The 144,179-nt window shown below is 39.4% G+C and overlaps 4 protein-coding genes across 6 annotated transcripts in view; 2 read left to right on the forward strand and 2 right to left on the reverse strand.

Moving 5' to 3' along the window:
* Positions 1 to 24,548: 24,548 nt before the first annotated feature.
* On the forward strand, positions 24,549 to 35,340 carry LOC134630605 (hatching enzyme 1.2-like). Of its 2 annotated transcripts, none has more exons than XM_063478072.1 (7): positions 24,549 to 24,685; positions 31,305 to 31,347; positions 31,872 to 32,027; positions 33,334 to 33,454; positions 33,873 to 34,051; positions 34,674 to 34,755; positions 35,078 to 35,340. In XM_063478072.1, exons 1-7 carry the CDS (start codon positions 24,572 to 24,574, stop codon positions 35,322 to 35,324), a joined length of 942 nt encoding a protein of 313 aa, XP_063334142.1. In that variant the 5' UTR covers positions 24,549 to 24,571; the 3' UTR covers positions 35,325 to 35,340. The 2 variants fall into 2 exon arrangements, with proteins under 2 accessions (XP_063334142.1, XP_063334233.1); XM_063478163.1 differs by lacking the exon at positions 24,549 to 24,685 and adding an exon at positions 30,751 to 30,789 and having other exon boundaries at positions 31,245 to 31,347.
* Positions 35,341 to 36,828: 1,488 nt separating this feature from the next.
* Positions 36,829 to 40,091, reverse strand: fadd (Fas (tnfrsf6)-associated via death domain). The gene is made up of 2 exons (XM_063478299.1): positions 39,748 to 40,091; positions 36,829 to 37,557 (listed from the first exon to the last, which is right to left on the reverse strand). The coding sequence occupies exons 1-2, from the start codon at positions 40,043 to 40,045 to the stop codon at positions 37,295 to 37,297; spliced, it is 561 nt and encodes a 186-aa protein (XP_063334369.1). The 5' UTR covers positions 40,046 to 40,091; the 3' UTR covers positions 36,829 to 37,294.
* Positions 40,092 to 42,013: 1,922 nt separating this feature from the next.
* Positions 42,014 to 112,411, reverse strand: ano1a (anoctamin 1, calcium activated chloride channel a). 2 transcript variants are annotated; one of them, XM_063470590.1, is made up of 25 exons: positions 112,003 to 112,411; positions 109,612 to 109,760; positions 96,672 to 97,001; positions 81,105 to 81,203; positions 80,364 to 80,515; positions 69,357 to 69,411; positions 69,010 to 69,061; positions 68,148 to 68,203; positions 67,180 to 67,221; positions 62,996 to 63,060; positions 62,607 to 62,741; positions 61,788 to 61,948; positions 61,031 to 61,116; positions 57,232 to 57,303; positions 56,305 to 56,379; positions 53,036 to 53,237; positions 50,823 to 50,934; positions 50,533 to 50,590; positions 50,151 to 50,251; positions 49,313 to 49,455; positions 48,678 to 48,830; positions 47,580 to 47,632; positions 45,189 to 45,373; positions 44,903 to 45,008; positions 42,014 to 43,718 (listed from the first exon to the last, which is right to left on the reverse strand). In XM_063470590.1, the coding sequence occupies exons 1-25, from the start codon at positions 112,061 to 112,063 to the stop codon at positions 43,482 to 43,484; spliced, it is 2,940 nt and encodes a 979-aa protein (XP_063326660.1). In that variant the 5' UTR covers positions 112,064 to 112,411; the 3' UTR covers positions 42,014 to 43,481. The 2 variants fall into 2 exon arrangements, with proteins under 2 accessions (XP_063326660.1, XP_063326665.1); XM_063470595.1 differs by lacking the exon at positions 56,305 to 56,379.
* A 28,696-nt stretch (positions 112,412 to 141,107) lies between these two features.
* Positions 141,108 to 144,179, forward strand: part of zgc:153993 (uncharacterized protein LOC767645 homolog) — a 7,501-nt gene continuing 4,429 nt past the window's right edge. Inside the window, exons 1-3 of the mRNA XM_063478433.1 lie at positions 141,108 to 141,162; positions 141,257 to 141,330; positions 142,187 to 142,235. Coding sequence (XP_063334503.1) covers positions 141,267 to 141,330; positions 142,187 to 142,235 — 113 coding nt within the window. The 5' untranslated portion in view covers positions 141,108 to 141,162; positions 141,257 to 141,266. The remainder of the gene's footprint in view (positions 141,163 to 141,256; positions 141,331 to 142,186; positions 142,236 to 144,179) is intronic.

Raw genomic sequence — 144,179 nt, forward strand, 5'->3', positions numbered from 1 at the left:
ATCACAACAACAGTTGCCTCAAGGCGCTTTATATTGTAAGGTAGACCCTACAATAATACATACAGACAAAAAACCCAACAATCATATGACCCCCTATGAGCAAGCACTTTGGCCATAGTGGGAAGGAAAAACTCTCTTTTAACAGGAAAAAACCTCCAGCAGAACCAGACTCAGGGAGGGGCGGCCATCTACTGCGACCAGTTGAGGTGAGAGGAAGAAGAGAAGATAAAAGACATGTTGTGGAAGAGAGCCAGAGATTAATAACAAGTATGATTCAATGCAGAGCAGTCTATTAACACAGTGCGTGAGAAAGGTGACTGAAGAACAAATACTCAATGCATCATGGGAGTCTCCCAGCAACCTACACCTATTGCAGCATAAATAAGGGAGGATTTAGGGTCACCTGGTCCAGGCCTAACTATATGCTTTAGCAAAAAGGAAAGTTTTAAGCCTAATCTTAAAAGTAGAGATAGTGTCTGTTTCCTGAATCCAAGCTGGACGCTGGTTCCACAGAAGAGGGGCCTGAAAACTGAAGGCTCTCCCTCCCATTCTACTTTTAAATACTCTAAGAACAACAAGTAAGCCTGCAGTGCGAGAGTGAAGTGCTCTAATGGGGTGATATGGTACTATAAGTAGGGTGACCAACCATCCTCTTTTTTTGCACTTATAGACTTGTAAAAGCCTATATGACATTTTTTATTTCACCATTCACTAACCACACAGAGACGGCATTATTTAAATATGTTAACATTTTCTTTAAGCAAACAGTATTATTAAAATTCTTCATGGCTGGGCCAAGTGTCTTCTTTTTTGGAAATCAAAATATGGTCACCCTAACTATAAGGTCACTGAGATAAGATGAGGGCTGATTGTTCAAGACCTTGTGAGGAGCAGGATTTTGAATTCAATTCTGAATTTAACAGGGAGCCAATGAAGGGAAGCCAATACAGGAGAAATCTGCTCTCTCTTTCTAGTCCCTGTCAGTACTCTTGCTGCAGCATTTTGGATTAGCTGAAGGCTTTTCAGGGAGTTTTTAGGACATCCTGATAATAATGAATTACAGTAAAATAATTTTTCACCATCACTCTGAGACAGTGAATTTTCCCTTGTGGGACAATTAAAGGATTATTCTATTCTATTCTATTCTATTCTATTCGATATTTCCAATTTTAGAGATATTGCATAAATGGAAGTTAAAAAACACAGTCCTACATATTTGCTTAATATGTGCAGTGAAGGACATATCCTGGTCAAATATGACCCCAAGGCTCCTCACAGTGTTACTGGAAGCCAAGGTAATGCTATCTAGAGGAATGACACAATATTGTGTCATCAGACACAATATTTCTAGGAATTTTAGGGTCAAGTACAAAGGGAAAGTTGTCACCAATCTTTTTGCCAATTCCAGCCTATTTTCAGTCTACAGTCTATTTTCTTAAATTTGGGGTTGATATTCAGTCTCTCTCTATTAAAATGAAACCATAAAAATTACAGACTGTTCATTCCTTCATAAACGAGCAAATTCTGGATTCAGCAGGAGATCAAAACATTATACCCTCCTATGTTTAGAAGCCTGTCAAATATACAGTCCTCATGAGAACATTTCTCATTTATCTAAATTAAGAAAGTATTTTCTATTTCTGCTAATTTATTAAAAAGTTTTCCTTTTTAATAAATTATGTATTTGAAATGGAAAAAAAGAGAATATCTTTGTATTTTTATGTATTTGTATGTCTTGACCTGGGCTTTGACTAGATGTACCCATGCATGGTTTTACAAGTGAAATTTCCAACACTGCTGTGATTGCAGGCGATAGAATCAAACATGTGGGCTGCTCTATCTGACTGAAAACACCCCCATTTAACATTCAGTTCCAGAATTTAAAAACTTGGCTGCCTCTCAAGTTCATATTTAATCTCAGACCTAGACCTTACACCATAGCACTGAAACAACCTTTATACTGAGCCATGTCAACCCCATTGTTTTTCATGCCTGCAGGGAAAAGGTGGTCATTTGGATTCTGTAGACCCACACAATGACCTTTAAGCCCCAACAGTTTCAGGATCTTATTCTGGATTCTGAATCACTGGATAGTTTCCTCCTGGCACAGTGCACATATTGTTAACAGAAACCCACTCCTTCATTCACAATACACAGTTTCTTTCCTGTCCCTACCACACCCTGCTTACTATTATCCTCGCATACAAACACAAAATATCATATTGGGCTTGTCTATAGTTCACCTCCACAGGCACAGCTTTTACTTTCTCAGTCTTTCTTATTTCTCCATGCCTGAATTTTTTGAGCCAAGTCACTATTCTTTGCATTCATTGTAATCTGTCATTCTGTCTTTGTGCTGTTATTTCTCATTTGGTAACTACCAAAAATATTGGTACTTATAAAAATGTTACCTTTCTACACAACTTGAGCACTCAAAGTGCTTCCTACTACAAGTGTCTTTGAAGTATTCCCAGTCACCAAGATCATGGTAGTCTAAGGGGCTTGGAGATAAAGTGGCCAAACTTCTTTAGATTTATTGAAAATGTATCATGTGCCTCATCACATGAGTCAAGATTTGAAAGATCTGTTTAGACTTACATTACAAGACTTAGACTTCAAAAGAAAGTAATTCAAAGAAAGTAATTCATTATATTACTTTCTTCTTACTCCATAAAATGACCTGAAACACACTGTCTCGTAATTGCTAGTTAACAATATAACCCTACTCTGGGCTATAGTTCAGGATCAGAATCAGAATACTTTATTAATCCCTAAGGAAATTTTGTAATTCCACACACGAACACAAATTCCTATCCTAATGAGGACACAGGTAAAATCTTTCTTTTAGTTTTTAGGTATGAACACAAGGCTGACAACACAAGGCAAAAAGAAAAATCAGTCCAAAGAGACTTGAAAGTGATTGCCATAGTAATTCTAGTTTAGAAACATGATTGTCTGACTGCTCCTAACTGCTTTTGTTACTTGCTGAAGATCAGGGTCTGGCTGCTGTGCTGGTGTTGGCATGAACTCCTCTTTAAAATCATTCTGTGTTCTTGGCTACCTTTGAGTTAGCAAAGAGGTGAAGTTGTGTTAGCAGCATAATGCAGTTGTTTCTGTCCTGAAAGCAGTTTGCACTTGACCATTGTGCTCTTGTCCTTTTGTGCAAGAAGAAACAAAATCAATGTCCACACTCCACTCCTGAAAAGCTGTATCGCTGTACCACTCCACTATTTTCCTTCTCCTCCACATGCGCAGAAACCAGGTGATTCTGCGGGAAGAAATTGTTTAGATTTTTTTCTATCTGCGCAGACAACTGAAGAACCACTGTAATCCAAGTAATGACATTACTTTATCTGTAATGTAATTACCAAATATGATACAATTACACTACATCATTACTGAAAAGTGTAATGTGATTACTGTAATGTGCTACTTTGTAACACGTTACATCCAACAGTGGTATATGGCCTGCTCTACCACTTGAACCACAGCTACCCTTATATTTTGTGTTTTTAGTGAAACGTTCTGTTCTTTTCTGTCAAATAGCCTAACTCATTACGGAAATAAGCAATACAAGTAGGAGAATTACCTTTTTGTGTCTATTTTTAAACCGTGAGCTACCCTTATCCTTTGGACTGTGCATTTTCTAAGCAATTTACTCTTGTAGTGATTGCAGCACTAAAACAGTTTTTTTAGACAAATTGAACGTGCCTTTTTGAGATAGAGAAATTAATCAGTCTTTTTGGTGATTAGAATGAGATGGCCCGACATGGCAGAACAGAATCCCAGCAGTGATAGGATTTAAGATAGAATTCCCCGAAGTTTAGATTGTAATGCTGGTCGAAAATGAAGATTAAAGCTTAATGGAGCTCTGAGTTACTTGGGTGAGGTGGTGATGGGAATTGATGATGGGGCGAATATTTGTTTTTAACAGTTATCTGGTTTAGTTAGCATTCAATGCATGGTACTTGATCAACAGTAGTCTGAGAGCCTTGTCTTTTATAGCAGTGAAGAACAATCCTGGCAAAGATGGCTTCATTATGGTTTTCTCCACAGACCCTCTTGAGGCATAAGGGTCCTGAAAGAGTTCAGTGTGTTGGTGATCATGATATGCTTGTGGAACTGAGGTGAGATCAGGGATGTGATGAGTGGACAGCTCTGGGTTAGCATTAGCAGGGATAACAGTGGACTGGAGACAATGTGAGAAACAGAATAGACTCCAGCTCTAAATGTGCCTCTTATCAGATCAGTTGATGTATAGATTGTGTCTTTCTAACCACAATAACTCAAGAATCGGGCGGGGGGGGGGTTAGGGGCAGAGAAGAAATAGAAAGTTACTTCTTGCAGGGATTACTGGAAAAAACAAGATGACTGGGTTCTGTCTGGTGAGTGAAGGTGGTGATAACATGACCCTTAAGAGTGGGAGCAGTGATTGGACTCTCCAAGGGCTGTATTGATGTCTAACTGCTTAGCTAAATTAGTGTTCAAAAGATTCTTTTCAGCCCCAGAATTTGCTAGCTTTGGAGAGAAAGAGTCCAGCTGATAACTGCCAGCAGGAATGTTTAGCTTGGGAGGAGCCATCCACCAGTATCACTGTCACTACTGCCAGGTAAGCCCTTTTGGCCGCACAGAACAGTTTCACAATGAAATGTCCTACTTTTCTGCAATAAACAGATGCCTTTGCCTCTGTTGTTCCTCAGGCATCAGACTGGACTGGACTGTCCAGTCTGCACTGGCATTGGTATGCTTTCACTGAAATGATGAGGTGGAATGAAACGGAAGGAGAGGGCATGGGTGAAATGCTGGTGGTCCCGGACAGCAAACTGGAAGTGGAGATAGCCGGGACTTAGAGTTCCTTTTCTTATTTGTTTTATTTGAAAGAAGAAGGCTCATCGCTGGAAACTATTTGATCTTTTATTTGATTCAGTTCAATTCAGTTTTATTTCTTTACTGCCAAATCACAACAACATATCCCTCAAGGTGCTATATTGTAAAGACTCTACAATAATACAGAGAGAACACAGATACCCCAACAATCATACAACCCCATATGAGCAAGCACTTTGGCGACAGTGGGAAGGAAAAACTCTCTTTTAAAAAGAGGAGGGGGCCATCTGCTGAAATTAGTTAAGACAGTACAAAACACACATTGTGGAAGAGAGCCAGAGATTAACAATAGCTAATGATTAAATGCAGAGTGGGGTGAATGAAAAAGGTGACTGACAGATTATATGATAACTATAAGGGAGAATTCTGGGTCACCTGATCCAACTCTTATTATATGCTTTGTGTAGCCCAGGCAAAGAAAAAAAAAGAGGAAAACCAAGAGTTTGGGAAAAGGAAAAGAAAAAGCCAGCGTACTTACCTACTAGAAGTCCAGAGCCAAGTGACTGAGTGAAGGAAAGAAGTAATGTAAGTAAGACGAGTATTAGTTGGATGAAAAAAACACAACTTGTAGAGCAGGGCTGTGCAGAGATGTTTGAAGGGGTGGGTACTCAAAGTTAAAAAGGGGAACCAGGCTGAATAGCAACAACGCACATTTATCAATAATCAAATTTGGAATCAAACTATATCACTGTCATCAGGTGGGGATAACGCAAAGCAAACGTAGCTAATTTTTAACCTGATGGGTACAATGTTACTGTTGAGGGGTTGCTGCTGCTCCTGCTGCTGATAGTGCTGGAGGGCAGGACTGTGTTGATTTGTCTATAGGAGAGAAAAGTCCATAGGAGAGATGTTAGCTGAGTTAAAATTAAAGTGTTATGAGATAATAATAAAATGGAAAGATTGGTGAAGGGCTTGGGAAGATAAGGCAACACATTAAAAAAAACTGTTGGAAATAAACTAGGCTCTGCCTGTGACTCACTCTTTGCCTGTCTTCCTCCTTCCATCTCCTCATCTCATCTATCACTCTCCACTTGCTGTCCATCTGAGAAAAATCTATTATTTAATTATCCACAACTCGTGTGCCTAATGCATAATAAAGTAATGATAGAAAAATGTTATAGAACCAGAACATTGCAATTGTCTTTATTATTGTTTTTATACTTGAACACTTCTGCAATGCAATGTTGAGACTAGGATATGGCCATTATGGACTTTTTTGTGCGCCTCTTCATGTTACATATGTGTACCCAATTTCATACATGTATGTAGGTCATACCCAGACCTGGGGCTCAAGTTTTTCATTCTTCTAGGTGGCACTACTGAGCCATTTTACCCTGCCCATATCTGAAGCCATTAAAATACGTTATTTTTCACCAGACCTGATGCGTGTTTAAAATTTCATGAGTTTTTGAGCATGTTAAAGCCCTCAAATGGGCACTTGTTTTGCCAGATTATTATTATTATCATTATTATTATTATTATTATTATTATTATTATTATTATTATTATTAATAATAATAATAATAATAATAATAATAATAATAATAATAAAAATAATAGTAATGGCCCTATTAATCTGTTTCTTGGTGTATTTTCTTTAAAATACAGTGTGTTTATTTTATATCGTAATTATAATAATCCATAATTTTTTGGATATGCATATCAGATAGTTTTTAGTTAAATATATGCCCTCCAGGAAGACAGGGTATAATGAACACGTTGAGTTTTCAGACAGACAGCACAGCAGACCATTCACACTAAAACTATGCCCCTAATGGACATGCCAGAAATAACAGCTCCACTCTGCATTTTCCTCCACACATAGCAAACAAGGGCTGTTTCTTGCATGCCTAGCTTTATGTTTCCATAGCCGAGATTCTGGCTGTATACAGTTGCACAAAATTCAGTGCAGTCTATTTACACTGAAGTGATTCCATTTCAACAACCTCGAGAAATCTATAAAAGCAAATAACTGCAATATTTCAACATGTCACTTTTTGTTGACAAAGATGTAGTGACTTGATACCAATTAAGCCACTACGAGGCTCAAGTGGAGAGTACTGCTTTGCCGACTCACTCTTAAACAGACCAACAAACAATCCAGCATTTATTGCAAACCCCACGTGACATACCAACCATAATCCCTGGATTAGACATGCAAACACCTTGCACACTACTTTATCACCTGATCCATGATCAACAATCTATGGTTATTGAATAATGGTTTTTGATCAGTTTTTGTTGATCAATGGTTTTGACAATCTGCATATTAATGATCAAGGAACTGAGCTCACAGCCCATTGTTCACCAGTGGTGCTAGTTTCATTTATTGCGCAGCCTGCAGTCAGACTGAGACTGAAGAAGTCCCTTGGATGAGTGACGAAATGCTGAAAAGGCTACGTCCAGATGAACAGAATGAACTTTTTGGGATTTCCTTACCTTACCTGGATTATTGAGCATGGATCAAGACAAAAATTCAGTATTATTTCTGTTCATATTATAAGTTATGTTGTTTTGTTGGCATTTTAAGATGTCTGTTAACAATCTCTTTATGTACTTGCACTGAATGCATCCATGTGCTAATTTTAGCTTTGTGACCTATGTGATGTGATGATCATATCATACACAATTAAGTTGTGATGCACTTTGACGTAGTTTTAAAACCTTTTATTTTTTCTTCATTAATAACTCTGGAGTACTTCTTTTTGGATTTTTTTAGGCTTTATTTGCACTCCTGTATTGCTTTAAGTCACAGAGTGTGTAATACTTGTATGCCATGTTGTGATATTGTTCACAACTTAATTTAAAGAGACTATAACTGCTCCTGAAGGTTTTTCATGTTCGAAGTAGAATAAAGGGCCATGCTCCAACTGATGTTTAACCAGTATTTTAATCTTCTTTTCACCAGCAAACACCTTGAAAAACTATGGTGAAATGATCAATGAAAAACACAGATATTATGTCAGCAGAATAAAAATTACAACTCAAATAAAACATACACACAAAGTAAATGCACCAACATACCGTGTGCGCCTTTCTACTGAACATTCATGAGAAATTGTGGTCCATATTTTCCATATTTTCACCTTGTACACAAGTCAGCCTACTCCCATCTGGTTCGAGTCCTCAGTCTCTGGCGACATGTGCGCTTAATTACACATCACCCCAAAGCATGCGCACCACAAAGCGCCATACTCAGGTCGACCAGTAGGTTGCGACAAAACAACATGAAACCAGATTAAACACCAAATTTTGAACATTGCAATCACATGATAATTACATTTTAATGCGACAGCTACAGAAACTGTATTAGAAGCAATTTATTTTTTTATTTTGTAGTTATCACTGTGTTGAAACGATGTCCAAAGAATCGTCAGACATTGCTCAGAACTGTGTTAGCTGAAGAAAATAAATGTCTAGACCCATTAGAGACTCTCTTCTGTTATTATTGATGCCAGGGGCTGCTACATATGCTGCAAATCATTAAGCATACTGGCAACTATCTCTAGATCATGTTAATAGCATTAATCATGAAGAAATCTACTTTATATAACCTCTGAGAAGAGTTGTAGATTCCCGTTAACATTTTTCCAAACAATATTTACCTGTGCTTCTAGCCTCGAGCAAACTGTCATTATTTATTTAACAAAACCTAAGCCAAAATCTAGAAGCACTGTGGGAAAACTTGGTACACCATATGATTCGCCGTAGATTCATTGATTGAGTCATTAATTGATTCATTGTAGCTTGTGGAACCATGTTTACCAGCAATAACTTAAAGTTACCATTTTCTATATGACTTTAACAGTCAGTCACATCATTGTGGAGAAATACTGGGCCACTCCTATTCACAATGTTGCTTTAGTTAATTGAGGTTTGTGGGCATTTATTTATGCACAGTTCTATTAATATCATACAACAGCACCGTTCATTTTTTTAAAGTCAGTTTTTAATTTTACTATCATGAACTTTAACATTTAACATCTAACTGAGGCCTGTAAAGTCTGAGATGTAGCTTTGCATATTTTGCAGTTTCCTTGAGCTTCCACGGTCTAAACTTGAGGTAAAATAACTGAGACTTCCACACATGGGAAGATTGGCAACTGTCTTGAATGTTCTCCACTTGTGATTGATATTTCTCACTGTATCATTCCTCAGATTGCTTGAAAATCACCTTATAACCCCCTTCACTGATGGGCAGGAGCAATTGCTTCTCTAATATCGTTGCTGATGACTCTCCTCCTTGGGGTTTTGTTAAAAACACCTCAATGTTCAAAATCAGCAACTGCAAAAATTACATAAATAGATAGAAAAATTATTTATTCCTTATTATCATTTTGCATTTTTGTACAACAAAACTTTTTTCAACTGCAGTCTTTTTCACAACAGCATATACAATAAATAAAGTATAAGAAGAATAAAAAGAACATAGTAGATACTAAACTGGCTATTGCTAAGTTCTTTGAGTTGGAGAGTGTAATTAAGAATAAATACAAAAGAATAAATAACACACATCATAATGTCCACCTTATTCCTGACAGGACCATGACAGATGCCTGGTGGATTCCTGACTGATTGCCGGCTGATCTGTGACTTTAATGATATCCCCCACCTGTGACTTGTACAATACAAGGAATATTAATGCCCCCTCGCAGCATATCTGAAAACCAGTGTGAATGTCTTGTACATTCACCAGGGGACGCAGTGCAAATGGAAGTTTATTCATGTTTTTGCATTGAGCAGGGGTTCTATAAATATAGCAGAGGTTGTGCACACTGAACAAGCAAGAAAACAAAAAGTGATGCTTACACTTGGTGGTAGAGCAGGTGGTAGAGCAGGTCAGCTACTGATTGCAAAGTTGGTGGCATGTAGACTAGGGGGTCTGCATGCCAAGTATCCTTGGGGAAGATACTAACCCCCATCCATCAGAGCGTGAAAGTGTGTGAATGTTAGCTAAACAGCACTAAAGTATAGAAGAAAGTATGTGTGTGATTGGGTGAATGAGTCGTGTTGTATAGAGCACTTTGATTACTCCGGGAGAGTAGAAAAGCGCTATATAAGAATCAGTCCATTTACGAATGTTGTCTTTGTTCAAAAATGAAAATCGAAATTTTAACTCAAATTGATTGGTTGGTCCTGTCAGAGAAGAGTGTATTTTAGACGTGATACAAAAGGCCAAGTCAGACAGAGAGCACCATGGTAGCAACAACATTCATGTGCTTGTGCATTCTGCCATAATAAAATCTACGTGCATCTACTGTACATGTATTGGCAATCTGTCCATGCCAGTTACTGTATGCATTGGCTTAGTAAATAAATGAGCAAACATAGCAGCAATGATCACATTCACGCATGGTTACTTTCAGCAGTACTCAAAGCACAAAGTTGCCCGCTGCTAATATTTGTACAGTACATTCCTTTTTTAATATTGTGCTGTGAATTGGACACTCCAAATGCAACAACAGATAACAGTTTGTTCAAAATATTTTTGATGATTAATAAGGTAAGTGAAATGCTGCTGTAGAAGTTCACCAGGTAGCTCTTGCACTGTGCTTAGAACTATTGGTAATTCTTGCCATTTACACTTTCCAAATTATTCAAAAGTCATAGCAGTATTTTTATGATTTATTTTAATAATCTGTTTCAAAACTTTTGCGCTGTGAGAGAGACAGGGACGACAGGGAAACAACCCCCACGCCTTTCTGGAGATCTTCAGGGCCACGGCAGAGACGTGACGCTGTTGTGACCCTGGCTGGGGATTCTTCTCTGTACAACCGGGGAGGGCAGCAGAGCTGTCATGGATGGTCTCTGGGAGCTAGTCGATTCCAGCTCCAAGGGGGAGGCTCTGGGGTGCTTCAACACCACTCGCGGCTGCTGCTCTGGGGCAGCGAGCCACAAGTGGACACTGCCCTAGTTCCCTCTGCTCTCTCTCCACAGGTGCTGGCCGCTGCAGATGCCACACCCCACTCAGCAGGAGCCACACGAGCATCGGGGCAGACATGTTGGAGGTACTGGTGACCAGGACATCTGGGCTGGGAGTGCCCACGGATGGAGGTGGGACTGGTGTTCCATGTCCATAATTCTGGGAACAAATTGGCCGGGGTTTAACAACCTGTTGGGGAAGTGCGTGGGGATGTGTTCACGGCATGTGGTGTCTGCAATGCATTCAGCAGAGATGTGGGGTAGTCCAACTCTGGGGAGGAGCAGGGCCTCACAAGAAGCCCCTGCCATCTCCAATCATTCACTCCAAGGAGGATTTTACACTAGAGCAGTCTTGTGACAACACTCTACGCTCAGCCTTTGACCAAGTGATACGAACTGATGGTCACATCATGTGCCCTGAAGCACCACGGACGGACCTACTTGGATTTTGCATTATTGAAAGAAAGGCTTTATTGATTGAGTCTCACACAAAAGAGAAATGCCAAAAATGATTTTCCAGGCGGCTCACCAAAACGCCATGGCAGGGCATATGGAATATGATAAAACTCTGGAGCAAATAATGGCCAGATTTTATTGGCTGGGAATCCGAGCAGATGTGCGCTGATGGTGTGCGCCCTGCCTGGACCATCAGCTGGTTAACCAGCTGGCCATCGCAAAAGCGCCTTTGCGCCCATTACTATTAATGGAGGTCCCATTTGAGCGCATTGTCAGGGACCTCATCAGGCCATTTCACCGGAGTGCACGTGGATATTGCTTTGTATTAGTTCTGGTGGATTATGCAATGCAATATCCCAAAGCAGTGCTGGTTGGCTGAAGCGGGGCGGCCAATGAGTAAACTTTCAAAAGTAAGTACTGAATATTATGCCATTTATTTATGTGCAAAGGTTTAATAAGAAAGAACATTAAAACATTACTTTCAACATCAACTTTGTTTTAAAGCCTTTACTTTAAAATATACGCCGTTCAATAGTTGACCTTAATCTTACAGAGAATGTGATGATTTTATGGATAATTAAAGTCCACAAACACACCAAGCTGAAAGTCAGTGAATGCTGCTCGGTTTGCAGTCCCGAATATCACGGCACAAGCAGGATTCACTGCCCTCGAACCTCCGGCCTCGGGGCCTGCAGCTCGGTTCACTCTGGCACAGCTGGCTGCCGGCAGAGCCGGCGGGCGCGCCAGTGCAGCCCCCTCTGGCTTCTGCTCCGTGGCTACTGGGTGACCCCTCGTCTGGGGATCTCCTCAGCCCTTCCCAGGAGGGTGGCACGGATGCCCCTCCGGTGGTACTCCTTGGGCTCTCGCACTCTGGGGTCCCTGGATGTCTGGAGCCTGGATCTCCTCCATGCCTGCTTCATGCCCTGGGGGACGGGGCTATGGCCCTCCACACCCTCTAGCAGACCGTTACATGGGGAAACCTTCTGTATACAAGCGCGCTGATCCACACGGGTGTGCACATGGGTGTTCACTGTTCGTAGACATAAACTACACCTATCTTAGCTGCTACTTCAAAGCACATTGTGCGCTGTCTGTGCTGCACAACAACATTCAATATTTAGTATTTATTGCTGTTTACACTTAGCTAGATTAACATGATGGTGTTGTGTTTAGTATGTTGCTTTGTTTTTTTTTTGCTTGTTTTCTATTCTTTTTCTCTCAACAGGTGATCCAGGAGATTTTTTTTTTTTCTCTTTGTCTTTGTAAGTGCCCTTTCTCACTGTCCCTCTTCCCTTCTGTTTTTCTTTTCCTTCCTCTCTTTCTTTCTCCCTTTCCTATCCCCCAATCATGTCTGTCTCATCTGTAACTACTGAAAATAAAATAAATAATAACAACAAAAGTTGATCAAATGGACCAATACGGCAATGCCATGATGATCCATTTGGCAAAATAAATCCATTTGGTATCCTTGTTGGTCTTCAGACAACAATTCTGACGGCTAAAGAACCAAATGGGACAGACAAAAAAAAAAAAAAAAAACAGAGAATGTGATGATTTTATGGATAATTAAAGTCCACAAACACACCAAGCTGAAAGTCAGTGAATGCTGCTCGGTTTGCAGTCCCGAATATCACGGCACAAGCAGGATTCACTGCACTGTTAATGTTAGCTATGTTATATTGCTGCCTCTGTTCGGTGGTGTCGAGCCAATCAGACTTCAACGTTTGTTTCAACGAGCTGACGGTTCACTCGTTAAGCTGAAAGAAAGATGCTAGACAATCTGCTCCCTGTTTGTGAAGGATTGCTAGAAAAGTTAAAAAAAAAAACAATTTGTCTGTCCTGAATCTGTCTTATTAGGTAATGTTAAAATAATTTTATCATTCAAGTGTTTTCAGTGTGGGAGAAAGTGCTCAGGGCCTTCAAGTTAAACACTATGAAAGGCAGAAACAAGTTTAATATTCAGAAACCTAAAGTATGCATCAGCAGCAGAATGGACCTAAAAATAAATGTCCATGTTTTTTTCAGTCATATGAAGCTTTGAGTATTTTGGATTAGTAGTACTGCTGTGTTTGTTGTATCATATTGCTGCAATTGTTTATATGCTTTATATATTCGGAGGTAAGTTGATCTATAGTGTTACATGATATTCTGTAAGGATGTTATGTGTTTGTATACTTTCTGCCCAGTTTGGCCCATTTAGCAGAAGTCAACCTGTTTAAGGCTCTGTTATCTATTCTGTATGGCTTAAAGCAGTTATGACATGGTCTGATTTTCTCACCCAATAAAGGAATATTTAATATATCGGTCTACTCTTCATTTTAGCAGAAACAGTTATCACAGCTCGTAAATTGAATTTTTACACATATATGTAAGGATTAACATGTCAACATATTAAAAGAACAATATCTGTGTCTTATATATAATACACCTATATATACACTGTAACAGATACTTGTCTTTGAGTAAAGATTTAAGGTGATAGGAAATATAAATAACTGAAACTTGAATCTTTACTGAAGCTCAGTAGCTGACACAGAGTTCAGGTTCACTGCTGTAATAACTAATAATGATTAATATAATAATTACTTTAATATTGTCTATATTATATTTACATTACCAAAGTGAGATGACCTTAGTCTCATGAACAACATTAGCTAATTGTTATTTACTAGCTAATCTTAAAATGACTGTTCAGTACAGAAATGAAGCCCAACAGTCATGTTTTACAGTCCCGTGGTCTCTGCCTCAGATACTTATCAAATCAAACAAAGCTCATAAACAAACACACAGATGAACAAAACAATTTTCTCCTTCATTTCTGTCAAACAATGCTGTATGAAAAGTTTCTCGCGGTTAGTATCATGGTTGCTAGGCAACCTGAGCAGGGCGACGAAGGCCAGACCGTCCCATTACACAAGCCTCTTGGGACACAGCTATTGACTATGAAGTGGTATGGTCTGACAGGGGTGGAGCTACACAGATATATCACCTCAACCTGCTTAACGCATGGAGACAGGCTGAAACTGCTTCTTTGGTGAGCCTGGTTAAGGAGAGAGATGAGTCGGGGCCGGAGGTGCCAAATTCAAACATCATGACGACCAACTCACGCAGGCCCAGAGAGCAAATGTTGCACACTGGTAAGTGGTAAATGGACGGGTTCTTATATAGCGGTTTTCTACTTTGTCTGAGCACTCAAAGCATTTTAGCCGCTGCAACAGCATTTTGCAGATGTGTTCTCCCTGCTGCCCGGCTGTGCAAATGGAGCACCATTTTAAAACACAGCCTGGCATGACAATGCATTTACGGCCCTACAGGGTACCTGAGCATAAGAGACAAATTGTTCAGATTGAATTGGCCAAAATGCTAAAAATGGGAAAAATAGAAAAGTCACACAGCACTTGGTGTAGCCCCAAGGCTCCTGTGGTGAAGAAAGATGGTTGTATACGGTTCTGTGTTGGTTATTGCAAGGTGAATGAAGTGTCACAGTTTGATGCTTATCCCATGCCCCAGGTCAACGAGCTCCTGGACCAGTTATGCACTGCTCACTTTTTCATGGTTCTCGATTTAACCAAGGGCTACTGGCAGATTCCCTTGTCTGGGTGCGGAGTCCAAGGAAAAGATGGCCTTTTCCAGTACATACAGTTTGTACCAATTTGTCACGCTTCCGTTCGACTTGTTCAGAGCCCCTGCCACATTCCAGCGCCTGATGGACCGGGTGCTGCAGTCGCATGCTGCATATGCTACCGCCTTTTTGGATGACATTATCACAAGCCTATGAAATACTGGGAACATATAGTCTGGTCAGATGAGACCAAAATTGAACTCTCTGGATGCCATAATACACACCATATTTAGAGGTCAAAAGACATATCACCTCAAAAATACCATACCAATAGTGAAGTTTGGAGGAAAGGACAGAGATATTCTGCATAAAGATCTGCTGCCATCTACTGGGATGATGAAGATGAAATGAGGATCAATGTTTGAGCAAGACAGTGATACCAAACACAAAGCCAAGAACAACCTCAATTAGTTTCAGAGAAAGAAATAAAGCTGCTAGAATGGCCAAGCCAACCACCTGACCTGCATCTAATTAAAAATCTATGGAAAAAAATATAAGAGCCCATGAAACCTGTTTCAAATATCTTTTATTAGGAGCAAGTATCATGGTTGTTACAAATTGATAGAACTTATGCCTCCTTTTTCTCTAAGCTAACAAGACAGACAAATAAACAAACAACAAAAGGAAGAGAATAAAAAACAAACAAACAACAAAACCACCCACTATGGGCCCCAATCCCCCGACTGCCAGAAAAAAAGTTTATATTTTCCCAAGGTATGCAAGTAAAGGGTGCCAGATTAGTTCAAAGTCTTTTACATTACCATTCATAGTGAATCTTATTTTTTCAAGGTGAAGAGTATTTGTAAGTTCTGTAAGCCACATCTTTAATACAGGAGCCTCTTTGCCTTTCCAAAGCTGCAGGATCAGTTTCTTTGCAATAATCAATGCATATGACATAAACCTTTTTTGAGAGTGTTGTAAATTTTGTGTTTCTTTGGAGATCCCAAAGATAATTACTATCGGATTTGGCTCAATCTTACTCTTAAAAATATTAGACAAGTAGGTAAAAATGTCACACCAAAAACCCTGAAGCCTTGGACAAAGTGCAAAACTATGTAACAGGTTTCCATAATGTATCATACATTTTTCACAGAGGGGGGAGCAGTCTGGGTACATTTTGTGAAGTCTTTCCCTTGAGTAATGTAACCTGTGTACAATTTTGTACTGAATTAAACAGTGACGGGAATTAATAAAAGGGGTGTTTATGTTGCGTAAGACCTCATGCCAAAAATCTTCTGATAGGGGGATCCCAAATTCCTTTTCCCACTCCTCTTTGATTGAAAAAGTTGAAGGTATACTCATCTGCTGTATTGAGTTATAGAATAATGAAATTCTCTGTTCAAACCCCCGTCTATCACTAAGGCATCTATCCAAAGTGTCAGACGGCATGTTTTCAAACTGCGGCAGATATGTGCGGATATAATTTCGTAGTTGAAGATATCTAAAAAAAATGGCTATGCGGTAATCCAAATCTATCTTTTAATTGTTGAAATGACATGAAGGTATCCTTTGAGTATAAGTCTTTTAGTTTACAAATTCCCAATTCCTGCCACACGTTGAAAGCTCCGTCTGCACATGATGGAAGGAAAGAGGGGTTAGCTGTAACAGGTGTACACATTGATAGTGTTTTCAGTTTAAAGTGCTTAATTATTTGTCTCCAGATTCGCAAGGTGGTGTGAATCACTGGGTTCGAATTATAGTGTGCGTTTGTCAAGGGAGTAGGAGAGAGTAATATTCCACCAAAACAATAAGGAAGGCAATCCTCCCGCTCCATCTGCAGGCCATGGGGGAGTAACGCTGTATCATCCAATAAAAGGGAAATTATTCTTAAATTTGATGCCCAATAGTAATGCATGAAATTGGGTAGTGTAAGTCCTCCAAGGGATCCGTGTTTACATAAGTGGTCTTTTTTTATTCTATGTGTTTTGTAGTTCCATATAAACGGCATAATGATGGCGTCCAACTTTTTGAAAAAAGATTTGGGCAAGAAAATTGGAATATTTTGGACCAAATACAAATACTACGGGAGAAATACCATTCTTATTGAGTTCACTCTCCCTATCACTGAGATAGGGAGTGTCCTCCAATACTGGATGTTGTTTTTAAGCTTCTCCAGTAGAGGGAGAAAATTTTCTTTCACTAGGGAACTGTATCTTTTTGTTATTGTGATGCCCAAATATGTAATTTTTTCGTAAGTTATTTTAAATGGGAGAGATGTAAGCCATTCTTTGCTTTTGAATTTGATGGGCAACACTTCACTTTTTCCCCAGTTGATCTTGTAGCCGGCGAAGGTACCAAATTTGTCAATAACGGAGAGGATTGCTGGGACGGAAGTTAGGGGTTTTGTTATGTATAGTAAAATGTCGTCAGCATAAAGCGATATAGTATTAGAAGTGTATGCTATGTCATAACCATGTATCTCAGGGTGAGTTCGAATTGTCTGTGCCAGGGGTTCCAGAGCCAGAGCAAACAATTATGGACTAAGAACACATCCCTGTCTTGTCCCTCTGCTGAGCTTAAACTGAGTTGATAATGTTTGATTTGTAAGAATTCTGGCTGTGGGGTTCTTGTAGAGTAGTTTTATCCAGGAAATGAAATCTTGTCCCAGTTGAAATTTCTCTAAAACAGCAAAAAGATAGGACCACTCCACATGATCAAATGCCTTTTCGGCATCTAAGCTAAGTATAAGTAGGTCCTGTTGCACCTTGGGGGAATAAATTATATTAAATAAACGTCTGAGATTATTAAAAGAACTCCTATCTGGTATGAAGCCTGTTTGATCTGGATGTACCAGTTTATCTATTACCGTATTAAGTCTACTCGCTAGTATTTTAGCCAGGATTTTTTTATCTGAGTTTAATAAAGAAATAGGTCTGTATGATCCCACTTCCTCCAAGACTTTACCTTTTTTTGGGAGTACTGTAATAATTGCTTCATTCAATGTTGGTGGTAGAGTGCCCACTTTGTATGCATGGTTGTACAGTTTAAATAGATATGGAGCAAGTTTAATCTTGAAGTGTTTGTAGAATTCATTCCCTAACCCATCTGGGCCTGGACTCTTGTCATTTTTTAATAAACCAATAGATTTAGTAATTTCTTCGGTTGTAATCTTGGCATTCAAAATATTGCGATTCACCTGATCTAACACAGGAAGATCACACTTATCTAAAAAATCCTGCATATCTTTAGGCCCTGCAGTGGGATGAGAGGTATAAAGAGATTCATAAAACTGTCTAAAGTTATCATTGATATCTTTATGTGATGTGACCAGGTTTCCATTACGTGATCTAATTTTGTGAATCATTCTGTCATTTTCTAACTTCTGTAGTTGTCTAGCTAACAACTTGTGTGGCTTATCCCCAAATTCAAAATACTTCTGTCTTACAAAAATGAACTCTCTATTAATATTGCTAGTTAATATCTGGTTTAATTTATATTTTAATGCACAAATAGTGTTGTACTTATCTAAAGAGGGAGCCTTTGCATTGTTAGCGTCCAAATCATGGATTGTTTTTTCTAATTTTAACTGTTCTAGTTTATTATTTTTATTCCGTGAGGCTTGATATGATATTATGGACCCCCTAATATAAGCTTTAAACGTTTCCCATAATATACGGGGCAATCGTGGCTCAAGAGTTGGGAGTTCACCTTGTAATCGGAAGGTTGCCAGTTCGAGCCCCAGCTTGGACAGTCTCGGTCGTTGTGTCCTTGGGCAAGACACTTCACCCGTTGCCTACTGGTGGTGGTCAGAGGGCCCGGTGGCGCCAGTGTTCGGCAGCCTCGCCTCTGTCAGTGCGCCCCAGGGTGGCTGTGGCTACTATGTAGCTTGCCATCACCAGTGTGTGAATGTGTGTGTGGATGTCTGGATATGTAAAGCGCTTTGGGGTCCTTAGGGACTAGTAAGGCGCTATATAAATACAGGCCATTTACCATTTATATCCGGTGAGGTCTCGGCATTATCGTTTATATCGAAGAATAAAGAGGTCTGAGAACTTATATACTGTTGAAATTTTAAGTCGCTCAGTAGTTGTGGGTCGAATCTCCAATTCCTGTATGCTTTGGTGAGATTACTAAGTGCGAAGGAGCAGGTGGCAGGGCAATGATCAGAAATAATAATATTGTGGTAGGTTACATTACGAACTAGGGAGAGCATTTTTCCATCCACCAAAAAATAGTCAATCCTTGAATAACTGTTATGTACAGGAGAGTGGAAGGAATACTCTCTACCTGATGGATTTAAAGTTCTCCACACATCACAGATGTTCATATTGTTCATGTATGTTTTGATAAAGTTGCTACCTTTACATGATGTAGTTCTTTTGGAAAGGGATTTATCTAAGTATGGGTCTAACACTAAGTTAAAATCGCCTCCAATTATTAAATTACCATTAGGTATATCCGGAATTAAGCTGAAAACCTTTCTGTAGAACTCTGGATCATCATGGTAGGCCCATAGATGTTCAGTAGGGTAATCGGAGTAGCGTGCAGCTCCCCGGTCACTAATACATATCTACCATTCTTGTCAGCTATGGTGGAAGTATGCTTGAACGGGGTATCTTTCTTAATTAATATAGCTACCCCTCTAGTTTTAGCGGAAAATGTTGAATAATACACCTGTTTAATCCATCTACACCTAAGTTTGTTGTGAGCCGCATTTTTCAGATGAGTTTCTTGTAAAAAAATAATATCCGCTTTAAGAGATTTCAAGTGTGATAACACTTTGCCTCTCTTAACAGGCTCATTTACACCTTTCACATTCCATGTACAAAAGGTTAAATCCACATTCTTTACATTTCCATTGTCTTGCATTTGAATAAATTAAGCCGGCTTAATTCTAGTACTTTCCATACTTATGCAGTCAAGATATGGGCCCCAACCATCGCCCCCCACCACCCTACCCATGTATAACCATAACAAAATAAGACAAATACGTAAGCGATGCATCCCCATCCGTGCATTCCTGAATGAAAACAAAAACAAAAACAAAAACAAAAACAAAAAATCTAAAGGGATGCTGTAACAAAAACTAAGCTTACCAAAATACTTTATCTCAAAACTTCCTCTATCCAACGTAGCTCCATAACAAGTTATAGTCTCTTTACATCAAAGTAAATACGTGTCACTGGGCCAGAGGCTGAGCTCTGGTTTATCTACCTTATGCCGTCCTTTTTAAGATCCAAATTTTTCTTGTGCGTAGCGGCGTGCTTCGTTAGGATCCGTAAACACCAGCTCCGTACCGTTGTATGTCACCCTGAGTTTGGCAGGGTATAGAAGTCCATATTTGACTCCGGGTTGGTCCCGAAGCAGGTTTCTTACTGGAGTAAGAAACCTGCTTCGCGATCTACCACTGCCTGAGGTAGATCGCGGAAAATCTGAACGCGAATATCTCCGAGCTTCAGATTCTTTCTGGTAGAAACTTTTCGTAGTATTTCTTCCATGGTGTGGTAGTAATGTATCCTCGCGATCAAGTGTTGTGGCGGGGCTTCATCTTCTGGGGTCGCTCGCAGGGCTCTGTGTGCTCGGTCCAACAGCGGAGTTTCATCCAGGACCAATAGATCTCGTAACAGCTTTGCCACAAAATCTCTAACATGCTGTCCATTTTCTCTGCCTTCAGGTACCCCGGCTATCCTGATATTGTTCCTCTTTGAACGCCCTTCCAGGTCAATGCATTTTTCAGACAATTGTTCCACTTTGTTAGAAAGTTGTTTGACTTTTTCTTCTAATTTCACCACGGAGTTTGAAGTATTTGTCGCCGATTCTGATAAATCTTTCAGCTGGACATTGTGGTTTTCCATTACGGTTCTCAAAGCTGAGATGGCCTCATCATTTTCAGCCCTCAGTGTTGCAATTTCCCCGCGCAGGGTATCACAAATGTCTGCTTTCATTTGAGTTATCTTGGTGTCCAAAGAAGCAATCACTGACAGCACTTGTTTGTTACCTTGTGTATACTCCTCAAATGCGGAAATGGCTGGCGTGCCGGTTTTAACGCCGTCATTTTCAGCCGAGGCCTCGCCAAAGTCGGTCGTTTCGGTCGCCACTTGCTTCGGGTTTGGTTTTTTTGGTGGCATTTGGAGAAGAATGAACTCGTCACAACCCCTGTATTACTTTGTAAGAGAAAAATGTATTACTTTGATGATTATCGCAATTTCATCAAATCAAGTGCAGGAGCCGCTGGCACACGCGTCTTCACCCTCTCATGGCCTATCCGGAAGTCGGGGGGTGGGTTCACTGAAAAGAAAATAACATAACAGCCAGTACCTCATCCGCATTTGATCAGAGCTTTTGTTCACTGTTCATTAAGACATTGAACAATAATCTTACTAATAACCACAGATCTAAGTAAGAGCAGAAACAGCTCTTTACTATTGTACTTGCTAGTCTCTTTATGAACTCAATTAAGATTTTTAATAAACAAATATTTAACTTATCAAAAAAAGATGAAAAGAACTTGAAAAGAAATTGATCATTGACAACAGGCAGCAGATAGATGTGTGGTGTACCCTGTGGTCTTCAAGTCCAGGACCGGAGTGACAGGCGGCCAGTGAGTGAGGATAAAGCAGGAGTAATATGGTCCCTTCTCCTTGTAGCAGTTTAAAGCCGTGTGGCAGCCACGAGCTGAAGATGTGACAATGATACCAAGGTACAATGAGTTATAGAAATCCAGCTGAGTTGTCTGGAACCAGCAGCTGAGCGCCTCTGTGTCAGAAGACACTGAGGCAGAGTTTATCTAAGTCTGATGTAACAGAACTGAAAACTGCGCTGCAGTGGCTGTGACAATGCCATGTGTAACCGGTGTGTTTCTGCGTTGTGTCTGATCCTGACGATAAAAGGTAAAAGAAAGAAAGACCTCCAAATAAATAGCTTGCCCACTCCAGCTCCTCTCCCACAGGGGAATTGTAGAAAAGGGCTGGCGTTTATTTTTTACATTAAACATAAAGTATGAATTTACACGTAACATATTTGACATAAGATAAAAAAACAACAACAACACGAAGTTCGACATACCTGATGATAAAAGGTAAAAGAAAGAAAGACCTCCAAATAAATAGCTTGCCCACTCCAGCTCCTATGACCAAATACAAACATTGGGGAAGGGGGTTAGCTCAACCCACCACAACTTCCAAGCTAGCAAGAATTATCTATTCATGCTAGCGTTCACGTTCCCTAGAACGACAGAGAATCCAAGATGGCAGCATGCTCTTTGTTCGTTATGTGTCTGTCTGAAATCAGTTGTCTGTAATTAGTTGTTCTTAAAAGATTTTTTCGTATTTTTTCGTATCTCTTAACAATTTTTTAACGTATTTCTTAACCTGACAGTTAATATTGCATGGATTGTTGGAAAATGTGTGGTTGGTAGATGCTTTGGAATTTGATGGATGCCTCTTTCTGGAGCTAACAGGCCTAGCCTGGCCCTGTACCGTCCTCCTGGAGTTAACTGGCCTAGACCCGGCTCTACACCATCTTCCAGGAGCTAACTGGCTAAGGTCTGGCCCTGCACCATCCTCCAGGAGCCAATTGGCTTAGGCCTGGCCCTGTGCCATCCTTGTGGATCTAACAGGCTTAGGACTGGCCTCGCATTATCCTTGTGGAGCTAACTGGCTTAGGTCCGGCCTTGTACCATCTCCCATGAGTTAACTGGCTTAGGCCTGGCCCTGCACCGTCCTTCAGGAGCTAATTGGCTTAGGCCCGGTCCAGCATCTTCCCACAGGAGCAAACTGGCCAAGATCTAGCCCTGCACTGTCCTCCAGGAGTTAACCGGCTCAGGCCTGGCCAAGCGCTGTCCTTCTGGAGTTAATTCGCCTAGGTCTGGCCCTGTGCCATTTTCCTGGAGCTAACTGGTTTGCTTCACCCACAGGTCTGTACTGTTCAATTTGTTAAGTACTAAAATTGTGGATGATGGCAGTATTTACTATTTTTATATTCCTCTTGGCCTTTTTGGACCCTCGGATAAGCAATTGCATATGGACACATAGCAGGGGAACCTCTGAAAATGATCTTTATCTGCAAGAGAATTCTGAAAAAGGCACATGCTCTATACTGTTGAAAAAAATAGAGCAGTTACCAACTCAGTTGGATCATGACATTAGTTTCATGCCTGTTTTGCCCAGAGACTTCCCTAAACTTCAGTCTACTCTGGTCTTGCATACTTATTTCATTTGCCCATTTAATGGAGGCTTCAGCTCGGGTTCAACATATCAAAGTTCTGAACCCAAATCAAAGGTGAAACAGAGGTTGTTGATTGTCTTGCTTCTATTTTTGTCAGGAAATGTGCAACCAAATCCTGGCCCTGAACTGCAATATTCCCAGACTCCTTCTGATTTTAAAATAATGTCTGGTGTCAAATATATTCATCTTAATGTGCGCAGCCTACTACCGAAGATGGACATGGTCAAAATTTGGGTTAAATCTACAGATGCAGATGTTGTTATAATTTCTGAAACTTGGTTAACTAAATCTATTACTAATGAAGACATTAACATATATGGGTACAATGTATATCGTACTGATAGGCCAAAAAAAGGAGGCGGTGTAGCTATTTATGTCAAATCAAGATTTAATGCCTCGATTGTTCTGTCCCAATCGATATGCAAACAAATGGAGTTTTTGGCTTTGAATGTAGATATTGCTAATACTCTTTCGATAACCATTGTTGGGTGTTACAGGCCCCCATCTGCTTCAAAAGAGGCATTATCTTCACTAAAGCATCTTTTGGCTAAATTAAATTACACTGAACTACTAATGGCTGGAGATTTGAACTGGGACTGGCTAAATGCAACTTCTGGTGAATTTAAAGAATTTTGCGATTCAATTAATCTTACCCAGCTAGTCTATCTTCCTACCAGGCCAAATCTTAAATGCCCTGAAAAGTCCACATTAATTGATTTGGTTTTAACAAATGTACCTCATAAATTCTCTTCGCTTGGTGTCTTCTGTAATGACCTAAGTGATCACTGTGTTGTTGCTGTTTGTAGAAATGCTAAAATTCCAAAATATAAGCCGCGCATAGTGTGTAAAAGGAATCTTAAACAATTCAATGAACAGGCTTTTCATCATGATTTGTCAGTAGTTAATTGGGAAAAAATCGGACTATTACCAGATGTACAGTTAGCCTGGACATATTTTAAGGAAAGTTTTATGGAAATTGTTAATAAACATGCCCCCTTACGTAAAGTTAGAATTAAAGGCCGAGAAAATCCCTGGTTCTCGCAGACACTCGCAGATAACATACACAAGCGTAATAGAGCATGGGACAAGGCGAGGCAAACAGATACTTCCACTGATTGGTCTGTTTTCAAACAGCTTAGAAATAAATGCACTTCTCTTATTAAAAAGGCCAAATCCGAATACTTTTTGTCTGTCACCACTGAGAATCTCAACGATCCACAGAAATTTTGGAAAGTAATCAAGTCTTTTTCTGTCAGTAAAATGACTCAAACCTTTCCTAAATTTGTTGTAAAAGACTCAGTCTCAATTAATGATAAAACTGAAATTTTGAATTGCTTTAATGAGCACTTTTTATCAGTGGGTTCCTTGTTTGATTCTGCAGAAACTTTTTTAACAAATTCTTGCCCAAAATTCTCTATGTTTTCTGGAGACCGTTTTAACTTTGTACCCTTTAGTGTTTATGAAGTGCATAAAGCTTTAAAGGCTTTGGATCACAGAAAACCTCCTGGTCCAGACTTGATGGAACCTTATTTTTTGAAGCTGGCAGCGGATTATATTGCAGAACCACTTTCAATTCTATTTAATTTTTCAATTAAAACCAAAGAAATTCCATCGGTTTGGAAATCAGCTTTTGTCTTGCCTTTGTTGAAAGGAGGTGATCCATCGGTGTTGACTAATTATAGGCCAATATCAAATTTGTGTGTTTTATCCAAAATCATGGAATCTCTAGTTTGTGACCAGTTGAAGGAGTTTTTGTACTCTAATGATATTGTTTCTAAATTTCAGTCAGGCTTCAGGAAAAAACACAGTACCAACACTGCCACTATGAAAGTGATAAATGATATTATTATGGCACTTGATAAGAAATTGTACTGTGCGTCACTCTTTATTGACCTCTCAAAAGCTTTTGACACTGTTGATCATGCTGTCCTAAAAAACAGACTGCTCAGCCTTGGATTGTCAGAACATGCAATAGCGTGGTTCTCAAATTATCTGAATAATAGAACCCAGTGCATTAAACTTGAAGGTCTTTGTTCTAAATTTGTTGCTGTCCACAAGGGGGTGCCACAGGGCTCAGTTTTGGGTCCCTTTCTGTTTCTTTTATATATCAATGACTTGGGTCAAAATGTCTCAGACACAAATTTGCATTTTTATGCTGACGATACAGTTATTTACTGTTATGGATCATCTCTTACTCAGGCCATTGAAACCTTACAGAAAGCCTTTGTTGCTTTCCAGCATTCACTTATCCAGCTAAAATTAGTTCTCAATGCTGATAAGACTAAGCTAATGTTGTTTTCTAAGTCAAAGAAGGTCCCAGAGCCTATTCCAGTGGTGTCCACCCTTGAAGGAAATGTCATAGAGATAGTTCATGAATATAAATACCTTGGTGTCTGGATAGATGACTCCTTTACCTTTAAACCACATATAGAGAGACTTGTAAAGAAACTTAGGCTGAAACTTCGTTTTTTTTTTCCGTAATAAACAGTGTTTTTCCTTTGCAGTAAAAAAACGTCTTGTCACTGCAACCTTTTTATCTGTGTTAGATTATGGTGACATTCTGTATATGAACGCTTCTTCTTCATGCCTTCTAATGTTGGACACGGTGTATCATGCCTCCTTGAGGTTTATCACCAATTGTAGATATTTGACCCATCATTGTGACTTGTACTTAAGAGTAAATTGGCCTTCTTTGGCCATTAGAAGACAGGGGCATTGGTACACTTTTATTTACAAAGCTATGCTTGGATTGCTGCCTCCTTATATTTGTACTTTGGTCACAAGGACAAATAGTGGTTCTTACTCCTTGCGTTCAAATGATCAGCTGCTGCTGTCTGTTCCCCTTGTCCGCACAGAGTTGGGTAAGAAAGCCTTTGTCCACTCTGCGCCTTTTTCGTGGAACCTGTTACAGAAAGACTGGAAACTGACTGAACTGTTGTCTTTAAATGTTTTTAAAACTAAACTCAAAGGCCTACAGACTGCCTCAATAATGTGTAATTGTTTTGTGTAATTTTTAATCTTGTTTGTTTGTATGTATTTGTTTGGAAATGTGCTGCCTCTTGGCCAGGACTCCCTTGAAAAAGAGGTTTTTAATCTCAATGGGACATTCCTGGTTAAATAAAGGTTAAAAAAAAAAAAAAAAAAAAAAAAAAAAAACACATATGTGGCACACACATACTACACATTTATAGCATCTAACAAAAAACAGGCATAATAATGACAATAATTGAACTAAAATTGCAATCAGAAACATCAGGGTGGCTAAATATGAATTATATGTGTGTTTTACAGTGTTGGAAAGAAATGACACCAACCTCTCCCACAGGGGAATTGTAGAAAAGGGGAGAGGCAAAAGGGGTACACTGTATTTATAGGGTTGCACCAAAGAAGAAGAACAATGAGGAGGGGCTCTAACTGATAATGAACATACCTACAGGCTTGGAGGTCCTAAAAGTCAGGTATAAAAGGAATGGTTTGGGGGTTTAGAACACATTTTGTGTAATTATAACAAGATGTGATTTACGACCCTGTTACACATGCAGGAGCGTGGTTCTTAATACACCTCATGGACAATTCAATGTCATATAACACAGGCTTATGATCTGTAAACATTGCATCTAAAATCATCAAGTTATCAAGTTAGAAAGAGGCGGGCCATAGGCTGAAACAAGGTCCAATGTATGTCCACATACTTGTGTAGGTCCGTCCAGTCACCCACTGTGTAAGATTAAAAGAATCTCTTTAACCATTGTTTATCAGGACAACACACATGGATGTTAAAATCTCCAACAATAAAGACGTGACCATATTTAGGCATGACTTCAGCTAAGAAAGCTCTCAGTATGTTTGAAAATGAATCTTTTGCTCATTTTTCAGTTTGAGTTTCAGTCGTGTAGTAACTGTTGGTGTTTGTGTTCTTATTAGGCACGATGAAACACATCATATGAAAAAAAAGTGCTTAAAATACTTAAAATTCTATTTTTTGTTACTTCAAAATGTGTAATATGTGTAATTTCCATTGCAAATAACAGTCATATTTAAATTGGGAGGATGCCACTAAACAACTGGGCTGAGCTGAACTGTGATGTTCCCCAAGTACACTGAAACTATGTGCCTTCTTCTTGTGTCGTCTCACTAATCTCTAGTCCCTGTCAGTACTCTTGCTGCAGCTTTTGAATTACAGTAGTCAAGCCTGGAACTAATAAATGCAGCTTGATGATTTGTTTTATGTCTTAACAAATTATACAGTGTGAGTAAAGATTTTCAACTTGAATATTTCTCAAGTACAGTGAGGACAGGCTTTCTTTGTATTAATTAATTTGCTGAAAAATTGTATTAGATATAATTGTGGATGGAATTGGCATTTCCCACTATAGAATCTGCAGAGTTAACATACTGCTGTCAATATGATGCCTGGCCTTGTTCACTGTGACAAGGTCAGGCTATATTGACAGCAATATGTTGAATATCTCACACTGATAAGAACAGCGAATGGTTTTTTTCCTCAGACAGACTAACAGATGATCAAACTCTACATTTATATGCAGGGTAATTCTTACTTTTGCTTTTTAGAAATGTCAGTGAATTATTTGCCTGTATTACTTTTAGGTCTAACCATGCTGTAGAAAGTGAATCAAAAAGCAAAGAATAGTCAAAAATATCCCATCACTTACAAAAACACCTAAATACATGTGCTTGACAATAATAATAGATGGAAATGGATTTATACTATAGGCAACATTTTACCCTATGAGTACTTCATCTCCTCGCATCCGCAGACAAATTAGAATCATCAGTTAACCTAAAGAGCACGAGGACCTGCACAGGTATGTTGAAAACATGCAAACTCCACACGTAAACCCTAGCCTACTGGGAGACCTCAATCCAGAACATTCTTCCTGTGCAGTGACACTATGATAGCATAGGCAAGAGTATGTCCCATCTGTCATAGGATGGAGAAGAGGTGGAGTGGACAGACCATCACATTAACAACACAGAGAATAAAGCGAAAACACTCAATAATACCAGCAAAGAATTTAGAGTCATCACTAAATTGTGCTACCTGTTTAATGCAGTTGGGTACCATGTTGTATCAAAGCTATAAAGTACTGTTTACTAAAAGTGGTCCAAACATTTACAAACCAATTAAATTCAATTTTATAAATGTTTTAATGTAACAACAGTTGCCTGAAGGTGCTTTATATTGTAACAGTAAAGATCCTATAATAATACAGAGAAACCCCAACAATCAGACGACCCCCTATTAGCAGGCACTTGGGTGACAGTGGAAAGGAAAAACTCCAATTAAATAGGAAGAAACCTTCAGCAGAATCAGGCTTAGGGAGGACAGGCCATCTGCGGATGGTTGGGGATGAGGGGAAGAAGACAGGACAAAAGACAAACTGTGGATAAGAGCCAGGGATTAATAATAACTAATAGAGAGAGGTATATTAACACATAGTGAGTGAGAAAGGTGTGAGAGAAGAAAAACACTCAATGCATCATGGGAATCCCTCATCAGTCTAGACCTATTGCAGCATAACTAAGGGAGGATTCAGGGTCACCTGATCCAGCACTGACTACATGCTTTAGCAAAAAAGGAAAGTTTTAAGATTAATGTTGAAAAAGAAGAGAGGTGAAGATATGTTTAGCCTATTTTGGAGTTTAGAAATGTGTTAGATAGGGTGTAGAATTATTGTAGAGACACTGACACTGCCCTGGATGTAATAAAGGCCTAAGTGTGTCATAAACATAGGAGTAGATTTCTAGGAGACCCTCCCCCACTTGAGCTGTGAAAGTAAGACAAAGAGAAGTTGATGCTGAGTGGAAATTCCCCAGGGGATACCTGGGTGGGGGTCTCAAAGTTTGTAACTGAATAACTTTGGTTTGGAAGGGAGATGGACTTTTATGACCCCCAGGAAGTCACGTACGCAAAGGTACATACACATATATACACATGCACTTACACACAGGAATGCGCACACAGTCACTCACATGCACTCACATAGACACACGGGTACGCGCACACACAGGCACTCACGTGCTCGTGCATACACACACAGACACAGAGGTTGCAGCACACCATGGGGGTTTTATGATGGGGTCACTTCTATAAAGCTGGCTGTAACTAACAAAGAGGTGGAAGATCTGCAGAGGGACACCGGCCTGGCACATCTCCCCTTCTAGAAGATGCATGCTTAAATGAAGATGAATATAGATGAATAAAGGTTTTGTGAAATGACTACTGAGTTCCGGTGCCGTCTCTGGATGCCTGAGGAATAAAAAGAACCGGGGTGAAATTGATTTCGTAACAGAGGGTATTCTGTCCCCTGAATCCAACCTGGAAGCTGCTTCCACAGAAGAGGGGCCTGAATGATGAAGGCTCTGCCTCCCATTCTACTTTTAAATAGTCCAGGAACAGCAAGTAAGATAAGATGGGGTCTGATTATTCAAAAAACTTGTACGTAGCGAGAAAGATTTTAAATTCAAATCTGTATTTAACAGGAAGCCGATGAAGAGAAGCTAATATGGGAGAAATCTGCTCTCTGTGCCACAAAAAGATAAATAAATACGAAGTTGACTTATGAGTGATTTCTATGTGGAAATACTTATGTTTGCAGTACCTTCAACGGTATTACATGCATATATGCTGAGAAAATAGTATTTCTTTGCAGCATTTTCGTCATACATGGTCAAAAGCACTGGAAGTATTTTGTGACGTTGCAGGTTTGTAGGGGTGGTGATGGCATACTTGGTAAACCATGTTTTTCACCTGTAAGTTCAACATTCCAACTACCAGTTAAGCCTCTTGCGGAGGCTACTTTTCTGCTTGTTTTTTAAATTTATTTTCCTGAATTGACTCACATTCAGCTGTTTTATAGAAACAGTGACAGCACAGAATACAAACTGAGCTGACAACTTTTGGCACTAGGAATGGGCTATAATTAAAAAAATTCTGTTGAGAAAATGCTATAAGGATTTATTAAAGCCAGGTCAGGTTCAGTGAATATTGTTAATTGAGGTTCTTAATATTAACATTAATAAATACAATATAATAAATACAGACTGTGGGTTATTAGACTTTTGAAGAAAATGTGTTTTTAGGAATATTAGTATGCTCCACAAAGTTTTCTCAAAATGTTATTTTTTTCTAGTTACTTACATTATGAAATAAAATGAAAAACACTACAGAATGTCAGAAAAAGTATAGACATACATACATACATATATATATATATATATATATATATATATATATATATATATATATATATATATATATATATATATATATATATGTATGTGTGTGTATGATGTATATATATGTATCTGAATACTGCATGCTCTTATGACATTCATGTACACTTAACCTGTGACAGATGCAAAGTTTCACACAAGTTGCAATGACTCAGAGTTTTCCATCTGCAGTGATAACACTTTCTCTTGTGTTTGCACCTTTCGACACATCCTGTTATCTTTGGCGAGCCAGGGAACAGTATAAAACTTGACAGAAAGACGCTCACTCATTAGCGTTTCAGGTAAGAACCCTGTCTTCTGTCATCACCGCAAACTCCATCATTCACATGCAAATTTTCTGATTTCTTTGAAATTTTGCATTTTAAGTACTTTAACGTGCATGAGCTATGCTGCTTGACAACACACAATGATGTTGTCTATATCACAAATCTTTTGCAACCATGTTGGTTTTCTGTTGGTCTCTTGTCACTCTCTTGTTAAATTAAATTGTGTGTAGGGCAAATTCCCCCTGATGCAAGAAAGTATTACATTTGAAATAAAAAATGCTATTAAAGAAATAATTGGTACAAAGTGTTGTATCAGTTTTATAATGAGAGTTTTGTTAGTCGTGTTTATTTCATTATGAAATGTATATTTCAGTTGTTTTCATTTTCCAATGTCCCTTTGGTTTTCAGTTACAGTTACAAACTAATGTCTCTTTTGTCTGTTCTTTGTAATGTTGCTGTGGCTGAGTACAGGAAGGTAAGAAACAAATAAATGCTTTTTGTGGTATAATTCAAAAGTGACCAGTAAGGGAAGATTTATTACAGTTTTTAAAATTCTACTTTTTGTGCTATTGGATATCAATTAACAGAAAATTAAGCAACAGTCAGTCCATTTGAAGTAAAAGCTATTCAGCTGCAACTGAGCTGGTGTGTTCAAAATGATTATATCTACTGTGAATATATTATCTTATGCAGAGATTCCCAGCACTGGCGAGGACATACCCAGAGAGCTCTCTGTAGGACAGCTGCTGGAGAGAGCCAACAGAAACTACAGTAAGTTGGTTACTTGTTTTAGAACAGGCAAGCATACTTGCACATATTTGTTGCAGCAGCATTGGTGGTACAGAAGTGGGGATGTTAGCAACATGGATTTAGTGTAATTTGATAGTCTTTTGGCTTTTCCTGTTTAAAGGGAAAAGCTTTTTAGAAGCTTTTTTTTTAGCAGCTTCGGGTCGACACATGATCCAGATCACAAGTGCTAATAAAAGACAAGCAAAATGGCTCTGGACTGGCTATGTTAATTACGCACTAGACTGGGGCCACGTACAATGTTGTGATTTTTCCAGTAAAAAATGCATTTTATTGCTTTTTATTAACACTTGCATTTGAATCTGGTCTTTGTCATTTGTCATGAGAAGTAAAATCATAATAGGTGGCCTATTTCTGCTAATATGAACTTTCATCAGTTGCTATGACTGATGTATGAATTGCATGACTGATGACCGCAGTGCCACCTATAATAAACCACTGCTATTATGCACGTTGAAGACAAGGCGATGCCTCTGTTTTTCTTACAGCACCTGACATTGATGAGCCTACATTAATCGGAGGTGACATTGCTATCAAGTCTGAAGCTGACAGAAATGCTGACCCCTGCACCTCCAGAGGCTGTATGTGGGGAAAGTGGAGTGATGGGAAAGTCTATGTCCCGTACTACATTGCCAATCACTACTGTTAGTATTTTTTTTTCTTAATCATGGAACAGGCCAATGCCAAGTTATATACAGTGTTGATGCCTGACTTGTTATTATAACATTTCTATTTGTATTAAATCTAATGACTTTCAGACTCTGCCCTTTGATACCAACTAACCTTCATTTTAAGAATTAATACATGAATATACCATAAGCACTTTCCTGAATCAATAACCTCACATATACACCAGTTAAAAGGTTGGACACACCTTCTCATTTAATGTTTTTTCTTTATTTTTACTACATTCTGCATTGTAGATACATACTGAAGACATCAAATATATGAAGCAAGATATACGAAATTATGTAGCAAAGAAAAAGTTAATAAATAACTCTAAATATTTATTATATTTTAGATTGCTGAAAGTAGCCACCCTTTGCTTTGTTGACAGCGCTGCAAACCCTTGGTCAGTCAGTCTGGAAAATTCCTAAAAGATTGAATGTGTCCCCAAGTGCAGTTGCAAAAATCATCAAACGGTACGATGAAACTGGCTCACATGAGGACCGCCCCAGGAAAGGAAGACCAAGAGTCACCTCTTCTGCTGAGGATAAATTCACCTGAGTCATCAGCCTCAGAAATCACAAGTTAACAACACCTCTAGTTAGAGTTAGATCAACTGTTCAAAGGAGACTGCACGAATCAGGCCGTTATGGTCAAATAGCTGCTAAGAAACCACGACTAAGGAAAAGCAACAAGCAGAAGAGATTTGTTTGGGTCAACGGATGGTTTCTACATGCATGGTTCCTACCGTGAAGCATGGATGAGGTGGTGTGATGGTGTGGGGGTGCTTTGCTGGTGACACTGTTGGGAATTTGTTCAATATTGAAGGCGCACTGAACCAGCATGGCTACCACAGCACCCTGCAGCGACATGTCATCCCATCTGGTTTGCATTTAGTTAGACCATCATTTATTTTTCAACACAACAATGACCCCAAACGTACTTCCAGGCTGTGTAAGGGCTATTTGACCAAGAAGGAGAGTGATGGAGTGCTGCGTCAGATGACCGGGCTTCCACAGTCACCTGAGCTAAACCCAATGGAGATGTTTTGGGATGAGGACCGCAGAGTGAAGGCAAAAGGGTCAACAAGTGCTCAGCATCTCTTGGAACTCCTTCAAGACTGTTGGAAAATCATTTTAAGTGACTACCTCTCTCATCAAGAGAATGCCAAGAGTGTGCAAAGCAGTAATTAAAGCAAAGGGTGGCTGTTTTGAAGAATCTACAACATGTTTTTAGTTATTTCACATTTTTTTGTTTACTACATAATTCCATATGTTTTGCCAGCTTCCCGTGAGATTGCCATCATCACTCGTGGACTAGAGTCCTTCTCTTCAGTTTCCTGCATTCGTTTCAGACCCTACCAGGATGGCGATCGTGAGTGGCTGAGCATCGAGTCCAGAAATGGGTAAAGCTCTGAGTCTGACCATTTTTTTTATTCTTACCACCTTCGGTGAGCCACATGCCTCACTTGTACAGCAGTTAGTAGGATTAAAAATTTACCTGGAGATTGTAAGTTTTCTATTCTCATTTTAAAGTATCACAACTCCTCCTTTCATTAGTTTATAATGAAAGAAAATCCATTCTTAAATCACTATATTACAAAGGAAGTGATTACAAATGTTTTAGGGACCACTAATATTTTAAGTAGCCAATGAGTGACTACTGGCCAGTTTAAACAATAAGGATTCAACATAATTCATCATATGTTCAAATACATTATCGTTGTCCTACGAGGTGTGTACAGCAACACTTGCCTTACAGATGTACATGTGCAAAAGGCTTTTGTGATTTCTAAATATTGCTGGACTTTTCTGTTTTAACAGCTGCTACTCCTATGTGGGTCGCCAGAGTGGTGGTCAAACTGTGTCTCTAAGCCATCAGGGCTGTCTTTACCACAGCACTGTCCAGCATGAATTACTCCATGCCCTAGGCTTCAATCACGAACAGACCCGTTCTGACAGGGACAACTACATCAGGGTGTACTGGGAGAACATCCTTGATGGTCAGTCACCATCACCATTTTCTGTGCTATTTTGGATTTTGTGTTAAAGTAGTTCAAAGCACAAAGCAGTTCTAGAGAAAGAAATAGTCTAATTGAGGTTGAGAGAGATTTTTTTCTTTTATTGTACTGAGCTAAAGTTCAGTAAATAAAATTAAAAAAAAAAACTAAAGATGATAGCATAATCTGTCAACAAAGATTAATACAACTTTAGAATAAAGCTGTTTATGAATGCATGTGTAAATGGGCTAATGAGGCTCATAGTAAAAGGCACTTTGAGCATTTAGTTAAAGCAGACAAGTGCTACATAGTTACTGATCAATTTACCGCTTAGAGCATTTTAGTTATTTCCAGAGTGGGTGCAGCCCTTTCAACCATGTTTTTATTGCTTTAAATCTTTAGTTATTTTTTTTATTGTTAGTGGAGTTCATTTTTCATTGATTTGGTTTACTTTTTAAGACATAGTTTTAGTTTTTAGCTTAAAATTAGTTCATGACAATAACCCTAAATGGGATGAGGTTCAATGGATGCTTTATTAAAATGATTATACATAATATAAAAATGTGCATTTGTTAGATATTTGAGTTCCCACACGTCATGCACACATATCTACTTATTCTCACAGACATGGAGTACAATTTCTATAAGACTGATACTCTAAACCAGGGAACTCATTATGACTACAACTCTGTCATGCAATATGAGAGGTAAGAATAAATTCATACTTTTATTTACATATGCTACTTTAATACGTTTTTTTAAACATAAGTCCAAGGAAACTATGTATGAAGTTAGGAATTTTGGTGTTCCTATTATTTTCACATGAAGAAACCATCAACTGTCCCTACAGCATACTGCTAGCAGGGCAGAGCCTGTGCACAATCATAACTTGTCTGTGCATACCTTCCTATACAAGAGTGTTTAGTAAAACCAGTGCAAATATGCTTTCAAAGATTAGACCATGATGTACTGAGGAGCTAAATCACCAGAAAAATGAAATTAATCAAAATTAACTTAACTTGTTTTCAGGTATGCCTTCTCCAAGAACAACCAACCCACTATGGTGCCCATTCCTAATAGCAATGTAATGTTGGGTGGGGCCACTCAGATGAGCAAAAATGATATCGATAGGTTGAACAGACTCTACCAGTGCTGTAAGCATACTGCACCAAGTACAGCATGCAACACACACAAAGTGATACTGTATTGCAATCAAAGTCAGCTAACTTTAAAATCACAAACTGTGTCTGAAAAGACAAAATCTGGAGGTCTTTAAAGCTCCTTTCTTGCATGGAAATCCCTTCCTCTTACACTTTTAGCTCTAGTTTTTGGGGGTGAACCTGGGTCTTCATTCTGTGTAAGAAATATATCCCAACATTAAAGTGAAATTAAAAAAAGCTTTAGCAGACCAAGTCAGGTAGATATCATGTAAAATGAAAATAAGTCTCATGCCAAGAATTTTTTGAACTGCCCTGCAGCAGGTTACTCCCGAATTTCCTCAAAAGACGAAAATACAGATTTCTGCAAGTGACCCAAACTAGCATCAGTTCATGTTCATATGCCAGCACCATCTGTAGCTACACAGAGAGCCACACAGAAAGGCAATCAGGGTGAACCATCCAATCAAAGGTTAGTTGTTTTTAAGCATGAAATTGTTTCTATCCCACACAATATGAGACACACCAATTAGTTATTATTATTAATTATCCTGGCATTGTTAAACTACAGTCACAAAGAAATATCCTGTCTGACCAGATATTTGTGTTAGATGGCATTACCTTGGCCTCCAGTAACACTGTGAGATCATATTCGACCAGGATATGTCCTTATGTAAATTAAACAAATATGTAGGACTGCTTTCTTCCATTTGTGCAATATCTCTAATATAAAAAAAAACATCCGCAGAGTGAAGCTGAAAAACTAGTTCGTGCATTTATTACTTCTAGACTGGACCACTGTAATTAATTATTATCAGGATTTCCTAAAAACTCCCTGAAAAGCTGAAAAGTTGGATGATTTTGCTGAATTTGTGGTATATCTCTAAATTTGCAAACATCCCTTTGCAGAATTGATTTTAAAATCCTACTTGCATAATCAGGGCCCATCCTATCTTAAAGACTTCATAGTACTGTAATCAAAAAAGAGTGAGAAAAGACTGCAGGCTTACTTGTGGTTCTTAGGATATTTAAAAGTAGAATGGGAGGAAGAAAAGCCTTCAGTTTTCAGACCTCTCCTCTGTGGAAACAGCTCCCAGTTTGGATTTGGGAGACAGACACCCTCTGTTTTTTTTTTTTAGACTAGGCTTAAAACTTTCTTTTTTGCTAAAGCATATAGTTAGGGCATTGTTTCTGCTTCACTCATCTTCTTCACTCTTTATTTAATTATTATTCATTCCTTTTAAACGCTGACTCTCATGCATAGGAGCCTTTTATTTTGTGTGCTTCTGCTTTTCTCTTTCCCCTCACTCCCAACGGGTAACTCCCTGAGCCTTCTTCCTGCTAAAGGGAATATTTCCTTCCCACTGTCTCACAGTTATCATCTGTCAGTCCTATTTTGGTTCTTACAAAAAGGTTCCCTTAATGAGATTCATTTTTGTCTGCAGAAACTGCACCTTGGGCAGACGACCTGCCACCTTGATGACATCAAAGCCTATGAGGGAAAAGAGTTGGATTTGGAGTATATTTTGGGTTATACAACCAAAAGCATTAAAATACAATGCTGTCTGTTGACAAAGAATAAAAAGAACAAAAAAAGAACAACAACACAAATCTCATTTTACTTTCCAAAATAAGCTTCTTTTCCTAATTATTTCCCTTTTCATCTAAATTCTGAATCGAGAGCAAAATCTTGGATGAATAGTGTGACATAAAAAATACCTTTCATAATTTTGGGACATTTGATGAGAAGATCCAGTACCTCAATAAAAATATTTACCAACAGCTCTGGTAACAAATTCATATGACTTTCAGTTGTTGGATTGCATACAGAAGTTGAACACTTTTATATATGAGTCATATTAACAAATATCACTAGCAATTTTGTCACCTTGAAAGACTGAGAGCAACATTGCTTTCACAAAGCAGGAGACCCAAACAGCAACACTCTACTAATAATAACGATAACAGCACATAGAGATACAATTCAGGAATTCAAATCAATCACTCAAATTACTTTCATGACTTTTAACCTTTTTGTTTGCCATTATCTTGAGCAACAATTTCCAATTTAAGAGTGTATTCTAGGTTGCTAGAGTCTTTCCTCTACTTTATCAGCAGTCATATTCAACTGGCAAGCTCTCAAAGCATCTATTAGCATCTTTGTTTGGGCTGCAGCTCCTTGACTCTTCCTCCACTCCTTGAGCAGCTCCACTGCCGTCTCCTCTAGATCTGTTGGATGCCTGTTAGAGATGGACTCCAGCTTGGTTTCACTCAAACCTAATTTGCGGCCTAGTTTTCGCCAGCTCTTTCCAAGATTTTCTGCAATTACCTCTGTGGCAATTTTCAGTTTTGCTGAAAAGGAGAAGAACATATTAACAGGTTAAATATAAAACATTTTTCTGATATGGGTAAAGATTCAACTTTAAGATACTTTTTGGAAACCAGGGCACCCTACCAGGAAACAATGAAATGTGGCCCCAAAGAGGGACAACTAGAAACAAGCCTTTAGCATGAAAGCCTATCTAAAACTCCCTGTGTAAAGACCTACTTAGAATTCCACTTATCTAGTCAATGACTGTTGCAGACGGCATAAGTCTGCAGACAATACAATACATTCCTGATGTATTTATGGTTATACATACAACAGAACAAACCTGGTTTGTTGTATGTAGAGATAAAACCCTACCTCACAACCCTCTAAGAGAAAGCATGTGACAACAGTGGGAAGGAAAAACTCCCTTTTAATAGGAAGAAACCTCCAGCAGGTTTTTAAAACTCTGGCTCTCTCCCATGGGTGTCTTTTATCCTGTGTGTCTGTGCTCTCTTCTCCTTCCACTCACCCCCAACTGTTTATGGCAGATGGCTGTCCCTCCACGAGCCTGGTTCTGCTGGAGATTTCTTCCTGTTAAAAGGGAGTTTTTCCTTCCCACTGTCGTCACATGCTTTCTCTTAGAGGGTTGTGAGGTAGGGTTTTCTTTCTCTCGACAATTGAGCTGCCATAGGGTAAAACCCGGGGTAGTAGTGTCATAAACTTCTTTAGCACAAGTGCATCCTTACCAATTTCATAAAAATTAAGAGGGCATGTGGCAGACAGGTACTGCTGATCAAATGTGATTAATTGATTATCAGCAGATGTGACAAACGCTGTAAAACCAAAACTTTAGCCAGTTGGCTTTTTTGGATCATTCAAGTGTGTCCTAGCCCAAAATCACAGACACCATAACCCACTCTACAGGTCTGAAAAATGTTAAATTTCAAGGCAGTGTAGTTAGAAAAACACTGAAAAACTATGATTGTTTGCAAGAGGAGCTGAAAGAAGAAAGCCTCTAAAATGATGATCTTGCAAACACTGAGTCAATCATGAACTCAGTCAAACATAGTCAAAGTCCAGACCTCAACCTAACTAACATTCTGTGGTGTGACGTTAAGACAGCGAAGAATAAATTAATGCCTCCATAACCTTTGTTAAGAAGAGTGGGAAAGACTTCCTCTACAATTATGTGAAACACTGAAAGTCAAACAGAAAACCATTAGTTCAAGTTATTGCTGCTGAAAATGGTTCTACAAGTCACTGAATCGTGAGGTGTATTTAGTCTGCATAGAGTCTTGTGATAAACGTTATTTTTTTACCCGGTACATCCAGGGCCTTTTTTACTAATAAGAACACAAGATTTTGGCATGCCTTAGTTAAAAAATGAATATTAATTACACCATAAATGTAATTAAATACGTTAAAAAGCTAAAGTTACTGTACATTACAAAAATGTCTTGATTTTGAGAAGGTCAGCTGGAAACTATTGTGGCATTTGGGTGATTTTATATTGAATGACACAAAAACAGTGTCTCAGGCTTCTGAATACATTTTTGGTCGAAAGATTTCAGGATTGAGAACTTTTCATTTTCTCTTTTTTCTCTTTGTAATTGGTGTGCAGGAGTAAGTGTATGACTAAGCCAAATCAAAGGGTGATTGTTAAACAAAACAGCTTATCCACACAGATGGTTATTCATTTGTCATGTCAAATGTCAAACTACAGCTTTCATACTGCACTGTGACAGCATCTTTTCTCTTCAGTAGTTTACCCTCCAATGACCAGATGATTTCACAGATGTGGTCAACTGTGTACTGTATTTGAGCCTTGTTAAGTATGGGTGGAAGCTCAGACACAGCATAAATGGCTAACTCTGCCCAGTCACAGGAATCCAGTGGATCCCTTGACATTCTTTGTATAAAACTCAAATGAAAGTATTTAACAAATGAAGCTTGTGAGACGACACTGTATTATTGCTTAAAAAATAATATTTGAATAATGTTTGGCGCTAAATGAGAAAGGCTCCAGCCGTGTTTTTCGAGTGCTACGGTTCATACAATCAAACATGCTGGTATCTAAAGTGAAAGTCACTCATGGACTTTATGTATAAATCAGCGTCCATAATTTGTAGCACGATACTTTGCAGATGTGCATTAGTATTACTATTATTATCGTTGTTTTTGTCTTTCCACAAATTGCTCACACACCCCGTTCATATCGTACTTTAGCCTACCTTTCTCCTCCTCACTCAGGCCATCGTCAGGTTCAGGCTGAATATTGAAGTTGTCTATCTTGTCCGAGAGATCTTGTCGCTTAATTTCTTTGAGAAGCTTTGAAAGAAAGGCCGTGTTATCTTCTGACAGTTTGCCTCTTTCCCTGAAAAGTTGAAAGAGTTCCCGACCGCTGCCGATCTTTTCCAGATTTCTTTTCCCGATCTCTTGTAGAACCAGGAACTTCATTTCATTCAGCTGATCAGCAGACATGGCGTTAGAAATCTCTAACAAAACGCTGTTAAACTGTAAAGCGCTCATGTTCACACGGATCGAGCACAAACACAGGAGAGCCTCTGAGCGGTTGACTTTTACTTTCATTTCGGTGAGTTACGTCTATCCGACGCGTCTGTTGTTAAACTTCCGTTTACCAATAACCAATGGAAACACGGCACACGTACAACACAATCGACATTCATTGAGGAATGTGTTTGCGGGGATGGGAAAGGTTTGCAATAGGCATGCCCACAAAAGCGTCTGCTGAGCAGTGTAACGGTTATGCTAGATCCGATGGTTCACGGGAGGTGGTCCGCTGCATTGATCCCACCGGCTCAGACCGCCTTAACCAAAGACTTTTCTTTGAATTAAAGTAAATAGTTGTGATAGAATCATGTGTTGTTACAATTATTATTTAATAATGCTATGGTAACGTTGTGCCTATGCTGTGGCATACAGTGCTCCCAAGATTGACCACAAAAGGCATATCTTAGCTACCTCACCCATATGTAAACTAAGCGCACACAGTGTAACATATAAACAGATTTTTAAGTTGGAAAATAAAATAATATACTAGTAGTTAGTCATTATTCATGGGTTTAACTAAAGAAATTGGAACAAACTCTGTGTTTTGTAAAAGGCTGCTATAGTAACAAAGTACCTACAGATACAATTCAGTTGTCTGTTACACACACACATATACACGTATATATACACACACACAATATATATGTATATATATATATATATATATATATATATAGGTGTGTGTGTGTGTGTGTGTGTGCAGTAGCGGTTTTAGATACGGGTGACACGGGCGGTTGCCCGGGGCGGCATCGTGGTGGGGGGCGGCATCACGGGCATCGGCAAAAAAAAAACAAAATTGCTCGTACTCATGCTGCCCCGACATCAGCCAGCGCATATTGGGAATGGCATAGGTACCGATCGGTTTTCTATCGCGAAAGGTGGAATTGCTTGCTTGTTTATTAAAGTGCTTGAAAAGTTTACAGAGCAATGTGATCGGCTCGCGATTCAAACTCTTAAAACATCACAGGCTCTAATGCAACAAGGGGAAACTCGTTGTGCTGCGGTCAACAAAAACTACGGCTACCCAGCCCTCCTCTCTGTCAAAATCAAACCAGTGAAAGACAGACTGACAACGCCCTCTTAATGTCACCGCTAGCACCCACGTGACTCCCGTTACACATCACCATAGCAACCAAACAAATGAAAACCCAGTGATCATTAAAATTCAATACATTTAATTATGGCTCCTACAAGGAGAAACGAGCAAAAGATACAGGTAAGCAGATGTGTCATTGGATAATGGCAGGTCATGTATCCTAAAACATTAAGAATCAGAATACTTTCTTAATCCCTAAGGAAATTATGTGGGTTACAGTTCCTCCAAGAAGAAATGGTAAAAATAGTAACAGTAACAGACTAAACTCCAAACAATATATACAATAATATAATATTAATTAGTCAGTGTCAATTGTTGAATTGTCCTGTTCTCATTGTATGACGAATTATGATGTCTGTTTGGTAGCCGTTTGCATACTATGCATACTCTCTCTCTCTTCATATATAGGGTCATATATGTGTGTGTGTGTGCGTGTGTGTGTGTGGGGGGGGGGCGCCCGGGGCGCCAAACAGGCTAGGACCGCCACTGTGTGTGTGTGTGTGTAGATTAGAACAAGTAAATGAAATCACCTTTCCTCAGCATACACAGTTCATTTTATCAAGTTCTATCTAGTAGTTTTTGGTCAATTGATATTAACTGATGTGCTAACAAAGGTATTAAACATACCTTTATTAGTGATATGCATCAGTTAATATCAACTCAAAAATCTCACTAAAAGCAAATAAAACTATTATCTAACACAAACTGTCTCTGCTGACTCATGCAGTCACAACTTGAGCAAATAATACAAACTCCAAATCTACCCTTACTCTACTTTAACTGTGCAAAAGATATGAAATTACTCAATGCATAAAACAACTTGAGGACATTCACCTTTTATTTTGCAGTAAATATAAAGAATAAACAGACAAGTTATCAAAGACAGTCATGAATGTGCACTGACATACATTTGTTTAAATACTAGGATGTTACATTTTGTTGTTTCATTAGTGTTGAAAACAGGAGAATATGATCTCATCAGGGCAATCCAAAGAGGGTGTTCATGTACGACATCAGGTTTTACAAAGTTATAAAAGGTTGTGATGGAAAGAAATTAAGCTAACAAAGGCACTACTACCCCATACATGTGCTCTATTAATGACTATGACTACTAACAAACTAAGCCAGAGATTACTAATGGGAAAATTATTTGGTAAATTAAAATCTGCAGTTTTTGTCACAGCTCAGAAAGAAGTTACACTGTTAGTGATAAGAATAGTTATAGTTTCTTGTTTACAAAACTATGAATTAAAATTAGGACAACAATAATACATTTTTAGAAAGTTGCTAAAGTTAGTAGATCCCTGGTCACCTACGGATTCATGAAACTAATTCATTGAATAAATATAAAAGACAATGTTGCTCATTCTTTGTGCTTAAAAAGCTGGAATTGCAGCTTTAAAATTTGTTGCAAGGTAATGTTTTTAAATACAAATATATGAAAAATGGTGAATGATCATTGTCGACAGAAAGATGATCATTTCATGCTGGAAATCTCTTGAGGAGTTGAGTGATTTAAGGCAGACAACTTCCGTAATGCTTTGACTGGGTTCAAAACCTGTTCCTGTGGTGACTTTATGTGATACACTGGTCCTACTTTTCAGAGACATCAACAACTTAAAAAAAGTTCCACTGAATGAGAATCTTGTCTCGTTGACACTCCACATTTTAAAAACACAATAATACGCACACCGCAAACACTTACTACTATATTTCATTTCATTTCCCTTATTAGCACACAAACTCTACACTAGTAATTAAGAAAATGCACCAGGACATTTACTTACTCATAGTTGATAACTAGCTATGCAAAATAATAGCTTGAATTACAAAGTGTGAACGGCTGTAGTGGAAAATGTTTTTCTTTGGCAAAATCTTCAAATAAATAAAATGGCACCTGAAATGCTGTAAATTGTTTTAGAGTTTAAATCACTTCTTCTGGGCTCTGTAAAGCCGACAAGTTCCATTTGCTTAGTAGAGAATGGGTTAAAGAGAGAGGCTAAAGGTTGAATGGCTTTTCTCAGCATAACGAATGGCTTTTTCCTTTCCTTGTTTACATCCAATAAAGAAGAACTTGGTAAAATAAGTTGAGGATTTATGGTTAGTGGTCTAAGATGGAAAATGTATGTAAAATGTCACATGCAAGTGCAGCAAAACCTTTGCTGATATTACAAAACTGACTGTTAATGTGGACTTAACACAGTTAGCTTTTACCTTAACCAGACCGCTCTAACAGCTCAGTAACAGAATTCATTTTGCTTATTGCCATTTGTGATTCTTTTCCCACCAACCAACAGGTTAAGAGCAGTTTGCCTGTGAAACAGGGCGTGAGCGTGGCTGTGGTGGCCTCTGATTAGCTGACAAAGGAATTGTGCAGTTGTCTTGGTTGTCTCTTGCTGCAAACCTTTTCCCCTGCTCCTCTTTCATAAAGAGCTCCACCATTAGGATCTTCTCCTTGTGGATCTGGAGGCTGATGTCCTTAGGAATGTCTGGGATAAGCCAGTCCACAAAGTCACTCATAAGCATCACCACATTCTGCAAAGGGCAGAGAGACCAGAGAACACAGATCATTCTAAAAAAAATTCTCATTAGTGATAGAACCTTTCTTCTTCTTCTCTCTTCTTCTCTTACATTACGAATAAAATGTGCAATAAAGATTTTCCAACAATTAGTAAACCATTAATCCAAGTCAGCTGCAACAGGAGTAGCAAAGAGTGCTAAATTAACTAATAGTTATATCATTTACCTCCTTTTAGATAGGGGAGGAAGGCAGCATATGAGAGGAGCTCTATAGAAATCTCAAATCTACAAAAGCGTAAGTAAAGTTCAACAAGTTCAGGGAAGATCGCTGAAAATGGCAGGAACATAATAATTCATGTGGCTCTGTGTAGACTCAACATTATTTTTAAAGGAATAAATGGACTGGTTCTTATCCAGTCTGTCTGACGTCATTAGACGTTTCCGGGTCCAAGCATTCGCTTCAGGTCCCCAGGTCAAACGACTACTGCAGTATCACTGAGAGTTAAAAACTGTAAATTCTTTCATCTTTAATAAAATGATCAGTGTCACTGCTCTACCAGGTGTAACAATGAAGTTTAACATCCAGGCATCCATGAAAACAGGTTAAAAGCGCAACAGCCTTAATAAATGCAGAGTAGTTTGGACCTGGAAGCAGGTTCATCACCTAATCTAAGACCTGATATAGTGCTTTTCTACACTACCTGAGGACGTGCTTTATACAACATGTCTCATTCCCCCATTCACACTTACTCATATAGATTTGCATACACCCTTTTCTATGCTTAATGGCTTTCTATCTAACATTCACACATTTCAGACTCTGATGGACACGTTGGAGAGGAACTTGTATCATGCCATGTCTTGGCATGCAGACTGGAGCAGCCAGGGATTGACCTTCTGATTAGTAGATAATATGCTCTAACTCCTGAATTACAGCTACCTCAATAGTGACTAACTAAACAAAACTAATCAATGGCAACTGTAGAACTTGACTTCCTGTTTTTATACTAATGTTTTATGACTGAAGAGTACTCTGGACTTATGGCTGTGAAAAAGCAGGTTAGGAAAATCAGTACCTTCAAATGAGATGTCACAGGCTATGTTCAGACGATTTCTATCAATGACTTATTTCAAGAAATAAACTAAATTATAAATGGTTTGTTTGCTTTGTGTGATCTTATCTGTGCATTGTTCCAAACCTGAAAAACAATTACGAAGGCGAGACGAGCTGCTAGAATGGCCCAGAATTCCTTGGAAAGTTCATATTTCGTACTGGACCAGGGAGGATCTCTGTAGTCCTTGTATCTAGCAATAGAAAACAAAAAAGCATTTGTACATAAAGTTTATTCAAACTGTTGTTGTGCTTTTATAATAGATAAATGAGAAATTTGAATATGTTTGGATATACTGAGTATTCATTATATGAATATCGTCTGATGACTTTAGCAGCCTCAGTTTCCAGACCCTACTAAAGCAAAACCTTACCTGCATACTGATACCTTGTAGCCCAGGTGCATTGGCTGCAGAGGTTCTGTGCCTGGATCGAAGTCAGTGACATTAAAGTATGACAAAGTGTGATTGACAAAGCCATGCAAGGTGCCGTCAGGACTGTACATGTATTGGTAGACAAGCCGAGGGATGAAGTCAGAGGTGAAAGCGATGACAAAGGCCTAGAAGACAAAAAGTTCAATTCAATTCAGTTTCTTTATATAGCACCAACTCAAAATAACAGTTGCCTCGAAGGCGCTTTAAATTGTAAGGTAAAGACCCTACAATAATACAAAGAAAAAAGAGAAAACCCCAACAATCATATGAACCCTTATAAGAAAACATTTTAGTGACAGTGGGAAGTAAGAACTTTCTTTTAACAGGAAAAAACCAGGCTCAGGCAGGAGTAGCCACCTGCCATGACCGGTTGGGGTGAGGGGAGGAAGACAAGACAAAGACATGCTGTGGAAGAGAGCCAGAGATTAATAATAACTAATAATTGAAAGCAGAAATGTGTATAAACACAGAGTGAGTGAGAAAGGTGACTGAAGAAGAAACACCCAGTGCATCATGGGAATCCCTCAGCAGCCTAGACCCACTGCAGAGTAACTAAAGGAGGATTTAGGGTCACCTGATCCAGCCCTAACTATATGCTTTAGCAAAAAGGAAGGTTTGAAGCCTAATCTTAAAAGAAGAGATAGTGTCTGTCTCCTAAATTCAAACTGGAAGTTGGTTCCACTGAAGAGGGGCCTGAAAGCTGAAGGCTCTGTCTCCTATTCTACTTTTAAATATCCTAGGAACAACAAGTAAGCCTACGACTGAAGAAGGATTTTAAATTTGATTCTGGACTTAATAGGGAGTCAATGAAGAGAAGCCAACATAGGAGAAATATGCTCTCGCCTTCTAGGTCCTGTCAGTACTCTGGCTGTAGCATTTTAAATGAACTGGCAACAAACCACTGCAGCGCAGTACCTAATACCTACAGCATGCTCTAATTGCTCAAATGGAATATTATGGTCAACAGTATTGAACACTACACTGAGGTCTAGCAGGACAAGCACAGAGATGAGTCCACTGTCAGAGGCCATAAGAAGATCATTTGTAACCTTCACTAAAGCTGTTTCTGTGCTGTGATGAGCTCTGAAACCTGACTGAAACTCTTCAAATAAGCCATTCCTCTGCAGATGATCTGTTAGCTGTTTGACAACTGCTCTTTTAAGAATTTTTGATATGAAAGGAAAGTTGGAGATTGGCCTATAATTAGCTAAGACCGCTGGGTCTAGAGATGGCTTTTTAAGTAACAGTTTAACTACTGAAAGCTTGAAGGCCTGTGGTACATAGCCGATTATTAGAGATAGGTTGATCATATTTCAAATTGAAGCATTAATTAATGGCAGGACTTCTTTGAGCAGTTTTGTAGGAATGGGGTCTAAAAGATACATTGATGGTTTGGAGGAAGTAATTATTGAAGTTAACTCAGAAAGATCAATTGGAGAAAAAGACTAAGTGAATATCAATGGTACTGAAAGTAGCTGTAGATAATGTTACATCTGTGAGCCGTTTATGAGCAAACAGCTCATAGCTCTAATAGTTAAAATTTTATTTGTGAAGAAGTTCATGAAGTCATTACTAGTTAATGTTAAAGGAATGGTTGGCTCAACAGTACTCTGACTTTTTGTCAGCCTGGCTACAGTACTGAAGAGAAACCTAGGGTTGTTCTTATTTTCTTCAATCGGTGATGAGTAGATATTATAGCTTTGAAGAGGGCTTTTTTTTATAAAGCAGGAAAATACTTTTCCAGGGTAAATGATGATCTTCTAAATTAGTGAGACACCATTTCCTCTCCAGCTTATAAGTTATCTGCTTTAAGAGAGTTTTGAGTTTTGAGAGTTATAATGTGGCTAAACATGTCACTCCTAGTCCGACTGGGGAGGGGACAAAAGAAAACTAGAGTCTGACATTGTTTTGGCAAAGTTAGACAGCGATTCAATATTAATATTAGAGTTTTCTGATTGATGTAACTGGGTTTTCATTACATTACTCAATTCATAAGCATAAGATGTGCTTTTAATTAAAATTAAACTTGGCCTCACCAAACCATGCAAGTTTAATTCTGCCAGTGGTATTTATAGCTACTTATAAAAAAAGCTGATACCTTCCTTTTCTGCTGTGTAAAGTGTTGTAGCCGGTGCTTACTGAATGTGTAGTAGACATCTGCACTTACCACTATCAAAGTCCTAGGGGTTTTGGATAAGCCCAGATTTACCAAGACAATGTACTAGTGTAGTCTAGACAGTCCTAACTGAGTGAAAATCATTTTCCAGGACAGCCTTGGCACTGTTTTTATATTGGCATTGTACAACCATACAGATTGTTGATAAGACTTACGTTGACAATGACTGCTACCTTGCTGAGGCCCCTCAAGAGGTTGTACCAGATACCTGCAGAAAGACAGAAGAGCCGTTATTCATGAGAAAACAGCAGCTCCGACATGCACACGACTAGAGTTTGCACAGGGTGATTTAGTTCAAGTACAACTCACTGGTGCTGAGTGTTCTCTGCATATTGCATTGTAAATACCACTGCAGACTGGTTCTGAGATTAAGCTACTTAATTAATTGTGTCACTTAACTTCTCTACGTGAAGAAAACCAGCTTTCAGAGATTTCAGTCTTGCAACATATAACTCTACACAATGTTAGCTTCATCATAGGTTTGCTGTAGTGTAATTCAGTTGTAAGCAGAGGAAATTCACATATCCATCTTCAACTGTCTTTTTCCTTACAACAGGCTACTAGAATGGCATATATAGCAGTCCTTATTTTTTATGTGTTTTGGCTAGTGTGAGAGTCTAGAAACTATGAGACATGAATTTAATTTGAAATCAATTGAAATGTATTTTATTCATATAGCCTCAAACCACAAGGACAGTCACCTTGAGGCTTTTCATATTGTAAGCTATAGACCTTACAATAACAAAGAGAAAACCTCAACAATGAGATGATCCCCTTTGAGTGCACACTTGGCAACAATGGGAAGGGAAAACTCCCTTTAACAGGAAGAAACCACTGACAGAAACAAGTTCATGGGATGGGGGTCACCTCCAAAGACCAGATGGGCATAAGGGTAAGGATAAATGTATTTAGTTTCATTTTGTTGGGACAGAGTACTGCAAATTCGCCTCTTTTTTCACCCAAATGAAAGAAATGCTGTTGAAGAAATCTTAGGGCATATTTTCTTAAAGTCTAAATAACAGAGTGCTAATTTAGTTAATTGATTAAATTGACTAAAGGCTGCAAAAGAAAAATACACAAACGAGCACTATTAGCAATTGCAATGTGCTACTTTTGTGTGCTGTTTTAAGTCTGTGTGAATTTTTTGTACTGGGTTTATATTTTTGTAACATTAGTAAAATACATTTCTTAACAGCAGATGTTACTGCAATTTTAAGAGGGTTTAATCTCACATAGGGATAAAAGAAACGAACCAATGTCTTTGGCTTTAGCTGCAATAGGCCTGCGAAGCTCGGTAACAAACTTCTTAGCATCCAGACGAATTTCAATTATGTTATTCAGAAGAGCAAAGAGTGGCGCCAGAGGGAAGGAGGCCACAAACAGAGTCACCATCCCAAACTGGATTACTAAAGGGAAAAAACAGACAAATAGAACAGCATTTAGCAATGATTCATCCTCTACTGGGTGAAAGAAAATTAATACAGAAAACAATTTTTAACAAGCAAATTGTTTACAAAATGATAATTTTTTTTCCTTCAGAATTTCTTTAAAAATTAAAAGAAAGCCAATTTTGATACCGGTGGACAGTTGTGAAAACCAAATCTATTTCTGTTTAAGAGTGCCATGTTTAAATTCATTACATTTTGTTTTTAGAGTGCCACGATTCTGGCTGCCTCCTAATGTTAAAATTATTACTGAGTTTCTTGTAACTGTATTTTGATCTTAATCAGGTATGTCAGAAACAAACTTTTTATTTGCTTTGCTCGTCTTTGTCCACCACTACTCTTTAAATGCATTTAGTGCAAACCAGGTAATTTATCAGAAACAGCTGCCTGCAGCTGCATTTGCTAACAACATAATTAACAAAAGTGATGAAACTGTTATTTACTCATTTCCATGTACTCTGGATTGAGGCCAACAAATGGACCTAGGAGCTGGTCCTTCTCATAGCGTTTCAGAGTTTTATGCAGCACTGGCTCTTGAATGGAAACCAATTCTGACTTCCTCTTGCGGAGCATTTTTTTCAGCTTCCTGCAAATCCCAACAATCCATTAAGAAATTAAACAATGAGATTTGTAAAAGCATCACTCAGTTTTTAAAGTGTTATTGTGCAAATGCATGCGCATCTTTGATTTTTTTTGTTGTTATTGTAGATTTCTCCTTAACTTAATGGATTATGTATCCCAAAATTTGGGAAATTATTAACCACATTTGGACAAATACAGGAACTCTATTATGAATACTACGACTACGATAAGTGGTAAATTCTTCAAATTCTTCAGTTCTTAATTGTTAGGGATGATACAATAATTTGGATGTCTTATACTGCTGGAAGAACCAAACATGGAGTGGCATAAACCTCAGTCACAGTGTATGTACACAGAAAGGCTCAGCAGACTACAGGCTTACAGTTCAGCAAGGCGCTGTCTGGTTTCCAGGGAAATGTAGATGAAAACTAGACAAGCACTATTCTCAGACATACATATAACTGAGTGGGTGTGCATTACGTGTTCTGTGACTTACTGAACCCACACAGTGGGATCTATGCACACCACTGTTGCTTGTCAAGCTTGCACACAAGAATTTCACTCACGTGTGCTGTACCAGTGTATCAGCACGTGATGTGACAATAAAAATGATTTGATTTGATTTGATGCTGATCCCTCATTCAATTTGTGTTCAAGTGTGTTTTTGAGCTTGCTGCAAAGTCTCTGTTTTGCACTCACGGTAAGCCAATCTCAAACAAGTTGTTCTGGATGAGCTGTTTGCCTAGCATAGTGATGCACAACTGAATGCACAGCTCCATGAGGCAGCCTGCATGGGCACACTGTAGGAGAGACAGTGAACAAATGTAGAAATAGACAATAGTGAAACATTCTAAACAGACCATTTGAGAAAAGAAATGTAAAATTGAACTTACTATTAGTTACTAGGATTTTTTTCCCTTAATCTTTATATGAGAATGTTAAACTAAAAATAAACGTGACTGTGTGCTCTTAGTCATCATAAAGCACCATCTAATCTAGCTGTTAATTGTTATCTGAAGACAACTGGCTCCATTTTCTCCCTCCCTCTCTCTTCCTCTTGAGCATATTTAAAGTGAATTACCTCTTCCATCCTGTAAGACCCAACAACATACAAGTAGTTTCCAGGCCTCCCAACAAGCCTATAAAACAAAACAAAAACCACAGTCACAAAGTCTGACAAAGAAAGCATTGACTATACATCATAATCATCATGTTTCCTTCTTCCAGCAAAACAGCTTCAGACAACAGTGAGTTGGATAAAGCTGTGTGTGCATTGTCAATAACATATTATAGTGCTTGATTTCCCTATAGTCCAGTTTAGTTTGACTAAAATGATCTGAAACTAAATTATGTGTGAAACTGTTGTTTTACCTGCCCCTGAAAAAGGCCAAGTAGACAATGGGTGTGAAGGCATTGACGAACTTCAAGATAAAAGTCTTAAAGATGAGGCGTTCCTCAAAGCTCTTGTCCGTCTTTGGAACCTCTGAAAAAGCGCACAGTTGATGTAGTGTTAGATTCTCCTAAGATGCCATTCTTGTCCTATGTCAGGGACATTAGTCTGAGATTGCTACGTCAAGCACCATTTATGCAATCTATAGGACTAATGCTGTACTGTCAATGAGACATCCTCGGCTTTCTATTGTTTCCACATTTGTGGGGGCTGTTGTAGCCCCGACCAAGTTTAAAGATGTCTAAACAAACAATGAGAAGGTGGAATGACATCTGCACTAATGCAGCTGTTGTTCTAGACTGTTGTGTTGAAGAGAATGTTGAGCTGAAGATATTCTAGCACTCACCTTTGGCCACAAGCTCAAGGTAATGTCTGAAAGAAAGATATCATGGATACGAGAAGCTACAACGTTTCGCCTCATTAAGGTGGCGCTCAGGCTTAGAGATAGAGTGAGGAGCTCAGAACGTTTAAGACAGCTCAGAGTAATTGTTGCATGTCCATAATGGCTAGATTTGGGCATGGGCAAGTTTACCATGCACACCAAACTAAGAGAAGACCCATAATTCTCTTTATTATCTCTCTTGTGGTCTGGAAGGGAATTGGTATTTCCGCCCAGGATTAATGAAAACACTGCTGGAGAAAAGGGTACCAGGAATACCCTCCTGCCACCACAACCTACTTCAGATAATCAAATTAAAAAGGATTGATAAAAAGAAAGACATCAACTTTGTGTCATGGTTCTTGGTCATTTTGACCCAGCATTTTCTGTTTCTTATATTTTGGTGTTTTTTCTGTATTAGGATTTATGTTCTGATTCTTTAGTTGTGCTGTTTTGATTATTATTATTCTAGATTTAGTTCAGTGTCAAGTCTGCATCTTTGTTATTTGTGTCTTGTTTCCTGTTTTACTTTGAAGGTCCATGGCCATTTATCAATGCCCAAGTACGCGAGTACGTACTCGCGTTCTCGGTGAGTACGTACCCGCCGAGAACGCGAGCACGGACTCGTCGGCCGTTTCTCAATTCTCAAGTACGCGAGCACGGACTCGTGATTTGTACAGTCGGAACACCTGCGTGCGTGATGATGTTACAGGTCCGGAGTTTCTACTGCCGTCCCCTCCTAATTTAACTGTGAGTAACATGTTATGAAGCTTAACTTTAATCACAGCCAAACCGATTTACTCAGGAACAAATAAAACACTGAAATAAACCAAACATTAACATTTAGAAGTGATCTAAGTGACTTATATATCATTTTTAACCTCAGTAGTGAAACCTCTATTAATAAAAATAGTGTACATGTACATACGTGTACATACCTTAATAAAAACAAGCAGGTGAGATGTTAGAACGCTTTTATTTCTATTCTAGTGGACACTCAATACTATAGACAACTGCTGGAGTTTCTTTAACCTGAGTAGTGAGAAGTCCGCGAGCGGTTGGGGGGGGGGGGTTGGAAACGATGTGCCGGGAGTCCGCTGTTGAGTTTTGGACGAAATGCATTCTGGGATATTTAGCTGTCCCAAGTCTACACCGATGCATGCTCGATAAAACGGGCGGATCGAGAACACATCCGGGACTTTTTCGCGTTCTCGGCGTGATGCGTACTTCGAACTGGAACAGTACTTGGTCTCCGACTGATGACGTATCACGAGTACACGAGAACGCAAGTACGCACAAGTACGCATATTGATAAACGCCCCATGTCTTATGTCAGTGTATTCAGTTTTACTTCCCCCTGTCTCGTTAGCCCTAGTTTCTCCCAGCTGTGTCTCCCTCCTGTTTCCCATTCCCTGATTATCCCTCTGTGTATATAGCCCTGTTGCTACCCTCTGTGTGCTGTGTGTTTTGGCTTGTACTCCGATTTAGTGGCTCAGTTCCTATGTGCAGAGTTTTGTTTTGTTTCTGTGAGTTTTATTTATGAGGAGTTTTTCCAGCAACAAATGCTGCGTTTTGAGTTAAGTCCTGTCTTTGAGAGTCCTGCGTTTGGGTCCTTTCCTGCCTGCTGCACACAGCCTATTATGACACTTTGTGTTCTAAAGTTGATTCCTTTTGTGTGGTATACAAATACTACTACAAACAGTAGGAAGAAAATAATATTTGGTAAGAACATCAATCCAATAAAATGTGCCTCACCCAGTCTAGTGAGCCAGCGGGCAATGGCTCCATAGATTTCATCCAAGATGATGATGATGATGAGGTTGATGATGGCAGCAGTGGTTTTGACTGTGGCTCGGATATTATACCGCACTACAGGGTGGCTGCTCATGTGCAGCGCTGCCCTAATGCTAATCCGGTACAGGATGACTCCAAAGACTATAACAAACGTCACAGTTATCTAAATACAAGAGAGGCAGAATTAATTAAGTGTGTTTTTCCTGTTAAGTTACATTCATCTTTGTGATGGCACAAAAAATATAAGATGCTGGTTAAATGCGTCCACACAGAAAAAGCTTGGTTTTCAGCTACTGAACCTGCTGCACACAGTGAACACCATGAGACCCCCCCCCCAAAAAAAAAACAAAAACAAACAAATTACCAGAGAATGATCTTCGCTCTGGGTTCTAAGGGGATCAAGTCCCTTTCCAAGGACCCTTACATCAAAAACTCTCTCTAGTGACAACTTAATGGACAGGTCTTTTTGATAGCCCTTTTCTAGCCTTACTGCCCTCTCAAGCTCTGCCTCCTGACATCTGACCCACATTAAACTCATGGACTGAACACACACACACCCACAACCACCTTTAACTGAACACACACAAAATAGACAAAAACAAACAAATGGACAACTGTACCCCCATACATACAATAATAACATGGACTGAACCACCACTCACAACCACTAGCACATTATATAGCCTCTGTAGAAGTTATCCACATATTTCTTAACTGCACTACTGTAAATGCTGTATAGACAATCATTCTGTACAATACGATAATTATAATTCTACAACTGTTTATAACTTGCATAGTTCATATTTCCATATAGCTTTATATTTCATATTTCTGTATAGTTTCATATTTATATCCTGTTCATAGCCTGTACATAGCTTGTACACTCTCTAAAGCCTGTACATATAGTTATAGCATATTCATAACATACCTTAATACCGTGTACATTGTAACATACCCATAATAGACCCATATATTTGTACCCTCATACCTATAATAGAACCATTCTGTAATATATCTATATATCTATATTATTGCTAATATATATTTTGTAATATATCTATATTATGTCTAAAGCACTTTCTGGATGGATGCAAACCGCATTTCGTTGCCTTGTACTTGTGACATGTGCAATGACAATCAAGTTGAATTCTATTCTATTCTATTCTAAGCACATAGTGGATTATTCTGCATGCTTTATCTAACTCATATTGAGGGGCAAATTAAAATCACCAGTTAACCTAACCACCATATTGAAGCATTTAGATTGGTCTCGATGAAATTTCAGTAGCAGCTTATGTTCAGTATTTTGATTCCAGTTTTTTGTAGAAGACACATTTATTAAGGGCGATCGTGGCTCAAGAGTTGGCAGTTCGTCTTGTAATCGGAAGGTTGCCGGTTCGAACCCCAGCTTGGACCGTCTCGGTCGTTGTGTCCTTGGGCAAGACACTTCACCTACCGCCTACTGGTGTTGGCCAGAGGGGCCGATGGCGCGATATGGCAGCCTCGCTTCTGTCAGTCTGCCCCAGGGCAGCTGTGGCTACAACTGTAGCTTGCCTCCACCAGTGAGTGAATGTGAGAGTGAATGAATAGTGGAACTGTAAAGCGCTTTGAGGGTCTCGAAAAGCGCTATATAAATGCAATCCATTATTATTATTAAATACCCATATCTTCATACAACAGCATATTCAATCACAGCCTTCATTTCATTCCACATAATCACATAATACCCTATAAAGTGCTTTGCAAAGGTAACGTATGCTCCATAGCCAAGTTGTTTGATGACCTTGTAATTCTAAGGACCTTGTCATGGGAATGTACTTGCATTTGTTAAGTGGTATAAAAAACTACTTTTAAGACACTGGCATGAGGAGGAGTTAATATTGTGTTTAGGGATTAATGATTGAAAGTGGTGCTAAAGGTAAAATGTCTACAATTTCTTTGAGATTGACAAAAGAGAATGCTAACACACTACTAGATAGAGCAGGTCATCTACTAATCATAAGGTCGGTGGTTAGATCCCTGGCTGCTCCAGTCTGCATGCCATGCTGTGTAAAGTGCTATATAAAAATCACGCCATTAACCATGTAAGTAGTGTATAACTTCATGCATTTTACAATAATAACATTTTAAATTTCCGTAGTACAGTAGTATAATCCCCTCAGCTCTTTTCACCAACTAGGACCACTGTCAGTGGATCCTCAACTTTCTCACAGACAGAGCCCAGTCAGTGAGGGTGGGAAAACATGTAAGACTGGACTCTCTACACTTTCCATGCACTTAATAACAAAATAATGAACAATAACTGTTTTTGTTCACTGTCAATCTGCACACTGTTGATTTGCACATCTTTTTAATTTCGATTTTTTTATTTTAATTTTATACTTGATTTTCAATTTTACTTTATTCTTGTATTTTATTTTTAATCAGTACAAGATTGCACAACAATAAGCATTTCCCTGTATATCATACTGTGTATGACTGTGTATGTGACAAATAAAACTTTCAAACTGAAAGTACACTGTACGTTTTAGGTCATGTTTTGAGTGGCTTAACCTTGCCCAAGGTCCAGGTATTTTAAAGGAAAGGAAACACTCCTTTTGAAAGTTATGTTTGAACAGTGAAATATATTTTAAAAAAAGTTAGACTTGGCTTTATTGTTATAAGGTCACATCAGCCAGGAAATTTTTATGGTATTCATTTTTCTTGTAAGTTGGTAGGGTAGAACAGTATTTATCACATTTACGTTGATAAAATGAGGGGTTAATAAAACATATATCAAGCATATAAACACTGACTATTAAAGATGTAAACGCATGAACGATGAATCCCCTCCATAATATAGTTCCTGCCCAGAAACTACTGCATATTTATGATGTGAGATAAGTACTTGTTTTTCTGCTAAATTACAGTTTTCACAGTTGTTTTCTGTAAAAAACTGACTTGTCACCCACGTATTGAAGTGTGCCTATCTTCAAGTATTTGTAGGCAAATATAAATACATTGTCAATACTCCAATTAATAACAGCCTGAATTCATTTTGTGATTAAGCACATTATTGTAGTCCAAATTTTAAAACTGATGCAGTAACATTATATTCTCGCTTTTCTCATTTACAAAAACCTTTCAACATAGTATTGCCAGAAACAGAAATAATATGGGATAATGACATCATCACTCATGTTTCAGAAACACATGTTTGTGAACACAGTGGGGAGACTGCTGATACTTACCATAAAACCCATCATGACCACAGTAGTCATGTAAGCAGGCAGCCTATCTGTACATGTCAGCTTCACTTTTTCATCCTAAACACATCCCCCAACACACACACACACACACACACACACACACACACACACACACACACACACACACACACACACAATGAAGGGCATTAAGACCTGATGGTGTCAGCAGATGTTCTGTTGGTATGTGCGATTCCCCTTCCACTGCCTTCTTTCTGTCTTTCAGTAGCAGCCCTTTATACACTGGTCATGGAGTTGCACAAAGCACATATAACAAACATAGACACAAATCGGTGGCTCCAGTGGAGCAGAATTAATGCTGCCTTCAGCTATAGTGTCACATTTGAGCGACTTAAAATTGGGTCAAGATGCTGAGATGACTCCATGTTTATAGGATGAAAAAGATGTGTCCTTGATATAACACAAGGATTTTTTGGGGGGCTCAGGATATCTTACACTCTGAGCCTTATCTTTATTCAAAAGCAAAGTTTTGTAACAAAATCATTAACAACCAATTAGATTAAATCAGGCTGTACTCAGAAAACCAGTTAAATCAAGCAAGTTATCACTATGTAGTGACCTCTGTGGCTTGCAGGTCATTACATAGCAGAACACAACATATTACATAGTGATTTACATTAAACCCACATTGACCATTTCACACACAGTGCTTGATTATATGTGCTTATATCTACATCCAATGGCAATTTAGAATAACCAGTTAACCTAACATGCATTAATTTGAACTTTGGGAAAAGGTGACGTGACAACAACCACTGAACCAACACTATTTTTAAATCAGCAACTGTTTATGTAAATAAAATAGGATTGCGATTAAACCAATATCCATATTTTCATAAAGCACTGGAAACATGAAAAAATTTTGTCAGAAAAAAATTGACTTAATTTTACCATCAAGCCCGAATGTTCCAGTTTCACTTTCTTTTGCATGACCCGGAACTCGTACTCAGCTCGATTGTGGTCCTGGAAGAGAACATTTGCTTGTTACTTTTATTGATGGTACTTTTTGTTGATTAGTACTAAATGTGCAAGACGTTAAACTTGCAAGAGAAGATCCCATTTGGAATTCAGAATGGAGATAGGAATAAGTTAAACAGCATTGTGGCAAAAAGTTTTGCAAAATAAGCACTTGGTGTTTAGATTTCTGTACAACTCTGCACAAGAAAAGGAAGATATGTATCAACTCACCATGAAAGAAATACACCAGCTTGCAGTTTAGTGCACACTTTTACCCAATTAGTTTTAATGATGTCAAGGTGCTTTCCAACAACGTGTGTTAAGCACAGATTCAGTAGTTGTTTAGCCTATTTCTGAAAAAGGCTAAACAAGCAGTTGTTTATCCTATTTTAGCATGTAACAGAATTTTAAGGTGGAAAGCATCAATCCATCATATTTTTAGCTCATTTAGAAATTTATTAACACCCATTAAAAAGGCAGTATTTTGGGGATTTCTTATATTTCTGGGACCCCCCCCAAAAAAAAAAATCCCCAAAGAAACGAACAAACAAGTATTACATAAAGTTTAAAACAATGACACATGATGATGATTAATGATGCATATAATTTTCCCTTTAGGATTAATACCGTTATTTTTCTTCTCGGTATTCTTAAACATTATATTGGTTCCCAATTTTTATTCTTTCCTTCCAAAATTTAACTCTTAACCATTTAATTTACAAATTACATTAAATGGTTGTGTAATAGTGATGTGTGTAGCTGATGGTGAAATGTTCCTTTAATGGTGAGAAATACATGTTTATATCTTAAGGAATGTGATATGCAGCCAGAATTGAATGGATGTGTACCCAGCGGAGGAGGAGCTGTGCGTAAAGAGAAACTGCATCACTAGAAAACAAAGCTGACGGTTAGACAGTGGCCTAAAGGTACATGTGTCAGACTAATGTACAGACACACAGGCTCAGTAAAACAGACATGAGCAAGCTTCCAAATAGGAAAAATGACAATGTTGTCCAGTACAGTTCAGTAAGCAGAAGAACTGGTCTATAGTGTGCTGAACAAGGCTATTTTTCATGTGGACCGATCAAGTAGAAATAGCTTGAACTTCTTCAAGTAACCATTTTTTAAATACAATCTCATCTAGATATTTAACAAGACATTAATTCAGAACCTGCTTTACATTATCACAGTGTCGATATGCAACTTCAACACTGACGTATGAACTACAGAAAGTAGATGACATGAAGAATGTATTTGCTTCCATATTTCCACTGAGATTTTTTATTTGATCCATTTTGGAGAAAATATATATATTTGACATAAGATTATTCTACCAGCCAACATGTCCACTGAGGTACCACCAGAGCTAAAAGTGATCTAAAAGAGTCCGCATTTTTAAGCTCGTAATTCTCTATTATGTGGACCTACCTAAGCCTGTGGTTTCTTGTGAGGCCAGTGCTTTAACTGAACCCCATAACCTGCAGACTTGGATCAAGAAGGACCAACATATTTACCACTTACACAAATGATACCATGCCATTTGCATTGCAACGTTCCTGAACCTTGCACGACCTATCCTAGAAGTCAATCCTCCTTAGCATGTTTCACAAGGTCATGCTGAACCCCCACCATTAATTCTGCAGCTGCCTTACTGTACATGGACATTTCTGCCCTAATAATTCTGTTTCAGTAGCTAACTCAGTTTTTTATGCAAGCCATCACAACCGTCAGCTGTATTTATTACCGATTCTAGTTTTTATACTACGTTTTGTTTTTTGTTTGTTTTGTTGACTTAACATGAGGTCCCAAAGATGTATTTTATTCACAATATTGATTTTTCTTTATCACTGAGTCCTGCCAAAGGATGGGATACCACATCCAGCTGACAAAGAGAGGCCACCCTAACTACTAATGCCTAGCAACTCAAATATGAGGGTGGGATGGCTATCGTTTGTAATAACAACCACAAATAATTACCTTTGCTCTTTTTCTTCTTTTTCTAGCTTTACTGCTTGTTTTAATCACCATGTTCGAGACATTTAATCTTGAAAAGTCAGTCAAAAGCCAACTACACTGGACCTTGTACTGGGCTACAGCATCTCATGAATAACACTGAATTACTTTACCTTAATTCATCTGATTACAAGCTTTTTATGTTTCATAGCTTGGCTCCATTTCCTTCTCAGAAACTTCTACCTGCATTTGCTCTATCTCTGAACTCAAAGGTCAGCTAGCAGCTTCTCTAGAACATTCTTAGTTGCTCCTTCATCTAAGGGGTGTCTCAGTCAATGAATTGTTAAACCATTTTAAATACACATCAAACATGGGTCCAAAAAATCCTGCCTGTATTGAATCCTCATTGCATTTGAGATTTTTATTTCAAGAAGATTAAAAGTCAAGAATTGGTAGCACTTGCTATTACAGCTCGGTAATAAAGGGGTAATAGTAGGGTAACAAGAGTAATAATATGGTAATTTCTAACTCATTACTATGCAATTACTAAAGTAATAACCACTTAATATGCAGGTAATATAATGGTAGCAACAGTAGTTACAGTTGAGTATTATTACCATGAAATTACTGTAATAGGATAATAAGAGCCCCAAAACTGGGGGTAATAATATGGAAATACAGCTCCGTAATAACATTGTAATAGCAGGGTGACAAGGAAGAAACAAGAATGTCATAATGTGGTCATTTCTAAGTTATTCCCACTAAAAATAAAAGTTAAAGTTTAAAAAAAAAAAACAGGAAAAAAAAGATAAAAGTCAAGTCAGACAACTTCAGAGCTATGAGTCCTAGAAATGCCAAGACTGCTGTATTGATCAACTAATTAACTAGACCACATCTTCAGAACAAACCTCAAAAGATAGTCAAGCTAGATGTACAACATTCTACTGAACCACAGAGACAAAGACCATGTCAAGTAAAAAGACCACAGGGAGACTGTTAGACACCTTAAATGAGAAGAGCTTAATGTTGGAAAAAGTAGTTTCAGAACAGATCTGTAACAGTTAGTGAAAAAGAAGTCAGATGCAAACCTTGTGTTCCTCCTGTGAAATAAACCAAACACATAAAAACATATAAAAGCGATATCAGTTTACGTGTCAAGTTAAAAACATTTCATGTTTTTTTAAGAGTAATATAATGAGGTGAAGTGCATTATTTCATTCCATTAAATTGTAGCATATGATATTGTATTGAATTGTACTGTGTACATTATAATTTAAAAGACATTCACTCCTAAAGGTTTGTGTGGGAACCTTATCTTATCTCAACCATTATGTTACTTATTACTATAGGAATGTGTTTTTAAGATAGCTGCATAGAAGATTCCTATATCCTTTATATCTATATTTGTCTCTGTTTGAAGAAGAGTGTTGTTAAACCTTAACATCTGCTTTCATTTTTGACCAAAGCACATTCTAAAATTAGCAAAGATCAACTGGAACATATGGCACTGCAACAACAAACTTCAAGTTTCAATTTAATTTGTGTTTCTATCATCTTGCATCACACATTTATAATACAAACTGTGCAGGTTTTGTAGTTATTGTGGTCCTAAAAATTTAATTAGCACATTAACATTAAAAAGATGTACAGTAATATTTACACAGAAAAAGAACTTGTGCAAAAAGTGCAAACTTATTATTCATTATCACTATTTACTAATTAACACTAGGTAACAATTGTGCTCTGTGCATTAAAGCACATACATGTGGGGTTATCTCACCTCCTCCTCCTCTCCAAAACCTGTGAGGTCCCAGACATAGTTGAGTCTCATCTGCCGCCTCTTCCAGTGTTCCATAAAGAGAACAGCTACATAATAAGACATACACAGACTCAACGCATGCTTGGACACCAGCTGCAACATGTTTCTTGCTATTTTCCGTATATATAAACAGCAACCATAGAGAGTATGAGCAGTTTATATTTTTATTGTACCTATTCATATAAGGTTATGCAAGTTTTATTACATAATGTACATAATCAACAGCAAGCAGTGCCTTTATTTAAAAAGTACGGATTTATAAAAATATTTGGAAATCATGTACATTTTACAATCCTCCAAATGCTTTTTGTTAATTAATATAAGGGGTTCATAATAAAATGTGCTGATGTTACATTGCTCACAGCTGATGACTCCACTTGTATGATTGCACCTTTCATATTTCTTAATATAAAATATGAAATATAAAGTCTGGCAGTATTTGACTTTGCAACTGCCAACACTAAAAATGCACTGAAACAAAAGTGCTGGTTCCATAGTTCGAAACTTTAAAATAATACAGTCTTATGTCTAAGGAGCTTGGAAAGGAGCTCCAAGCTCCTTAGACTACGATGACCTGGATGACTGAGAACCTTTACAGACAATACAGTCTTGAATTTGGTACAGTTTTAGCAATCCTTTGCTGCACGAGCTTTATTTGTTGGTGGTCTACATATTTTCTGGTTGTTGCCTATATATTTGGACAGCAATTTGTACTTACCCCATAGAGCCATGAAGACAGAGAAGAACACAGTGGCTGCATTGTCAAACAGATGGCTGGCTCGGGCTGTGCCACATGCTGTTACCAGCTTCCAGTAGCTGCAGGCTTGGTCGCATAGTGGACACATGGTAATATTGTTTCTGGGATCACAAATTTCCATGCTAACAAAAAAGAATAGATGGCAGATATGAATCAGTCTAAGCCAAAAGTTGGAGAGACCTTCCCGTCTGTTACTGAGACCTGCTTCTCTTTTCAGTTTCCATACTTCCACAGGTATATTAACCAACTGGACCAACTTCCTATACTTCCTATGCACTCTTCATCCTACTCTCACTTCTTCCTTACTAATCCTCTCCACCTCCTGATTTAGTAACAGTCCTCTAGTACTTCGTTCATCTTCTCAACACATTTCCGTCATTTCTTAGCACATTTCCATTTTCGTCGAACCTAAAATCTGTTGCACACCCTTTCTGGCTTGATCTACCTACCAAGCCAATTGGTACAAGTCCTTTTCTCGTTTCTTAGCTTCTAGTTCCACATACAACTCACTATAAGCCTTTTCCATTGCCACCTCTCTCTTTACTGTAGACCTATGCTTTCCTGTACTCCTGGCTACGTTCTTCTTGTTATTAAGACATGAAAATGAGAAATTTGTTCACTCCGTTTGTGATGCAAATGTCAACAGGTCACAAAAAAAAATAAATAAATCACAAAAATGTAACCTACCTGTGGTGAGTATTAGACAAAATTGGAATCATAGCAAGCTGACACTTGCAATAAAGGCAATAAAAAATAAATAAATAAATGTGTCCAGCGTACCTAGGTATGTTATCATCGACAGTAGCACAGCCATAGAGAAATACAATTACTCCAATGATGGCAGCAGGGATCAGCATCTGTGTGTAGACTCCCAACCAGGCAAAATACAGTCCAACCTTTTCCCCAAAATATTTCCTGGGTGAGAGGAGATACAGAGGTCACATCACTGTCAAATCCATCACTGCGAAATTAACTGTGATACCTTAATAGTTGAGCTTAATTCCATGTAAATAGGTCATGTATGCCACTATTAAAGTCATAATTACAAGACCTTTCTGATTAAAATTAATTTCCTCAATTTAAAGTCATAGGACAAATAAATTGTGGTTTTGCACGCTTGTCCAAACTGCATTTCCTATCAGCAATTTTATGCCAGATATGGATCTCACCTGATAAGTCCAATGGGCTGGTACTTGTAGAAAACACTGTAGCTTGCCCACTGTTCGTACAGGAGCTGTGAACAGAAGCATGACTCAATAAATATATCACATGCTACAAATATATATAAAACACCCATCTCGCCCCTGCGGGCGGTTTTATCCTTCAAGCTGGGGTCCTCTACCAGAGGCCTGGGAGCTTGAGGGTCCTGCGCAGTATCTTAGCTGTTCCCAGGACTGCGCTCTTCTGGACAGAGATCTCCGATGTTGTTCCCGGGATCTGCTGGAGCCACTCGCCTATCTTGGGAGTCACTGCACCTAGTGCTCCAATTACCACGGGGACCACCGTTACCTTCACCCTCCACATCCTCTCGAGCTCTTCTCTGAGCCCTTGGTATTTCTCCAGCTTCTCGTGTTCCTTCTTTCTGATGTTGCTGTCATTCGGAACCGCTACATCAATCACTACGGCTGTCGTCCACCATTTTGTCCGTCTGTATCTGGAAGTCCCACAGGATCTTAGCCCGGTCATTCTCCATCACCCTTGGGGGCATCTCCCATTTTGACCTCGGAACTTCCAGGCCATACTCGGCACAGATGTTTCTGTATACTATGCCGGCCACTTGGTTATGGCGCTCCATGTATGCCCTGCCTGCTAGCATCTTGCACCCTGCTGTTATGTGCTGGATTGTCTCAGGGGCATCTTTACACAGCCTGCACCTGGGGTCTTGCCTGGTGTGATAGACCCCAGCCTCTATGGATCTTGTGCTCAGTGCTTGTTCCTGTGCTGCCATGATTAGTGCCTCCGTGCTGTCTTTCAGTCCAGCTTTGTCCAGCCACTGGTAGGATTTCTGGATATCAGCCACCACCTCTATCTGCCGGTGGTACATACCGTGCAGGGGCCTGTCCTTCCATGATGGTTCCTCGCCTTCCTCCTCTTTCTTGGGTTTCTGCTGCCTGAGGTATTCACTGAGCACGCTGTCAGTTGGGGCCATCTTCGTGATGTATTCGTGGATGTTTCTTGTCTCATCCTGGACTGTGGTGCTGACACTCACCAGTCCCCGGCCTCCTTCCTTCCGCTTAGCGTACAGCCTCAGAGTGCTGGACTTGGGGTGAAACCCTCCATGCATGGTCAGGAGCTTTCTTGTCTTTATGTCAGTGGCTTCTATCTCCTCCTTTGGCCAGCCTATTACCCCAGCAGGGTACCTGATCACGGGCAGGGCGTAGGTGTTGATGGCCCGGATCTTGTTCTTACCGTTCAGCTGACTCCTCAGGACTTGCCTGACCCTCTGCAGGTACTTGGTGGTTGCAGCTTTCCTAGCGGCCTCTTCATGGTTCCCATTCGCCTGCGGGATCCCCAGGTACTTGTAACTGTCCTCTATGTCTGCAATGTTGCCTTCTGGTAGCTCGATCTCCTCAGTTCTGACTACCTTCCCTCTCTTTGTTACCATCCGACTACACTTCTCCAGTCCGAACGACATTCCAATGTCATTACTGTATAGCCTGGTGGTGTGGATTAGTGAATCGATGTCTCGTTCACTCTTGGCATACAGCTTGATGTCATCCATGTACAGGAGGTGGCTGACAACTGCTCCGTTTCGTAGTCGGTATCTGTAGCCAGTCTTGTTAATGATCTCACTTAGGGGGTTCAGGCCTATGCAGAACAGCAGTGGGGACAGAGCATCTCCTTGGTAGATCCCGCACTTGATGGTGACTTGTGCTATGGGCTTGGAGTTGGCCTCTAGTGTTGTACGCCACATGCCCATTGAGTTCCTGATGAAGGCTCTTAGGGTCCTGTTGATCTTGTACAATTCTAGGCATTCCAGTATCCAGCTGTGGGGCATTGAGTCATAGGCCTTCTTGTAATCAATCCAGGCTGTGCACAGGTTGGTCACTCTGGTCTTGCAGTCTCGACTGACTGTTCTGTCTACCAGTAGCTGGTGTTTTGCGCCTCTGGTATTCTTGCCAATCCCTTTCTGTGCCATGTGCCTGTTCATCTTAGCCGATATGATGCCTGACAGGAGCTTCCATGTAGTACTGAGGCAGGTTATTGGTCGGTAGTTGGAGGGGACCGGTCCCTTCTTGGGGTCCTTGGGTATCAGGACCGTCCGACCTTCGGTTAGCCATTCCGGGTGTCTCTCGTTAACTAGCAGCTGGTTCATTTGTGCTGCCAGACGCTCATGGAGTGCAGTCAGCTTCTTCAGCCAGTAGGCGTGAACCATGTCGGGCCCTGGTGCTGTCCAACTCTTCATACTGGAGACCCTTTCTTGGATGTCTGCCACTGTGATGGTTACTGGACCCTGTTCAGTAAGGTCGCTATGGTCTGCCCTCAGATCCACTAGCCACTGAGCATTGCCGTTATGGGTTGCGTCCTTCTCCCAAATGCTCTTCCAGTATTGCTCCGTCTCCAGCCTTGGTGGTGCTGTTCTCTTATTGTTCCCTTGCCACTGAGAGTACACCTTATATATATATATATATATATATATATATATATATATATATATATATATGTTAAAGAATTAGAGGCTATTTTTTGCAGATTTATCAGTTTTTTTCTTTTTATATGTGCTGATGCAATAACATTTATTGTGCCAAAAGAAAAGTTTCCAGATTTTACTTTCATAATCATCCATCCATTCATTATTGGGGGTTCAGGGATCAGAAGTCTATTAGATGGCTGACACAGAAACAGACAACCATTCACATATATAGTCATACCCACATCCAACTGCTATATGATGCAGTTATAAAGCAGTTGACTGCATTAGCTCTGTACATTCTCATTTCCTAATTCTAGCAGGGGGACAGCACATGACAGTTAGCCCAAAAGGTTGATTCTGTTCATCTGGACGTAACGTTTTCAGTGGGAGAAACGTTTCATCACTCATCCAAGTGACTTCTTCAGTCTCAGCTGACTGCAGGTTTCCCCAACCTTATAAACAGTACATTTGTACAACGACTGAAACTAGCCCACTAAATGAACAATGGCTGTGAGATCAGTTTTTTGATCACTAATATAACCAGAGGGAAGCTACACCAAGTCTGAAAGGTTTACCAAAGATACATAAACAGGGTGCACCTTTAAGACCAATAGTCTGTGTGATCCACTCGGTCACCTATAACATCTCAAAGTTTCTGGCTTCAGTCCTCAACCCGTTGGTAGGCAGCTCTAAACACCACATCCAGAACATTTCAGATTTTGTTGAGAAGGTGAGAGATGTCATTATGGAGGCAGATGAAAAAATGGTGTTGTATGTTGTTACGTCTCTCTTACTTGTGTTCCAGTCACTGAAGCAGTAGACGTAGTGCGTAAGAGATTACAGGATGACCCCGATCTCAGCAACAGGACCACTCTCAGCACCGATCAAGTGTATTTGGACTTGGAACGGTGTCTTCATTCCACCTATTTCACATACAAGGGTCAGTTCTACAGACAGAAACGCAGGTGTGCCATGGGCTCCCCAGTTTCACCCATTGTGGCCAACTTGTACATAGAAGAAGTAGAAAAGAGGGCCATGTTATCCTACCCAGGAACACAACCAAGTCACTGATTCAGGTATGTGGATGACACCTACAGGCCAGTGGACACTCTTTCAATGAGAATGTACACATCCTGTACAGGGAGGAACGCTGGTTTAAGGGTGAGTCAAGGAGGCCATTTACGTGAAAAGAGAGAGACCATCTCTGAATCGAGCAGGGGGTCTAATTGTACATCTTTCACCATCTTACAATGCTGTGATTGGAGCCATTCCCCAACTCTCTGTGAATGGTACTCATGGCCATTGATCAAGTGTCATTTATGTGCAATCATCAGAGGAAGAGGAAACCTGCAGTCAGCTGAGACTGAAGAAGTCACTTGGATGAGTGACGACACGTTTCTCCCACTGAAAACGTCCAGATGAACAGAATCAACCTTTTGTGATTTCCTTACCTGGAAGATTGAGCATGCATCAAGATACATGATAGTTAATTCAGTATCTGTAATGCTAAATGGACTAGTTATTAGTTATTACGTAGTGCTTTTCTACTCTACTTGAGCTTCCACGATAGCTTCCAAACTCCATTGTCAGTTAAAAATAAGGTGTAAGGTCACAGTTTTGTCATCAGTCAATTGAGGTTGAAAATAAGTGAGATTTTTTTTAATAGACTATGTTTTGGTGTAATACTGTTACAAATAAGTATTTGTATTCTCTACTTACCTTCCTGTCGTTAGGTTCTGCACTCACCCCTTCAATGTCTCCCTGTAACACACAGGTTTCATATTCAGTATTATACACATTTCCACTGTATAAAAGCCTCCCTAGTTGACTTTAGGTTAAAATTTAGAAAAGGAATATTGGTAAAAATAACAACAATAATACATTTTATTTACATTTTACAAGCAATTAAACAACAAAATCACAGCAGATATAAAATAAAACAGTAGAAAGACACCATGGAATTAAAAGTCAATACATCATGAACTAAAAACACACACAGCACTTTACACAACTTGTACATTCACGAGTCACCCAAACACTTTTTCTGTGCTTTTTAAGTGCTTCCTCGCCTCTGTCAGTGCGCCCCAGGGCAGCTGTGGCTACAATGTAGCTTGCCATTGCCAGTGCGTGAATGTGTGTGTGAATGGGTGAATGACTGAATGTAGTGTAAAGCGCTTTGGGGTCCTTAGGGACTGAGTAAAGCGCTATACAAATGCAGGCCATTTACCATTTTTACCATTTTCCTATCTGACATCCACATGCATTCATACTCCTATGGATGCATCAGAGAGCAGCATGGGGTTAGCATCTTCCCCAGGAATATTTGGCATGCAGACTGGAGCAGACTGGGATCAAACCACCAACCTTTTGGTTAGTAGGTGACCTGCTCTTCCACCTGAGCTACAGCCACCCCAATTACACTATCACAACTAAAAAAATATTACTGTCTTAAACTGAGCCATATAAAAATACATAAAATCGCATTGAATAAATCACAACTGGTCAGAGAGCTGAGAGTAAATGTAAACAATGGGGTTTTTTTTGTTTCGTTTTAAATAATAGTGTACAAGCAGCTTAGTATTTGTAGATTTTAGGAAACCCACTGAACTATAATCATTATCTTGGTGTATAAACATCAGCCTTCTCAGTCAAACATGGGAGAGATAGCCCAAAAGTGTGATACTCACATCATGGAGAGGATAAGCAGATGTGTACACACCATTGGCTAGCAGACTGGTGAGCCCTGCATGAAGGCACATTCAACAGAATTATAATTCAGAAACACACACACACACACACACACACACACACACACACACACACACACACACACACACACACACACACACAACATCAGTTACTCACGCTCTGCCACCATGTTGTATAATTAAATGCAGAAAAGAGTGCATGATCAACCATTAGTTCATTATCTGAAGCCCTTGATTTGCTTTTGAGTATAATGTCACAGTCAGCTCTTATCATCAACATATTTAGTAAATCGCTCATAAATAAAAGCTAGTGCAAAGCTGCTGTCCTACAGAGTTTCTGTATTTTGTACAGTTGTGCAGTACTTGTAGTTTCTTAGCAGATCACTGCCACTTTTGCTGATAATAACAGTGCTGGTGGTCACAATTTTATCATCATTTGTTGTGCAAATCTGACTTTCCTGAGTTATGTGACCGTCAGCTACATTTTATATTCTTAATTTAATATTCTTCCAGTTTAATTTAATTTAATATTTTTCTTCAGGTGCTGTTAAAACCTAGAAGTGGACTTTAAAAATTGTTTTACTGTGTTAGGCTGTTTTTTCGTGTTAGAATAAAGTAGTTTTTTTCAGTACAATTCTGTTTCTCACACAGTCAAAAGTCCTTTGTGGGAATATTGACGTTCATCTAATATTTTAGCTATTGTACTGATATGGTTGAAATGGACATGATGGGGAATTCTATATGTGTCAAGACCACTCTCGGCCTGTGGAACTAATCAAAGAGAGACTAAGATTAATTGCACATTGATTCATTCCTAGTATCAGAAAGGCAGATTTCTTACCCAAGGGATATTTGGGTTTCATGCATTTTGTCCTCTTCAGTACCTCATAGACCTGACCGTTAAACAACAAAAAAGAAAACTGTAGCAATAATGCAGTTTCTATCTTTGAGGATGAGGAGCTGAACATTTAACACAGAAGAAAATGAAGCACAGAGGAAAACAAAGCAGGGAACTCTGATTCATGAAGTGTTTTGGTTAAATTCCAGCCACTCTCTTGTTGTACAGAATTAGAATTGGGAACCTTATAATCATAAGCCAAACAATTATTTCTTTATTTTGACATGTAATTGAATCAATATATACAGGGTTAACTCTTCAACCATCCATCTACTAAAACAAATACTTACTATGGAGCTCCGAGTCTTGCTGTCAAAGAACTTGTTCTTGTCAGAGAGATCAAATCTGATAAAAAAAAAAACCCCCCAAAAAAAACACAGATGAGTTACAGATGCAAAGAAAGAGTTGTGGCATGTTTGTGAAATGTGCTCTTTTTCACTATGTAGTCTATATAATAGATGCAGGAAAAGAAAAACATACAGGAAGTCTGAATTGAAGTCTGAATTGAGTGAATCCGTTACAATTCCAATATTAGACAAGAATTCCACAAAGCTATTCCCCATGCTACTTCGATAACCCTCAATTTAAATAAAGCTTTTGGCTTTTTTTTCATTTATTAATCATTATTTATTAATCATTTCATTATTAACTGTTTCTTTTCAGATCAGGCACTCCCACCCATCTCATGTTCTTCTTTCCAGTTCTATGATGTTTATTAGCCTCCCAGTGATATTCTGTTGGTCCTCATACACTGTTTTCCAGATCATTTTGAATCATTCCAGTCAATCAGCAATTGTGTTTTTCATAGTAGTTGTTTGCCCTTGTTTATAAGTTCCATCAGCTCTGTCAGCCAGCATTAATATGTTAAAGCTGCAGTTTTATTGGTTAAATGGTGTTCTTATTTCATACCAAGAAATGTAACATTTCTTTGGAAATTACATCATTTAGTTCAAGACAACTGTGGAGATATGTAGGAATCAAAAGCATTTCTAATGAAGCCAGAAATGCTTTGTAAGATACATTTTGTAATCTAGAACTAGGAAAGTTGCTTAGGTTAGAGTGATTTCAGAGCTGAACATTAAGTAACAGAGAAAATGTGGAGGGCTATCTCTTGCAAGCTATTAGTCAGAGCTCCAAATATAGCTACTCACTGCCCACTCTCTCCTCCATACATCCCAGCAGGATGACTGTAAGACATTAGTGTTCTCTTATTACTGCCTTTAAAAGCAAATTCACTTATAGAGAGAACATAAAGCCTTTGCAGCCTATATTTAGTCAAGTTATTCTAAATCTTTTATTCTGTGATTTCTCTTTCATTGTGCTGATAAAATAAATGTTTGCTGTAGACTAGCTTTATTTGTTTCAGTGGGGTAAAGAAAATTGATGATGATCACTATACGAACTTGATCATGATGAAAGCTTCAGCTTTCCTGTTATAAAGTTGTAAAGTTACAAGTTCCAACTTCAGTTCAGTTTAGAAAAACAACATGAAATATCAAAGTCTATCCTGTGAATTTATTTTTCTCTGATTCCAGATTTGCAGTTATCTTCTCTCTGGTTTTTAATTCTAAAACTGATAGTAATGTTCTTGTTTCCCTCGGAGAACACTCAGAATCCATGAAAAGATATTACCTCTCTGTCAGCTAACATTGCTCATTTATTCAACTATTTAATGTTTTTGAATGGATGGTCTACTACATCGAGCTTCCTTTCTTTATTATCCACATTTTAAAGGTGTTTAAAATTAACACACAACTGACATCAAACACAATTAGCATATTTTTAAATTAGTCTTTGGTCACTTGATAAATCTAAAACCTATATTTTCATTTTGTATTGCCTCTGTTTCAATGTACAGCAGGTACTGAAAATTGTTATTTAAGACTTGTTCAGAAACAGCCTTATAGCTTCTTATCTTACTGCTATTTGCTACTGAGTATAAAGTGGGTCTCTAGGCTCTTTCTCTCTAGGCTCTTTCTAGAAAGCCACGAAGATACTTGAATGTATTCACTTGGGGCAGAAATTCATTCCCAACCTGGAGGTGGCACTGCAACCTTTTCCAACTGAGAACCATGGCCTCAGACTCAGAAGTTCCAATCCACATCTTAGTAGCTCTACTTTTGGCTGCAGAAACCCCAGAGTAACCTAAATGCTTCATAAAGCCAACAGAATCATACCAACTGGAAAAAGCTAGGATTAGATGCAGAGAAAATTGAATCCAACATCCTCAACCTCTTAGCTGTGCCTAGAAATTTGATCCATAAATTATGACTAAAACTGGTGACAAAGACCGGTGATGGTGGAGTCCAGTACACTCAGTCTTACTCTTTGCCAGCAGTACAAAACCAAGTTCCCACAATGGTTGCACAGGGTCCAAATAGCCAAAAACATTAAGCCCAGAACCCCATATTACCAAAGCACCCTGTAGTGTACATCTCAAAGGATGCATTTGAATACATTCTTGAAGTGCAAAAAACAGATGAAGACTGGCTGGACAACCTTCCATGTATCCTTGAATAGCCTTGAGTGTCCCACTACTGGGACGAAAGCTACATTTTAACTTCTGAATTCAAGATTTGACTAATGGGGAGACGTTCTTCTCTAGTATCCTCAAATAGAGCTCCTCAGGTAATCTGAGAACTGTGATATAGTTAGAACACACTATTTGTTCCCCCTTTTTTAATAGGTGGACCACCACAGCAATTCAGACAATCCAAGGGAAATGTCACTGATTTCCAAGAGGCTTGTCAACTAGGATAACCCCCAACATTTAAAGCATGTTTTTAACCATCCCAGTGATCTCAGCTGCCCCCGTGTTTCCAGACTACCTTCTCTACAGCAGACATGTCAGTACTGCTTAGGAAAACTCAAATTACTGCTACTGCCTGAATGCATCCTAAGTTGAAGTCAATAGCAATCCAGTAAACAGTGGGTAGGGAAAATTTTCCCTTTCCAAAATTTTCTGATGGTCTGCCCGAATTACTTTAAACCAAACAAAAGCCTTTCAGAAATCACCAAGGTTTTGTTTCAGTTGGTACCTAACAGGTGTATCCAGGATCCCAAAAGCCAACAAAGCTCAACAGGACTGCTTTAACCTGACAGCATTTTTCATCTCTGGTGTCCACCATGTAGTTCATGTACTGGTGCTACAACAAGTAGCAGCTACCAAATAATGAAAGGTCTGTGCAGCCTCCTCAGCAAAAATGCTGTGAAATGAGGTTGAGGTTTCTTAACCATAAGCTCAGGCTCCTTCCACACCAGAGAGGTGGCACTCCATATGCCTAAAGGAGCTGTATATTAGATCACCAAGACCTTCAACTGTACACCAATCCACAAAATACGGGATCTGTAGGTCTTCACCTATATAAGCTGAGCTTATATATGCCCTATGGGTTAAGGCCTACATGCTTTCAAATGAATTGGCTCTAGGGTGGTGCCCTGGGTAAGGTTTGAATCCCTGTTGAATATATCGTCACTGAATTTTTGGAAACTCAAACCAGTAAGCAAGCTTACTTGCAAATTTCACAAAGGGTCAACTACTTTGTTGTCTTCATTTTAATTTTTTACGTTGTTTTAAATAATAGATTGAAGATGGCGCCGGATGTCATGGCACGCCGTCTCTCGGTTCTGCAATGTTTATGTTTTATGTTCTTAGTGGTGTCCATGCTAGTTTTAAAAACCCACTCCCTGCTGGTATATGAGCGACAGACGCTGCTTAATATCCGTGACTCACTACTGAAGCTCCCCAGCGTTAGCGAGCGATGTGGAGGACTCCCGCCGCCTCTGGCGTCGGTACCGGGGGAACTGCATCGCCTTGATCCCCCCTGGAATCCTTCGAAACGGAAGCGCTGGAGAAGTGGACGAATGCGCGGCACGCGCTCTGAGAAGCGTGTTCGGGTCAGAAATTGGATGCAGCGGGTCCTTACCATCGGTGACCCTGGCTGTTTAGGACTTTATTTTGGCCTCAAACAGCGTTGCCTTCTTCCTGTTTACCCGACGTCATCGGAGCACGCTCACCCGAGGCTGCTTTATTGGTCGCCATGCCGAAGGGATACGAGGGGAGGTGGAGCAAATATGAACAACCTACAAATCCTGCCTCCTACCACGGATGGACAGAGAGTTAAATTAGCTCTCTTAAACGCAAGATCTGTATCAAATAAAACTCATGTTCTTCGGGACTTCTTTGGTACTCATAAGCTGGATGTCATGCTCCTAACTGAGACATGGCTGCGCGCTGGTGAAGTGGCACCCTTGCTGGAACTTTGCCCCACTGATGCCAGCTTCTTCAGCTCCCCCAGGTTGTCTGGGAGGGGAGGCGGGGTAGCCTCTATCATCAAAGACTGTTTTAAATGCAAACATATACAAAGTTCTGGTGTTTTTACCTCATTTGAGTCCCAACTTCTGACTTTAGGCTGTCCCGTGGTTCTAATTATAGTCATCTATCGTCCACCTAAATATAATGACTTGTTTATTTCGGAATTTTCAGATTTCTTGACATGTTTTATCACTCACTATGAAAGGATTCTTATAGTGGGGGACTTTAATATTCATCTGTGTTGTGAGGATAAACCCCTGGTCAAAGATTTCTTAAATGTAAACTGATTCCTTAAACTTCACACAATTTGTGTCTGGGCCAACACGCAAGGGCCACACTCTAGACCTTGTCTTGGGCTACGGGCTGAATGTATCAATGACTGAAAATTGTGTTTTACCTATTCTAGACCACTCCGCAATTTTATTTGATATTTTAATCCCTAAATCTCCAGCTTCTGAGAGGGGAAAATTGCCCCTCAGATCATCTCGTTATATTAGCCCCAAAACATTGCTTGGAGTTAAATTACATCTACCTGATGTGTTGGACCCTATTTTTACCCAGGAGTTATGTGTGGACACCTTGACTGCGAATCTTAATAATACACTTCTTGAACTACTGGACTCTGTTGCTCCATTAAGGATGTTGAAATGTAAAAAAAGGAACCCTATGCCTTGGTTAAATGAGGAGCTCTTGAACTTGAGAAAAAATTGTAGAAAAGCAGAGCGTCACTGGAGATCTTCCAGACTAGAAGTATTTCTCCAGGCTTGGAAGGACTCATTGTCTTCTCTTAAATCAGCGATGTCGACAGCGAAAGCAAATTATTTCTCAAATCTCATCATGAGCCATAAACATAACTCAAAACTCCTTTTCAACACAGTGTCGCAACTTACAGAGAGTAAGTCAACTCTCTGCTGTTCTAATTTGATAGCTCATGACTTTCTTACGTTTTTCAGAGATAGGGCTGAAACACTTAGAAATCATATTACTCCCTCCTGCTTTGCCTGTTGGTGCTGATAAACTGTTCCGTGACTTCAAGGTTATTTCTCTGTCTGGATTAACTAAGGTTGTAAAAGCAGCTCGATGTACAACCTGTTCTTTGGATCCTCTACCAGCCTGGGTTATAAAGGAACTGTGGTCAGTATTAGGACGCTACATTCTCTTTCTTTTAAATACTTCATTGACGACTGGAGTCTTTCCTGAATGTTTTAAATCAGCTGTGTAGTGCCAATCTTGAAAAAGCCTGGACTGGATGTTGACATGGTCGCAAACTATAGACCCATCTCACATCTGTCTTTTTTATCTAAAATCTTTGAAAAAGTGGTTTTTAAGCAGCTCACTGAGCATTTGTCAACAAGCAATCTGTTGGAACCATTTCAGTCTGCTTTTAGACCAAATCACTCCACAGAAACAGCTTTAGTGAAAGTGGTAAATGATCTGCTGGTAAATGCAGACAATGATCGCACTTCAGTTTTATTACTGCTGGATCTAAGTGCTGCGTTTGACACTGTGGATCACTGCATTTTATTGGATAGGCTTGAACATTTTACATTACAGGAAATGTTTTATCATGGCTGAGATCTTACCTGCTTGGGAGGTCTCAGACTGTTAGTTTTAAAAATGATCTCTCCGAGACTTGTGCAGTGAGGCATGGGGTCCCTCAGGGCTCCGTACTTGGACCATTGCTGTTTTCTATGTACCTGCTGCCTTTTGGTGTTCTTTTACGTTCTTTTAATGTAACCTTTCATTGTTACGCTGATGACCTGCAGCTTTGTTCCTTTAACCATTGGAAATTGTGCTGAAGTCTCTAAACTAGAATGTTGTTTATCTGCAATTAAGGGCTGGTTATCGGATAATTTCTTGCTCCTAAATACTGATAAGACAGAGTTGATGGTCATTGGGCCAAACAAATTTCAGCACTTGTCCCAAAATTTCATCTTGGAAATTGATGACAGTGCCATAAATTGCAGGAACAAGGTAAAAAACTTGGGTGTGTGGTTCGACATGGTGCTCTCCTTTGAATCTCATGTAAAAGAGATAACAAAGACCGCCTTTTATCATTTGAGGAACATAGCCAGAATCAGACAAGTTTTGTCAAGCGACACTGCAGAGGTTCTTGTCCATGCATTTGTGTCTTCCTGCATTGATCATTGCAATGCTCTTCTTTCTGGCCTACCAAAGAAAAGTTTAAGAGGTCTACAGATGGTGCAAAATGCAGCTGCTCGCATTTTAACAAGAACTGGGAAATTTGAGCACATTACCCCTGTTCTGAGATCTCTGCATTGGCTACCTTGTCAGATTCGAGCAGATTTTAAGGTCCTGCTGCTCACCTACAAGGCTTTAAACGGATTGGCACCTACATACCTCTCCGACCTTTTACACCTTTATGTTCCATTTCGTGCTCTACGATCTCAGGACTCTGGCCTTCTAAAAGCTCCTAGAGCCAGAAAAAAGACAATTGAAGAGCGTGCTTTTTCTTTTCGTGCCCCGTTTCTGTGGAACAACCTCCCTCAAGATATTCGGCAGGCATGCTCTGTGGAGGTTTTTAAAACTAAGTTGAAGACCTTATGCTATATGTCTTGGTTCTATGGCTTTTAGTTTTTAAATTTTTATTGTTTTTAACTTGTATTGTGTCTCTTACCTGTATTGCTATGTATCGCTTTTATTTTATTTATCCCTTTAGTTGTACAGCACTTTGTTTGAAAGCGCTTTATAAATAAAGTTATTATTATTATTATTAAAGAGGAATTAAATGGCTTGCAAGTTTTTTTTAAACCTCTTAACTACGCACGCAAAGGTTTAAATGATCTTCTAGGGCAGAGGTTCCCAAAGTGGGCGGCTCGCCCCCATTGCAGGGGGCGCTGTATAATAATAATTTTTTTTTAAAAAGAACGCTTGGACACTGCTAGCATAATGGACAGGTTTTTGACGGGGTGGTGAAGGTGGGGAAGATTGTCTTATAAAACAAAGGGGGCACCTAGCAAAACAGTTTGGAAACCACTGTTCTAGGGCATGGGATACGATTTTCCAGAGAACTGATTGGCTTAATGGAGGCTACTGACCTTAGTATTAAACCAAATATCACAGAATTATCCAGAGCAGAGCTTCTCATAAATCACATTATATCCCTAAATTAGTTGCAAAAAGCTCATAATTCATATTGAAAATAAAATGCCTTGATTATACATAATGAAACTGGAACATCTCGATGCGTGCTCATTCATCCAGGTAAGTTAATCTCTAAAAGTTGTTTCTGTTCATCTGGAAGTAGCGTTTTCAGTGGGAGAAACGTTTCGTCACTCATCCAAGTGACTTCTTCAGTCTTAGCTGACTGCAGGTTTCCCCAATCTTATAAACAGAACATTTGCACAATGACTGAAACCAGCCCACTGAAGGAATAATGGGCTGGGAGGTCAGTTCCTTAATCATAATTATGCAAATTCTCATGACCATTAATCAACAAAGCCCACTGATCAATGGCGATGAGTACATTCACAGGGAGTTGGGGAATGGCTGCAATCACAGCATTGTAAGCTGGCGAAAGATGTACCCTTAGGCCCCCTCCTCGATTCAGAGATGGTCTTTCCCTTTTCATGTAAATGGCCTCTTTGACTCCGCGCTCAAACCAGCGTTCCTCTCTATGGATGTGTACATCCTCATCATTGAAAGAGTGTCCACTGACCTGTAGGTGTAAATAGACTGCAGAGTCCTGGCCTGACGAGGTAGCTCTTCTGTGTTGTGCCATCCACTTGGCCAGAGGTTGTTTTGTTTCCCCGATGTATAAAAATCCTGGCAATCCTCCTGGCACTTAACAACGTACACTATGTAACTCTGTTTGTGACGGGGGACCCGATCCTTGGGGTGGACCAATTTTTGGCGCAGCGTGTTTTGGGGTTTAAAAGCCACAGAGACCCGGTGTTTAGAAAAAATGCGTCTCAACTGCTCCGATACTCCTGACACATATGGGATCACTACAGGTTTTTGCTTAGGCAGCGGTTGTCCTTCTCTCCTGGCTCGGCTGGAGGTTTCTTTAGGCGATATGTCTGTGAAGGTTCTCAGTCATCCAGGTCATTGTACTCCCGTTTTCACACCTTGACTCATGTGTTTAGGTAGAGGATCATCAGGGGGTCCTTTTGTCCCTCTTTGGGGGGATACTCCCACTGGGTTTAAATCTGGGACTCTCCACCATTTGACCCTTAGAACTGAAGAAGCTTCTTGGATGAGAGGTGAAACGTCTTCAAGTAACTTAAAGAAGTCCAGACGCTTTTCTTTCCAAGCTCCTTAGACTTTCTTTAGGCGCTTTCCCAGCTTTGAAAAAAGTCCAGCTGGGATAACCACATTTACTCAGGGCCTTCTTGATGTGATGTTCTACTGCTTTCCTGGCTGCTGTGTCTGTGGGGATGGTGTTCGCTCTGTGTTGTAGGGTCCTGATGACACCCAGTTTATGCTCCAGTGGATGATGAGAGTCAAACCCTAAATACTGATCCATATGCGTAGGTTTACTGTACACATCAGCTTTTAGATGTCCCCCATTACTGATGGAAATCTCACAGTTTAAGAAGGCTAACCTGCCACTTTTCATATCCTCCCTGGTGAATTTGATGTGTCGGTCCACTGAGTTAATGTGATCCGTGAAATGTGGTACGTCCTGAGATTTGATTTTCACCCAGGTGTCATCCACATATCTGAACCAATGGCTTGGTGGTGTTCCAGGGTAGGATAGCAAAGCCCCGTTTTCCACTTCTTCTATGTACAAATTGGCCACGATGGGTGAAACTGGGGAGCCCATGGCACACCCATGTTTCTGCCTGTAGAACTGACCCTTGTATGTGAAGTAGGTGGAATGGTAGACAGTTCCAAAAGCGAACACACTTGGTCGATGCTGAGAGTGGTCCTGTTGCTGAGGTTGGGGTCAGAGAGATGTAACATCATACAAGACCATGGTTTCATCTGCCTCCATAATGACATCTCTCACCTTCTCAACAAAATCCAAAGTGTTCTGGATGTTGTGCTCAGAGCTGCCTACCAACGGGTTGAGGATCGAAGCCAGAAACTTGGAGATGTTATAGGTGACCGAGTTAATCATATAGACAATCGGTCTTAAAGGTGCACCCTGTTTATGTATCTTCGGTAAACCATACAGACTTGGTGTAGATTCCCCTGGGTATAGCCTGTGGTATGAGGTCCGGTCAATAACATTGTCTTGTTCTAACTGCTTCAGACAGTCTATCACCCTCTACCTATAACCACTACCTGGGTCTCATTTCAGGGGCTCATAAGTATTTTCATCACTGAGCAGTGACAGTTGTCTGCCGGAAGGATGATAATGTTGTTGTCATTACTAAGTGATGTGAGTGTCTTCCTCTCCTCCATGGTGATGTTGGACGCTGGGGGCTTTGCATTGCTGAGACAGGCTGAAACTTTTGTCCATAGTTGCTCTGCTTCCACTTCTGCAATATTGTTGTTTCAAATTGCTATTTCTGTGGCTGTGATCAGGTCCACTAGCTGGATTTGTCTCGGCGTGACAGCAAAATTCAACCCTTTAGCAAGGACGTTTTTCTCTGTTTGAGTGAGCTGTCTGACAGACAAATTCTTCACCCACTTGTCCACATCCTCGGTGTTGCATCCTTCTCTCTTCTGGCCGTTGAGGACACTCTCTGTATTTTGCTGTGGTTTCCGACATACAACAAGTAAGTCAAACTTCCTTTGTTGCCTGGTCTGAGACTTCATGTGCTGTGCTAGACGAGCCTTCTCAGTGAAGTCAAACACCTTTTTAAGAGTATTCTCATCTAGAAGCATTGTAAGTCTCTGTCGCATCCGCTCTTCTTGAGATTTTAGCATGTCAATGGTAAAATTTGTTTGCCTCACCCATTCATTAAGCAACTGATGCTGTGCCTTCTGGAGGACTTTTGTTGCCCGGAAGCCTTTAACTGAAGAGCTCATTTGCAGACTTTTAGGAGTAATCCTGTTTTGTCGGCATCTGAGACTGAATCTCAGGTGGTTCCTGTTATCCGCCATCTTACGTGCTGTTTGCTCATACTGACGTACAAGCTCTAGGCAGTCCTGGATGAGTGACGAAACATTTCTCCCACTGAAAATGCTACGTCCAGATGAACAGAATAAACTTTTGGAGATTTACTTACCTGGATATCATCAGTTGGTATGTAATTAAAGATGCAAGCAATTTCTGTTTAACTTTATGGAAGTAGGCACCAGCATATTTGATTCTCTTTTTAGATATTTTTATGCACAGCCCTTTGAATGTCAAGGTATACGTCAAACACACATTCATTTTTCAAGTTAATAAATGTAATTAATAATTAATTGGATAGTTCATTTTACGTCAACAAATAATATCCACTTGTTAAGTGATGATTTGTTAACCTTGTTTTTGGGCAAATACATCATGTATGGGATAATTGTGTGTTTGCCGTTCCCACAAAGATAAAGAAATGCTGCCAATGAAAGAAAAGCAGCTCTTAAAATAGTTTAAGACCAAAGCGTCAAAGCATGACGCTTTGGTCTTAAACCATAAGAATTAAATGTGTAAAATTAGAGAAATTATCATTTAATTACTTTGCTGTATTGTGAATAACCACGGGGTGGGTTTTTGTAAAACGTGAAAATGCAGTTAAAAGTAAAAAGTGACTTCTTCAGTCTCAGCTGACTGCAGGTTTCCCCAATCTTATAAACAGTACAGTAAATGTACTGTTTATAAGAAGTACTGTACTGAAGAAGTCACTTGGATGAGTGACGAAACGTTTCTCCCACTGAAAATGCTACGTCCAGATGAACAGAATCAACTTTTGGAGTTGAAATTGGAAATTAGTAACAAGCTACAAATTTGTGGTTGTCAACAAACTGGACAACTCAGAGACAACACACGGGTTCTATAGTGTATGCCTAAGAACATGTGTAAAAGCCTAAGTTTGAGATATATTATTTTTCAATTGTCTTTATAACTATAAGCAGATATTTTACTTACAGGTGCTGTTTTTCTCTGGAGAAGGCATGAGAGAGGGGTTTCTCACACTGTGATCGGCTGGTATTAACTTTAGGGTGGAGAGGGGCTGTAACTTTGTGAATGAACATCCTGATCTTCTCCACCACACTGCTGCCTTGTTTCACTTCGTAAACCTGCAGAGGAGATCCAAATAATAAAATAAAATAAAATAAAATAAAATAAAAAAAACCAAACAAACAAACAATCCAAAAACTACCCAAAAGTAGCAATTTGATTGAATAATGATTTCATTCCAAGAGCTAAAATGTAATATATACTTTTTCATTTTGTGTTTACCAGCCATTCACTTCAAGAGCCTTGAAAGGTTAAGGTGTAGAGAGCTGTAGTTCCTTCTGTTGCTGTGTTCTTTCACATACATTTTGCTGTCAGTTTATTAAAAACAGGCTGATGGTCAATAAATTTAAAAATAATTTACTTAGGTACTACAGCGATCATAAAGAAAACTGGACTACATTATTGGAGATACTTTCAAAAAACTTTAAGAAAAGCACAAACTAATACAAATAGGGGACTGTGTGATAATTATTGCTAATTATTCCAATTATTTGTTTTACAGTGGATATTTTTGGACTGAGTCAGCTGATATTTTGTATTTTGCGCAAAGGATTGTGCTACAGGACAGCATCTGTACACTTCTGAAGTCAAAGCACAGCAGCAACACTGAGTTCATATTTTAGAAATGGGAAATAATTGGTGGAGTACCTTCTTTGTTGGCATTTTGAGTTTCATGAATTCAGCCTCTCGACATAAAACATTCCAAGGAGCGTGGATCTTTAAAAAGCCAATTCCAGGGATAGTACTCTGAAATACAACAGAGGTTTGGATATTTCAAAAGTATCAGTAAAAAAAAAACATAATTAAAAATTCTAACGGATTAATTCCAAAAAAAGAGCACATCCTAAATTGCAAAGTGCACAAACACAATATATACACATTCTACTGTTTTCTTAGCAGAAATCAAGTTAAAAACATGCTTATGTGTTTCTGCAGAGAGCCTTCTTCATCATTTAACGTAAAACTTAATTCAGTTATATCCATAAGGGCAGAGTTAATATCACTTTTATATATACCATTACTTATGCACAGTGAGCAATAACAAGTACAGATATAAGCAATTATAAAAGGATGCAAATACCCCTATGCAATTCTGAGCCAGTTTGACCTTTAGGCATCAAGATCTAAGCCTAGCATCTCAACAAAATTCACAAACCATTTACACAGACTGAGGTGAAGCATCCTGGTGTATTTTTTTAAATATTTTTTTCATCAGCTACAAAAGTCAGGAAACAGAGTGCTCAGAGTACGCTTTGATTTTGATCATTATCATGATAGCCCATACCCCTATAAAACTCTGTGTTCATTTATGTCTTTAAGAAATTTTCCGCATTTTAACTAACTGGTGTGTTATATGGCTTTATGAAGAGATAAAGCAGAGTATTACCTGCATAGCAGTGAAAATCTATGCTATGTCCTCTAATGACACAATTTTACAAAAACGGATGGAAGCAAAATCACAAAAGAACACCTTTGTGATTTTGTTTTTAAAAAAAACAAAAACAAAATATAACTAAAACGAAATAACTCTGAGAGGCTCTTATCCAGAGCCTATCCTTATCAGGATCGCAGGGGATGGAGCCAGCCTACCCCAGCTACCATACGGCAAGAGGCGGGGTACCCACCTGGGCTCCCACCCAGATACAGACAACCATTTGGACTCACACTTAGGGGATATTTGGATTCACCAGTTAAGTGCATGTCTTTTGGCTGTGGGAGGAAGCTGGTGTACCCGGAGTAACACAGGGAGTATGGAGGACCCACATGAGTCACACATATCGAGATTCTGTGCTTGAATAATGAATTATGCAATAAGATATGTATTTGTAAATTCATTTACGAATTCATTATTAATTATTTTATGTACAGAAACATTAGTAATTTATTACTTAGTAATTTAATTAAAAATAAAAACACTATTTATAAATCAATATTTCAAAATGAATTATTAATCCATTAATAAATACTTGATATTCGACAGAACATCACTTCATATTCTATACTGTTCACTGATTTCACCATACTTAAGCTATTGTGCAGAGGTCTGGGGCAACAACTATAAAACCACATTACATTCACTTTTTACTCTTCAAAAAAAAGCAATTCGAATCATCCACATTGCAGGTTATAGGGAACATACAAACTCACTATTTTTGCAGTTGATCTAGTGAAATTCCAGACAGCACAAATTCTATTCAAAGCAAAAAATAAAGAACTGCCAGGTAATATTCAGAGTATGTCTTTTTTTGAAAGAAGGAAGTTATAATTTAAGGGGTTTTTGTAACTTCAAAACAGGGAAGGTACGTACTACAAGAAAAAGCTTTTGTGTTTCTGTTCATGGAGTGAAACTGTGGAACAGTCTGAATATGGAATTAAAGCAATGTCCAAACATAAAACTGTTCAAAAAGAGTTATAAAAATATGATCTTCTCGAACTATAAACAAAAGGAAAATATTGAAATTAAGTGAATGTCTCTATTTAAAAAAATAAAAAAATAAAAAAATAAATCATGATGTGATATTATAGTATATAGTATATCAGAAATCTGTTCACTATTTTTATTACAAATTATATCAGCAAGGAAGCTGACTAAATATTAACTGATAATTTATGGCAAAGGGGTGGGATTAAATAAGTGTTTACTTCTTCCCACTCCCTTTCAACATGTAAATTAATCACAACGGTAGCTATATTGAAATGTATTGATTTTTTTTGTATAGTATTTTTTCTCTCTCTCTTATTTTCTTTTCTAAATGTACCTGTATATTGTTTGCATGTTTGAAATAAATTACCAATCAATCAATCAATATTAAAAATGGATTTCTAAAATCAACAATGAAACTCTCAATAAAAACCTCATTTCAAAAATCAGTTTATAATTCCTAATTAAAAAACTGATTTTCAAAACAAACAAAGAAAAATACAATTTAAAAGGTAAACAAGTAAATGGATTCAAAAATCAAAGATTTATTTATCACATTAAAAATGGTGATTCCACTCCTCATTTGAAAATGCATTTCCCTTTCCTGTTAGCTCACAGACTTGCTATGGACTACTTGCACAATCACTTCCGCGTTCTATGTAGTCCTGCCCCAGTGCTTCCGGTATGGTTAAACCATGGCGACTTTCTACACTCGCTGCCTACAAGAGCTCCCAAAATTGAACATCATTGATGTTCATCGGATTTGCAGAGTGACGACTACCCCCGCCAGCAAATTAGATAAAGGATTTAAGTTATATGCTGCATCATATATACACAACTACGAAGGTAAGAAAACGTAAATTAACCGACAAAGAAACGTTAGCTAACGTCAAATGCAAACACTACATTACTCCGCTATGTCCTTCATTTGATGTCAATTCTCTACATTACATGTTTTTTTAAACGGTGTTTTATGTTGTCCGAAACTATAGTTGAGGTTTTCTTAACTAATGTCACTTTTTTTGTTAGACACTGTTATAATAGTGTTAGGTAGTTGTCTAACTAAGGAGGTAGTTAACTACCTGCAGATATGTCCAATGCAGACGGCTCAGGGACTGAGCAGTAGTCATGATCTCTTGTAAGACTGTGCTCTTCTTGATCGTCAGGAGGAACTAGTTCAGGGCGTCGCTCCGTTCTCTCCCAAACACTACGCCGCGGTGGTTCAACTTTATAGCTATTCCACTCAAAAAGTGTTGGTACAGCACCTTTAATAAGCCGCCTTCGACCATCAAGGGTTGTTGGCTCTATGAGTTGATCACTGGCAAAGTGTCTGCTGCAGACCCTGGTGTGAGAGGTAATCGTGAAATGATCCCGGCGTATGTTTACCAGCCATTGTCTTCTCAAGTCGGAATGGGTCGGAAAGCCATGAAAACTTAGTGTGCCGTTAAATTTGGCTGAAGCCGAACAAAGTGGGACACAGCAATGCTCGGAGTATTTCTTCTCCTGTTTTTGAAAATGTTCTGTTTTAAATACTTTCCTTTTTATACTCATTCTGAAGTGACATTAGCGTAGCTACCGATAGATAAACAAACATACCGGAAACGCCCAAGCGGTAGTATTTGGAAACGGAAATACGTCACATGCCTTAGTGCAAGTAGTCCATTATATTAGCAAATCTGTGAATTAACTTTTTAACTAATAACTATCGGATTAGCTATCCTTGTCTTTAAGTCCTGTCTTTAAGTCTGACGTCATTAGCCGTGCCTGGGCCCAAACTCCGCTGCAGGTCCCCAAGTCACACGATCACTGCGGCATCATTGAGAGTTAAAAACTGTTTAAATTCTTTCATCTGTAATAAAATGATCAGCGTTGCTGCTCTACCAGGTGTAACAATTAAGTTTAACATCCAGTCATCCATGAAAACCGAATTTATGAAATTTAATGGAGTTAGAAGTCAGCAGGAAGTTAGCTCGCTAGTTTCCACGTAAACATGATATACCATGTTCTGACTGAGAGATTTCTGAAACAAATTAAGACGTACAGCTCTACTATCACTTCCAACATAAATGAAGACAGAAAACTAAACAGCTGTGACATAGGTAGGGTTGCTGAAGTTTGGGTAACATAGCTGTGTCGCTACGTGATCACTAGCGACACAGCTATGTTAGCATAATATAAACAGTGAAGCTGGAGAATGAACAATAACTTTTTTCCACTCAATAAAAGTTAACGTGAGGGTTCCCGAAGGTTCGGGACAAATGCAATCACATGGCAGGATGCTGTAAATGGGCCAAACTTCAATCGGGAGAACAACTGAGATAATCCATCCACAGTACAAGGTTAGTTATTAATATAGTGCTGCATGGGCTGGGCTGTAGTTAGGTCATAAGGTTTTAAAAACTGAGCTTTAAAATGATTAGCGGTAATAAAACCAGAGAGAGGCCAACAATGATCACTGACTGTTTTTAGGAGCTTGTTGAGATTAAATAGAACAAGATACAAAGCATTAAAACATGTAAAAAACATAAAAGCCTCATTAAACACAGAGTAGTTTGGGCCCGGAAGCAGGATTCATCACGTTATCACTTAAAGACTGGATCTCATTTCAGAAATCCCGGAGCAATGCAAATTAGCCACACGGTGCGATGTAAGGAGGTCTCTGATTGGTTAGACAGACAGGCTTGTTGCCTGCCTTTTTTTACACTCCTGTTTGTGCACATAGTTTTGCACAGCTAAGCTAAGAAGTGTGTGTGCTTGTGCAAAGGTCTTTCAGCTTCGGCATTTAGACTCTGTCCAACACGGATATATGAAGAATGAAGCGTCTTTGCAGTGAAATGAGAACTGTACGCCTGTTGAAGGTAAGGTGCTAACATGACTAATGTTAGTTAGCATCACGGCATGTAGCCCCGCTCTTTTAAGATCTTTTTAGCTTGTGAAAATATTATGTATTCATATTTTAGTACAAGCTAGTGTGAGTACAAGAAAATTATTAGAATGTAATGTGTTAAATTTGTTTAGATTAGATGAATAGGAAAGGATTTGTCTCTGTGTTTCAGTTTGGCTTAGCTGTAGGCCAGAGAGTGTGTAACTGTTTAGGGAGAAAGGAATTTATTGACACTGGGGGTCTGCTGTCATAAAAGGAGACAGGAAGCTACAGTTGGGGGTTGCTGATGCTGATGCTTGTACCTTTAATAAAAACTCATAATTGCCATAACTTAGAAGCAGGCTTGCAGGAGACTCTCCACCTTATCTGTAAATGTAAGACAATGGCCCAGTGGATGCAGAGTGGGAGTCTCAGTGTTTGTAATATGTTAACTCTGTTTTCTATGTTGTGTAGATGAATTTGGTTTAACTTGGGTGAGGAGATTACTTTTATGGCCCCTAGGAAGAGACACACACCCACAGTGTTTTAACTGATACACTCACACATCCACATGCACACTCACTCACGTGCACTCACACATTACACACGGGAACGCACACACATAGGCACTTACGTGCTCGTGCATACACACAGAGACAGAGTTTGCAGCACACTGTGGGGGATTTATGATAGGGTTGCCTCTATAAAGCTGGCTGTGACTAACAAAGGGGTGAAGATTGTTTCAGAGGGACACCGGCCTCGTCTTCCCTTCTAGAAGTGCATGCTTAAATGAAGATGAATAAAGATTTTGTAAAAATAACTACTGAGTTCCGGTGCCGTTTCTGGATCCCTCGACGAATAAAAGAACTGGGGTAAAACTGATTTCCCAACAGTTTTGGTGCCGAAACCCCGGGATTCGCTCGAGGCCCAGAGAGGATGAATTGGCAGAGCTGAGATCGTGAAACGAGGCGAACAGAGAGCTAGCTCACATGATTAAAAGGTAAGCACCACCTGTTTATTTTCGAAGTGTGCATATTGTTTAAAGCCTAAATTATCTGTTCGCCAAGTTGAGCGTGTCTCAGTGTAAATTCACTCAGTATGTTAAAGAAACGGTGTTTGATCCGTTTTAGTGCGGTGTGTGATCCGTCTTAGTTAGTAATTAATAGAATCGGTGTTTCATCCGTGGCGGTGTGTGATCCGTCTTAGTTATTAGGAAAAAGTGGCGGTGTGTGATCCGTCCTCCTTGCGTTAAAGCAGGAAACGTGTTACTATTAGTTAGAAAGCGGGGCTGAGAGGCCTCGTCGCAGCTGACGGCTGTGTGCTCAGAGTTTGGCAACTACACCCTCCTTCGGACGCGTCCTTGGGATTATAGCCGGGGTGGTAACCTAGGTAGTGAGGGCGCCTTAAATAACTAAAACTAGGTGTTGGATCCTAGTCGCGGTTAATAACCTGCATGAAAGTGGGGGCAAGTTGCTTCATTGACTGCAGTGTTTGTAGACTGCGTTGTGTGTGTGTCAAAGCGCCGTTAGAGTCGGCGTCTCGTTTGAATTACGGGAGTCAATTAAAGTAACAAAAAGAATTTGGGTCTAAAAGTGTGTGTTTGTGGTGTGCAGAAATCGCGGCAGGAGGCCGTGTCACGAATTGTTGCAAACTGTGAAGTCAATTGGGGGGTTTAATTTGGTTTTATTTTTTATGGGGAAGAGAAACTGCGGTATCCAGTCCGTGGCGCAGTTTGAATAATTCGTGAGGCAAATGTGGCGCGATCTGAAGATCGTGAGCCTAATTGTCCTAGGCGTACAAGAGCGGACGGCACCCGCTCTTTGTGCTGATCGGGGCGTTGTCCTGAATCAGCAGAGAAGGTGTCTCGCAGAAAGTTTGAATGGGACTGTGAGAAGCATGAGGTGTGTGTGAGCCAGCCTTGAGGGGCGGGTTTATAGGTAGAACAAAGGAGGAGTAAAGTGTGTGTGTGTGTGTGTGAGAGAGAAAGAAAGGTGGGGGCGAGTGACCAGCCTGTGAGTGTGTGTGAATTACTTGATGACAAAAGAGGGAGAAAAAAGTAGTTTAGTTGATTTCCTGTGAAATAATAATAGTTAAGAAATCAAAGTGATCAAATAGGAGAAAATGAACTAAAATAAATAAAGAAAGCTAAACAGTGGATTAGTGTTAAGTTAATGATAAATAAATTGATGAAATTAATAGTGACATTTAAAGGTGATCAAGTACTCAAGGAGGAATGGAGAATTTAAATGTTGACTGTATGAGAGCTGTTGGGGTGAAAGAAAAATGAGGTTGGAGGAGTGAGTTAACAGGTAAATGTGTGGACGTAAAACAATGGGGTAAAAAAAAAAAGAAAAAAGAGAAAAAGATAAAGAAAATAATGACAACAAAGAAAATAAAAAGTGTGGAAGTGTGAGTGAGAAATTGTCTCCAACTGGGGAAAGCAGTGACACTACAGGTCACCTTCTTCCCCTGCTGGACACAAAAGAAAACATAATTTGGAGTATGGTGGGTGAAAATAATTAACAACAACATCAAGAAGTTTTTTGTGTTTGCGGTTAAGAACAAATAGGAATTTTATTTTTGGGGTTTAAAGTCAATAGAGTTCAAAACAAAATAAGTGGAGATGTGTTGCTTTAGGAGTGATGAAAACATATGCAGTCACACTGAATAATGAAAGTCTCTCAGTCTTTCGATTACAGGTGGGGAACGGACCTGGATCAATTCTCCACGGGCAGCAGTCAGAAGAAAATTATAGGTTAAGATCATTAGAAATTAAAAATAAAAACAAAAATAGAAACCCCAGCCAGAATTTTTGGCTGAATTGTTTTGCAGCTTCTCGTCCTCATCCTGAAAAAGCAAGCTCCAAAGAAGCTAATCTCTCCCTGAAGACACAGAGTGCAGTTCCAGAAGCACAGCCATGAACATCAACAGTGGACAGTGGTCCAAGAGACAAGACCAGAGACCTGAGCAGAGAGGTCCAGCAGCACTATGGGCAAACAGCATCAGAAAGAGAAGATCCGTCATCTTGATTGGATGAATGGAGATGCGTTTCCAGCAAGCTGCAACTTCACGGTGTGTGAAGGACCTTTGAGAAGATTGTTGGAGTTTGACATTTGCCGTGTTTGGAGCAAGATGGCAATGAAAGAGACAGTGGGAGTATACATGGGACAAAACTGAAGAGAACTGACTGCCATTGGACTGCAAAGTGGGAGAGCAGAACGGAGAGAGAGGACCAGAGTGAAAGAAGAGGAATGCTGTTTTAGTGTGGGGAATCAAATTGGGTTAAGGAATCCAGGGAGACAAGCGACTGCCTTGAAGTGGAGGATTGACAAAGTGTCCAGACCACCACAAAAGGGGGAGGAAGATAAGCACTGAGGTATGCAAGAGTGCTGTTAGAGAAAATGGAAAGACAACACCACACATGCACATGATATGCACTACAGAGAATAAAAAATCATACATAAAGTGTCACACATCCAAAGAGGGTATTTGTAGAAGGTTAATAACACACAGCGTGGTTGCCGATGGTAACCTGCAAGCATTTGGGGTTTAGCTGTGCATGACTAAGACAGAGATTTTCATTTAGATGTTTCTGAAACAAAACTTGGATTGAACGGAGTTTTGTTTCAGAAAAAAGGGGGAAGGTACATAAAAGGACACACAGAAATAGAAAATGTCTTAACCCTACTAACACACACACACAATGAAGCTCATTAGGATCAAACACAATCTTAAGTAGGCAATACTGTTATCATCATCCTGTCTGGTTTATTGAGTGGGTTGATAACTGATACATAGACAACTGAATTAGTATTATTTTGGGGAACATGATAACAGGGGTGAACAGAATCCTGCAGCCAGAGTTTAAATGAATAAAACTAGCAGATTTTTTTGTTTTTTGTTTTGTTTTGTTTTTGTTTCTGATGTATGGGGAAGGTTTTACCATGGCACCCACTCTTAGATTTGGTGTGTTTTCACCTGTTAGAAAAAGAATATTCTGGGACAAGTCCTAAGACTGGGCTTCTGTATTTTTATTTAATTTTGTTTTTCATTTTGATCTGTTATTTTTATTTTTATTTTGTTTTTTGGACAGTGCACTGAGAGTTTTGTTTGACAGTTTTGTTTTTTTATTTTTATTTTATTTTTGTTTTGAGCAAGTGCACTGACTTGTGTTTGTGAATTTCTTTTCTTTAAGCAGATCTGCACGACGGGAATTAAAAGCACTATACAACACGTCGAGAAAACCGTTGCAAGTGAGTTTCTCCAAAAATTACAATGGGCTCTGGAGAAAGCCGCTTATTTGGGACAATTAGAAAATGAGAGTCCCTGCCCAAAAAGGATTCAGCGAGATAATCCAATCTAAAAGTTCTTCTTTTCTTTTTTTGAAATGACGTCATTTTGCTGTGGGTGGAAATGAAAATGCGACGATAATTTCCACTATCAGCAAAGAAGGAATGAATGAATGAATGAGTGAGAGAAAAAAAACTGACTGACTGGTAAAAGCTGACAATAGCTTACAAGACTTGACCACTACTCAAGGTTAATCTCCACCTAGACAGGACAAAAGGGTGGATGAATTTATGTGTTTCTTTTACAGGAGCAGGAAGATGACAGCAGCATCCTAGGTTGTGTGATGATTTAACCTTTTAAATGCCACTTTCTGTGTTTGTGAATTTGTCAGGGGTGTGTTATTCATGGGCTTGTGCGCAGCGTTAACATTTACATTTCTTTTCTACAGCAGAGAGTTAATCATGTGTTTGATTATGTGAGTTACAGCAGGACACACTAATGGTTAATGTTCTTTCTACTACAGGATTACTGGGTTTATGAGTGAAGGGAACTGTGTTTACAGGCTATATGTTGATTATGCTATTACACTGTGTCGTTGGGAAAATGTTGAATATTATGGGGGAGAAGTGAAAATAGTTTGAAACACATCCTGTGTTGAAATCAGTGTCATTCCTTTTACAGCAGGCTTAACTTTATGACCTTTTTATAACACCTCTGGAACCTGTTGACCTGCGTCTGACCATCAGGATTATCCATGTGTGTTGTTAATGTTTGTTTTTCTAAGAGTGCATGTAGAGGATTCAGCAGAAAACAGACAAGTGACATGAGAAAACAAATAAGAGATGCAGTGTTAATTGAATAGTTGAATATGGGCTCATTAGCTGGCCACTACTGAGCTCATAGTAAGTGGAGTGACATTGTTTAAGGAAAGTCACCGATTAAATTGTGGAATAAATTGGGATGATTCATGATTTGGGACAAATTATGGCAATAATAGTGATTTGATGATTTGAGAAAATCTGCACATGATACTTTTACGCTGAATACTTTATTATTCTTATGATCTATAGTTGGTTGCAAATGTGAAGTGTGTTTAACAGATTTGTCTTCCAGGATACAGGCTCCAGGTGGAGCTGGGAGTTGGACAAGCTTAACATTTAACCACTGTCTAATGTTTTCTTATGAATTGGTTACAGGCTGGAAGTAGAGTTAGTCCAAGGGAGAAGCCCTAGGAATTTTTGAGAGATTGTGCAACTTTCTTGTGCATCTCTAATTGTGTGGGGTTGATGCATGACAAGGTCCATGTGCCAAAAAAGGGTTTTCTGGGGAGATTCATTTTTCAGCTGCAGGTGGAGCGATGGAGTTATGGTTCTGTAAGCAGGTGCCAGAGACGAATTGGGTCTATTGGAAGGGGCTCAAGAAGAAGAGGTTGGGCCCAAGCTGGACCAGAGAATTCGAGGTGGTGGAGAGGATCTCACACCCAGTCCAGCTGAAAGGAACGGCGAGACCTGGCACCACGGGAACCAGTGTGCGGTGGCGGAAGAGCCTAGGAGGTCAGAAAGGCTCTTGGCAAGAAAGGGGGACTCGATTGAGACCCCCTACATGGATCCCAGTACAGGGACAGAATAAATCCCTGATCCATGCAACGACTGACGGGTAGTCCACCCCGGAAGTTGAAGAAAGAAGAGAAGCAGATAATCACCCGACTCAGAAGATAGAAGGACAGACATCAAATCACTCCAGCAACTCTGACATCACAGGTCACGGTGGAGCAAATCAAACACAGACGACATAATGACACTTTTGGGACATGGGGAGAGCTTAGATGAACACATTTTTAGTAACAGATTTAGAGTATTGTTGATCTGCCATGGGGCAGATCAAAAGAGGGATTTGTGAGTACAAGAAAATTATTAGAATGTAATGTGTTAAATTTGTTTAGATTAGATGAATAGGAAAGGATTTGTCTCTGTGTTTCAGTTTGGCTTAGCTGTAGGCCAGAGAGTGTGTAACTGTTTAGGGAGAAAGGAATTTATTGACACTGGGGGTCTGCTGTCATAAAAGGAGACAGGAAGCTACAGTTGGGGGTTGCTGATGCTGATGCTTGTACCTTTAATAAAAACTCATAATTGCCATAACTTAGAAGCAGGCTTGCAGGAGACTCTCCACCTTATCTGTAAATGTAAGACAATGGCCCAGTGGATGCAGAGTGGGAGTCTCAGTGTTTGTAATATGTTAACTCTGTTTTCTATGTTGTGTAGATGAATTTGGTTTAACTTGGGTGAGGAGATTACTTTTATGGCCCCTAGGAAGAGACACACACCCACAGTGTTTTAACTGATACACTCACACATCCACATGCACACTCACTCACGTGCACTCACACATACACACGGGAACGCACACACATAGGCACTTACGTGCTCGTGCATACACACAGAGACAGAGTTTGCAGCACACTGTGGGGGATTTATGATAGGGTTGCCTCTATAAAGCTGGCTGTGACTAACAAAGAGGTGAAGATTGTTTTAGAGGGACACCGGCCTCGTCTTCCCTTCTAGAAGTGCATGCTTAAATGAAGATGAATAAAGATGAATAAAGATTTTGTAAAAATAACTACTGAGTTCCGGTGCCGTTTCTGGATCCCTCGACGAATAAAAGAACTGGGGTAAAACTGATTTCGCAACACTAGCTACCGTTTTTGTAAGCTAATGGGCTTTCCACGAATAAAAGCTTGAACCAACACTGAGCCCAGTTACAATAAAAGAGTTAAAAGAACTGAGACATGGTGATTAAAATAATAGCTGTCAGTTCTCTCGTGTCTGCTAAGACTGGAGATGACACTATTTAAGTTAATTTATTTTAATACGTGAGTGCACACATTCCTTCTGCACATAAATGATTATCGAGGATAATGTGCAGTTTTATTTTTTACATGATGCCTGTCTTTATTAATGCAATTTGAAAATTAATACATAAAAGTTGGATGTTTTATGAATTTATCCAATCCCAGCCCCGAACACGGTATGCTGAATCTTAGCATTGAATGTCCAGTATATTTCAATCAGTAGAATTTGTACAGTACCTAAACCTAGTCAAACATGTGGTAAAGGTACAGAAGATAAGATACAAAGGCCCTGAATACTGTATTATTTACAGTAAATGATGTGGAAATTATTTTCACAGAGGTCATAAAGTTATTAAATCACTGCTGATACTTTGGTTGATGTTTACATTTTCTAATTATTTTTGTGTCTTTGTTTGTGTGTTGACTAGTGGTGTGCGGATCGATATTGAAATATCGATTCTTCCGATACCAGTTATTTATGTTCTAGAATTGATTCTCATATTAAAATATCGATATTTTAGAACTCTGGGGTAAATTTGTAGTTTTTCCCATTAAAAGGAACGCAGTGGAAAGAAACTATATCATTTGGATCATCTAAATTGGAAGGAACTACTTCCTCTTCCGCCTTTCATAGTCATATGCAAAACACAGTTGTGTAAATGTGTCGCAGCCCCTTGGGTGCGCACTCACAACAATGGCTGAGCGTAAACGGAGTCATGTGTGGACGTATTTTACCTCCGCAAACAGCCCAGACGCGGTTTGCGATACATGTGTCAAGACAGTGAGGTATTGTTGCAACACCACTGACCTCATCAAACACCTCGTAGTAAATCATATCACAGAATATAATGAGCTTATGTTGAGGCGAACTGAAGAGGAGGAGAGGGACAGGTGCTGCTAGGGTAAGACAGACGTCTCTCGCGGAGTCCTTTAGTGCTGCAGGCAGGCAACATGCTCAAATAGCGCACAACTTCAGATTTTTTATTTCTATATGATTATACTGCATTATTAAGCAATGAGAACAAGTAGTCTGATGTCCTGTAATCACTATGAAGCTATATTATTATATTATTATTACAATTAAATAATGCAATATGTTCCCTACCATACTCGTGGAGGATGTTACAGCTCTGAGTCAGCTTTGTAGCATCAAACACCCACCCATCTGGACTTAATGCAGGAGAGACTGTGTAACCCAGTAGAAAAAACATCTTTTTAATTTTATTTTCCTTTCATTTTCCTTTTTTTAATTTTCCTTCTTTCTTCCTTCCTTTTATTTTTATAAATGCATTTGCACTCTTTTACCTTGAAAAATATTTATTTTGAAATATTTTGCTGTTTTACAGTTTTGGACCACATGCCTTTAAAAGGCCAAATCTGTAAATCTGTGCAAAAAATCTGGATTCACTGTCATTTTCTGTCAGGTGAAGAAACTTTCCCCTCTTGAACGTTGTCGGATTGTTCAGCTGCACAAGCAGGGTCTCTTGCAGCGTGCCATCACTGCTGGGACGGTGGGTTGCAGTAAGACAGTCAGTTGGAATTTCTTAAATGATCCTGAGGGTTATGGAACGAAAAAGTCAAGTGGAAGACCCCAAAAAATGTCACCAGTCCTGAGCCAGAGGATCCAATTGGCTGTCCGCCAAGACACTGGACAATCCTCGACTCAGATTAAGGCAGTTACTGTTGCCGACTGCAGCCCCATAACCATCAGATGGCATCTGAGACTGAAGGGCTTCAAAAACAAAAAAACGACTTCAAAGTCCTCGTCTTCTTGAACGCCACAGGAATGACAATTTGGAGTATCTTTATCTGTAGAGATACTCGCGTTCTAAATATCTGGGGTTCCTACTAGACAATAAACTGGACTGTGAGCCAAACACCAACTAGGGCTGGGTATCATCACTGATTTCTAGAATCGATTCGATTCCGATTCACAAGGTCCCGAATCGATTCAATCCACGATTCGATTCGAATCAGGGAAATTTTGCCTCAGACAGTCAGAAATATTATAATTCAGATCATGCATCTGTACATTTCCATATTTTTATATCTATAAAAAGAAAGCTGACACTTGTGAGACTTTGTCAAAGGTGTAAGCATCACAGCAGATGCCTTTGTGTCAAAGTAGCTGAGGATAAAACACAGAAAAACGTGAAGGTGATTTTCCTGGCCTGGGATTTTATAAAAACATTCTGCAGTAGATCAAAAATGAAAGAAAACCATTAATCAACATATGAACATTACCTGATGCTGCTGAAGTGAAGCAGAGCAAAGTTACAGAGGTTCTATTAGAAACACAGCTAAGCGTTTTGCAATTTTGCATAATTTTAAAGTTTAAATTTGTTCAGTAGCCTATTGAACAGCAGAAATGAGGTTTTCTTTTCGGAAGTAAGTAAAAGGAAAAAAACAGCGGCCGACAGCGCTGTAAACAACGGTAGACTTGTGGGTAACAAGCAAGCGAAGTATACAGAAAATAGATTTTTAGACAGGAAACTGTTCTTGAAGTGTACTGAGAGAGAGAGAGAGCTGTGCATGAAGTGTGATTTTATCGTGGTGGAGAGAGAAAAAACCTACAGCTTCAGAATCTAGCGCAAAAAGGGCGGACCCGCCAAAACATCAGAATCAGTGAGCTGTCGGCTTTCAGCCCCGAGGGTGAGAAAGCCGACATCTCACTGATTCTGATCTGTCGGCTGTCTGCGCTTTGTGTTTACGTCTTTGTGAAGAATCCGTGTACCTGCTCTCATTTACTGTTTTAGCTGTTTGGTGGTTGTTGAAATTTTGTGAGGTTTAACCTGAGATTCTGGCATTTCGGCTAAAATAAATTTATATTAAAAATCGTTTCAGGATTTTAATGAATCGATATCACGTTATCCAAGCTAGAATCGATTTTAATCGATAAACCGATAATCAAAACCCACCCCTAACACCAACCTTCTCTACAGGAAGGACCTCCCTATGGAGGCTAGTATCTTAAAATCTGCTGGAGTGAGTTTAACAGTCGATGGTTCCTAGTATGCTTCTCTATGTTGTGCTGGGGGTGCTGTTTCAAAAAGAACATTCACAGACTAAATAAAATAATCAAAAAGGCAAGCTCAATTGTTGGTGAACTTGGACCCTCAGGAGGAAGTGTGTTTTTATTTTGAATTATTGTTAATGAATATATTTTGTATTCGTTATTGGATCAACTCATTATAGAGTGACTGTTGCCTTTTATTGAGTGCGGCAGCAGCTGACCACATGTATGAATTTCCTTAGGGATTAATAGTTTTCTGAAGTGCAAAAGAAATGAAATATCACCATTAGCTGATTATCGAGAATCAGCGCATACTGCTTAGTGCAGTGGTCCCCAACCCTCGAGCCACGGACCGGTATCGGTCCATGAGTCGTTTAGTACCGGGCCGCGAAAGTTGAGGCTCGGGTGTGAAATTTATGGTTTTCAGGGTTTTTAATCAGTTTTTATTGTTAACTCGGTTTCCCTGGGTCTTTTACCGTGTGTTATGAATAAATCTTCTTTTTTTTGTTACCGGTACTGGTTTTATTTTGTTGTATTTGTCTTCGACACCTTAAAGACCAGTCTGTGAAAATACTGTCGGACATGAACCAGTCCGTGGTGCAAAAAAGGTTGGGGACCGCTGGCTTAGAGGACTTTTTGTTAGCAAATCAGTCCTGTTATTAACTGAGAGCAGGGATAAACGTGAGCAAAAACTAACAGGATTATGTTAAAATCAAAATGTCATCATTACATTACCCTAATCAAACAATTTCCCTCACCCCAGCCCTCTCCCTTCTCACCCCTTCATCCTTTTCCAGTTCTAGCCCTGTCTTCTGGAGGTTTTCCTCAAACTCATCCCGTTTAAAGCGCTTGTCATCCTCATGATAGTCAGTCTGATGCTCCTGTGCGGCAACCTCTGGGTCTTCTTTTGGTTGTATCGGAGCTTGGCTGCTTCTCTTGCTCAGGCTGCGCCGAAGTCGTCGTATGAAGTTGTTATCCCCAAACTTCGATGACCGTCTTCGTGTGCTGCCAGACTTTTGGATGTGGTAAGTCAGAACATAGTCCACACGTCGCTTCCCATCAGAGAAGTACGGGCCAAGTACTTTGTCTGAGCATAGATCCTTCATTGGCTGGAAGCAAGACAGAAATTCAAAACATTTCCATTAAATTGTATTTATATAGCATTATATAGGACCAAAGCATTTTATACTGTAAGGTGAAGCCCCTAAAATAATAGAAAAAAATCCCCAACAATTACACCCCCCTTCCTCCCTTGAGCAAGTGGTTTAGTGACAGTGGGAGAGAAAACCTCCCTTTTAACAGGAGGAAAACTGCAGCAGAACCAGTCTCAGGAAGGGCCATAGAGCTGTAACTGGCTGAGGTGAGGGGAGGAAGACAAGACAAATCGCACACTGTGGAAGGGAACCAGAGAATAATAATAACAACTGATGATTAAATGCAAAGTCTTGTTTAAACTACTTTACACTTACAGAGAGTATCATTGATCATCACTGATTATGTATGCAATAAAATCAGAGGAAAAATCTTTTTGGATCTGCACAATAATATACGACATTCTTGATATGATTTTTCTTCTCTTCTATATTTTTAATGCAAGTCAGGCACATTGAACAGTTTTAACCTTCAATGTTAAAAACCTTACTGAGATATTATTATTTAAACAGAACCAATGTTGATATACTAAACAGTACAGGTAGCTGTTGGGAGTCATGTTTACACAGGAGCTACATGAGCTTTGAAGAATGCCTGAAGAGGCCTGGGCATTGTGTGAAGTTAAGCTTTTTTACATGTAGCACACAACAGATGATTCTTTGTCAAAGGCAATGTCACTGAAATAATTCATTTGGTTTCAAGAATAGATGGCATCTGCATATTTGTTTTTCTGACACTAGCGCGTATAATTTATCAATATACGGTAATATAAAACTGATACAATGCAGCTTCAATTATTCTGTATGCTGAAAAAAGCACCTGGATATCCTGAACTAATGGACAGACCAAATTAACCTTTTAAAATGCTACATATTAACAATAACTATAGTATTCTACAAAAGTGTTGAGCCACCCTAATTTATTTATAACGTCTTCCATCCAAATTGAATTTAGGTGTTCACCATGCATGCAGACTGCATCTACAAACATTTGTGAATGAATGGGTCACTCAGCTGGTACTCAGTTAATTCCAGCTTGGTACAGTGACAGAATGCCACTTGTGCAGCAAGTCTAGTCATGGAGTTTCCTCGCTACAAAATTTTACACAGTCAACTGCTAGTGGTATTATAACAAAGTGTAAGCAATTAGGAACGATATCAACTCAGTCATGAAATAGTAGGCCAAGTAAAATCACAGAGCGGAGGCGCATAGTGCACAGAGGTCGTCAACTTTCTGTAGAGTCATTCACTAAAGACCTCCAAACCTCGCTGTAACGCGGTTCACCTTTCGCGGCCTCGCTGTTTTGCAGATTTTTTTGTGCAATTTTGCACGCTTTTTATTTATTTATTTTTTTTAAACAGCACATTGTGTTCTGCATCCTGATTGGCTGTAGACCATTGTCGATCAGTATTGTGCCGTGCCGTGTCTCCTGTACAGTACAGAATGCATTCAGCTTGTCGAATTGACATAAATCTTCGATCGCTAGCAGTGTGACTCTGAAATGCTGTACTGTATGTTTGTAAGTTTTCTCCCCAACAAACACAACAATGTCGACGAAACGTTTTGCACTGTCAAAGGCACCTGCAGTAGCACCCAAAAGGCAGAGGAAGATGCTAACCATTGCACAAAAAGTTGGACTTTTGGACATAAATGAAGTAAATGAAGGTAGAAGATACCGTATTTTTTTGTACCATAAGACACACCGGATTATAAGGCGCATTAAGCAGACACAGCAGCAAGTTGAGGAGAAATTTTGAATGGTGCTTCTTCCCACCTTCTCAATTACTTGAATTGAAAAGAGATTTGGGGAATTTATTTGTGACATTTATTTAAATGATTAAAAAAACTGAAAATGTACACTGGGAAAAAAATTACAGCATTCATCTCATAGGCAAGCTGTTTTTGGTGTAAAAGATAAAAACAAAAAACACGTCTCTCTGACAAATGGCATGGGAGGAAAATAGGCTCAATGCTGTCATTGGTGACAGCTAAAAGCTTTTGCCTAGAATGCTCTTACTCACCCCCCAGTTTGAAGGCCCAGCCATCATCCTATTATTGTCTAATTGTCATTCTTATTAACCTACTCTCCTTTTCCCTCAATAATTTCCCTGATAATCCCCAATACCTAAATGGAAGGTCTTTTAGATGGGTGTTAGAGTGTGTGATTGTCTTTATGCCATGGCCACATTAAAATTAGAATTTTGATGAATGCAGTCCAGCAGAGACAGACCAGAGAGAACTCCATTTGAATCCACCAATTAGAAGCAGTTTATTCCTGATTTAATATGTTCTCAATGAAGGACCCTGGAATAACTTTGCCCGGTAAGGACATCCAGTCAAAAACTTGATATAAAGGGCTAAAGCAGTAAGTTTGTGTGTGTGTGTGTGTGTGTGTGTGTGTGTGTGTGTGTGTGTGTAACACTAAAAATAACAATGAAATTAGTTCCTTCACTTCTGTTTTAACTCGAGAAGAGTGAAATCAACAATGGAGTGAACAGGAGAGGTGGAAAGAACTTTTGATAGTTATAGCCTCCCATTTAAAATTCTGTAAGTCACTGTGTTTTAGAAAGGTCATTTTGTGGAAGCACAGAAAAATGTATAGGCAGAAATCTGTGCCATCAGAAAATGAAGTTGAATAAGTTAAATTCGAATTTGAATTGCTCGGATTGAATCTGAATTGTAACTTGAATAAATGCTTTTAAAAACTGAATTTGAATTAGCCTAATTTGAAATTCAATTTATTGGTTTGAAAATGATCATCACTAAATTGAAATTGAATTTTATATTTTGAAAATGAATTCATTTGCTTTGAAACTGTATTTTATCCTTTAAAAATTTATCTCTCGAATAATTTCAGATTCACTTCTCACCATTCAGTTTCAGTTCTACAATTCAATTTCAGTTCCAAAATTCAGTTTTTTTGGGACTTACATCCAGTTCCGGTTCAAGAGTAATGAGCGCAGATTAATAGCACTACGTTTTATTAGCGGACCGAAAGTGTTACTGACGGGAATCTACAGCATCTTGAGCTGAATTCAGACTTCAGAAGTCATTCGTCATGTCGAATGACCAGCGGATAAACTCTCAGGTTGGTAATAAATGTATTACATGTATAAGAACAAGCGTCATGTTAACAAATGATAGCCGTACAGTAACTTTTATGCTTATTGTAGCTGTTAGCTAAAAACGCTAATTTAGACTAGTTTGCCCTGAATTCAGCTTTGACAAACAAATATGATCGACTGTTTCTAGTAGAATTGCAAAGTTGTCATCTTGTACCCTGTCAGAGCCCTGTATGCTTGCAGAGACCCCTACAGTAGGGAAACATGCAAAACGGTGTCCAAACCTTTGTATTTTAGCTTTATTTATGTCTTACACAGCATCCCAACTCTTTAGCTAACCTAATAACTTTAGCTAAAGTGAATAGTTAGTCTAATTCATTAGTGCAGCATTACTGGATCACCTCTGTATGAAGTGATATGATATGTGACTATCACTGTGTTTAACTACCATAATAATTCTTAGGGTACTGAGTGCATGCTTATTTAGGTTTTTTAACATACTACTCCATTGCTACGTTTGACAGGCTGAAGTTGTCGGGTCACCTCCTAAATCGACCATCTTTTACAGGTGTTTTGTGCCAGAAATGGAGTGTCCACTGAAGACTGAAGATACTGAATCTCTACGCCTTGCCATTGATCCCTCTTGTGCCTTCATCTAGACAAGAGACATTAACTTAACCACTCTCACATGCTCTGTACCTACATCACCTTCCCTGAAAGTCGTAGCTTGGCTCATCTGAGGGTGAAATTATAAGAATGTGTTATTTTGCAAAGTGCTCTCTAGGGTTCCTAAATAAAATATGGCATTGAGGTCATTTCTTTTGAATTAATCCCTTCTTCTGAAATATAAGAACCTCTCCTGGTTTTAATGGCACTTTGGATTTCCTTGCTTTCTGTTCCACTCCCAACCCCAAATAGATGCTGACAAGCTGGCACAGTAACATGGAAGAGGGAAAGAAGTTGGAAAGGATTACTACAAATAAACCTAATGCCTAACAATGAAAAATGTAAAATAAGAACAATAATAATAATAAAGATGAAGTAACAAGTTTTTAGTTTTTAGTTTATTCCAAATGATCATCCAGATGTCTGTGACATGTGATGACAAACACCATAATGGAAGGCCTTTGTCATCACATGCTTAAACTCATCATATATTTTTGCATATGCTGAACAGGCAGTCAGACATGCTGTAACTGTGGGGTAGAAAACTGCATGAACACCATACGGCAGGGGTCTCAAACTCCAGTCCTCGAGGGCCGCTGTCCTGCAACTTTTCCATGTGTCCCTGTTGCAACACACCTAATAGGTCATTAGCAAAAGTATAGAACTTGACTGCATGCTGAGTTGGCAATTCAGCCATTTGATTCATGTTACAGCAGCTCATGAGTGAATGAACATGGTGCAATTAAAGTATTTTTAGAAGTATATGTTTCCAAATACATACATTTACTTAAATTTACTTGAGTAGGTAGGTAGGGTTAGGGGTTGCCACCTCAGCATGCAGTCAAGTTCTATACTCTTGCTAATGACCTACTAATTGTATTCAGGTGTGTTGCACCAGGGACACATGGAAAAGTTGCATGACACCGGCCCTTGAGGACTGGAGTTTGAGACCACTGTCATACGGAATATGACAGGTGTGGTTGAACTGCAGACTCTGAAGTTTCTCTTCTCTTCTGGCAGGACAGGAATGTGGCCTTGTCCTGTGAGCCACCGTAAGGATGTACTTAGAGTAGAACTGGACTGTCACCGGCCTCAGGCTCTTCACCTTTTCAAAGACAAAGCAGTCATTTAGATAAAATATTAGATATTGTTTACCTGTAAATGCATAAAGAGAATTTAGAAATGTAATTATTGTCAAGAGTGAACAAGCACTGATAGTGTAATCTACAGCTGTGGCCAAACATTTAGAGAATGAGAAATGTTGTTTGTTTATTTACAAAGTTTGCTGTTTCAGTGATAGTTGTATATCATATTATATCACTTCAAACAGAGGTGATCCAGTAATGCTGCACTAATGAATTAGACTAACTATTCACTTTAGCTAAAGTTATTAAGTTAGCTAAAGAGTTGGGATGCTGTGTAAGACATAAATAAAGCTAAAATACAAAGGTTTGGACACTGTTTTGCATGTTTCCCTACTGTAGGGGTCTCTGCAAGCATACAGGGCTCTGAGAGGGTACAAGATGACAACTTTGGAATTCTACTAGAAACAGTTGATCATATTTGTCAAAGCTGAATTCAGGGCAAACTACGCTAAATTAGCGTTTTAGCTAACAGCTACAATAAGCATAAAAGTTACTGTACGGCTATCATTTGTTAACATGACGCTTGTTCTTATACATGTAATACATTTATTACCAACCTGAGAGTTTATCCGCTGGTCATTCGACATGACGAATGACTTCTGAAGTCTTAAATCAGCTCAAGATGCTGTAGATTCCCGTCAGTAACACTTTCGGTCCGCTAATAAAACGTAGTGCTATTAATCTGCGCTCGATTACTCTTGAACCGGAACTGGATGTAAGTCCCAAAAAACAGAATTTTGGAACTGAAATTGAATTGTAGAACTGAAACTGAATGTTGAGAAGTGAATCTGAAATTATTCGAGAGATAAATTTTTAAAGGATAAAATACAGTTTCAAAGCAAATGAATTCATTTTCAAAATATAAAATTCAATTTCAATTTAGTGATGATCATTTTCAAACCAATAAATTGAATTTCAAATTAGGCTAATTCAAATTCAGTTTTTAAAAGCATTTATTCAAGTTACAATTCAGATTCAATGTGAGCAATTCAAATTCGAATTTAACTTATTCAAATTCAGTTTCTGATGGCACAGATTTCTGCCCATAAAAATGCTTACTATTTGAAGAATAAAATGTATGTGTAGATAAAAAGTCATGGGACTAAAAAGAGCTGAACAAACAAGAAGAAACTAATTATGAAAATAAAAGGTCATTCTCTATAGAAACCATAAAAATATTAAAAACTGAATACAGCTTTGATAGTTTACAGTCTTGGGACTATTAAAATGGAAACGGGTCTCTAGCTCAAAGTATGGTGAATTACTTAAGAGGATGTGATGCTTTCTCAGTTCTCTTACGTTAAAAAAACAAACAAACAAACAAACAAACTATAAAAGATACCGAAAAAGTAATATCCAAGTAGTACTGAAAAGCTGAACATTTTGGTACCTGAACAGTTACCACAACTTTTGCAGTTAAGTGCGCAAAAGTTGTAAAGTACAGAAGCTAAATAAAAGGCACTAATAATACAGATTTGGATACTATAATAAATATTTCGTTTATTAATGTGATTGCTAATTAAACAGTCACATTAATGAACCTTTTTTGACAACTTGTATTGTTTGCTTTACAAAAATACCACCAGTAAATAGGGCTTAAAAAACTGAGTAAATATTTGCATTCTGTCTGTATTTTGCACAGCATTCCAATTTTTTCCAATTCGGGGGCTGAGAATGGCACGTCAGTGAGGGTTTATTCTCGGGAATATCTACACCTGATGTGACGATAACGTGGCATGCACTGTGGGGGGAGGGGGGGAATACAAACAAAGATGGAGACTGATAGGTGCTGTGAGTACTGAGAAGGGAGGGTAAAGTAGATAACAGATAGTCCTGTTGGAAAATTATTCAAGCATATTTAAAGTCTTAAAACTTACAATATAAAGCACCCTGAGCTAACTGTTGTTGTGGTTTGGTACTATATAAATAAAAATAAAATTTCATGAAAATCTGTCTGAGAACTGATCATTTTTCAGCAAGACAATGATCACAAACACACCATCAGTGCATTAAATCAAATATGGACAGCAAAAAAAAAAAAAAAAAAAAAAAAAAAATGGAACCCGGTCAGTCATTGATTGGCCTCAACACAGCCCAGAACAAACCATTATTGTAGAAGTCTGGGATCAGCCTGACAGACAACAGAACCAAAGGCAGAAACACCCAAAGAAGAGCATGTCCTTCAAGAAGGCTGTCCTATTCCCGAAGACTGCTTAAAGAGATTAGAAGAAAACTGCCTCAAGAGAGTTCAGACTGCATTGAAGAATAAATGTAGTCGTACCTGATTTTAATTCAAGCTTGTTAAACTCTGTGTTGCCTTATATACTATATTTACATGTATATTTTCACATTTTTCGATAAATCTGTGCATCTATTTCCAATTTTTCTATCAACGTATAAAGAGAGTGGTGGCTCAAGACTTTTGCATATTACTAGATAAAACAGTGTAGAATAGAACTAGATTACACAAATTAGTCAAATGTCAAAATCCAGTTGAATACATGTGAATTCTCTTCATAGCTGTAGGTCAACAATGAATCATAAAACTCACAATGATTTAGCTTTTGTGAGCACTTTTTTCATTCAAGTGTGCAGCCACTCCACTGTACAGCAACCGTGTGTGTGTGTCTGCGATAGGAAGCATTACAGGGAGATGGTGCACACACGAGCTGATTAAGCACACACACTCTGGTTCACCCCCTCTTAAAAGGAAGTAGCCATAGCTGCATAGGTCAGAGGTTGCTTCTCTGAGGGCCCATGAGGATGTAGTAGTCCATGCATCACTGACCAAAAGGATCTCTTTTCTCACCAAGCCACCAGGAAATGTGGTTCTCCTCTTCCCCAGGGCCTCAGCATACTCAAAGGTGGAAGAGGAGAATAGAAGTGCAGCTGTTAAACAGCACTGCATTACGCTGAATCCTTCCTTTTTATTCTGCTGTCTTGTGCACACAGACACTGACAGAGATTCTTCTGCAAATAGATTAGCAATTGCTGGCTGTTGGTCAGCTGGAATTTAACATATGTTGCAAGCCTACTGTTGACTTAGAGAAGCCCAGTTGCCATCTTTTTTCTTTAGACCGTTGAGGTAATCACTGGCTGCTCTAAGTTTGTGAAAACATTTCATGTCTCAGCCAAGAGGCTTCTTCAGTTCTAAAAACAAAAGCTGGATAGTCACAGGTGTGGAGAGGTGGTGCGAGTCGTCACATTAGCCATGGGTTGTTACCATCACCTATCATGTGACCTACTGAGGTCACCTGAAGCACTTCAGGAGGGATCTCAAGATTATTGTAGAGTCTTTACCTTACAGTAGAGGACCCAATTTCAGGCAAGCTTTAGCTATCAGACAGATGCTTCATATTTGACTCTAGAATACTTCTACATGTATTTTATGAATACGTGTACAGGATTCAACTCAACTTAAAACTAGGAGAATCTTGACAGCGAGAAATAATAATCAAGCTCCAAGGCATCTTATTTTAGTGGAGTTACCGCTAGGAGTACCGCTGATTTAACGTCCTGCTTGGAGCTCTCAACATTGGATGTTTTTGCTAAGACGGACCTCCAGTTAAATGCACGGCTTCCCCGCACGGGCTTCGTCAGGACGCCGTGTCTGAGAACAGTTTTCCCAGACCATGTGAGTGACCATCCCATTGTCCCACGGATTATACTAAACGGTAAGAAACCCCGAGGAGTGTGCAGTGCAAACCTGCACCAAGCCCCTCAGGGTGTAAATAGTGATGCTCCAGCACCGCCGATTAACATGGCCCTATTAAACTGCCGTTCGATCTCAAATAAGGCATTTGTTCTCAATGACCTTTTTATTAGGAATAACTTGGACTTTATGTTCCTAACCGAAACTTGGCAGCGGAATATGGAATTTGTCCATTTTAATGAACTGTGTCCAGCAGACTGTAAGTGCCTAACCACACCGCGTCTTTCAGGACGTGGCGGTGGGTTGGCAGTTATTGCTAGAAACTCCTTTTTCTGTCGGCTGGTAAAGACCCCTTCCTTTAACTCCTTTGAGATTCAGATGATGAAGATCAATAGGACTCATCCCTTCTATGTGATTTTAATCTATAGGCCACCGGGACTAGCCAGGAGTTTCTTAGTGGAGTTTGGGGATTTTCTATCCTCCACCATCAAGCTGGAAAGAATCCTTCTGCTGGGGGATTTTAATTTTCATGTTGATGACAGTTCATGTCACACTGCTTCTGATTTTCTCACTCTCTTAGACTCTTTTAACCTTGCCCAACATGTGACTGGGCCAACACACAGCGGTGGCCACACCCTGGACCTGATTTTATCACTGGGTCTGGATATCGGCCCAGTTCATTGCAGAGACATTTTTATTAGTGATCATAAATATCTTTTATTTGATCTCTCTTTTACCTGTGACACTCTACCCTCTGTTTATATGAAGCATTCACGATTAATTAACAACTCTGCGGTAGAAGAATTTATGGAATTGTTTGATAACAATTTATCTGAAACAGATGATATAGATCAGCAGGTGGCCTCCTTCAACTCGCAATGTCAAAAAATTCTATATAAAGTGGCTCCTCTTAAAATCAGGAAAGGCAGCACTGTTAAATGCCCGCCCTGGTTCACAGAAGCTATCCGCAGCTTTAGGCGAATGTGCCGTAAAACTGAGCGCCTGTGGAAAATCACAAAACTTGAGGTTCATAAGCTCCACTTAAAAGAACTATTATCTACCTTTAATGACATGGTGAAAGACTCAAGAGCCACTTATTTCTCTCAACTACTTGCAGTAGAAAAAAGAAATCCTAAAGTTGTCTTTGATACAGTGCGTAGCATCGTCTCCCCCCCAACGCCATGTACACCTGTCTTTTCAGATAAGGACTGTAGTGAATTTTTAAAATTTTTTCAAGATAAGATTAGTTGCCTAAGAGGTAACATAACTCCCTCAGGTAACCCCACCAACCATGATCTTCCACACTCCATAATTATGGAATCTTTCCTCCCAGTTTCTTTAAAAGATCTATTGGAAATACTGACTCAATTGAAACCTTCAACGAGTTCAGCTGATGTCTTACCTACTCATTTATTTTGTAAAGTTTTTGATGTCATCGGGCCCTCTGTGGTCACGCTGATAAACTGTTCCTTGCTATCTGGCTCTGTCCCCAGGTGCTTTAAACAGGGGGTTATTCAACCTTTGCTGAAAAAGCCTAACCTGGATCCAACACTTCAGTCAAGCTTCAGGCCCATTTCAAAACTTCCTTTTATCTCTAAAATCTTAGAAAAAGTCATTTGGCTACAAGTAAAGAAAGCGCTGGAGAAGCATAATATTCTTGATAAATTTCAATCGGGTTTTAGAAAGTTACACTCTACAGAAACAGCTCTCCTGAAAGTCACAAATGACCTCTTGATGGCTGCAGATAGGGGTGATTGCTCAGTCCTAGTTCTTCTGGACCTTAGCTCAGCCTTTGATACCGTTGACCATCAGATCTTAATCCATCGCTTGAATCTTATGGTAGGGATATCTGGATCTGTCCTAAAGTGGTTCACCTCATTTCTGGAGGATAGAACGCTTTTAGTCTCAGTGGGAAACTTCCGATCAGATGCGGCTAAGTTTCTATGTGGAGTCCCACAAGGTTCGGTTTTAAGCCCCCTGTTATTTTCACTATATATTCTTCCTTTAGGCCGGATCATTAGCGGTTTCAAAAATATTTCCTACCATTTGTATGCAGACGACATCCAATTATACATCTCCTTTAAACCTTGGGAATTAGACAAGCTATCCACTCTTATGGACTGTCTTAAGGAAATTAATGTTTGGATGACAAACAATTTTTTGCAGCTGAACGCAGACAAGACCGAGTGCTTAATCCTTGCTCCAGAGAATATCAAGCCCCAAATTAGTCAACATCTGGGTGCCTTTTCATCCTCGATAAAAGCTACTGCTCGGAATCTTGGGATAATTTTCGATCAATCTTTGTCTTTTGACGCTCATATTAAATCTGTGACCCGCTCCTGCTTTTTTCATTTAAGAAATATTGCCAAACTCAGGACTATTGTCTCCACAACTGAACTGGAGATGCTTGTCCACACCTTCATTTCCTCCCGGCTAGACTATTGTAATGCACTCTTCTCCTGTGTATCTAAGGCCTCACTAAATCGGCTCCAAGCGGTTCAAAATGCTGCAGCAACGCTTTTAACCCACAGTAATAAATTTTCCCATATCACTCCTATACTAAAATCCTTGCACTGGCTTCCGGTTGGGTATAGATATAAGTTTAAAATCCTCACCTTTACGTTTATGTCTCTACAAGGTGAGGCCCCCACCTATATCTCGGAGCTTCTCCAACCCTACTCTCCAAAGCGGACTCTTAGATCCACTGATAGTGGTCTTCTATCTATTCCACGGACCCGTTTGAAAACGAAGGGGGATCACGCTTTTCAAAACCTGGCTCCAATACTGTGGAACGGTTTACCCTCCCTGCTACGCACCATCGACACTGTGGCTTCTTTTAAAAAACAGCTTAAAACACATCTGTTTAGACAGGCATTTGGGTAATGTTCGTGTGTAATATGTTGTTTTAGTCTATATTTATACTGTATTATTGCTTTGTTTGATATGCTTTTATACTTCCTTTTTATTGCTATATTGTTTGTCTGTTTGACATGCCTTCATTCCCATGTGAAGCACTTTGTAACAGCTTTTTGTCTTAAAAAGTGCTATATAAATAAATTTTACTTACTTACTATAATAATACTGACCGCATTTTTCGATTCTTTGGCTTTTATTGTGAAGAGTGTCTGTGTAGCATTAACTGGTAACACTGGGTGGAGTAAAAAAGCTCGACTGATTTCATGGACATGAATTAAGAAAAAAATATTCACTCTAGTAACTGTCGAGCCTGGAACGCTACGATTGCATTAAAATTTGAGTTCCAGGCCTTTTTAAATTTTTGTTCTTGTGTCTACTTATTCTGTTTTAGTTTCGTCAGATTTTTTTTTATTTGTTTTTTTTTTTCTATTTCATTTGTTTTCTGTTCTTTGGAAATTTTTGATGATTGATTTTTTTTCTTTATCAATTTACTGCAAACATCAGTCATCCCTTCATTATTATTATTATTATTGCAAATGATGCATCAGGTCAAACATCTACGTCCAAACCTCTGACGGCAAAAGACTCCAATCAGTCTTTGGTATAGCTAATTCAAGCTTTTGCTGCTGACAACCTGAGTGTGTGATTTGGCCTTGTCTTGCTGAAAGAAGAAGTCCCATCTTATCTCAAAGACCTCATAGTCTGAGAGCACTTCACTCCTGGTTCCTAGAATATTTAAAAGTACAATGGGAGGCAGAGCCTTCAGCTTTCAGGGCCCTTTTCTGTGGAGAGACAGACATTATCTCTCCTTGTAAGATTAGGCTTCAAACTTTCGTTTTTACTACAGCATATAGTTAGGACTGGATCAGGTGACCCTGAATCCTCCCTTAGTTATGCTGCAATAGCTCTAGGCTGCTGGGGGATTCCCGTGATGCACTGAGTATTTCTTCTTCAGTCACCTCTTTTCACTCACTGTGTGTTACACCTCCCTGCATTTATGGGATAGGGTGCTATAAATTTGCAATTGCATAGCAGTTGCAAACACATTCCTGCAGCCACCTCCTTCACATCATACAGTTTCTATGTATTTCTGAGACCTGTGGAAACCTTTATAGCAGATACCTACTATAGACTCATTGTTCCTTGCCCTGGTGACAAAATCCACGTCCAGGTTCTTCTCCTCACTACAGACCGGCTCATAATCAGCACTCATAATTGTAGGATGTGTCTGCTGCAGGCTGCTTGAGTGCTCACAAGATGACAGGGGGCTAGAATCTGAGGAGGAAATCAGAAATGCATTTAAAGCTTGTGTTTTAAAATACAAATCATGTTTCTGCTGAACATTTCACTTTTGATGAATCCTGAAAAAGAAAGTCCTGTTAAATCTGCCTCAGTAAACAATATGAATACAATGGAGCGGCTCTATTATTACCACTAATTCAAGTTACTGAATTTTGTAGATTTTTCAAACTGTCTCAGGAAATCTTGCCTTTGTTGTCTCACCACAGGTTGTGGTATTGCACACTGCTGATTTTTGTTTCTGCATTGCTGACACCACCTCTATTCTCTGATATTTCACTAAAACTGTTGAAAATGAACATAATGTGATAATCAGCAGTGTTGACACCATCTTTTGAAATGAAACCACTTTCCCAAGAAACTGCTCATATCATTTACACTGAGAAGCATTCAAATAATCCAGCCTGAGTCACTGTGGCTCATCAACAGACCCTGACATCTGATTGGTTACCTTGCTGTATCCCTGATAACGGAATGAAGCTTCCTAGCTAACATTCATACACATTTACACTCCGATAGATGCATCGGAGAGCATCTTGCCCAAGGATAATTGGCATACAGCCTCGAGGAGCCAGGGGTCGAACCACTAACCTTCCAATCAGTAGATGACTTGCTTTACCTCCTGAGCTACAGCCACTCCCATGGGTGATGTTGACACTGTCTTTGGATATCCAAAACAGCGATACCAGGCCTATTCCAGAAATGATCATGACGAAATGATTCCAGAAAAGGTTCTTAATATTTATTCAACAGTATTCTACACACCAGCCGTCTCTTATAAATTCTCTGAGTCTACTAGAACAAAAAGAAGATAAGAAAAATATCTGTTTTTTTCTTTAATGAGCAATGGCAATTATGAATACATGTATAATGTTTTTAAATATGATATGCAGAGCAGTCTGTTGATCAATAAGTAATATTCAGTTGAATATACTAGTGTTCAGTTCTTTACCACGTTCAAATCATTTCACATTAAAGGGCTCTCTATAGCCTACCAATGTGCTTATACAAATCTATATACATTTCAAAAGAACACCGGTAATTCGATCTATGTTTTTAATCTATGATGTATTTTTCCTTCCTTGACCTTACCTGGCCTGCTCACACAGACACACCTCGAGTAATGTGTGCAGTAACCATAAGAGAACAAATACTGCCTGTTTATATTCAGGAGACTGAAATGCCTGAGGTGAAACTGATGTTGCTTGTATGGCATGGTGGATTGGTCATTGTATGCTACATCAGGAATTCCTGAGCAGTGTCTACCACAAGCGTGCACATTCACATCAGCAGCTTTCTAGTATTTTATGTAATATTTCTGTATTTCCTGTATGAATAATGTGCTTGGAAATTTCTATAATTAAAATGTTAAAATTAAATGCATATTTTTATGTTAATATGTGGTAATACATTTGTTACATTACATTCATTTACTGCACAAAACAGTGTTGAAATCTACATTTTCGAGAACATCTCATTCAGTGACCGGTCCATGAGGATAAAAACAGTGTGCTCCTCGAGATTGACATTAAACTTTTTGATGCGGTCTGTTCTGGTTCACAGATTTCACACAACCTAATTTAACCTACCAATAAGCTGTGAAATGCCACACCACTCTACCTGACCTCACAAACAAAAGGAAAGATCAACAGGTGAGCCCAGTGCAGCCTTCAGTAGCTGAAGATCCAGGCAGTTTTCTCAGGAGCTAACAGGGACCAAGACAAAGTAAGACACTGTGTCAACGCAACGTTGTGTATGTGGTCACGCTCTGGTCTGTAGAAACATGCAAAGCAAGTATTCAGTATTCTCTGATTTAGCCCCAGAGGACCTGCGGGCTAAATCAGAGAAGCCATTCAAATGAAAATGGCATATTGTTTATTAGCTCTACTACAAAATTTGAACTAGCCCTTTAAAGGTCAAGGCTGGTAAAGTAATAGGAGTTCACTTCGGTACTAGCAGGCCTGCGTGCAAGTTAAATGGACATCAAGTCTACGGCACTCAAAGCCATCAGCATCTTAATGTAGCAACCTGATTAGAGACTATGGCGCAGCACTCCTACAGCCCCATCGATTCTGTATCAGTGTGCCTGTGTGCCCAGCTACAGCCACAATACAGCGAAAGCTACTGAAATGGCTTAAAGGTCTTCTCCGGATGACAAAAATAGAGCTTTATTTCATCATCATCAAACTCATTCCAGCGAAAATGTTAAATCTCTTACCGAGCTCCAATGCGCTATCATTTTGGTCCAAGCTATCCGTCCGCTTCCTCTGACGGTCCATCGGAAATATGAAGGCGCTCAGGGTTCCACAGATACCCTACCAAATCTACAGAAACATGGCCCTCTGCTGCATCATCTATTCCTCACAGCCGCCCGCGCTGTTGCATGGAAACGCTGGACGGAGAGCTACCACCTACCCATCCTTTGGACAGCTCGGAGACTAAAAGCAACTGTTTCCAAAGAAACTGCACCAGAGAAGCGACTGTGTGACTGCGATGAAAAGTGGAGGTCCTTCAGAATTTAATTAGCCCTGTCTACATGAAATGTGTCAAAATGACCATGCCCTTCCCCGTGTGTGTGAACACGTCTTTTGGATTAGTGCAATTTGCTACCAAACAGCACAGCATTAACGCGCGGGCGCTCAGCGAAAAATCGTGCTGAAAAAAGCTCCAGAAGCATGTTGCATTCAATTCCATGATAAAAACAGGGAAACGTTTCACTCGCGGTTGGGAATCGTAAATATCTCCAAAAAGAAAGAGAAAAGCTTCATTAACATACATTATTATTAGTAGCAGCAGTATATATATCTATATATTATATAGATATATATATTATATATCTCTCTCTCTATGACACACACACACACACACACACACATATATATATACATACATACACATATATATACAGAATATGCATGCGAACTTGACAGTATATTAGTATATGCATATGAGCGAGATCTTTAGAAGAAAATTATATTTAAAAACAAAAATCAATTCAGTTTAATTTATACAGCGCCAAATCACAGCAGCCTCAAGGCGCTTTATATTGCAAGGTAGATCCTACAATAATACACACAGAGAAAAATCCAACAATCATATGACCCCCTATGAGCAAGTAGTTTGGCAACAGTGGGAAGGATAAACTCACTTTTAAGAGGATGAAACCTCGGGCAGAACCAGTCTCAAGGAGGGGGACAGGAGGAGGACATTTACATGTCCTTTACAAGCTGAGAGGGCTTGTACAAGACATGAGTGTTCATTTAAAAGCACAAGACAAGTACTAATAAATATGAACGTTGATTTATGGCAGTGAGACGGTAATTTATAAGACAACTAAGCAGGTGAGATTCAAGATTTTTATTTGCCATTTGCGCACAGGACCAACAGTCCATGCACATTGGAATTCTTGTGCAGAGGTCAAGTTACATTCATGCTGTCATTACATTAAAAGACAGCATGTGGAAATAGAAACCTGTAGAAATACCTGGCCTTATCCCACAGCCCTCCATTTTGGTGGATGTAAGATTAGAGATTTGCTGTACAAACAGCTGTGATGACAAACATTTAAAATGTGCACTAGCAAATTAGTAAAGGAATGCAATGGGAGCTCAGGAATTGCTTCAACTCTAGAGCTTGTGATTTCCTGTCACATGTGAATGCCGCATTTTTGTCGAGCCTGAGCATCACTGAGTCAACTGGTGCCGCCTACTCGAGCTGGGGTCTTTTCCAGTGGGTGCGAGGTGAGCGTAAAGAGCGTAAAGTGGCAATCAGGAACAGACTGATCCAAGCCCGCGGAAAGCAGTTATGGATGTCTATAAACGCCGCCGCAGTCTGAGATATCGGTCTGCTCTAAAGAACTCTGTCAGTTTAGGACATTTTCTACCCAGACCAGAAAGAAATGTTTCTTCTCTCCATGTTATACTGCAGTGTGTCTGCTCTCCGTGCCCACAGGGTTAATGCTTGCCAGCCTTCAGCGTGACACCTTCTGGAGAGTTAATCACGAATATTGAGGTCTAAACTCTCGGAGACTGCAACGACGCTAATGAACCGCAACCGATCCCTTTTGTAATTCATGAAGCAAACAATTGTAAGCGCGTCTCCCTCCGCGGTCCAGCACAAACACGAGTCTCGAAGATTTAAATGAACGCGCACAGGCAAACGCGTATCTCGTCATTTGACGCAAAACAGACAATAAATGCATGTTTTTAAAGTGAATCAAAGAGAGAGAGATCAGCTATCATACACCATATAGCCAAATGACATAAAAATAAATAGGCTAAGCTGCATTCTGCAAAAAGCATAAAGAAAGCAGGAGACAGCAAGTGCAACTTTTCTACCAGTTTAAAGGAAAACTGTCTCGTTGATAATAATGAATATTTACCTGTTTTTCCGGAGTTACAGAGCAAAGTTTAGTAGAAGGTAAATGCAAGTACTGACAAGCTAATACTTCCCTCTCACCTGTACAGAGAGGGTGGAGGAGGAAGTGCTTCTGGTCTTCTCAGGTAAAGACTCTCCTCCCACAAAAATTAAGTAATTGGTGGGTTGTGTAATGTGGCACTGTACAAGCATGGGACTGAATGGTGGGAAGCCCACAGAGTACATATCCCAAAGCAAATAAAACATGCATCCTGTGACTGTCAGGCTGATAGATGTGATAGCATGAATTTCTTTATTAAGGATGAATGGACAGAGGCAAGGCAATATCACAAATACAGACAGGGAGGCAACTCAGAAACACAGTCATTCCCATACAGGCATGTTTAGACTTGCAGTAGACTCCCAGTAGTTTTCCAGTTCTGAAACACACACACACCCTCTGAAGTCATGTTTAAGGACAGAGCAAATTTTTTAAAGAACAGACAAACTACATATATGTAGGAAACTGTCTTGTTTTGTTGACAGCAACCAGGCAATGTACAATGCGTTGCAGAGAAAAACGAACAACAATCGGGAACCCTTCTTAAATGTTTTCCTACCAAATGTTTCAGCAGCATGTGTATTTCCCTATTCAAAGTGCAACTTTGTGTGCATGATGTAATCCTCAGAATTTTCCTGTTTAGAAAAGGAAGAGCTATTGGTTCAGTAAAAAATCCACTAAAAAAATGAATGCATGTCTTGTGCATTGCTGGTCTAGAACAAGTGATCTAGATCCTTTTCTGTGGGTCCAAACCATGCAAAGATAGTGTCCTGTTATTCCATCCTGTTTGTAATACCTCATAATGACTATAGAAAGGGTGTGGTGCATCACTAAAGATAGCTTTGTCTTAAGTGGTGTGGACAAGCAATATCATATTATTTGCCATTCTAAACCATGCACTTTATCCAGTCGTATTTCCATCTATTCTACATTTAGTCCTTTGACCTCCTGCTTCCTTTAATAGGAACAACAACAAATGCAGTTGTAGTAGCAGTATTAGCAGCAACAATAGAAAAAGCAGCAGTAGTAGTAACAGCAGTTGCAATAATTACAGAAACACCCAATGGTTGAACTGTAAACTTTTGCCCCCTACAAAATAAAAGCACATTCTGTTTACTATTTGCAAAGAGCTGCAGTGGGAGGAGCAGATGTGGTGTTATTCAGAATGTGGAATTTTACATCTACTCGCTGTCAAGAGGAAGCTCTTTCATCTGTAGAGCAGAACTGGGTGCCGCTGCTTACGTGCATACATCAGGACTAAATGCACGTATGCATGCAAATTCATGTATACACTGTTGGTGAATGCACAGTTCCTTAATGCAACAGTGAAAGTAATCAAACCTGACCTGTGTGGTGTATAGCCTGATGTCAGACTATAGCATCTGTGCTTTTAACCCTACAACAGCTACTTAAAATCAAACCAGGGACTGCTGTTTGCAAAGAATTTGCCACATTTTCATCATGACTGTCAGTATGGACACTGGTGCTGAAACTCAAGCCTTCACAGTGGTAATTTCAGACCAGGCTATGCTAGAAGGGAAAAGAGGTGTGCATTTTAATGAGCTTAGTCTACCTACTGTGTTTCTCAATAATAAAAAGACTTTCATTGCTCTGGGCGTTGCTTTAAAGAGCCCACACCCAAGTTTTTCTTAAGACTTCTCTGGGGAGACAGCACTGCAATCATGGTGGTTGGTTGCTGAGTTTCTTCATTTAACCACCCCCCAGTGTGTAGTCCATGTATGTTAAATATGTCTGGTTTTTGTTGGCTTATTTTGGGGTCTCTGGTTATTATTGACCATTCTAAATTTGTTTTTTGTTGCTATGACAATTAGTTCTCGTTATTATTGTAAATTGAGTTTTGTTATTGTTTTCATGATTATTTTTGCATTTCTGGGTTCTGTTAGAACTGTCATTTTGTTTTCAGTTTACTCATTCTGGTATTGGACTAGTTTCTACAGTGCTTTGATGCCAAGTCCCTATATTGGTGTTAGGGGGTTCCTTTTTTAGTTGCTTTCTGTTTTATTTTGGTACTTCCTTTTGTCTTGTCATGTGAGAAATTGGTCCCAAACTCAGGACTCATAATACAAAGGGATAAACAAAAAGAGGGAGCTTTATTGCTATGAAAAATTCAAACAATACAAACAAAACGAAACCTAAACTAGAACCTAGGAACAGTAAACTAAGAAACTGGGAACTAGAAACTAGGAGCAGGGAGCAGCTAAGAAAATGAGGAACAGGGCAACACACAGCAACAAGGGACAACGCGACAACAGAGGACTTCAATACACAGAGAATAATGAGAGAACAGGAAACAGGAGGGAACACATCTTGAAATCTAAGGAGCGTGAAAAGAAAAGTGTCTGGACTTCTTTAAGTTTCCTTGAAGACGTTTCAGTTCTTCAGAACTGAAGAAGCTTCTCAGATGAGAGGTGAAATATCTTTAACCTCCTAAGACCCAAACTCTTCCATGACATTCATTTTAAATTTCTCTTTGATATTTGGGCTGATTGGTACCTGATGAATGTAAAAACAAAGAATTACCAGATTTTATTTTTTTTACCTAATTTTTGTTTCTGAGAAAAATGAGATCCACATATAAGGATATTTGTTTAAAATTTCAATAGAACAGTGGCAGTATAATGTCCTCGTAAGTGGATATCAGGCCCTTGTAGAGCAAAATGTAATACAGTGGAACCCCGGCTTACGAAGACCCCATTTAACGAAAAATTCCGAAGGCACTTAAAAGCAATATTTCTGCCCGTGGTACGGCAAAATGCCCGCGTAACGAAATAGATAAAATAGAAAATTAAATTTTTTTAAATTAAATTCCATAATGTTATATACATGCACACGTACGTATGTATGCATGCATACATATGCTTTCTTCAACCTCCGCCACCTCCACCAAGAACTTCGTCTTCAGCCAGCATCGCCTCATTCAAAAGGCGATGGAAAAAGGTGCTTCAACTTACGAAAATTTTGACTTACGAAAGACCCTCTGGAACGAATTAATTTCATAAGGCGGGGTTCCACTGTATTTTGGTGTAGACAGCCCAAAATGTGATGTCCACATATGTGGACGCCAGGTCCTAGGAGGTTAAGGAAACTTAACCTCCTAAGACCCGAACTCTTCCACAACATGCATTTTTAATTTCTCTTTGATATTTGGTCACATTGGGGCCCGATGAATGTAAAAACAAAGAATTACCAGATTTTTTTTTTTTTACCTTATTTTTGTTTTTAAAAAAATAAGAGCCACATATGAGGATATTCGTTTAAAATGTTGATAGAACAGTAGCAGTATAATGTCCTCATAAGTGGATATCAGGCCGATGCAGAGCAAAATTGAGTATTTTGGTCTAAATAACCCAAAATGTGATGTCCACATATGTGGATGGCAGGTCCTAGGAGGTTAAAGAAATTCAGACAGCTTCTTAGACAATGACCTGGATGACTGAGAACCTTCACAGACACATCTTGAAGTAATCAGACACAATGGGACAGGGAGGAAGCAAAACTGAACGCACTGAACACAGGACGAGAGGCTTTCAAAATAAAACAAGAAACACACTGAGATGCAGACTAAAAGATAAAAGCTTGACACTGGGACTTGGGGGAGAGAGACATGGGAACAAGGCAGACTGAGGAGACAGAGAGGGCGAGAGTGTAAGGGACACAGAAATGGCGAGAGACATGACAGGCTGGGGAGAACACAGACCAAGAGAGCCAGAATATGTGTTAATCTGTGTTATACAGATTACATGAACAAGACCCTAAGAGCTAGAAATATAACACAAATTCAAGTCATTTTAATTAAACTAGAAAACACACACTGGGCCACAGACCCAGGGCTAAGCCCATTTAGTTTTACTTTCCCCTTGTCTTTTTAGCTAGATTCTGATCACCTGTGGCTCACTTTCCGAGCTGATCCCAAAAGGTTCATCTGGACATAGCGTTTTCAGTAGGAGAACGTTTCGTCACTCATCCAGAGTCGGCTGACTGCAGGTTTCCCCAACCTTATAAACCTGGGGTATCAAACATAAATGAGCTATTCACCACTGTTGTCACTGTCATCTCAGTGCAGAGCCACTTTAGTGTTCAATTAGTACAAAAAAATCAAACAAACAAGAAAACACCCAGAAATATATCCAAAAATGTAATGTTTTGTTTGTTTTTTAGACAAAACTGCAAATGTGAGTGCAGATCTTTTTTGTTTTCCTCACTCTTAACTAACTGAAGCCTTTCATTGAACTACCAAATAAACACATTAGCACAACTTCACAACTTCAAGGGCCAAATTGCATTATATTTATTTTAGTGCTGTCAGCGTTAATCTGAAAAAAATGTCGTTAACGCGGCAAATCTCCGTTAGCGAGTTAACACGGATCATCCAGTGGTTGGGGCTGGACGGTGCTAATGCGTTAACGAGCTAACTGCGCTAACGTGTTGACGCTGTGCAGCCCCACGCATGGGGCGATCCGTGTTAACTCGCTAACGGAGATTTGCCGCGTTAACGACATTTTTTTCAGATTAACGCTGACAGCACTAAAATAAATATAATGCAATTAGATCTGCACTCACATTTGCAGTTTTGTCTAAAAAAAACCCAAAACATTACATTTTTGGATATATTTCTGGGTGTTTTCTTGTTTGTTTGATTTTTTTGTACTAATTGAACACTAAAGTGGCTCTGCACTGAGATGACAGTGACAACAGTGGTGAATAGCTCATTTATGTTTGACACCCCAGGTTTATAAGGTTGGGGAAACCTGCAGTCAGCCGACTCTGGATGAGTGACGAAACGTTCTCCTACTGAAAACGCTATGTCCAGATGAACCTTTTGGGATCAGCTCGGAAAGTGAGCCACAGGTGATCAGAATCTAGCTAAAAAGACAAGGGGAAAGTAAAACTAAATGGGCTTAGCCCTGGGTCTGTGGCCCAGTGTGTGTTTTCTAGTTTAATTAAAATGACTTGAATTTGTGTTATATTTCTAGCTTAATGCTTAATGCACTTATGGCGTTAACATCATTTTAATGAGATTAACACTGACAGCATTAATTTCTTTACGTCAATATACAGGCCGTAAGTAGGGGTGACGTGGGCCGCGAGTGGCCCCCAGGCCGCAAGTTTGAACCCCTGTGTTATAAACAGTACATTTGTATAATGACTGAAACGACCACCACTGGTGAAGAATGGGCTGTGATGTGAGTTTCTTGATCATTAATATGCAAATTGTCATGACCACTGATCAGCAACCACTGATCAAAGACCATTGATCAATGGCCATGAGTATCATTCACAGAGAGTTGGGGAATACAATCACAGCACTGTAAGATGGTGAAAGATGTACCCTTAGGCCCCCTCCTCGATTCAGAGATGGTCTTTCCCTTTTCACATAAATGGCCACCTTGACTCCCCGCTCAAACCAGCGTTCCTGCCTATCCAGGATGTGTACATCCTCATCATTGAAAGAGTCTCCACACTCTAAAAAGTAATTCAGAGGCTTAGTAAATATCACTATAAATATAAGTTAGATGAGCCTGATAAAATCTATCTTATCTTATCCCTTTAGTAATTATTTGAGTTTGATAAGTTGAAATAAATGTCTAAAATGTTAACGTATATGTTTGTGTTAAATTAAGGTATTTATTTACATTTATCTCAGACAGAAAATTCAGTATGTGGTTCACAGAATACCTTATTTGCATGTACTTAATATTTTTGTTTAAAATTGAATCAAAATATTTGAGAAATAGGTATCTATACTTATCAGTATCTTGTACTAAAATCATTAATTATTCAAATCAATATTATTTATTGCCAGCAACTATAACTAAAAAAGTGTAAGTAAAACACGATAACGTAGAGTAATTGATTACCATGAGCCTTTTTCATTGTTTTGTTCATTTTGTTTTTTAAATACTCTGAGCTTTTGTGTTTGCTCTCCTGGTTTGCCATTTATCCTTCAAGTATGTAAGGCTTTGAGCTAAAAGGGGAAAGGCTCTTGTCTTTTTAGTGCTTGTTTATTTCAAGTTATTGCCATGTTTATGAAAATTAAATTTTCATTTGGAAAAATGTTTAACATGTGGTCATTTTTCATACATGTATTATGAAACACACAACTACATATTTGTTTGGTTTTTTAGACTTAGACTACCAGTGAAATACAATAACATTTATATTTGAATGTCAGGAGGTGATCGTGGCTCAGGAGTTGGCAGGTCGTCTTGTAATCGGAAGGTTGCCGGTTTGAGCCCCGGCACCGACAGTCTCAGTCGCCTACTGGCCTACTCTGTCAGTGCCCCCCAGGGCAGCTGTGGCTGCAATGTAGCATGCCATCACCAGTGTGTGAATGGGTGGATGACTGAATGTAGTGTAAAGCGTTTTGGGGTCCATACGGACTAAGTAAAGCGATATACAAATACATTATCATATTTAATATTAAGTACAATTTTGATTACGTTCAGTTTACAATATTAAAAATATTGAGTAGATTGGAAACCAGTCAAATCTGTTCAATATACTTGATCAATTGCATAACTAAAGCTTAAACATATTAAGTTGAAATGAATAATTGTAGTTGTTACACAAACATGAAAAAATTGAGTAAATAACACTGACATGCTTGGTCAATGTAACTGAAATATAGATGGTCAGTTAACCCAAAATTTTGTTCCATTTACTTAAGTGTAAAGGTGTTGCCTCAAAAATTTTAAGTAAATATCAGTTTTAGTTTTTAGAGCGCACTGGTCTGTAGGTGTCCATTTGCGCTTGCGTCTGGTGATTTAAAAAATGTTTTTATGCTTCATTTAAATTTGCTGCTAAGTCTATTTTCATTGTTTCTGTCCATACAGGGCGCTGCTCTTGTGACCAGCAGGTTGTCTCTGTCTGTCAGTGTCAGTTTTTTTTTTCATTGACCATTTTACACTGTTGCAGTTGCAGCTACCATAACACACACCAAGAATACCTGTTCAATCTGTCACATTAAAAATACTTTTTTTCTGTGACAAACAGAAGTGATTTTAATGTCTCCTTTATTAGGCTGTGGAACAGTAAGCTTTAACGTTTAAGTATGTGTTGACAAGCCATTATATTAGGTACGTCTGTTAAGCATTCAGCTGCCATTAACAAAAATATATACAGCAACTGTAGATTTAGGCATGTAGACTTGGATAAGACAATGTGCTGAAGTTCAAAACGAGCATTAGAGTTGGAGAAAAGTGATTTAAATGACTCTAAATGTTATGAAACATACCGGGCAGAACGCACGGAGGCACAGAGTTGCGGTGAAACAATTTATTTACAGTGAAGGGGATGCATTTTCAGGGGCAGTGTATATACAATAAAATGTGAATGGGAACGCGGAGCCGGGACATGCAGGTGAGGAGATGCACACTGGTAGCGCACTCGATCTGAGGGGAGAGGAACAGGAGAATTAGGAGGGTCTTGCCCGAAACCGAGAAAACCATAAAAGAGACTTTACCGAGAGTTGGAGAGCTTACTTGGTACTGTTTGCCAAAAACCTCCGAAAGGGAAACAAACCAAATGAGGCGACCCGGAGAAAAAGGGAGACGAAAATCCTGGTGAGGAAACAAAACTCCGTACAGTCACCAGCGAGAATAATCCACAGGTTCCAGTAGTGGTGTGCGGTTCGATATTGAAATATCAGTTCCTCCGATACCAGTAATTTATGTTCTAGAATCGCTTCTCATATTAAAATATCGATATTTTAGTACTTTGGGGTAAATTTGTAGTTTTTCATTAACGGGAACACAGTGGAAAGAAACTATATCATTGGGATCGTCTAAATTGGAAGGAACTACTTCCTCTTACGGCTTTCATAGTCATAAATGTGTCGCAGCCCCTGGCGTGCGCACTCACAACAATGGCTGAGCGTAAACAGAGTCACGTGTGGTCATATTTTACCTCCACAAACAGCCCAGACGTGGTTTGCGATACATGTGGAAAGACAGTGAGGTGTTGTGGCAACACCACTAACCTCGTCAAACACCTCAGAGTAAATCATATCACAGAATATAATGAGCTTATGTTGAGGCGAACTGAAGAGGAGGAGAGGGACAGTTGCTGCTAAGGCGAGACAGACGTCTCTCGCGGAGTCCTTTAGTGCTGCAGGTCTTGATGCATTCTCAATCATCCAGGAAAGTAAATCTCTAAAAGTTGATTCTGTTGAACAGAATCAACTTTTAGAGATTTAGTGCTGCAGGTAGGCAACATGCTCAAATAGCACACAACTTCAGGTTTTTTATTTCTATATGATTATACTGCGTTATTAAGCAATGAGAACACGTAGTCTGATGTCCTGTAATGATTATGAAGCTATATTATTATATTATTATTACAATTACATAATACAATTGTATATTGTATTATGAAATACAATGAAATATTAAGTTTTTGTACAGAGTATCGGTATCGGATCAGTATTGTCGATACCACCCTGAATTTTACTATATTCATGTAAAACATATTCCACCCTATGATTCATACTTGTTAACATGTTGTCAAACCTGTTTTGGTAAAACTAAATTTGAATAGTACAGTAAGTTCAATAGTACACAGTTGAAATATGGTACAGATTTCTATGCAGCATACCTTCTTTCTTTAAACTGTAGCCATCCTGTGCTTTCAGATGTTGTACCGGCTTATCTTTACATTACAGCAGATCAGCAAGCACTTTTGTGATGGTGAAGGTGGAACCTAAACCTAGATAAGTGGTGGTGTGGGGGTGCTTTGCTGGTGACACTGTTGGGGATTTATTGAAAACTGAAGGCAAACTCAACCAGCATGGCTACCACAACATCCTGCAGCAGCGACATGCCATCCCATCCAGGATGGATGTCAAACTTGTTAACAACAAAGAAGATGATTCCTATTTCTTCCATGTGGCTGTTATGTGCTCCATTTCCCATATGCGTCCTTGATGTTGGCATTGGTAGATCTGGCATCATGAGAGCTAGCTTCAGTAGGTGCATAAACGGACAGCATGTGGATTTTGATGGTACTGTAGATGGTAAGAATAGCATATTGAGGCAAGATTGGTTGCAAGGCAATGACGCACTTGGCAGTAAGGCTCTTGACCTCAAATACCACACCAGCTTCTCTCTTGTCCCCAACAGAATAAAATACTATTGCTATTCCATACACTTCCCTGCAATCTTACATGCTCCTTTAATCCACACCGCACAGTTTGGCATATTTTTAGCCTTAAAAGAGGTTTCCGCCAGCAAGTTAGGTAAATCTGGATGGACAAGAAAGACAGGCGGTATCCACCGAAGGCCCAGTGATCGCTTAGTTGGATCCACCTAAAGAGCAGAAAAGGTTAGACCTAGAGCCACATCTCAGATAAGCCTTAATTCTCCATAGAGCACATCCACGCTTCTCCAGTCTTTTGGAAAGTTTCTGTGAACCCCAGTCACCACTGGCAGACAGACCGTGCTTGCAGACACTGTTTTTACTGTTCTGTGACACTTTTGGCTGGACCTTCTCAGTTTTAGACCGCTCTACAGTCTACACTATTATTCAGTTTACACTTCTTAGTCTCTGCTTGGTCGTGCATTAGGGTTCCCTTTACTTTTGCCTCTGGTGCCGTGACAACCGCATCATATTCTCACTTTGATTTTCAGGGTGTCTTTGAATTCAGCCCTCTGTGGGTTGATAATTTTCATTTCAATCAAACAATGTGGAATTCTCTCCTTCATAACACATTGCCCAGTCCATATCAGCATAGATATCCAGCATTGTTATTCCAACTGAGATCTGATATGTTTTCTAAGTGTTTTTTTAATTTTCTATAGCAATATATCTCTACGTTTTTATCCAACCCTCACACTCCAATTACCCATAGGGAGCTACTCTTGGTTTATAACTGATGCAGAGGAGAGTGCATGAGGTTTCAGTATCCTATTTTTTATCATACAAAATGTTTGCATTTTAAAGAAAAAGAGAAAGGGAGGCTATTACATGTATGTCTACACTGTATGTGTTCTTCCTGCTGTGGAAAATGCATGAACGGACAACTCCAGGCTTCCTTTTTTTTATTGACACCGATATCAGACAACATTGACTCTGCAGATAACATGTGGCACGCACTAGTTGATATTAGAACTGTACAATTTCCTCTCTGACTTTAATCACACTGTGTGGAACTAAACACACAAAAGAAAAGAAAAGTTTGACTTCGGACACTTCCCCTGTATTAATGGTGGTTCCCTATGTGATTTATTTAAGTTATGAGATGCTTGTCAGAGAATTATGTGTGACGTCAGTGTAACTGACATCTAGCTTAAATTTCTGTCTTCTTTGTGTCTTGATCTTGCATTTTTCTTTTTGCAATAACATGCAGTCACAACTTATATTAATTCTTTGCTGCCATATTTAGCATCAGTGTGAACAGGACTAAGGTCAAGAAGCCCTCCTCACACCATCATCCTCTGCAAAATAGCTCTATTAACTATTTCCCATACATCATCCTCTCCACTTCTTGTTGTTCCCCAGACTCCTCCAAACACACTCTCTATTTCTTTCTCTCTCTCCCCTCACTCTGTCACTCTCTCTCACACACACACACACATACAAACACACAGACACACTTCCTGTCATGACAAGGCTGAAATTAAAATGGCCTGTTAGTTTAAACCCGTTCACAGCACACGCTGATGTTGGGATATTTTCTCACAGTCTTATGCAGATAGAGGCAGTCAGTAGTGCTGGGGTACAACTTGCAAACATTCTGTATGTAGGTTTGTGTGTGTGTGTGTGTAAATGGTAAATGAAATTGTCCTCGTATAGTGCTTTACTACTGTGTTTGAGTACCCAAAGTGCTTTCTACAGCTTGCCTCATCCACACACTTTCATACAGGCCTAAGTGTGTGCCTTTCAATCTAACAAACAAAACAAGCCGTTTTTATTGGAGAGCATTAACTTTCATTCATTTCAGATTTTTTGTCTTCAGTCATCTTAATAAGATATTGGAACTTGTTACTGTGATTTTATTACTGACTCAGAGTAATGCACAGTGAAAGTGAAATTAGCACATTTAAAAGCTGTTTGATCAACAATCATAAGCACAAAACAGCTCTGTTAGCTCTCAGGAGGATAGCAGGCAGTGTAGCAGAAACTAGCAGTGATCCCGTTGAGTCACTTTGTGCTTCATGTTACTTCGGTCAGTTTTTAGTGTTGGAGTATTGCAAGTACAGCTGAAATAACATATAAAACATTAGAAAAACATTATTCTGAAGACACTAAGTTTAAGACCAAATCTTATATCCAGACTGTGGCCTATGATCTGCTCCATTATAGGGGCTCTTTTATCCGGTCGTTAAGTCTGACGTCACTAGCCGTGTCTGGGCCTAAACTCCGCTGCAGGTCCATATATCAAATGATCACTGTGGCATTACTGAGAGTTGAAAAACTGTCTAAAGTCTTTCATCTTTAATAAAATGATCAGCGTTCTGCTCTACCAGGTGTAACAATTGAGTTTAACATCCAGGCATCCATGAAAACGGAATTTATGACATTTAACGGAGTTAGAAGTTAGCAGGAAGTGAGCTCGCTAGCTTCCATCTAAATACAATATAGCATGTCCTGACTGCGGGGTTTTGGAAACAAATTAAAACGTACAGCTCTGCTATCACTTCCAACATAAATGAAGACAGAGAACTAAACAGCAGTGAACTAAACAGCAGCGTTTGTAGGGTTACTGAAGTTTGGCTAGCTGGTATATAATGATGTGCTTGCTACGTGACCGCTAGCAACACAGCTATGTTAGCATAATATAAACAAGCTAACTTTTTTTCCACTCGATAAAAGTTAACGTGAGGGTTCTCAGTGGTCAGGAACAAATGTAATCGCATGGCAGGATGCTGTAAACGGACCAAACTTCAGCCAGGAGAACAACTGAGATAATCCGTCCACAATACGAGGTTAGTCATTCATATACTGCTGCATGGGCTGTGCTGTAGTTACATCGTAAGGTTTTAAAAATTGAGCTTAAATAAATGATTAGCGGTAATAAAAGCCGAGGGAGGTCAACAGTGATCACTGACTGTTTTTAGGAGCTTTTTGAGATTAAATAGAAGGAAATACAAAACATTAAACATGTTAACAACACAAAAGCCATATTAAACGCAGACTACTTTAGGCCCGGAAGTAGGATTCGTCACGTCATCACTTAACGACCGGATTGGTAGTGCTGTACGCTCAATTCTTTGGAATTTCAGGTTGACAAAGTAAAGCATAATTAATCCCGCAGAAAACGTAGAAAACATTTTGTCCATAATATGGTGGTTCTGAGAGGTTGCAAACAAATTACTTTGGTAATTCAATAAAACAAATAACAGAAATAGAAAAAATGTTGCTCATAAAAAACCCTCACAAATTGCAAAGGAAGTGTTTTGGGGGAAGCAATAACATGACGGAACAGCTGCAGGGGTGACCAGGGTTGTGTCCAAATTCGTGGTCGTGTCCAAATTCATGGGCTGCATCCTCCTGAGGACCGGGCCTTCGCAATCTAAGTGGGCCGGGTCCTCAGACGGTCAGGTAGGCCGGAAGTAAACAGCAGTGAAATTGGACGGTCCAGCCTTCTGATTAACGTCACCGCTGTCTCGGTGGAGTTTAATAAACTCGGCCGTCTGCTCCTTGCTATATAAAATATAACAGGACACTGGAGTAAATTCTCGACCGTCTCACACTTCTGTTTAATCAGTTTTCTGTTTGACGTTTAGTCAGCTGTATAAAAACCAAGGAGGAACCCACTCGGGGGATTAATAAAGTTTTATTTTATCTAATCTAATCTAATAACTTTAATCTCAGCCAAACCGATTTACTCGGTTTGGCCGATTACGTCACAGCCAGGCGACGAAGGCTGTCCCAATTCGTCGACTCCTTCAAATGCGGCCGACAAATGCGTCCTTCATTTCCCCGAATTTGAAGGATGTGTGTCCTTCGTGGCCCACCATATCCCAGAATTCATAGGGCGGCCCAGCAAATTTCAGCTGCCAACAATGGCGGCCGCTACTAAGTTTTAAAATCAGTCTTATTACTCTTTCTGGGTCACAAAATAAACTTTTAACATATTTTCAGGCGAGAAAGTAGCTGTGTAAATTTCAAATATCTGCTTGGTTTATCAAGACATCGCATGTTTGCAAAAGTGTGCTGACGTTTTCGGAGACGTCTGTTACCCACCTGCTTGATAGCAAGCCAGGGGGTTCAATGGTCACTCGAGCCGGACACCGGCGAGAGCAGCGGACTCCCGGCTTCATCGTTTTCAGACCCCCGGTCTTTCGCTACTCAGGTTAAACATGATATATAAGTCACTCGGATAACTTAAAAATGTAATTGTTTGCCTTTTTTCGGTGTTTTATTTGTTCTGGAGTAAATCGGTTTGGCTGACATCAAAGTTATTAAATTAAATAAAACTTTATTAATCCATTGGGTGGGTTCCTTCGGGATTTTCACACAGTTGAATAAACGTCAAACAGAAAACTGATTAAACAGAAGTGTGAGACGGTCGAGAATTTACGGCAGTGTCCTGTTATATTTTAGATAACAAGGAGCAGACGGCCGAGTTTATTAAACTCCACCGACACAGCGGTGACGCAAATCTGAAGGGTAGACCGTCCCATTTCACAGCCTCGCACTTCCGGGTCCTCCGAAGGATGCAGCCGACGTTTTGGGACACAGCTCACGGCTGTGTCCGAATTCAGGGTCTGCACGCTTGAAGTACGCGCACTACGCGTACTACGTACGGTGCGTACTATAAGTACGAGAAATTCGGAAGTGAGAGGCTTGTGAAATGGGACGGTCTAGCCTTCGTCGCGCTGTTCAGGTTGCCTAGCAACCATGATACTAACCGCGAGAAACGTTTCATACAGCTTTGTTTGACAGAAATGAAGGAGAAAAAATGTTTTGTTGGTCATTCATTTTTGTCATGACATCACTTTGATTAGTTGAGTATCTGAGGCTGAGACCACAGGACTGTAAAAGATGATTGTTGGGCTTCATTTCTGTACTGCACAGTCATTTCAAGATTAGTTAGTAAATAACAATTAGCTAATGTTGTTCATGAAACTAAAATAATCTCACTGTGGTAATGTAAATATAATATGGCCAATATTATATGTATTGCCAGATTATCATGATATATGTATGTGTATATATATATATATATATATATAAAAATATATATTAGGGGTGCAACGATACACAAAATTCACGGTTCGGTTCGGTTCGATACTTTGGTGTCACGGTTCGATATTTTTTCGATACAAAAAAATGTTCATGCTTTTTTAATTTGTCATTTATTAAAATTATAAATATATATTTTAACTCAAAAGTACAGTTTTTAAATTTAATGTTGCTGAAACGACAAAGTAATAAAAAATAAATATCTGATAGAGAAATCACTCATCTTTGGAAAAGAGAGTTTATTACAGAGAAATGGCTCTTTCCAAAATAAAAGCTATACTATACGCTTCTTCTGGGGTATATTCTCAGCAGCATATTAAACATATCAGGTCCCCATAAGGAGAATCATGTGCTAACGGCTGTCTAAATGACTCAGGTAAAGTTTGTAGCATGCGTGCTTGTTGTTTTTGTCTGCTTCCACTTGTCTTTGCACTAGGATGATGTCGGAGTAAATGTGCAGTCATATTCATTGTGTTCCCACTAGTGCTGTCAGCGTTAATCTGAAATGACGTTAACGCCACAACACGGCAAATCTCCGTTAACGAGCTACCGCGGATCGCCCCGTGCGTGGGGCTGGACGGCCTCAACACGTTAACGAGCAAACTGTGCTAACGCAGTAGTTCCCACCCATGTAATTGAGCATTGCGTGGCACATCCGACATACTGTTTTACTTTTGTCCATGACGCGCTTACCATCAGGGTCATACTTCACATGAAGACCAAAATAGTTCCAAAGGCCAGATCTGAATGAGGGTGGGGGAGGTTCAATTTGCTATGTTGCAACGAGCTTAGCTTCTGTCTTGCTAGCTTGCGCTGCGCTCAGTGGATCTGCACTCGACAGTGCAGCCTAGGCGGAGTAGTCGAACGCAGATCCACTGAGCTCTCAACACAGACAGCATCGTCAGAAGAAAAGTTGATAAAATAAATTAAAAATTTTGTATTGTTCGATACACATGCGTACCGAACCGAAAGCAGTGTATCGAACAGTTCAATATCGATACGAGTATCGTTGCACCCCTAATATATGTATATATATATATATATGTATATATATATATATATATATATATATATATATATATTACAGCAGTGAGCTTGAACTCTGGGTCAAAAATTAAAGTTGCAGTTATTTATATTTCCTATCACCTTAAATCTTCACTCAAAGACAAGTATCTTTGACAGTGTATATATAGATGTATTATACATAAGAGACAAATATTCGTTTAATATGTTGGCATTATTACATTTGGCTCAATGCTTACATATATGTGTAAAAAGAAAATGTACGAGCCGTGAAAACTGTTTCTGATACAATGAAGAGTAGACTGATATATTAAATATTCCTTTATTGGGTGAGAAAATCAGACCGTGTCATAACTGCTTTAAGTCATACAGAATAGATATCAGAGCCTTAAACAGGCTGACTTCTGCTAAATGGGTCAAACTGGGCAGAAAGTAAACAAACACATAACATCCTTATAGAATATGATGTAACACTATAGATCAACTTACCTCAGAATATATAAAGCATATAAACAATTACAGCAATATGATGCAACAAACACAGCAGTACTACTAATCCAAAATACTCAAAGCTTCGTAGAACTGAAACAAACATTTATTTTTAGCTCCATTCTGCTGCTGATACATACTTTAGGTTTCTGAACATTAAACTTGTTGCTGCCTTTCATAGTGTGTAACTTCAAGGCCCTGAGTACTTTCTCCCACACTAAAAACACTGGAATGATAAAATTATTTTAACATTACCTAATAAAACTGATTCAGGACAGACAATTAGTTATTCTAAACTTTTCTAGCAGTCCTTCACAAACAGGGAACAGTCTGTCTATTCTCTCCATCTGTCAGCTGCTGCTGGCTCTTCCTCCTCCTCTTCCTCACACACTGCTGAGTTTGTCCTGGTGGATCATCAGGGGTGCAAAGCCTCACAGATGATGTGCAGCAGTGGGTCCCTCAGTCTGTCCTCACTCTGGACACTTGCAGTTGTCACACGTGGAAATCAAATGTGTGATAAGCTGCAGGATTCAAACACAAGTGTAACTTATAAATACATGTTCATACTTTTATTACACAATCAGAGAGAAAGAAAAAGAGAGAGAGTGCAGGACAGACAGACAGACAGATGACAGTCTCAGGTGTATACACTGCTACAAAACAGCACAAGAGAAGGAGGATTTAGTGTTTGTGTTATTACGAGTGCTAAACAAGAAGAGTTCCCAGATGGTACAGTGGACACATGTGTGACTCCTGTGATTAAAGCATCTTTCTTTCAGCTTAACGAGTGAACCGTCAGCTCGTTCAAACACACGTTAAAGTCCGTTTGGCTCGACACCACCGAACAGAGGCAGCAATATAACATAGCTAACATTAACAGTGCAGTGAATCCTGCTTGTACCGTGATATTCAGGACTGCAAACCGAGCAGCATTCACTGACTTTCAGCTTGTTGTGTTTGTGGATATATGACTGACTATAATTATCCATAAGATCATCACATTCTCTGTAAGATTAAGGTCGACTATATATATATTTGGAAGTAGAGGCTTTCAAACCAAGTAAACGCTGAAAGTACAAACATCACTAATGTCACATAACTTTGCCGACATGTGGCCAACAGTAATGTTTTGAAGTTCTTCATTATTAAACATTCGCACATAAATAAGTGACATAATATTCAGTACTTACTTTTGACAGTTCACTCTTCAGCCGCTCCCTTCTGCCCTATTTTGCGGCAAAATTATCCACACCCACCGCTGCGCTATGAATTGTGGGATATATGGGACCACGAAGCGTGCACCGGACCACGCTTGATATTTGGGGAAATCGACGGCGCATTTGGAGTATGCATTTGAAGTACACTTCGGATTGGGACAGCCGTCGTCGCATGGCGGTGACGTAATCGCACTTAAAATGCGTACTTCAAGCGTGCAGACCCTGAATTCGGACACGCCATATTTGGATGCAATGACGTCACGGCGGCGCGACGAAGGTTGTCCGAATTCAAAGAGCACTCAAAATGTGGCGACAAATGCGTCCTACTTTGCCCTGAATTCTAAGGATGGTCCGATGTATCCTTCATGTCCTACTATATCCCAGGATTCATTGCGGGTCATAGAGGAGATTTGTTTCTGATAACGATGGTGGTCGAAGCAGGAGAGGAAAACACTTTCAAATGTAAGTATATGAAAATCTGGTTGTACAAAAGTTAAATTGTTATAGCGGTCGTTTTGTTAAGCTTTGGGCATCTGCGCCTCTTCTTTCTCAGGAGACTGAAGAGATCCGGCATGAGCCCCCGCATCCTCAGGACCTTCTATCGCTGTGCCATTGAGAGCATCCTCACTGGATGCATCACCACCTGGTACGGCAACAGCACCGCTCACAACCGCAAAGCTCTCCAGAGAGTAGTGCGGTGTGCTGAACGGATAATTGGAGGTGAGCTTCCCTCCCTCCAAGACATCTACAGGAAGCGGTGCCTGAGGAAAGCGGAGAGGATCATCAAGGACTCCAGTCACCCCAGCCATAAACTGTTCAGACTACTTCCATCAGGAAGGAGGTTCTGCAGCATCCGGTCCCGTACCAGCAGACTGAGAGACAGCTTTTTCCATCAGGCCATCAGACTGCTGAACACTTCATAGACACCTCACCCTCACTACTGGAACTTCAACATTATGCACTCCATACTGTATATAAATACCACTGTTTTGCACATACCAACCTCTGTATATTTTATATATCTTATTTTATTGTTTACTTTATTTCATTTGTAAAACATGTATATACATACTATATACACACTCAAACACACACACGTAGAAAAACATATTTAGTATACACATTCAGTAATGTACATACCTTTACATATTGTACATATATTCATTACTTTTTAGATTAGCCATTTTTATATTTTGCTTGTTTTACGTTATTGTATTTTGCACAACTCTGTTGCTTGTGAAGCTCGCACACAAGAATTTCACTCACATGTACTGTACCAGTGTACCTGCACATGTGATGTGACAATAAAAGTGATTTGATTTGATTTGATTTGATTTGATTTGATTTGCATAGACATGTTTCTTTTCTTTAAAATAACCGTAAACCAGCTTGTATCGCGGGTCCCGCGATTTTTCATGTATTGGCGCTTACATACAGCTAATTTAGATTTTTTCGAATTGGTGATATGTTGTGAGGAACAAAGACCAAACGGCTTAATTTATTAAAACGAGGAGAAAACGATCACCTCTTCGCTGGGGTGAAGAATTGGGCCGCTACGGTGTGGATGTACAAGAATAAATCAATGTACACATCATATTCATATGAGTACGGTCCTATTAACCCCCATGCTGTACAGCAGCGGTCCCCAACCTTTTTGCGCCACAGACCGGTTTATGACCGGTTAACTATAAAACCCCTGAAAATCATAAATTTCACACCGGAGCCTCAACTCTCGTGGCCCGGTACCAAACGACTAACTGTACAGAACCTGTGATGTCCAGACGGTGTTCCTCTGGTGTTCTGCTTTGAAAACTTTTGGATTTAGGGATTAACATAGTTGCCATGGTGTCCTTTCTTCTCTTATTTGTTGTGTGTGATCAGGACAATTCTGGAGAAGATAGGCCTGCAGGGGAAAGTCACCCCCTTGCAGGCCAGAAGACATGAGATAACTTTAAAGAATACAAAGTACGTATGTGTGTTATCAAGAAGATAATTCTTAAGAACACAAGTTAATAAATGTGCAATTACTAAGAGTTGTTGTGGTGTCTGTCATTTTTGATTTCCTCTGCCTTTAGGATTGCAAGTATCCAGGCTCAGGAGAGGGGGTCAGTGGGAAGCCCACTGCTGCTACTTGGCCCTGGTTTGCCCTCATGGATGAGGTGATAGGACAGATGCCTTCCATTAAGCCTCCTGTCCTAATTTCCTCTCTCCCTGAGGACACTCCAGGGCCAAGCACAGCAGTGGGTGACCAAAACGATAGCGATGACGAAGCGGCTCAGCCACCTACGACAGGGAGAAAGAGGAAAAGAGACAGGGATGATGAGCTGCTAGACCTCATCAGAGAGGACATGAGGCAGCAAAGAGAGGCTGAGGAGAGGAGAGCAGGGAGAGGATGGACAGACTGTTTTCACTTCTAGAAAGATTAGTTCCCAAATGAGTTATGTATTGAGAAATTTATTTATTTGAATATATTTGTTACATTGTTATATGTGTTGCATTAGTTTAAAGGTTTTATGTTATTAATAAATTGATTCAAACAAACAGTAATTGTCACTGAACTCAATTTGATTTACAGGCATTTGTAACATGTATGAACATAACACTTTGAACAATATTGCATGGATATTTATATGATAGCAATAAAGTAAATAACAATAACAATTAAACAAGAATATTTCAAATACACAGTATGTAAAGATGGAAAAACAATATTTACAGTTGTTCACACAGGATTAAGCTGAGTGACTTGTTCCTGGACCGTTTCTTTAACAACTGTAATAGATTACAGGAAGTCGCTGGCAGTGTTGCTGAATCTGCCCGAGCAAGATCAGACATGGATGAGGCGATGCAACTGAGACCTGCGGTTTGTCTTTTCTGGTCGGCGAGTGGAGAATCACACAGGGTGGTCTGCAAAGAGCTTTAGGATGCTTGCTCCCACTGTCCACTGCATCGTCCATCCACAGGGTTTGCAGGGCTGGCTCACTCGTGGCTGCCACACCACTAAGATGTTTTCAGAAATATGCAAGCAGGAGATGGTGGATGCTATATTATTAGTATAATACTTGTAACTCTGTAGCAGACAACATTTTGATAAAGTGCTATGTAAAAAAACAAACAAACAAAAGATTAGATTCTATACGTTTCAAAGATATTTAGTTTATATATTTTATATGATACAGTACATGTGTGAGAATGACCAATGTTGTAGCAAAAAATGATCGTCTGCCAAAAATTGATTTCCGGTTTTTGCCCTAAACTGATTGCTTGTATTTAACCTGCTATGAATAACGTTTTGGTCTATAATACGTGAAACATATGTCAAATGTTTTCCTCATTAATGAAATCAAGTCACTTTGAGCCACCAGCAACATTCCTGTAACAAGGTAGAAGCTGCAATCAGTTTTTGGCAGTGAATTTTATATATCCTTTATTTATCCAGTTCACAAACAATCTTGTTGACATTAGAAATTTATTTTTTAAGAGTAATCTGGTCAAGAGGACAGCAGACAGCAAAACAAATATATCAATTGTACCTACATTATAACCAGACTTATAAAGATACTTGAACAAAAGGCAATTATTGTATATATAAAACCCCTTTGTAAACCATGTTCACCGAAGTCTATTTACCAACATACATAAAAATATTACACATATTACACACGGAAACATTGGAAATCAGTTTTGGCAGGCGAACACTTTTTTGGCACAACGCTGGCAATAATTCAATTATCTGTGTAATTAGCTAAGTAATTCCTAAATGCGTGTGGATTAAAGGAAATTATTTTACCTGGATATGATTGCCTCTGATAAGCCCAATGTACAAAACGTGCGGGCGACGACGATAAGGTTTTTCTAGCTCCTTGAGAATTAAAATTAAAACGGAGCGACATTTCTGGGTCCATTTTGAAGTTTTCGCGCTGTGGCGCTAGCGACCGGAAAAAAACGCAAGTAAGGGCGGAGTTGAAGGCTAGGAGGCTGTCCACAGCCCATCTGTTATGTTGGATACTCATTGTTTGTTCAATAAAGTTTCTATGGAGAAAAAAAGGGGGCTGTCCACAGCCGCTCACTTCCTGACTACCCGTCCGTCTAAGGACACTACCTTGTGACGTAGGTAGGTAGTGTCCTTATGAGCATCCTTCCCCTGAATTCGGACACAGCAGCTGTGTCCCAAAACGTTGGCTGCATCCTCCGGAGGCCGCATTTGAAGGCCGATTACATCACAGCCAGGCGACGAAGGCTGTCCCAATTCGTCGACTCCTTCAAATGCCGCCGACAAATGCGTCCTTCATTTCCCCGAATTTGAAGGATGGGTCGGGTGTGTCCTTCGTGGCCCACCATATCCCAGAATTCATAGCGCGGCCCAGCCAAATTTCAGCTGCCAACAATGGCGGCCGCTACTAAGTTTTAAAATTACTCTTATTAATCTTTCTGGGTCACAAAATAAACTTTTAACATATTTTAAGGCGAGAAAGTAGCTGTGTAAATGACAAATATCTGCTTGGTTTATCAAGACATCGCATATTTGCAAAAGTGTGCCGACGTTTTCGGAGACGTCTGTTACCCACCCGCTCGATAGCAAGCCAGGGGGTTTAATGGTCACTCCAGCCGGCGAGAGCAGCTGACTCCCGGCTTCATCGTTTTCAGACCCCCGGTCTTTCGCTACTCAGGTTAAACATGATATATAAGTCACTCGGATAACTTAAAAATGTAATTGTTTGCCTTTTTTCGGTGTTTTATTTGTTCCGGAGTAAATCGGTTTGGCTGAGATCAAAGTTATTAGATTATTAGATTAAATAAAACTTTATTAATCCATCGGGTGGGTTCCTCCGGGATTTTCACGCAGCTGAATAAACGTTAAACAGAAAACTGATTAAACAGAAGTGTGAGACGGTCGAGAATTTACGCCAGTGTCCTGTTATATTTTAGATAGCAAGGAGCAGACGGCAGAGTTTAATAAACTCCACCGACACAGCGGTGACGCAAATCTGAAGGCTAGACCGTCCCATTTCACAGCCTCGCACTTCCGGCCTTCTCCGTCTTTGAAGGACCCGGCCCACGTAGACCGCAAAGACCCGGTCCTCCGAAGGATGCAGCCGACGTTTTGGGACACAGCTAGCATTTGAATTGGGACAGCCTTCGTCGCGTCGCTGTGACGTAATCGGCCTTAAAATGTGGCCTTTAAGGCTGCAGACCCTGAATTGGGATTTGTGTGCTTTTGCAGCATTATTCTAAGTTGCACTACATTTGAACTTTTAGGGCCACCGAACAATAAGGTTAAATGTTAAACGGTTTAATGTTAAGGTTAAACATTTAGTGTAGCACTAGAGTAAGCATGATTTTTGAGGGGAATAATATACATAAAATTGAATTTGATGCATAGTGCTGAAGTTTACAAACAAATGAAATGCACACTTTGTTGATATGCCATACAGGACATACATCAGCTACATCAAGAGTTATTGCCCATAGCTCAGAGCTAAATCTGGCCAATACCAATCATCATCTTAGAAAATATAGCCATGGTTAAGTTTCTGGAAAATATTAACTCTGATGTCTACAAGAGTGCACACTAATATAATGACTGCTTTCTGTGTAACTACTTTGTACATTTTCATTACTGACAGTAGGGAGATCTTTTCACTAATTCTAGATGTATGCATATGCTTGCAACTGAAAGACTACTGAAAAGAAACATTAGAGTGCCCAGATTAGAGTTTTAAGTTTGAAATGTCAAATAAAGCTAAACATTTAGTACTTTTAGTCATGTAATCAACTCTATTCATGAAACTCCAGATCTATTTTCAAAATGGAAAAAAGGAAATGTTTCTACTTCTATCTTTTCAGCTTGATGTGGTTCCAATACCTCATTCATATATACACACCTTTACTCATTACATTTGTTCTGTTCCTCTGTGAGTCTTTTTTTTTTTTTGTCTTTTTAGTGCAGAACGTTTTGAAAAGAGGACTTTTGTGTTTGCAGTAGGCTCACATTATACATGAACTGTTGTCACATTTGCAGGGGCCTGTTTTGTCTTGCAACTATTTTTTTTACTGTGACTCTAATAGCTTATAGAATGGAAAACTACCAGCTCCTCAGGATACACACTGTTTTATTCAGGCCATTCACTCGGATGTGGCTGATAAAAAACCTGACTGGCTGGTTTTAGTTTTGTAGTACACGGTAGTGGTGGGTGTGGTGATGAGCGAGGGCTCATCAAAACACTCCATTACACAACTCCACATGTTACTCACACACTCGCTGTTCCACCCCTCTGAATAAATATGAGTGCTAGAAAACGTTTTCAACATCGCCATCATGTGGAGCTTGCAGACAGTGTTGGGAAGGTTACTTTTAAAATGTATTCCACTACAGATTACAGAATACATGCCCCAAAATACATTTTGTAACGTATTCCATTACGTTACTCAATGAGAGCAACGTATTCTGAATACTTTGGATTACTTAATATATTATCATGCTTTTTACAACTACATGAATGTACTATTCATGTGATTTGTTACTATTATTGTAAAAAATTACTAAAAATGTTACCATTATTGATACTATTATTATCTTTTCCAGGTTTTTAGGCTACTGTCATGGTCCTGGGCCTGAGTGTTTTGGTTTTACCCCGGGTTGGCGATCCTCGCGGTTTGTCCTGCCCATGGGTCTGTCTTACATTATAAGAGTGCCTGGGACTTGTAAAGAGTGATTCATCGTGCACTTTGTAAATAAATTCACTGTTCATAATAAGAGTCCTGCATTTGGGTCCTACTTCTCACCTGCAGCTCCACGGTCTGCCAGACCTTCACAGAATAATCCAGCCAAAAATGGACCCAGGACTGTGACATTTTTAGTGAGGTAAGACTCACAAAGATGGACAAGTGCACAGTTTTGTGTTTAACTGTCTGTTAACTTGCCTGAAAGCATTGTGCCCTGTTGAATGAACAACTCTTTTGTTTTTAGTTATAAGGTAGAGTTTTCATATCAAACTGCTCAGAAATAGAATTAAATACATATTAAGATATTGAATTACATGTAAATAACACAATGCTATCTGAGAAGGTATAGTCTTTAACCCTTTTTAAATATATTCTGTGGGTCAAATATATTTGATCCACATAGCATAAATTTGCCAAATGATAATTATAAATGATTTCAACAAGCTTGTGTGTATTTCAGCTAGATTTCAGCTCAAGTTTTTCTTATTTTGCGAAGCTTTAATTTACAAAGATTTACACTGTGACATTATGCCTTGATGCATGCTCAATCATCCAGGCAGGGAAATCCCAAAAAGTTGATTCTGTTCATCTGGATGTAGCGTCTTCAATGGGAAAAACATTTTGTCACTTCAGTCTGAAGAATTCACTTGGATGAGTGTTGAAACTTTTCTCCCACTGAAAACACTGCGTCCAAATGAACTGAATCAACTTTTTGACACTGTGACACTGTGCTCAATACAGTCCATGCAATACAATCGCATCGTATTCAAATATTCATTAAAACTCATCCTTGATAGTTGATGTCACACTTTCAAAATATTTCTCCTTTGGTCCACTTACTGTAGCTCTGGGCAAAGTTTCATCTCTATTGACTGCAATATTCCAGAAAAAATAATATATGGGTTTTGCTCATGTTTGATGCAATACAATGGCATCGTATTCAAAAATGCATTAAAATTCATCCTTGATAGTTGAGGTCATACTTTTAACACATTCCTCCTCTGGCCCACCGACTATATGTCTGGGCCAAGTTTCATCTCAAACTACTTTCATACTCGCAAGAAATTAAAGGACAAGTCTGCTCAAATTTACAAAATTTTAAAGGAATGTGATAGCACCATGTTAAAAATGTATTAAAAATCATCTGTGATAGTTGACATGAATTTCTCAACAGGTTCCTCTTCTTGGACACCCACACTGTATGTGTGCACAGAAATTAAAGGACTTTTCTGGTCAATTTCAACATGCTCAATCGATTATATCGTCACATAAAAAAAATTAAAAATCATCTGTAATTGTTGACATGAAATTGTCAGATGTGCTGGGAAACATTATATTCAAATGATGAAATACTGCAGAACTAGAACGTGAATAACTACATAAAACCAAAGTAAATTATGAACCCACAAAACTCGAAACGCTATTAATTCTCAATAGTATAAATACCTCTTACAGGTTACTCTGGCCCGTTAAAACTAACAGACCCTTAGGGCTGTTTTCCAAGCCACTAAATTTAGCCCAGTTAGTTACTGTAGCAGTCTTATGAGGTGGTATGATTCAGTGACAACTCCAGATATTATTCCACTGCGAACTTTAATCCATCCAAGCACATGTACACATAATGGCCAATACCAAAAACGTAACCCCCCACGTACTGGATTAGCCAACACAGGTACGGTGGCTCATATCAGACAAATGGTGCAGAGTGATCATTTAACCAAATAATCTACAGTTACCAAGTGCACCGAGCTACAGGGAAGATGCTTGGCCTGCAAAACTACCTACATTTCGGTTTGTATCAGAGAGGGCAGCCCTAGAGGGCTTTTGAGGCAGGGAAGGGTTACAACTGGGCGAGTCCTCTCATACGTCGGCTTAATCTAAGCACTGTTTGCCGGCTAAGACCAATCAGAGATTTGGACTCTTTAAACAGACAGACAATCCATATTATACTGGGGTACTCAACACCACTTTCCTGTCTGTCTTGACTTCACTATCCAGTAAAGGCAAAAAAGAGAAATATAGCAGTAGTTGGATCCAAAACTTTACAGAGATGATGCATTTGTGGAGACTTTCATGTCAACTATCAACTATGTCAACTATGTCAAGATGACTTTTGTTGTAAGGTTTTGTTTATTAGAATAACCTTGTTGAATTTGAGTAGAAATGTCCTTTAATTTCTCTGGAATCATGCAGCATTTTGTGATGAAGGTTGACACGCATGCAGAAAAGGTAACAAAGAGGAGTCAACTGACATTTTCATGTCAACAATCACAGATGATTTTTTGTTATTATTTTTTATGTGATGTTAAAATCGATTGAGCATGTTGAATTTGACCATAAAAGACCTTTAATTTCCCCAGAATTATGCAGTGGATTGAGATGAAACTGTGCGTGAAAAACTGATGAAACTAGTGTGGGTGTCCAAGAAAAGGAATCTGTTGAGAAATTCAGCTATCACAGATGATTTTTAATAGATTTCTCACATGACATCATCACATTCCTTTGAAGCTTTTGAATTTGAGGAGACTTGTCCTTTGATTTCTTGGGAGTATGAAAGCAGTTTGAGACGAAGCTTGGCCCAGATAAGAGAAAAAATCTGTTAGAAGTTTAATGTCAACTATCAAGGGCGATTTGTAATGAATTTTTGAACATCATGTGATTATTTTGCATTAATTGTATTGAACTTGAGCATAACTGTCCTTTCATTTTGTGAAATATTGCAGCCAAAAGAGATTAAACTTGGCCCAGCGGTATAGTAGGTGGACCAGAGGTCGAATGTGTTCAAAGTTTCACGTCAACTATCAAGAGTGATTTTTAATGAATTTGTGAATATGATGCAACCAGGCTGTCCCAGTGCAATGCGTGCGCTGGCGTGTAAGTGTGAGTGTGCATTTGTGCGCGCGCGCAATCAGGAATGAACGAGAACATGCGCTGACATAAAGGCTAGTGTTGAAGCGCAAGAAAATTTATAGGGTGGATAAGAAGCGGCTGGCTTCATCGCGGCGCACAAATGACGGCTCACTTGACCGCGGTAGTAAAAAAAACCAAAACTAGCATAATCTTCAAGCGGGCCTTGAGGCAAGTGTCCTGCTTTGACAATGATAGTTCGTACGGAGTATCTGAACTGTGGAAGAACACAAAGTCAAACAGATAAATACTCTTCTGTGGGCAGGTTTCTGGGCGATTATCTCCATCTGTGGGATTTCTGTGAGGCGTGTCTACGAACTTCTGGTCCCGTCGCTAAGATACTTCCGTATCACTTCCGTGTTCTTCTGTTGAAAGACGGGTTTCCACAGACTAGGTAAGGACCCGTAACTTCTCTTGGTTGTACTAGGTCGAGTTAGCGTTGAACATTCGAATATCTAAAATCTCGTCCATCTCCGCGCGGACACAAGGTTTGGCTCCATGGCTGACGGCCGAGGGGGGGAGAATCCGGAGCAGGAGCCGAGGGGCGCCGCGGGTGGAGACGGTAAGTGGAGACATTTTTAGTTCAGCCGCTGAAGTTAAAAGCTAAACGGAGGCAAAAGTATAACGAGTCCGAACCGGAATAAAAAGTTAGAATGAAAGAATTGCTTCTAACTACTTTTAGGCTTTACTACCAGCGGGGCTGGTGTGTTGGAGATCACCTTGGTTGCTGTCACTAAACCCGAGTCTGGTTCAGCTCAGCCCGGAGAACACCGGCTGTACTGACTGCTTTGGGTGATCGCCATGCGGGACATACCCCGACACAGCGTGTGCTTTACAGCCTCAACAGGCCGCTGTCGATCTGCTAGTTTTCACCAGGAAGCCTGTCTGGACTATGCTACACCTCTGATAATTATGGGCACTCATGACGTCGCCGTCGTCGTGACGTCACACGAAGACAAGTTTAACAGCCTAACTTTAATGTAGTTAACTGATAATGCGACTATTAGAGACTGTGGGCTGGTGGAGTGAACGTGAATAATATTTTCTTTATATCTGCTTTAACCAGAATTCTGCAATTAAATCCAAGGAGAGCCACAAAAAGTAATTCTTCACTGCTTTGTCTCAAACAGCTGTTTCACAGTACACATTACAGCTGGAAACAGGAATCTTGGCAAAAGTGAAAGCAAGCTCAAACTACCTCTTAAGAAAGAAACCACCATGTTCTTTGATTAAATCAGTGTATCTTTGTCAAGTAATGATGACATAAGTTGGTTGGCAGTTTTTAAAAACTTCAATGTGTTTTGTACTGTTGGCATTGCTTTACTACTGATTGTAAAGGTTTTGTTTTATGCCCCTTCCCCCCACCTTGAATAAAAATATGAGTAAATAGTCTATTAATTATCTGCTTGCTCTTCCAGATGTCATTGATGATCCCATCCTCGAAGAAGGTGCGGTTGTCTTTAGAGGGTGAGTCTCAACATTGCTGTTGGGTACGGTCATACCCATGTGTTTGACCATAAAAAGTCTCTACATTTTAAACTGAGGATGGATACAGAAAGTTGATTCTGTTCATCTGGATGTAGCGTTTTCAGTGGGAGAAACATTTCATCACTCTTCCAAGTGAAATCTTCATTCTCAGCTGACTGCAGGTTTCCCCAACGTGATAAACAGTGCATTTGAACAATGGCCGAAACTAGCACGACTGACTAACAGTGGGCCATGAGGTCAGTTTCAGGATAGCTATTAAGCAAACTGACATCTCCACTGATCAGTATCCATGAGTACTATTCACAGGCAGAAGGGGAATGGCTGCAATCACAGAGCTGTAGATGGTGAAAGATGTAGTCTTAAGTCTCCATCCATTAACTCTATTGCAATTCAATTTAATTCAATGTCTTTATATAGTGCCAAATCACAACAACAGTTGCCTCAAGGCGCTTTATATTGTAAGGTAAAGACTCTACAATAACACAGAGATAACCACCTGTGAGCTAGTGGTTTGGTGACAGTGGGAAGGTAAAACGGCCTTTTTAACCACGAAGAAACCTCTGGCAGATTAAGGCTCAGGGAGGGGCAGCCTTCTCCGGCAAACAGTTGGGGGTGATGGGAGAGGAAGACAGGTCAGGCACTGTGGAAGAGTGCCAGAGATTGCTTATCGTTGTCAGGGTTGCAGGGGGGCTGGAGCCTAGAGCAGGGCGATATGACCAAAAATATTTATCACGATATACATTTGAAAATTTGCGATAACGATATAACTGACGATATAATTGACACTAGACAAATTACTTTACAACTCCACAACTTTATTAGTGCAAAAAAAAAAAAAAATCAATGTATTTTCACTTGAACAAGCAGCTGTTTTTTTTTATATGTGCATTAAAGTTATATAAAAATTTAACAGTGCAAATGCAAATTCCTTGCTGACAGTTTAACCAAAAGGCATTTCCAGTGGAAATTGGCCGACATATCCTCAGCATAACCATGTATAATATCCACAAAACTTAAAAAGAGGTTATACACACACAATACGATAATTTTATGTTGAAGCACAGTATGTATCACTTCGCGAGGCTCCTGCCTACAATAGCCGTAATGCTCCGACAATCCATCAAGCGGTGCGGGTTCGTAGCTTAGCAAAGTCGTACTAAAACATTTGACAGATTTTCGAGCACCGTGTACCACATAAAATCTTTTCGAGGTCAGTAAACACAACCAGAATTCATACATAAGGCACACGGGATTATAAGGGGCACTGTCGATTTTCAGAAAAATCAAAGGATCGATTTTAAGTGTGCTGTATTTTCCAAAAAACACAGTAATAACGACGGCCCGCTAGCATGCTCTACCAAAACTCGTGCTTTGTTGTGTATCTGACGGACGAAAGCCAAACCAGTTCCACACCACTGAAGTTGCAGCATTTTCACAAACCAATTCTGGTTCATCCGTTTCATTTAACGATCTGCTTCCGCCCTCCTCATTCTCCGTCGCCACCATGCTTTTTCCGCCATGTGCGTATGAAAACAAAGGCACTGCGCATGCGCGTTTTACCCATATTCTATCGCCATATTTAAGTTTCTTATCGTTGCCCAACATTATACCGGTATTACCGTGAACGGTATGATATGGCCCAGCCCTACTGGAGCCTATCCCAGCTACCATAAGATGAGAGGCAGGGTACACACTGGACAGGTCACTAGTCTGTCTAACACTAATGCATAGAGAGAGACAACCATTTACACTCACATTTACATCTATGGGCAATTTAGAATTACCAATTAACCCAGGGGTAGGGAACTCCAGGCCTCGAGAGCCGGTGTCCTGCAGGTTTTAGATCTCGCCCTGGGTCAACACACCTGAATAAAATGATTAGTTCATTACCAGACCTCTGGAGAACTTCAAGACATGTTGAGG

Source organism: Pelmatolapia mariae, linkage group LG1 (genome assembly GCF_036321145.2).
Source record: "Pelmatolapia mariae isolate MD_Pm_ZW linkage group LG1, Pm_UMD_F_2, whole genome shotgun sequence".
In the NCBI taxonomy this organism is placed as follows: domain Eukaryota; kingdom Metazoa; phylum Chordata; class Actinopteri; order Cichliformes; family Cichlidae; genus Pelmatolapia; species Pelmatolapia mariae.

Bases quoted from the DNA above. Each gene is read 5' to 3' on its own strand.
- ano1a (XM_063470590.1), bottom strand. From the start codon at position 112,063: ATGGACCGTCAGAGGAAGCGGACGGATAGCTTGGACCAAAATGATAGC. The intron at 68,204-69,009 runs GTAAGAAATCTG...GCCTTCATGCAG, and splicing joins GAAACCCAAATATCCCTTGG to GGCTCACCAGTCTGCTAGCC. The intron at 45,374-47,579 runs GTAAGTCTTATC...TTTGTCTTCTAG, and splicing joins AGGTAGCAGTCATTGTCAAC to GCCTTTGTCATCGCTTTCAC.
- LOC134630605 (XM_063478072.1), top strand. From the start codon at position 24,572: ATGGAACCTTATTTTTTGAAGCTGGCAGCGGATTATATTGCAGAACCA. The intron at 33,455-33,872 runs GTAAAGCTCTGA...CTGTTTTAACAG, and splicing joins AGCATCGAGTCCAGAAATGG to CTGCTACTCCTATGTGGGTC. The intron at 34,756-35,077 runs GTAAGAATAAAT...ACTTGTTTTCAG, and splicing joins TCTGTCATGCAATATGAGAG to GTATGCCTTCTCCAAGAACA.
- fadd (XM_063478299.1), bottom strand. From the start codon at position 40,045: ATGAGCGCTTTACAGTTTAACAGCGTTTTGTTAGAGATTTCTAACGCC. The intron at 37,558-39,747 runs GTAGGCTAAAGT...TCTCCTTTTCAG, and splicing joins CCTGAGTGAGGAGGAGAAAG to CAAAACTGAAAATTGCCACA.